Below are 125487 nucleotides of genomic sequence, written 5' to 3'. Positions count from 1 at the left end.
TCATTTTCAATTGATATAACTAAAAGTGATCTCGTGACTCTCAGCAAATGCCTGATTGCAAATAATTCTTGATAATTTTTAATTTTGAGGAGGATCTTCTGATATAACTGTTACTGGAGCTGTTAAGAGTATTTTATAGGGTGTATAACAGTGGGATAAACTTTTGACAGATTATTTCAAAATACAAATTTCAGCACAGGTAGAGCTGATGATTGTGGAACAATTTTTCTAAAAACATTTAAATCTCTCTACAGATCAGTTTTATTTAGATATGAATTTAATTTCAATGTAAATCATAAATTATTATAATTTTGCAATTGTAAAATTGTAACTGGTGTAATAGTTACATTGTAATATTTCCTCCAACATTTCCTGTAACTTGTGAAGGGCCTACAAGAAACTTCAGATGGCTTCAAGTTTTTATATAATTCGGAGTGCCTGTTTTTGCATTCTAACACTGCATCTTCAATTATAAGAAAAAGTTAAAATTTTAAGTTGTTTTCATCATTACTAATTGGTTTATCTGGAGCTACATTTAAAAACAGTGTTCTTTTCCATCAAATGCATTGATCTTTAATTTCTTTCTAAGACTGTGGAAATTTGATTTGCCGCATTGCAGAAGTTTTCAAAACCAGAGACTCAACTCAGTGAAGAATTCTAATAATTTTCTGATATGCTTTATTTCAATATCCATATGTGTGCTTATATTTTATAATAATTTACTGACAAAATGTAATGCCTGAAAACTGGCAGTTCCTGTCCCAGATCTCAAAGATTTGTACAAATGTCACAAAGATGGCATTCAGGAAACAGATGGGCAAGCTGGATCCCCACAGCAGGTCCCAGCACCAGTTTTAAATAGAAAACCTTTCTTTCTTACTGCTGTTGGCCACCACTGCTGCTTTTCCACTACTCTCTCTACAGTTGCTGCCACCAAGCTGGGTTCTGGTCTCTGCCTGCCCACCTGGGGGCCCTGAGGCTCCCTGGACTGCCTGGAGGTACGCACATGTGACAATTTCTCAGTGCTTGGCTGCTGCCTGCTCTACCCCCCAGTCCTGGCTCATCTCTACTGCTCCTGCACACCTTCCATTGTCCCACTGGACTTCACTTACAAAACACAAGTTCAAAGAAAATATTGTTAATAATTTCAAGATGATGACAACAAAGCATTAGGCCAAGTGTGGGGACATTCTGAAAGTGCAGCTCTGTACAAGTGCAGAGGTCACATCTTGAAGTCCATCCTGGTGGCAGGTCCAACCTGTGATGCAGGTAGCCCTGCTGCTTGGGGCATACCTGCAAGCAGACCCTATGGCATTCCAGATGTCAGTGGTGGGAACAGATGCCATGTCAAACACACTCCAATAGGAAAAAATCACAACACAGACCCCTGTGGTTTTGGAGCAAGGTCATGATACCTATAGCAGGAATCACGCATCTTTTGAAAAACAGCTCCTAATGTACTGAACCCTGAGAAAGATGGGACTCTCGACCATGAGGCACTAAACGATGATGCTACCTGAATTATCCATCACCAGTTGGGTCCTCTAGGATTCCCAAGTCATAAAGTTGGTCAGGATCAGCAGTAGTTCTATAGAAGATGAAATGGTACACCTGGAACCAAGCATGAAGAAGACCAGAGGGCACAAGCAAGTGCATGAAGAGATAGCCCAGACTCCCATATCACTCATCATGGTTGCCCCTTACTCCTATCTCAGCTCACACCTGGGAGGCTATAGACCAGCTGAAAGAGGAGGAGAAAGTCTGAGCTTTGTTTAAGGATAGAACAGCTTGGTATATGGGTGCAAAGTGGAAGTGGTTGATGGTTGCATTATAGCCTCACTCAGCTTGGCCTTGAATGACAGTGGTGAGAGAAAACCATCTTAATGGGCAGAGCTTTGAGTGATGCACCTGACCATCCAGTTTGTGTAGAAAGAAGTGACCTGAGATTAGAATATATATGGACTCACTGGCAGTGGTGAATGGCCTCTGCTGGCTGGTCATGACCCTGGAAGGAAAATGACTGGGAGATTGGAGATGGGGAGTTCTGGTGTGGAGGCACAGGGATAGACATGTAGGAATAGGCACAAAGTGTGAAGATCTTAGTATGATGTGTATACGTCCACCAGAAAGCATTCACATGGAAGAGGCACTAAACAATGAATTAGACCAAGCAGTTGAGGCCATCGATATTAGTCAGCCCTTGTCAGCGGCTACGTAAGACACCTCACTTACTCTCAAAGAATATCACTTGAATATGGGTGAGAGATCAGAAGTTCAGTTCACAGCTGATATGCATTGAGCAATCACAACTATTTCTACTCTTGCAAAGGAAAGGTTATATAATCTGTCACTTTGAAATATAGTATAATAATTAATTATTAAGCAGTAGTCAAATGAGATCTCCAAAGTTCTTCTAAGCACTCAAATTTTGTGACTTAAATGTCATTCAACATTAATAGCTCTTTTTTGTTGTTGTTGTTGTTGCTGTACGCAGGCCTCTCACTGCTGTGGCCTCTCCCGTTGCCGAGCACAGGCTCTGGACGCACAGGCATGTGGGATCTTCCCGGGCCAGGGCACGAACCTGTGTCCCCTGCATCGGCAGGCGGACTCTCAACCACTGTGCCACCAGGGAAGCCCCAATAGCTCTTATTTATTGACTGTCTACTATGGATTACTATGTATTTCCCAAGGTCTAAGGTTTGGTGGCTTTTTAAAGTATGAAAATCCCCTTTTTACCTCTTATCCCAACATTTGGGATTGAAAAATATGATTCTTCACGTATAGTTATTAAATTGAAAATAGAGATTGTATTGCATTCCAAGGATATAAATAAATTGTAACCAGCAATTAATTTTGAGAGTGGGCTTCTATGAGAAGCTGAAACCCAGCAATGACCTTGTGCATTTCTCCTGTGACTCGAGAATGAGTAATCCCTGAAAGATTAGAGTAAAAGGTTAACTGCTAGATTTTACAAATCAGCCATTCCAAGAATAGTCATAACTTTCATCATAGCAATTTCGTCTTTATGTGTGTTCGCACACGCTGAAAAAAATTATCAATAATGTTGAGAGTCTTAAGGTAGTTTTATTTTTTTAAATAGAATATCATTTATTAAATGGGATAGTAGGGAAAATACTCATAATAAAATGTTGAGCAAGAAAACAATATACAAAATCCATCTTATATAGGTTAAGGTAGTTTTAAATGACAGGTGACAGAAGGTTATTGGCAAGACCCTGATACAGGTTTGGAAATAATTGAAATGTTCATGGTCTGTATCTTGTACACAGATTTATATAAATTATATTCTACAGATTATAGTAAATTGTACTCAACTTAGAGATAGATGCTTCTTAGCTCCTTGGAAATATAATGCAATATTGGACCATATATCTGATACAAAGAATTAATAATTATTTAAATATTAAAACTAAAGTTCCAAACAAATTAAAATGCTGATTATTATTAGTAGCATAGTTAACCATAGTAAATTTACTTTAAGCTATTAATTAGTCATGATCAGTTTGAAATCATATTCTGTCAGGCCAATGGTTCCCTCTCATATCCAATTAGTTGGCTTCAGACCTCTAGGGAACTCATTGGGGACCATCCCATCACCGGGCAGCAGTAATGTAGGGTACAAAAATGGGCTGCTCTTTGCCAACACCTCTTCTAGGACTCTGTTTAATGGAACTCACTTTTCTTAGGAAAGTAGGTAATTGGTTGATCTTTTCTCTAGTTTTCATATTATTCATTCAGTTAATTAATTCAACAAATATTTATTGAGTACATATAATGTGCTAGCATCTGTTCTAGGTGGTGGGCATACATCAGTGAACAAAGGAGACAAAAATTCCTGCCTTCAGGAGTTTATATTTTAGTGGAAGAAGACAGAGAATAAAATAAGTCCATAGATGGCATAATATGTTGGAAGGTGGTGAGTGTTATGGAAGAAAAGAGAACAAGGAGGGGGAAGAAGGGAATACTGGGGGTTAGGGAGCTACAATTTTAAATAGGGCGGTTAGGAAGGATCCACTGAGAAGATGACATTTTATTTTATTTTTTTAAATTTATTTATTTATTGGCTGAGTTTGGTCTTTGTTGCTGCGTGCAGGCTTTCTCTAGTTGCAGCAAGGGGGGGCTACTCTTCATTGTGGTGCGTGGGCTTCTCATTGCAGTGGCTTCTCTTGTTGTAGAGCACGGGTTCAGTAGTTGTGGCGCACGGGCTTAGTTGCTCCGCGGCATGTGGGATCTTCCCAGACCAGGACTCAAACCCATGTCCCCTGCATTGGCAGGCGGATTCTTAACCACTGCGCCACCAGGGAAGTCCTGAAGATGACATTTAAACAGAGACCTCAGCTGGTGAGAGGAGTCACGTGGATATCTGGGCCAAGATCGTTCCAACAAGGGCAAAGGACTTTGAATCTGCTTTCCTTGTTAGTTTTTATTTTGCCAATTTTCTGTCCTCAGGTGATTTGGTAATGATGGGTAACAGGAGATGATTTTGGAGTTTGATTAATTTAGAAATGTTGACTGTCAATGACCTACTGTTTTCCTGGCCTCTTTCACCATTCATTTCAGCTAACTTTGAGTTTCTTTATAGGTCCTGATAGTGATACCCGAGATGTGAATTGTGCTGAAGACTAGTAGTTATCACATCTCTTACTGGAGATAGAGAGAAAGAGCTGGGAAGTCAACTAAGAAAAGAGATCCAATTTCAGCGTTTCCCTTTGTTTAAGTCCTGCTTGTTGCAAAGTCTGACATCTGAAGGAAAGACTTCAGGACTGTATTCAATGCTGGTGACAACAGAAAAAAAAAACAAACCTCAAAAAGCAAAACAACAATAAAATAACAAATAATTCCATTCCTTCTACTGCATACATTTTAAAGTTAAATGGATACAGTAGTAGTTAACACAGTTACAAAACCATAAAATACTATTTCTAGTATAATTTTAAATTCTGGATACATAAAGGAAAAGTTATAAAACTTCTGCTTCCCTTATAGTAACTTCAGTTTCTGAAAGGGTCCTATTGGTCTCACTCTACGTTTACATGTATTTTGGTGGTGATGCCAAGGGACACCAGGTTTCTACAGGCTCTATTATGAAAGTGCCTTGAAAAGTAAAAAGTGTGTTGAACAAAAAGTACCACCATTGTTCACTAGGTGCTCTGCTGTTCCTTTAAAAAATATGTCAAGTATTTAATAGCATTAGGAGATAGACAAATATATACGCATCTGTACTAAAACCAAACACTTTAAGCTTTAAAGAAAGTTTACTTTATTCTTTGTAAATTGGCAGTTATTCAGCCTCTCTGTGCTCCAGCCCCCTCATCTGAAAAGTGAGGAAAAAATAGTACTTACCTTTGTAACTATATGGTGACATATGTGAGCTAGACATATTGTGGTGATCATTTTGCAACATATACAAATATCGAATCATTATGTTGTACTCCTGAGACTAATATAATGTTATAGGTCAATTATGCCTCAATAAAAAAATAGTGCTTACTGCTTTATAGGGTTAAAGTGAGAATTAAATGAGATAATTCATGCAAAGAACTCAGAACAGTGCCTGGCACACAAAAAGTGCTCAAAAACATTGACAATTATTACTAAATTCACAAAAATATCTACAGTGGAGGGGCACCCAGTTCTTCCATTGAGGTGCAGGGTAAAGATACATCTCTTAGGAGATCAGGTAAACTTTGATTTTACTGATAGAATCAGCTGCATCAATTTATTAGTTTTGCCTTCTCATGACACGTATTAAATCCTCATTCTCTGTTAGGTCTTGCGTCAGGGCATTAGTTGATTTTAATCCAGTACTTGATCTGTCACCGAAGGAAAAAAGTTCACAGCGTTATTAAATCTCAAGTATATGCCAGGTCTTCAGAAAAGTTATTGTCAGAAACTAAACTAAGAAAGCCTTTAAAGGCGCCCAGATCAGGTGGGAAGGTGAGAAGGGCTGGGCATTGTGCCCGGAGTAGGTGAAGGAGGGAGCTCCCGGCCTCGGCCTATTGATGGGCGCTTAGAACCGGCACTATTTCGAGCCGGTGGCTGAATAGGATGCTACAGCTGCCCTCTTTTTGAGTTAATCACGTTCATAAACGTGATTAAACGTTCATAAACGACCTTCCCCCTCCGGGCTAAAAGCTTCATCCTGATTCGTTCTGGCCACATCCTGCTCCTGGACGCTCTTCAGAGATCGCTCCCGGGCGTAGGCTGGGCTCACCTGCTGCAGGTGTCCCCAGTTATCGAGCGGCGTGGCCGCCGCCCTATCCTCCCCGCCCGGGGCCGAAGGGCGGCGCCGCGCGTACAGACCCGGGGGGAGGTCGGGCGCTTGGGGTATCCGGAGGCCGCTGGCGCTGCGCCCGGCCCAGGACACCCCCGGTGGGGCCGAGGCCGCGCCTCCTCCCGGAACTGGCCGGCGCGGCGTGGCGCCGCGGGAGGAGCGGCGGGAGCCATGGAGGTCCTGCCCGCCGGCGGGGGCCGGACGGGGCTCCCGCAGCCTGAGGTGAGGCTGGAGGACGCGGGCCCCAGAGCGCCCCTGGTTGTAAACCTGCGAGGGGCGCCCCCGGCGGAGCGAGCGCGGGGCTCCAGGGACTCCTGGGAAGGCGAGGAGGACCCAGAGCCCGGCGAGCCCCGGGGCAGCTGCACGGCGTCCCTGGTGAGCGGGTTGCTCACCGAGCTGTACAGCTGCACGGAGGAGGAGGAGGCGGCCGGCGGGGGCCGCGGGCCCTGGGGCCGCCAGCGGCGCCGAGACAGCCTCGACAGCTCCACGGAGGCCTCGGGCTCCGACGTGTTCGTGGGCGGCCGCGGCGGCGCCGGCGACTCCCGTGTGCTACAGGAGCTGCAGGAGCGGCCGAGTCAGCGGCACCAGATGCAGTACCTGTGGCAGAAAGGTGAGGACCGGGGGAGGGGGTTCCCGGGAGCTTCCCGGAGCCGCGCCCCCGCTGGGACAGTCCGCGCTCTCCGGCTCACCAGCGCGCACCTGTGCTGATGGGCCGTGCGCCCAAATGTTAAGTTTGGGACGTCTCTTTTGACCTGGCACGGCTGGCCACAGTGTCACGGATTCATGACTGAGTTCTTATTGTACCCCCATCCCTTCTCGAGTTGTCGAGTGAAACATCAGTTATCGGAATGGTACCAACGGGCCTCCCCCCTCCCCCCGTCCCCCATCCTCCTTGTGTTTGTGGAGGCCCAAGGGGAGAGGCAGTCCAGGTTCTAATTTCACCAGAACAGCTGTTAAGACAGTTTTGGAGTTTCCGATTTGTCTATCTGAAGTTATCTAGAGGGCCCTGGGAGAATAGAGGCGACTCTTGGGGCTGGTTTAAAAAAAAAACAAAATCCACTTTTTAAAAATTTTATTTTACATCCATCTTCCTTGGCCACACCACTGGGAGAGTGTTTAACTAGTGAGGCAGAATAATTCAGTAATGCAGTTTCTAAGCAGAACGTGTGAAATCCATTTCGCAGAACGTCTGGTTGCAAGAAGCTCACTAGGTGGATTATTTTTCCCCCTTGGGTGGAGGGCCCTAGGGCGTTGTCATTATCACAGCATTTAACTACCAGTACCTTCAGTTGGAGAGGTCGATCCCAAAAGGGCCTTGGCTTTGGGGGGAGAGGCTAATTTGGTTTTTTTTGTTATCAGACTCTGATGCTCTGTCCTAATTGAGATTTTTTTTCCTCAGCTGTTCATAATAGATTTCCTTTCAGGCACTGACACAGTTATTACAGTTGTCTTTTTGTATAGATATATCAAGACCTCAATTTACAAAATGAAGTCAGGTGTGGAAAAACATGCTAAGCCACCATAACGTTTCTTGAGTTAATGTCCTTGTGGTAAATTACCAGGAAAGGGAGGAACAAGACTACTATGGATGGGTCTCCTGTCTCCTATTTGTAAAGTCAGTCCAGCTGGTGCGGGGATGGGGTGGGGTGGGGGTGGGGTGGAACCTAACTAGAAAAGGAATAAATTTCCCTGCTTTCTGAAATCTGTGTAAACAGCTTTCAGCTTCCTCTTTTGGCTTCCTGGTGAGGACTTTTTCCCCAGCTGATTGTTACAAATGGCTTCCACCCCCCCCCCCCACGCCCCGCCTGGGACTTTAGCTGGAGTTGTGCTGTTTAATTTTATACAATTATTTGGCTGTTCTCAGGGTGTTTATGCCAAGAGTTCTGCAGGGTAATAGTTCTTTCAGAATCAATTTTGAAGACTTATGATTTGGCTTTCTGTTTTTTACAGGGTTATTTACTTTTCATTACGGAGAGAATTTTGTGGATTAGTGATTTCCTTTTGGAAGAGGAAATTTGGCAAGCTAAAGTTTAGGGAAGACGTCACAGTACAGCTTTGGAAATACAGATTTCAAATAAGCGACCACTCTACTAATCATTCATAAGACCTGTAAGAGTCAGTTTTGCCCAAGTCTCAGTCTTTCTGCATGGTTAGCTATCTGCTGATCTCTTCTTTCCTTGTAGTCGACCCTATTAGAATGTACATGATGCCATATTATGATAGTCCTACACACGCAAACACACACATATATCCCTTTTCCTTCATCGATAAACATCATTAGAGTACTAAGAATAAGGAATCAGGTAATGGAAACAGCTGTCTACTTAAATAATTTTACAGCTTATTAGGTTATTTGATTGTTTTCAGGGTCAAAAAAATATCCCTCCTAACATAATATGTAGTTAAGACTCTATAATGTAGATAACCTGTGTATTAATTTGCTCTTCCCTCTGATACGGATTTTGTTGTAGCACCTATTTAGATATTCAGCATGTGTGGGTTGTTTATTTATGTGAGGCACCAAAATGGTTTCTCAGGAAATCTAGGCACTCTTTTCACTGTTGTCATTAAGGGCGTGAACTTTGGAGTTAGCTTGAGTTAATATCCTGCCACTGTTCCTTACTAATTGTGTGACCTTGGGCAAGCTCTTTAACCTCTCTGAGTCTCATTTTCCTCACCTACAAATAGGGATAATAATACTACTACTTCATAGTCAGGCAGAGGAAAAAAAATATTATGTCACTTATATGTGGAATCTAAAAAAATAATACAAATAAATTTATTTACAAAAGAGTAACAGACACACAGAAAACAAACTGATGGTTACCAAAGGGGAAAGGGGGTGGGGAGGGATAAATGAAGAGTATGGGATTAACAGATAGGCACTACTATATATAAAATAGATAAACAGCAAGGATTTACTCTATAGCACAGGGAACTATATTCAGTATCTTGTAATAACCTATAATGGAAAAGAATCTAAAAATATATATAACTGAACCACTTTGCTGTATACCTGAAACTAATACAATATTGTATTACAATACAATACAATATTACAATTACAATACAATATTGTAAATCAGCTATACTTCAGTAAAAGAAAATGCTACTACTTCATAGGGCTGTAGTGAGAATTATGTAAGTTAATGGGTGTGAAGTGCTCAATAAATGTTAGATATTGTTTTTATTATTATATACACTGGAATTCCTTAAAGAGGAAATTGTTCAGTTTGTCAGTTGATGATCTCATTTTTCCTCATTTATTGAACACTGTGTTAGGAGCTATGGCTGATGCTGTGGGACATAATAAAGATAAAGCAGACCTTATTTCTGTCTTCCAGATATTTATATACCAGCACATGTTGCTGTAAAAGACATTTTCAAGTTCAACTCTGAAGATTTTTCCTACATTGGACAGTACATATCATTCAGAAAATCATAGAGCTCTAGGTATCTGAAGAGTCACCGAAAATGACTCTTTTGTGGAAGGAAAGTGTAATTTGAATATAAGATGATGATATCCCTGTCCCTTTTGTTTCTGTTAATAGAGGGAAAAACTTTAAACATTCGAATTTGCTCTATTTGAAGGAATCTGGGATTGAAGGGTCTCTGGTGTCTTCTTGTTGCTCGATTCCACGTTTAATCATCCTCAGAACCCAACTGTTTTCAATTAACCTAAGTGTGTTCTTACTTCTCATTATATCTCACCACATTTGAACTCAAGGTGAGAGAAATAGCTGACTGTTTTTTTCTTCCTAACAGTAATTACTTATTCTTACTTTAGTGCTCTTTATATTAATGTTTATAAAGGCTATTCACATCTGTTTTTCAGAATAATCTTGTAGAATTTGAGACTTGGAGCACTGCCTTGCCTGAGATCACACAGATAAGTGGATTGATCCAAAGGCAATTCTTTTTAACTCAAGGTCAAATGCATTTTCCATAATGAGGTCAATCCAGTATGACGGCTGTTAAAGCAACCCTCACCCACTTCTCTGACACAGACCCCGACAGTTCACTTCCTGTGATCTCTGGAATGTTTTTCTTACTTTTGCACACTTCTTTTGTTCTCTTCTGATCCTCTCTAGTTTCTCCAAATCCCTTTCAAAATGAGTAGATCCAAACCCCACACAGGACCCCTAATGAGGGCCTAGCCTGTGCCACGCCAAGTGGAAGGCTTTGCCTGCCTGACAGGTCACAGTATGGTGACTAATGAAGTGCGACATTAGTCATACTAATATGCAGTATGACAAACGAAACTCCCCAATTGTAATGATTATTCATATAGATGTTGTGGTCACTTCTGATTCCCAAGTCTTTTTTCATTTGTAGAAAAACTGCTGTTGAGAATATTAGTTTTATAGATGCGAACTGTCTTTTACTTATCTGTTTGAAGGACATATTTTCTACCATATTTGAAAATGAAATGTTGTACTCAATGTCAAGCTATGGGAAGGCTGTATATTTAAAACAAAACCATTATCACTACATTTATCTATATTAGAAAATGTGGTAATATTACTTTGATCATTTACAAAAGTGAGTGCTTTTAAAAAACATTTGTTATCAGCTGTTAGATTTATCATTGATTTAACAGACTAAAGATTCTTTTTCTGTAAGCTTACCGTCTGAGCACTTTAATGATAGAAAAAAATACATGCCGGGCTTCCCTGGTGGCGCAGTGGTTGAGAGTCCGCCTGCCGATGCAGGGGACACGGGTTCGTTCCCCGGTCTGGTAAGATCCCACATGCCGCGGAGCGGCTGGGCCTGTGAGCCATGGCCGCTGAGCCTGCGCGTCCGGAGCCTGTGTTCCGCGAAGGGAGAGGCCACAACAGTGAGAGGCCCACGTACTGAAAAAAAAAAAAAAAAAAAAGCCAATTTTAAGGCAATGAAACAAATTTGAAACCAGAGCTGGATATCATAAGAGTCTTTGCTTACATGTTACAAGTAGCCTCAAGAATAAAATTATCTTACAGTCTTTGCATGGACAGGGCAAGAAATATTAACAGATGAGTGACTTATTTCATCAGAATCTTTCAGCTGAATGTTTACATGTAATCCTGGCTGAGAATCCAGGATTACTTGGTTTAAATGGATGTTCCAGAGATTTTTCTCATGATTGGTATCACATTGGAATTTGTATTCCTCTCAGGGTATTTATTGTTCTATTTTCCTTTTTCTTTACTGATAGACACAAATGAACTGAAGATGATCCTTCGAGAGCTAAAGTACAGGATTGGCATTCAGTCGGCGAAATTACTTCGGCAGCTGAAGCAGAAAGATAGGCTTGTGCACAAAGTACAGAGGAACTGCGATGTTGTGACGGCGTGCTTGCAGGCTGTGTCTCAGAAGAGAAGTAAGTGCTGGATTGGGGTAAGCCCTTTTGCCACGTGGGACCGGAATGTTAGTGAAGCCACGTCAGTAGTCATTATGCTTTTGAATATATGTATTGAGAAGTTTTAAATGGAAGTCTATACCTTCAGAACTAAGAACGATGAACAACTCAGACAGCTTCCTGTATTTTTCAGTTAAAATGTATATTACATGTCTGATGTTACAATGTAGTTAGTTTTATTATTATAGATTTGAGGTAGCACTTCACTTTGACAATGGTTATTTTTGCCTGATGCTACATAATGACTAAAATCTTTACTTTTAAAACAGCAGCAAAGAGACACAACCTAAAAGGCATGTCTCTACTTTCTTATGCTGTGTTGCTCTAATAAGTGAATTAAACAATTGATTTAAAAGAAGGAGACTCTTGGAACAGGATCTTACAACTTGCTCTGAAATCCGAAAAGGACAACATAGTTTAACAAATTAAACCTGTCTCGTGGGTAATCCATTCATAAGTAAGAGATGCATGGTTTATTAACTGAGTTAAAAACAAAATATTAACTTACTAATCCATGTTAGATACTGGATATAAAAGCTTGTGAATTGATTTTTTAATTCTCCATGCAAGAGTTTTATGTTTTATTCTGCTAATGTTTCCCTATTTTTGTTTTTTATTTTTTATTAACATGCAGCGTGGCAGAACAGGTATGGTAAACAGAGGCACGATAATGTGTTTTGACAGAATGCCCGTGGCAGCTTTTTAGGTGCATGTGAAAGTTGCCTTTTCTTTTTCCTTTACCCTGTCACATTTTGTATGTAAAGTGACACTTACTAGAGTTTTTTTTTTTTAATTCCAAATGAAGATGTGTCTGTTTTCATAAAACAATTTTTAGGGCTTGATTAGCTTCAGATAATAAAATTAATGACTTAAATTCCATTCTTACGTTTGTTATTAAAAGAAAATACTGTTTGCTTCCTCTCCTTTTATTATATCACTGTTATCCCCAAATTATTATTATGCTGTTTACTGAGGAAGGTTTCAACCTAATGTGTATTAAACGGAATACTTCTTATTGTTATAATGATGTAATAGTCCATACAAGAAGCAGGAATATAATTGAGTAGACTGGTTTTGAATAGGGTTTTCTGCAGAGCCAGACACTTGTCTGAAATAGGTAGAGAAGGAGGGTAGAGATATATAGATATACGTGTACATATATAGATATACGTGTATAGCATATAGTACATGTATATCTATATATGTGTATGTATACAAAAAGTTGTCGTGTGTTATAAGTATTTGATATTTTTCCATGGATTCTGGTTGATTTCACTAGCGTCCAGTAAAAATGGTATTATTTTCCCTTTTTATTTTGAAATGTTTTGATTTTTCTCTTCTCAACTGTGTTTTCATCTTCCCATTATTATTGTTTGTACCAGAAGTTAAAAGCACAAAGTGGTAAATGCATGGATTTGGATGTGTGGGAAAGTATAAGGGGGGGCGTTGGAGCCAGTGTCAGGAGACAGAGAGGAATGTCAGGCTAGCACAGGATCACAGGCTGGTAAGTACCAGAGACTGATAATCGTTTAGAGTTTCACTTTGCTTGACTGATGAAAGGACTGGCTTTTATGTCTTTTTAGAAAAATGTGTCCACACGCCCCCAATTTAATTTGTGGATTTGTGGGTGCAGCATTCCTATGTATTTTAGATTTTTGTCTCTTTAAGTCCAGAGTTTTGCATGTCAGAGAATATGGGGGTTAATGGCTCCTTTCCTTGGATTTCAGTTTTCACCTGGGTAATAAGACTCTATTAAATGGAACAGAATTTTTTGTTGAATTAAGAAATAACAGTGTATTAGAATTATCATTCTCATCATGTGATAAAGTATTATGATGTAGACATTGTTAGAAATTTGACTAAATGGTTATTTATCCATTTGAGAACTCCAGAGGTTAGATTTTAAAAAAAATTAATTAATTTTTGGCTGCATTGGGTCTTCGTTGTTGCGCGTGGGCTTTCTGTAGTTGTGGCGAGCTGGGGCTACTCTTCGATGCGGTGCACGGGCTTCTCATTTTCGTGGCTTCTCTTGTTGCAGAGCACGGGCTCTAGGCACGTGGGCTTCAGCAGTTGTGGCACATGGGCTCAGTAGTTGTGGCTCGCGGGCTCTAGCACGCAGGCTCAGTAGTTGTGGCACGGGCTTAGTTGCTCCACGGCATGTGAGACCTTCCCGGACCAGGTCTCGAACCCGTGTCCCCTGCATTGGCAGGCGGATTCTTAACCACTGCACCACCAGAGAAGCCCCAGAGGTTAGATGTTTAGTGACTAAATGCCTGATTCCAGTACTTACCCATTTGTCCTCTTTCCTCAGTCAACTAATAACAAATATGTTTAATTAGATTAGTCACTGAACTTTCAGTTTAGTAGTGACTGTCAGTGATGCATTGCAATACAGCATACGTGTTGAATTGTTTGCATTTAATGTGCAAAAGTCAGATAACCCCTGTTTTCCCCTCCATGTGGATTCAGTGCTTATGATTCTTTCTATAAGTGACTTTTTCCCTTTTATAACACGCTGTAGAATTAAACAATTTTTTTTACATATACATGAAATATTTTTATTGTTGTTAGGTTTACAAAAACAGGGTCATATTATAGAATTAAACAATTTTAATCTTTTATTAAAATGGATTATTTCCTGTTGATACCCCGAAGGGGATATATTAATTTCGAAATAAGAATCACAAGTGGATGATGATTCAGAAAGTGTGAACCAAAATGACTAGATCATTTCTATTTCTAACACAGGTGATGTAACTGCTTAGACTTTTTGATTTTCTACACCAAGCCTTACGGCAGAATCCCTTTATTTTCAAACGGGTGAGAATAAGAGCAGGATCAATATTTGCCTTATAGCACAGCAGATTTTTCCCGTAAATTTTACCGTTTATCTAAGGGTAACCATAGTATAACCACTTCAATATTAATCTTCAAATGAATAATAAGAATAGTATCAGCAGCTACTCTTCACTAAGTATGTGCTTTATGCGAAAGTGTTGGTTTTATCTCTCATAGCAATTCCCAAAGTATATTGTCTTTAGGCACATTTTATTGGGAAATTGAGATTCAGAAAGTTGAGGTAATTTGCCTAGTGGTTGAGAAGGAATTTGAAGATAGGTATCTCAAAACTTCACTCTTTAGACCGTAAACATAAGAGGGGTCTGCTTTTTCTTAGCAATTAGATTGATACTTCTCTAATACTGGATTACTGTTGGAGCAATAAGAAATTTGTAACATACGAAGGCTGTAATACAGAGTTTCAGGTTTATTAGAATATACTGCTTTAGCTCAGTTGGCACGTGAAGTAAATATCTTTTCTTGGCCATCTGGATTATGGAACAAATGTAGTGTGGTGTGCAGGAAAATCTACCCAAAGGCATTAAGATGATGGGAAGAATAAGGTGGATATTTGGCCGGGAGTTTGATTCTGATGATAAGATTTTTAAGTAGTTTGCTTATCCCGTGGTGTAACTATTTTTCCTGAAAACAGAAGGGAGGCCATCTTAATGATCAGCGTTGCCTAGTTCTACAGTTTTCTGCATTGGTGTATTAAATGTTTGTTCTGCTGGTTGAGTTTGTGAAAGGTGTTGTAGATCAAGTGATTGATCTAGATGATTCCAATCTAGTGGTGATTGGAAAACTGTGAAAAGAGAAAAGCATGAAAAAAACGTGAATGTAAATGGAAGTATTATCTTTATTTTAGTCTGGTCTCTAAGTACAGGAATTTTAGGCAGCTTATAGACTCATTTTATTAATGTGTTCACCCTGGCATCCTGATAATGTAATTAAATCTTGCTATCATAAATGCCTGGAAGAGACTGATACTTTTGTCAAACAGTGAGTGGCCTTTGTTCTTCTTTTTCTTTGGGTCTCTTCTCTACAGTAGTACCTTGTCCTCCGCGGCAGAAGAAGGAATTTGTGTGATGCTGAGTTTGGTATCACTGGCATTCAACATTTTCCACTAAGAAACAATTCTCATTGTTTTTTAAAAAATTATAAAAAGTAATGCACCTAACCAGCCATCTACTCCTAGGTATTTACCCAAGAGAATTGGAGATGTATATCCCCACAAAAATGGGTACATGAATGTTCATAGCAGTTTTTTTTTTATAACAGCCAAAAAATGGTAACAACCTGAATGTCTGTCAATGGATGAATGGATAAACAAATGTGATACATCCATATGATGGAATATTATTCAGCCATAAACAGGAATGAAGTTACTAATTCATGTTACAACATGGATGACCCTTGAAAACATGATGCTAAGCACAAAAGTCCACATACTGTATGATTCTATTTGAAATGTTCAGAATAGACAAATCCATAGAAACAGAAAGTAAATTAGTCATTGCCAGGGCTTGCGGGTAGGGAGAATAGGAAATGACTGCTAACGGCATGGGTTTCTTGCTGGGGTGATGAAAATGTTGTGCTGTCAGATAGTGGTGATGTGCACAATTCTGTGAATGTACTAAAAGTCACTAAATTGTACAGTTTAAAAGGGTGAATTTTATGGTATGTGAATAATATCTCAACAAAAAATGTTAAAATATAGTAGTAAGGAAACTTTGGAAAATACAGAAGTGTAAAAAGAAGAGGAAAAACCATTTTCTAAAGACAGTCTCTTAATGTTTTTGAATTTTTATTCAAGTGGTTTTTTAATATGAAGTTTTTCCAAAGTCGGTGTACTGTATAATATTTCTGTATCCTGCCTTTTTCATGTAACATATTATAAGCTGGTGCCATTGGCATAAATTATCATAAACATAATTTTGAATGATTAATGCACTACTTTTCAGTCTACCATTTTATTTTGTCACCACATTGTAATAGTGACGAATCTCCTTTCAGTTGTGAGTACAGAAACACAACTCAAACTGATTTAAGCAATAAAGGAAGTTGATGGGCTTACATAATTAAAAGTCCAAGGATGTGCCTTCAGGTGTAGCTAAATCAGGTAAATACAGGTGCTCAGAGAGTATCTTTAAGAATATGACTTCATCTCTTAGCTGTGCTTTCCTCTGTATTGGACAACACCAAAATGGCCAACAGCAGCTCCGAATCAGCAAACGTACCAGAAAGAACATCTTTTTCCGTAGCTCCAGAAAGTCCCATAATTTACTTTCCTTGACCTAGTTGGGTCACGTGCTTACTAAGACTCAACCCTTTTTTAAATGTATGTAAGAAGGGGTTAAGGTGATAAGTGCCATGGGGAAAAAAAAACCAACTGGAAAAGGCAGATTTGGAGTGGCCAACAATTGGTGTTTGTGTTGTCCTTTAAATTTTAACTCTTCTAGTGAGTGTTTTAGTGGCTGCGTGATTTTCATTTTCATTTTGCTGATTACTAACATGGTTCAGCACCTCTTCATGTGTTTACTGACTAATTGTCTCCTAAGAAAAGGATTGTCTCCTTTTTCTTATAGATTTGTAGGAATTCTTTATGTATTCTGAATATGAGTCTTTGTCAGATACATGTGATGCAAATACCTTCTCCCACTTTTTTGGCTTGCATTTTCACTCTCTTAAGAGTGTCATCTAGAGGGCATCTATGAACATTCCATTGGGAGTCATCCTTTCCTATCAGGCATCTCACCTGCGGCTTTGTGTGTTTGGTCAGACTTCTGGCATGTTTCGTTTCCTGTTGTTTAGTAAAGGTGCTGTTCCTGGGATGTACTAAACCAGGTGATTTTTCTTTTTTTTGATTTTTTCCTTTTGATTTAATATACTGAGAAAGAATTGGGGCTGTTAAGATCAATTTTAGGAGTGGTGTGTGTATTAAATAGTTATTCATTCTGGAACACAAGGACAGGATTGTAATAAAAGGAGATGGAACAGTTTTAAAAAAAAAAGAGTGTCATTTGATGAACAAGAATTCTTAGTTTTTATTTAGTCCAATTTACTAGTCTTTTAGCTTCTTGCAGGGCCAGCTTCACGGGCATGTGATCTGTGCAGTCACTTGGGGCCCATGCTCATCAGGGCCCTACAATTGGTTTAATGCTCTGCTGTTGCTTTTCTTAGTGATTTTTGAACAAGGGGTCCCACAGGTTAGGTAACCAGTCCTGCCTTTATAGCTGGTGCTTTCTGTTCTCCCATTATATTTTCAGGAAGCTTTATTGTTTTGTTTTCAGATCAAAAGCCACCTAAAATTGATTCATTTTGTTCACATGAAATGAGAAAGGAGTCAAATTTCATTTTTGTCCAGAAAAAAAAAATTCATTTTTGTCCATGTGGACATCTAATTGACTCAGCACGGTTTATCAGAGACCATCCTTTTACCACTGCTCTGTGGTGAGATTTTTATATAAATTTCTATATGTGTGTGGGTCTATTTGGGGTCTCTTATCCTATTTTATTGTTTTATTTGTCTATCCTTGAGCCAGTGCAACACTGTCTTAATTACTGCACTGTTTTGGTTTTTTTTTTTTTTTTTTTTTTGCGGTACGCGGGCCTCTCACTGTTGTGGCCTCTCCCGTGGCGGAGCACAGGCCCCGGACGCGCAGGCTCAGCGGCCGTGGCTCACGGGCCTAGCCGCTCCGCGGCATGTGGGATCTTCCCGGACCGGGGCACGAACCTGTGTCCCCTGCATCGGCAGGCGGACTCTCAACCACTGCGCCACCAGGGAAGCCCTAATTACTGCACTTTATAATAACTCTTACTCTCTGATAGTGTAGGTTCTTACATCTTGTTCTTCTTCAGGACTGTTTTGCTTATTATTGGCTTTTAGGGGAGAATTGACAACTTTACAATGTTGGGTCCTCCAATCCATAACTATGGTATTTAAAATTATTATTCAAATTTATTTGAATAATATTTTACAGTTTTCTATGCAGAGGTCTTACATATCTTTTACTATATTTATTCTTAGGTAATTGAGTTTTCTTGATGCTATTTTAAATTGGTATCTTTTAAGAAATTCATTTTCTATTTGTTTCTAGTACATAGAAGTATGATTGTTATCTGCATATTGGTACTATATCCAGTAATCTTACTTTTCCTTTTCTTGATTCTAATAATTTATCTGTAAAATCATTTGTTTTTTCTAAGTATATAATCTTTATCATCTGTGAATACTGTCAGTTTTATGGATTTCTTTACCATCCTTTCGTTTATTTTTCTCGTCTTATGTACTGGCTAGGACCTCCGGTTTAATCTTGAATAGAAGTAGTGAAAATAAGATGAGAATTTTTGTCTCGTGTACAACCTCAGAAGGAAAGTTTTCTTTTTATCATTTCACCATTAAGTACAATGTTTGCTGAAAGTTTTCTGTAGAAATCCTTTATCAAATTAAGAAAATTCTCTTGTTCAATTTGCTAAGATGCTGAATTTTATCACATACTTTATTGCTATATTGAGATAATATGTTGAATTTTATATTTTTGTTGAATTTTAAAACAACTTTGTATTCCTGAAAAAAATCCTACCTAGGTCATTATATATATTTATATATGTATATATATATATACACACACACACATATAATATACACATGAATATATACACATATATACACACACACAATATGTATATGTACATACATATATACATTGCTAGATTTGATTTGCTAATATTTTGTTTATGATTTTTTATGGCTATGTTCATGAGTGAGATTAGCTTATAATTTCCCTTTCTTGTAATGCTCTTGTCAAGTTTTGGGAGTCTCATAAAAGAAGTTACAGAGTACCCTCTTTTTCCATTCTTTGGAAGAGATTGTATAAGACTGGAATTATTTCTTTCATAAAAGTTTGGTAGAATTTACTGGTAAAATATTTGGGCCTGAAGTTTCCTTCATAGGAAGGTTTTAAATTATGACAACTTAAAAAATTATAGGATTATTTGTATTTTCTATTTCTTTTTATATCAGCTTTGGTAAATTACATACAATTTGCCCATTTCACGTAAACTTTCACATTTATAGGCATAAAAATTTTAAGAATATTTCTTTGGTTCCTTTAGTGTTCCACAATATTAAAACAATATCACTGATTTAAATAGAAATTCACTTACTATTTAAGATATCTATTATAGAATGCATCACCATAAAGAAGAGTATTCTAATACATGTATATATATTAAAAATAAGCAAAATCTATGTATGATATCTACCTATGAAGATTGAGTAATAAATATTACTGGCACATTAGAAGCCCTTGTGTGTTCCTCCCTGGCTGAAATCTCCTTTCTCCCCTGCGTTTGTGTTAATTATTCCCTCGCTTCTCTTTATAGTTTTTCTGCCTCTTGTACATATCCCTAAACAACATATAGTTTGGAAAAGCTGAGTAGCAAGCCCATGCCTAGTTGTGTAGGGAAAGGGTAATGTTGCTGCCTCTGTTAGAGAAAAGCTCTCAAAAGGTAAGCCAAACCGTTTCTGGGTCACAGTCTGATGTTGGGTTCCTCAGAGAATTCACAGGAGCCCCTTCTGGGGGAGTCAGAGGGCAGGTCCTGTGGCATCTGCCAGGGCTGTGTTTTGGACTAGTTGATGAATGATCAGCTAAGCTGGAGGAGTGGACTGCTGCTTATTTTTGATTTGAAGCTCGCCAACATGGCCTTGCTCTTTCTCTCAGAAGTAGGTCCAAGCAGAACACTTTTGTGGGCATGGAGGGGAGTGGAGAACAGGCACTTTATCAGCACACTGTGAGATAAACAAGCACAGATGAGAATCTGGACCAGCTCACCTGGGCATTCTCACTTCGAGTTAGGAAAAGGGTCCAGTAGCAGGAAGCATCTTGTGTTGACTGCAGTCAACACAACTGTTGCCGGTTGTGCCCTGTCTGATGCACACCCGTGATCTTGGGATCTCTTTTCACTCTCAGCCTGGAGGCTCTCTTTTTCTCCTGTGTTGGATCTGTTACTTCCTGTGTCCTGTGTTTTCTTTCTTTCTTTTTTTGAAAATATCATTGCCCATATCTCCTTGAGGAAGGGCGCCTGTGAGGTAAATTTTTGGAAATTGTGCAGGAATGAAAATATCTTTATTATATCCTTGCTTTAATTGGCATTTCTATACCTGTTTTATCGCCTTGTTTTATTGCTTTCATTGTTGGTCTAGAGAAGTCTAGAGTCTTATTCCTTATCCTTTGTACTGGACTGTTTGTTTTTCCTCTTTGAAAGCTTGTGGGATCTTTCTTTGTTCTTGGTCTTCTGGAATTCACGATCATGTTGCTTGGTGTGGGTCTATTTTCACCCACTGTGCCTGGGTCTAGACGGGCTCTTTTGATCAGGCAACTATGTCTTTCAGCTCTGAAAAATTTATGTGAATTAATTCTTTGATGCTTTTCCTCTCTCCTTTTATTTTTTCATTTTTCCTCTTTCTAGAATTCTATTGTTTGGCTGTCAGAACGTCTGGACTAGTTCTGTAATAGTCTTGTCTTATTTTCTATATCTGCTGTTTATTTTCTTGTTTTTGCTTTACTTACTCAGAGATTATCGCAACTTTATTTCCCACTCCTGTTACTGAGACCTTTTTTTTAAGTTGTTAGTTGACTATTTCATGCATATATATGGTATTCTGTTCTTATTTCATAGATGCAATCTATTTCCTTGTTGCTCTAAGGATATTAATGATAGAGACTAAAACAGACAAACAGAAAATAACAATTTGGAGGAAATAGATTATCCAGGGAGGAAAGAAACCTTCAAAATGCTGTTATACTTCAAGTCTTTCCCCGGATATCCGGTGATCCTTGACTGTCTGCTCATAAGTGTGAGAATCTAAAAGAATGAGTTGAACTCTGAGCTCGCCCAGTAGAGCTTGTGGACTTTGAGCTTTACTGGAGTGTCGTCTGGATGGGCCCTTTCTTATAGGGCCCCCAGGTCAGTGTCTCCAGGTTTTTCTTGTGGAGCTGGTCAGAGTCCTCAGGGAAGAGTCCTCTGACTTCCTGCCCGGATGGTGAAGGTCTATGGAGCTAAGAGCTGGGTCTCTGCATTCAGTATTCAGTGTGCATATGGTCACTGGATTCCCTCTGTTTTAGGTAAGGTTCCCGCCCTCAGCTGGTTGTCCAGCAACTCTCTGTTTTACCCCTTTTCAGAAATGAAACCTTCAGTCTTTGGCAGGGATGGAAGAGGAGTAATTGTCCAGCCTCATGAAGTAGGGGAGAGGATATAGGGATCCAACTGCTTCTCAACAGCTGTCTCCCAATTCTCCTTATGAAGCCTGGCCGCCTGTCTCTGAGTCTTTTGTGGAATATGTGGTGTAATAGAGGTTGGATTTCCACTTTCCCGTGCGGTTTTGCGATTTGGCTTTCTAGGATCTGCTGAGTCAATTTCTACTTGTCCATATGTTTTTTCATCTTCAAAATTCTATTGCTGTTGTCTCTGATGCTTTTTTTTTTTTTACTTCTTGGTCCTTGTGGGTTATGATAAACAAAAATCTCTTAACTGTATTTTTCAGTGTGATTTTGGTGGGGACCAAAATTCGATGGAATTTTTTTTGAATCTTCCTTCTTAACCCAGATGTATGTATTCCTTTTTCATAAGCTCATTTGTTTTGCTGGATGGAAAGTATTTTTTCAGCTTTATTGAGATATCATTGACATATAAACAAGTTAGCATTTAGATTAAGGTGGCTGTGCCTTAACTTTGGAACTTGGTTGCAGAGTTGTGACTTTTGGTATAAATTTGTTAATATTGATAATCGATTTAGGTTTGTTTTGATATATAATTAGCAGCGTGGTCTGCCCTAAAGTAAGACTATGACTAGGTGAAAGAAATTGGATTCTTATTGCTTACAACATATTTTAGCAACAGTTTCCTCTCATTTCCTTTAAACTTTTAGTGTCTTGCAGCTGAGTTTTTTTTTAATTTTGTCATAATTTACTTATTCTTATCCTCACTGCAAATTTGTGAAATATTTGAAAGTACTGTATAGCTTTTGAACCTCTAACTTCCGAGAGATTCTTTTTTTTTTTAAATACATTTATTTATTTATTTTTGGCTGCATTGGGTCTTCGTTGCTGCGCGCCGGCTTTCTCTAGTTGCAGCGAGTGGGGCTACTCTTTGTTGCAGTGCGCGGGCTTCTCATTGTGGTGGCTTCTTTTGTTGCGGAGCATGGGTTCTAGGTACACAGGCTTCAGTAGTTGTGGCACGTGGGCTCAGTAGCTGTGGCTTACGGGCTCTAGAGTGCAGGCTCAGTAGTTGTGGCACTTGGGGCTTAGTTGCTCCATGGCATGTGGGATCTTCCCAGACCAGGGCTGGAACCTGTGTCCCCTGCATTGGCAGGTGGATTCTCAACCACTGCGCCACCAGGGAAGCCCCTGAGAGATTCTTGTGGCTTTGGAAAACAACAAAACAGTAGCTGTTTCTTGTGCACATTACAGAGAGAACTGGTTTTTAGAGAAAAACATCTGAATCTCAAAGTCATGGTAATTTAGAGCTAGAAGAGAACTTAAATCTGATTTCTGTTTACTCCCAACCTTAGGGCTGGGCAAAGTGAGGTGGAAGAGTTAAGAGTGTTGCCGAATATAATCTGCAAAACAAAAAACGAAAAACTGAATCACTATGATGTACACCTAAATCTAACCCAGTATTGTAAACCAACTATACTTCAGTTAAAAACAAAACATTGCGGGAACTCACTCTACTGGTTGGTGACTCAGTCAGGGCTCCCCTGGTTGGTGGTGCCCTTGCTATCAGTTGTGACAAAAGAAAACTGTATATACAGCCAGCAGGGGGAGTTCTCTTTCTCTTTTAAGCTTTCCTAAGAACTGTGTTAAATTTACATTCTCTGTATTGTCACAGCTTGAATCCTGGTTCTGCCACTTCCTCAAGGTGCAGTCTCATGTAAGTTCTTTGACATCCCTGGGCTTCATTTTTCTCATCAGTTAAAAAAGGGACATGGGGGCTTCCCTGGTGGCGCAGTGGTTGAGAGTCCGCCTGCCGATGCAGGGGACACGGGCTCGTGCCCCGGTCCGGGAAGATCCCACCTGCTGCGGAGCGGCTGGGCCCGTGAGCCATGACCGCTGAGCCTGCGCGTCCGGAGCCTGTGCTCCGCAACGGGAGAGGCCACAGCGGTGAGAGGCCCGTGTACCACAAAAAAAAAAAAAAAAAAAAAAAGGGACATGATGATAATACCCATGGTTATGAGAACTGAGTGAAATTATATAAAATGCTTATAGAACAGTGTCTGGCCATATTACTTACTATTATTGCCATTATTTCTGCTGTGGGGAGGTTTAGAGGCTGCCTTTTCTACCAGCATTTGGATACTACTAGCATTTGAGAAGGTTGGAGTTGGGGGTCCTCACATTTAAAAAAATTGATGGGATGGGATTGTTGGAGGAGGAGATATTAGATGATCATAATTAGGGATTTTAGACTTCTTTAGCTCTTTGGGAAAGGATGGCTTACTCTTGTCCAATAACATGCAAGGAGATTGCTCCTCTTTTATGTGATTCAGTTGAAAAGATGACAAGTAAACACATTATATCTGAAAGTAGGCAACTGCCTGTGTGTACAAGGACAGTAGGGTCCAAGGTGAGAATCACCCAAATCGTCCTTGAAGCACTTCAAAAAAGAACTAGAACGAGAAGAATGACAGGAATGTGCTACGTAGCTAAGGGTAGGTGGGCTGGGGCAATATTCCAGGCAGAGATAATGGCGCAGAGGCTGCGAGGACATCAGGTACTTAGGATACTTTTAGTAATCTAGTATTTCTGGATATAAAATTAGAGCTAGAGGGAACCTCAGAATTCATCTGGTGTAACTGCCTCTTGAACATAGAACACTAGTGTCTGGGAACTGCCTTCTCAACTAGATTGAAAGCTGTTTGAGGATATGGCTATTTGACAATAACTACTTGATAAGTGAACATTTAGTACATAATACTAACCGATAATGAGAGTGCAGCCTTATCTCTACGTGAGGATGAAGTGAGTAGGGAAAATTAGATGATATCACTCTCGTTAGAAAGTTTGAAAATGTATATACCAGGCAGCAGGAAAATAGCAGAGACAGATAGTTCAGCTGTGTTGTCTTTATAGAATATGTCCTTAACAGCATTGTAAAATTGTACCTACTCAGTTCTAAATATGGATCTGACCTATCTCCCTCCCCAGACTGCAGGAGCTTTTTTTTCCTACCTGCTTCTTGGCATTTCTGTCATGATTTTACTTTCGAGGTCATTGAACAATAATGTAATATTTTTTTCTGGGGAGGGCATGAACAAGTAGATGTTTATAATGAACTCTGTATAGAAATATATTTTAATATCTTATGTTGGAAGAGAATTGTTTCTAATGAATGCTCATCGTTGCCCATGCCTAGTCTTTTAGATGGAGCTCTTTTTCGGTCTCATCCAGTATTGCCTTCTCAACACCATTTGCAAAAAGGAATGTTCCAGGACATGGTTACTAAGGCAACATCAAAGTTTGCTCTTTGGCCTGCGATGTCTTCCATAAGGTTTCTGCTGTGTATGAAAGTTGCTGTAGCTGGGTGTCTTGGTTTTTTTGTGTGTCTAGTTCCTCCAGCTAAAGGTGGAGATCACCTCCTCACATCTTACTGCCACTACCCAGGATTGCCAGCAGAGGGCAGGCTTGCTCCTTTCCCTGATCTGGGACCTGCACTGCCTTCTTCCGGCCCAGTCTGTCGCCTCTGATATCCAGCAGTTTTCTGATTTGTCAGATCACACAGTTTCTAGAATCAGTTATAATATAATTAAAAACTAGTGGAAAAGGGACACAAACGTCATTCTTGTTTTCTCCATACATCTTGATTCTTTGGGGCAGATGTCTTTTAGCCCACGTTGGTGGCCCTCTCTGAGCTTTTTCTGCCCATATTCTCCCAGGATGACGCACGAAAGGTATAAGGGACTCAACCCTCAACGCTTGTAATGTGAGGAGGTTGTGGTCTTCATGTTGTTGTGGCCTCTCCCGTTGCGGAGCACAGGCTCTGGACGCGCAGGCTCAGCGGTCATGGCTCACGGGCCCAGCCGCTCCACGGCATGTGGGATCTTCTCGGACCGGGGCACGAACCCGTGTCCCCTGTATCGGCAGGCAGACTCTCAACCACTGCGCCACCAGGGAAGCCCTGGAGGAGGATTCTTAATAGGTCGTTAAGGAGGTTTCTCAAGTTTGATTCCCACATCGAGGTCCACAATGTTGCAGCGTTCCTACAAAAAGACACAGATTTACATGGAGCTAAAGTCTGTACACATCCATATTAATAGATTTTTTTGTTGTTATTCATGGAAAGATGTGATAATAATAATTCTCCTTTTTAGAGGAGGAACTAAATTTGCAAACAGTATTGGGCTGTGAGTTCGAGAGTCCTGGATTCTGTTTTTGATGTTTCTGGATTTTCTGCAAATCATCTTGCTAGCCTTTGTTCACCAGTTTGTAAAAACAGTATTCTTCTTGGGAACTTACTGGTGACTTTTCTTCAGGGTGTCTCATTGAAGAAAATACATTTTCTCTTTCAAGTTTTAGCCATTGTATTTGAGAGTGGGGAGGATTCACCCCACATCAGAAAAACATGACAAGTTTCCCAGGGAAATGACCATCTCTCTCTGCCCTCCCAGCCTGACCATTAAAAAAAAATTTAGTTGCAATCAATTCATCCCTTTATATGAGTGAAAGTGAAAGTTGAAAAATGAGTAGAAGGCGTCCTCATTACAGTTGTTGCTAATAATTAACCCACCTGTGGGAAGACCCGTGGCATGTGAAATTTGCTCCACTTGTGTCGACCAGTCGCCTTCAGCATCCAGTGGTATCCGTGTCCTTGCCACGGATGGCTGGGACCAGCCTCTCTCAAACTTTCCCATTAAGTTAATGCTCTTTGCACTTGAATTTCAGTCTGTGTTTTACTTGAAACCACATCCAGAGGGGTGTCAGTGCTGTGACTATAGTTAGGGAATGTGAGCCTCAGAATGAGTAAATGACCTGAGTTTTCCCAGTAAATCAACCTAATTCTCCTCTCAATTCATAGAATCATGAAACTTGAGCTCCTTGGGGATCATCTAGTCCAACACACTCCTTTTACAGATGAGGAAATTGGAGGCTCAGAAGCGCTAATAAGATGGTTGTAACTACCTCACATCCATTAGGATGGCTGCTATTAAAAAAAAAAAAACCCAGAAAATAAGTGTTGGCAAGAATGTGTGAAAAATTGAAACCTGTGTACACTTTTGGAGGGAAAGTAAAATGGTGCTGCTGCTATGGAAAATGGTATGACTGTTCCCCCCCAAATTAAAAATAGAATTACCATGAGATCCACCATTCTTCTGGGTGTACAGTCGTCTCTAGGTGTCTGCAGCATATGGGTCCAGGACCGGCTGTGGACACCAAAATCCACGGATGCTCAAGTTTCTCTGTATCTACAGCTCCACATCTGTGGAATCAATCAACTGCAGATCGTGTAGAACTGTAGTATTCATTGAAAAAATCTGTGTATAAGTGGACCAGCACAGTTCAAACCCATGTTGTTCAAGGGTCAACTGTATACCGCAAAGAATTGAAAATAGGGCCTGGAAAAGGTATCTGTACATCCACGTTTATACCAACATTATTCGCGATAGCCAAAAGGTGGAAGCACCCCAAGTGTCTATTGATGGATGAATGGATAAACAAAATGTGGTTTACACATATGGTGGAATCTTTTTTAAAAATTTTATTTATTTTTGGCTGGAGTGTAGTTGCTTTACACTGCTGTGTCAGTTTCTCCTGTACAGCAAAGTGAATCAGCCATACGTATACATATATCCCCTCTTTTTTTGGATTTCCTTCCCATTTAGGTCACCATAGAGCACCGAGTAGAGTTCCCTCTGCTGTACGGTAGGTTCTCATTAGTTATCTGTTTTATACATAGTAGTGTATATATGTCACCCAATCTCCCAATTCATCCATACGTTTGAGAGTGGTATCCATACATTTGTTTTCTACGTCTGTGTCTCTATTTCTGCTTTGCAAATAAGTACATCTATACCATTTTTCTAGATTCCACATATATGCGTTAATATACATTTTTTTCTCTTTCTGACTTACTTCACTCTGTATGACAGTCTCTAGGTCCATCCATGTCTCTGCAGATCATACAATTTCATTCCTTTTTATGGCTGAGTAATATTCCTTTGTATATATGTACCACATCTTCTTTATCCATTCCATTCCATGTTGACGGACATTTAGGTTGCTTCCATGTCCTGGCTATTGAAAATAGTGCTGCAGTGAACATTGGTGCGCATGTATCTTTTTGAATTATGCTTTTCTCAGGCATTCTCCTTATGCCCAGGAGTGGGATTGCTGGGTCATATGGTAGTTCTAGTTTTAGATTTTTAAGGAAGCTCCATATTGTTCTCCATAATGGCTGTATCAATTTACATTCCCACCAATAGTGTAAGAGGGTTCCCATTTCTCCACACCCTCTCCAGCATCTATTGTTTGTAGATTTTTTGATGATGGCCATTCTGAGTGGTGTGAGGTGATACCTCACTGTAGCTTTCTTTTTTTGATTGTTCACATTTATTTTATTTGGCCTCACCCATTTCTCAACATTTAGGACTAGTGTTTTGTTTTTTTTCAATTAATTTTTTTTAGAGTATGGTTGCCTCATTGTAGTTTTGATTTGCATTTCTCTAATAATTAGTGATGTTGAGCAGCTTTTCATATGCTTCTTGGCCATCTGTATGTCTTCTTTGGAGAAGTGTCTATTTAGGTCTTTTGCCCATTTTTGGATTGGGTTGTTTGTTCCTTTGATATTGAGCTGCATGAGCTGCTTGTATATTTTGGACATTAATCCCTCGTCAGTTGCTTCATTTGCAAATATTTTCTCCCATTCTCAGGGTTGTCTTTTCGTCTTGTTTATGGGTTCCTTTGCTGTGCAAAAGCTTTTAAGTTTCATTAGGTCCCATGTGTTTATTTTTGTTTTTATTTTCATTACTCTAGGAGGTGGATCAAAAAAGACCTTGCTGCAATTTATGTCAAAGGGTGTTCTGCCTATGTTTTCCTCTAAGAGTTTGATAGTGTCTGGTCTTACATTTAGGTCTTTAATCCATGTTGGGTTTATTTTTGTGTGTGGTGTTAGGGAGTGTTCTAATTTCATTCTTTTATATGTAGCTGTCCAGTTTTGCCAGCACCACTTATTGAAGAGACTGTCTTTTCTCCATTGTATATTCTTGACATAGGGTAGAATCTTATTCCTCCTCGAAAAGGAAGGAAATTCTGACATGCTACAACGTGGATGAACCTTGAGGGCAGTATGCTAAGTGAAATAATCCAGTCACAAAAAGACAGATAGGTACCCCTTATATGAGGCACCTAGAATCGTGAAATTCATAGAGACGGAAAGTAGAATGGTGGTTGCCAGGGGCTTGGAGGAGGGAGGATGGGGAATTGTATAATGGATGACAGAGTTTCAGTTTGGGAAGATGAAGGTTCTGGAGACTGGTTGCACGACAGTTCAACGCTACTGGACTACACGCTAAAAATGGTTAAGATGGTAAATTTTATGATACGTGTATTTTACCCCCCGCCCCCCCCCCGCCCCTCACCAGAAGAGCTTATGTCCACATGGATAGTTGGCGTTTCATTTACTCTCAACTGTTCTGTGCTTGTCCTAAAATGCCATTAATGATATTCTTTCCACAAAATTAATCATGGATCGGACGCTAAAGCATCCTTCCCCCAACCGGTTTGTCACTGCCCAGAAAAATAATTTTCACTGTTGATGTGTGGATGCTGTTTGACTCTCCATCCTCCTCTCTTCAGCTCACACCTTCCCACTCTGTGCTCCAGGCAGGATGCATTACAGGTGGTACTTAAAGTTCACCGCATTCTCTCTCGCCACATGCTCTTTGCTTTGGTACTCTTTTCTCTGCTATATGGTAACTTCTACTTTTAGGATTCAGCTGAGGCATCATTCCTTCTGGAAAGTACTTTTGACCCCAGAGTCTGAATTTGGTGCTTCCTCTGGTCAGGCTTGTCCTGGCCACGTGGAATTGTCCTGCTCTGTTTCCCGGTCTGCATCTCACGCCGGACTGTGTATTACTTACTCGATGTTCCCAGTGTCTAGCACACCGCTTGCACAGGGTAGGGGCTCAAAAACCTTTGCCAGAAGATGAACTGTGTCTTGGAAGATACTGCTGTAAGAGAGACATATTCAGAACTGCCCAACACCAGTCGCTGATCTGCAACTCTCCGGCTTTTTTTAGAAGTTCATTTTGAATCATTGTGGTAAAATACATGCAACATAAACTTTGCCATCTTAACCATGTTTAAGAGCTTAGTTCATTGGTATTAAGTAGAGTCATATTGCTGTGCAACCGTCACCACCATCCATCTCCAGAAGTCTTCATCTTGCAAAACGGAAACTCTGCACCCCTTAAACAATGACTCCCTATTCCTCTCTCCCCTCAGTCCCTGGCAACCACCATTGGGTATGTGTCCTTTTGTGACGTGCTTATTTCATTCAGCATAATGTCCTCAAGGTTCATCTATGTAGTAGTAGCATGTGTCAGAATTGCCTTCATTTTTAAGGCTGAATAACATGCCACCATATGTATGTACCACATTTATGCATTCATCCATTGATGGACACTTGGGTTGCTTCCACCCTTTGGCTATTGTGAATGATGCTGCTGTGAACATGGGGTAGCTCTGACTTCTTAAGCATGACAGGTCTGTCTTTGTGCCGTCCATACAGCACCACATAAAAAACACACCTTTTAGACCCTGAATTCTTACATCCTCCATCCTGAACCATTTTTCTCCATCCATCTGCTTTCTGTCCTCTTCCAGTCTCCCCAGCGTTGACCTTGTGACTTATTTTCTTCACTTAGAACTGCGTCTGTGGTTTCAGTCTGGGTTCATACACAACCCCTTGTCTGTGGTTTCGGATCAGTCATGTTACAGGTCCAGTCAGAAGACTTGCTTCTCTACCTCGTGGAGTTTGGGATCTCTTGACAGAATGTCTCCCCCTCCTCCTACCCCTCTACTTTCTCCACCCCACCAGGCTTTTCTCTTCCGCTTTGCCACCTATTCCCATTGGAGAAGGGAGGCTCCACTGGCAGCAGCCCTCCCATGCTCTGTTCGGCGTGAAGCCCCCCTTCCTTACCCTTGGCCCCTACTGCTCCCCCTTCCCCCATTTCCCATGATTGCAAGGCCTTGGAGAAATGAAAAGTGACCTCTTGAACTAAAGACAATTGCAAAATATAGCCACCACTCCCAACAGCCCTTGTTAGTAGATTGGGTGGGAGAGTGGCTAGTTTCACATCTGTCCTGACTGGGGCCATCCTGCTTCTCCTCTGTCATGTGCTGTCTGTCCCTGCAGCACTGTCTTTTTTAAAAAAAAAATTTTGTTGGAGTATAGTTGATTTGCAATGTTGTGTTAGTTTCAGGTGTACAGCTAAGTGAATTAGTTATACATATAGCCACTCTTTTTTAGATTATTTCCCCATAAGGGCCATTACACAGTGTTGCGTAGAGTTCCTTGTGCTATACAGCAGGTTCTTATTAGTTATCTATTTTATATATAGTAATGTGGATGGACCTAGAGATTGTCATACTGAGTGAAGTAAGTGAGACACAGAAAGACAAATATCATATGATACCACTTATATGTGGAATCTAAAAAAGGGTACAAATGAACTTATTTACAAAACAGAAGTAGAGTCACGGATGTAAAAAACAAACTTACGGTTACCAGGGGATAAGGGAGGAGGGATAAATTGGGGGATTGGGACTGACATATAAGCACTGTCTTTTCACTCTAAACCTGAACACTTAGGTTGCTTCCATTGGAGTGTGTGTATTTTTTGCGAATTAGTGTTTTTGTTTTATTCAGATATATACCCAGGAGTGGAATTGCTGAGTCATATGGTAGTTCTATTTTTAGTTTTTTGAGAATCCTCCACAGTGGCTGCACCAGCTTACATTACCACCGACAGTGTACGAGGGTTCCCTTTTCTCCAGATCCTTGCCAACATTTGTTATTTGTGTTCTTTTTGATGATAGCCATTCTGACCAGTTGTACACCAAATTTTGTAAAGCAACTGTTGGACATACAGCAAGGAAGCATCTGAAGCATTGAGTCACTGCATCAAATCTTTAACATCAGTGAGTGGTTAATGAGAATTTTCTGCTGTCTGTGATATTGTGCAAGAGTTTTCAAACACTTTTAAAAAAATTAAAAAAAATTTTTTTATTTTTGCAGTACGTGGGCCTCTCACTGTTGTGGCCTCTCCTGTTGCGGAGCACGGGCTCCAGACGCGCAGGCTCAGCGGCATGGCTCACGGGCCCAGCCGCTCCGCGTCATGTGGGATCTTCCCGGACCGGGGCACGAACCTGCGTCCCTTGCATTGGCAGGCGGACTCTCAACCACTGCGCCACCAGGGAAGCCCTCAAACACATTTTTAAAAGTCTGGGCAACTTAGTTTGAATCATCTTGAATGTTATCCTAACTCTGAGATACAGTGATTGTGACAGCTGGCCCCTGCACAAGAGGGAACACAACAATGGCACAAAAATTATTTGAGACTGATTATACCCCAAGTCCTCATCATTTAAAATTTTCTCTCTATGGAGAGGGTCTTTGGTTTGTTGCTTTCTCAAATAATGAACCAGCTTCCTGTCTCCTGAAAATTATTTTCAGAGACAAATCATATCTGCAGTCTCTTGGGGGAACTTCAAGGTGGCCCAGATTTTTCCTGGATGAGTTATAGGGTGGGTTGATGCAGAAAGAATTGCCCCATGAGGTCTCCACCAAGCCCCATCTCGCTGTGGGTTCTAATGAACTCCTGCATGCCCTGCCACGTATCCTATAGGACACAGCTGGTCTTCTGTAATCCTCACCTAAGAGCTTCACTCATTTGCTCTGGCATCATGGAATCTTTCTGTTTACCTGGCAGTGCTGGGCTGACCCTGTTGATGCTGCTTCTCTATCATCTCTACCAGTATCTTGTTTGTTTTAGTAGGTAAATAATAAGAGGGGAGTTTGAGGAAATTATGGATGTTTCATTCACTTGGTAACATCAATGAGACTGTGAACAAGTCTCCTTCCAGAACTTCCAAAGTGTTTTTGATCCTGCTCAGATCAAAAATACCTGGCTATATTTTATTGGTTTGGTGTGGCTTTGCAGTGAGATAGACCTGGGTTCAAATCCCAACTCCACCACTTATTAGTTATATGGCCTTGGGAAACTTATTTAACCTCTTTGTTTTTTCCTTCTTTTTTTCCTTCCTTCCTTCAGGAATAAAAAGAAAAATCAGAAAAGTACAAGGAAAAATACAATAAATTCCCATACTCCCACCACTCAGAATTAACTATTTATATTTGAATATATCTTCTTGCCCTCCCCCACCCCCATGCTTAGGAAAAAATTACCCTGATAAAATAGGTGTACACTCTCCTTTTACTCCCCATTTCTTGGGGAATAATGTTTACCTTGTTGGGTTAAAATGAGGTAAGATACTTAAACACCTAGCCCAGTGCCTGATCCACAGCAGACAGCTGGTACAGGTAGTTGTTACTTATTTTTCTCCTCCCATGCTTACTTTTCTCCTGGTGCATCTCCATTAGAAAATTTAGTACTGGAACATTGACAAACTTAGAAAAATTATTTTTTTGACAAACTCTTTCTCCTTCTAGGGTGTATTTGTAACCCCCCCCAACCCCAACTCGAGGAATTGATGTTGATGCATGTAGAAATGGATAGAATACACCATACAACTTATTTATATGGCAAATAATAAAAATACATTGAGGGCTTCCCTGGTGGCGCAGTGGTGGAGAGTCCGTCTGCCGATGCAGGGGACACGGGTTCGTGCCCCGGTCCGGGAAGATCCCACATGCCGCGGAGCAGCTGGGCCCGTGAGCCATGGCCACTGAGCCTGCGCGTCCGGAGCCTGTGCTCCGCAACGGGAGAGGCCACAACAGTGAGAGGTCCGCGTACCGCAAAAAAAAAAAAAAAAAAAAAAAAATACATTGAAAGACCAGAACTTTCTGATGAATGATGGACTACATTTGGGAAACCCTTTAAAACAAAATGATTGAACCAAATTTTAGAAAACTGCATGCATTATTTAAAAAAGCTGTAATATTGGAGGAATAGAAAGATTGAGAAGAAAATTGCTTACTTCAACTCTGCTGTGAAAGATTGATTTCTTGCCTGTAGTGATCTCGCAAAGCAAGAGGCTGTTGGGTAACTGATGCTGGGGCTTTATTAGTTTATGAAGAGCAGGGAAGGATTAGCTTGTCTGCATGGAAGTGAATTCTCCCCAAGTAACATGTTTGAAAAAAAATCAAGATGATGAGAAATGTGAACAGTTTGTCAATTTAAATGGATGTTCCCTTTTATGGGCTTCCCAGACTGGTTTCGCACTAAAATCTCTGCCCAAATGGAAGGTAACATAATTAAAGTGCAAAGATGCTTGAGTGACCAGGTGGCATCATTTATAATCTGCAACAATGTTGATGTATAAGCTTAAAATATTTTTCCTTTAAAAAAATATTCTGAGTGCCTTTAATACTATATATTAATGGCACAGTAAATCATTTACTATAAGAACTTACTGTAAGACAGACAGCATAAGTGCTTTCTCTGTATCGTTCGATCCTTAGAATAACCCTTAAGAAGTAGATAGTTTTCCCATTTTATGGATGAGGAAACTGAGATAATTAACTTACCCAAGTTTAGATAGTTACTGAGTGGTGGAACCAGGTTTCAAATCCAGGTAGCTGGTTCTAGAGTCTGATTTTAGCTGCTATACTATGCTGACTGCCATTATATCTAGAATTTCAGGAGCGTCTTTCACCCGATGAGTAGAGCAACTGTGATATTTGAGCATCTTATATTTTGGAAACTTGTCAGGGAGACTAAGAATAGTGATTGTGGATTTTTTGGGGGTACATTGCATAAATGTCAGTCAAAATATCTTTTCATAAACACATCTGCTTATTTCTCTTGTAGTTGAATAAAAAGCCCTTTTTTAATGAGTGGGAAGGTCTAGCTCTCTTCTTGATGTGATGAGTTTATGATGTTATTGTTCATGTTCATGTACTGAGTGTCGAAAGTGTATGAGCCCCATGCTGGCTGCAGGCAGGGAAGGGGAGAGATCCAACAAAGAAGAAGTCTTAGTCCTGGTGCTCAAAGCAGTTTATGATCTATTGAGAAGCCTATAAACAATTCAAGGGCATGGATGAATCAGACGTGGGGGTGGGACAAGTGTGGCATCTGAAATACAGGTTTTAATGTGGGTACCATTTAAAAATGTCCAGTCAGCAAGATCCCAACCTGATACTCTTTGTGCCATAGATGCAATTAAAAAATTTTACTGGGCTTCCCTGGTGGCGCAGTGGTTGAGAGTCCGCCTGCTGATGCAGGGGACATGGGTTCGTGCCCCGGTCCGGGAAGATCCCACGTGCCGCGGAGCGGCTGGGCCCGTGAGCCATGGCCGCTGAGCCTGCGCGTCCGGAGCCTGTGCTCTGCGACGGGAGAGGCCACAGCAGTGAGAGGCCTGCGTACCGCAAGAAAAAAAAAAAAAAATTTTACTGAGTCCCTACTGTATTTCAGGCCCTGTGAAAGAAAATTATTCTGTATTTTCCTAAAATACACTGTGGTACTTAGTTTTCAAGTATTAGGAAGGTTTAAAGTTTAGAGAAACCAGGGTTAACTTTATTTAGCCATAATCTATTCCCTTAGGAATAGATTATGCCTTAGGAGCTGGTGTATCTGATTGATGCTGGTGTTAGGCCAGAGTGACATACTGCCAAGTGACAGTCTGTGGTAAGGTGGTACTAAAGATGGTGGTAATTCAAGGGGCCAGTGCTGCTATTTTAAGTACATGAATATATAATAGGCCATACTCGTATTGTTTCTCGAAGAGAAGGAGGACATCGGAAGTATGTTTATTAAAAGCATCTGCTTTGTTAGGAGTTTTTCTCTAGTACCAAAACTTTAAGTTGACTTGCAGAAGCTAGAACACATATATGACCATTTTTAAGACTACACTGGTGAATTCCTGTATCTATGGAGGTAAAGGTAAAAGTGGATGTAAGTCACCCGATATGCTACCCTTTGAAATGCTGAGGCCTGTATTGGCTGACATACCATAAAATTTCTCTTACCTCCAAGTATCTGTCACCCGTATAATTCAGGAGACATGCATTTTCCTTTTAATGTAGTTCCCAAGATGATTTGCAGTTCCTTTCTAACATGTGTCCTGGACTCTCAGACAATGAGAATAATAATATAATGTAAGATTTTTAGTAAATACATAAAAATTCAGTTTGTTCAGAATTCTTTTTTTTTTTGCGATATGCGGGCCTATCACTGTTGTGGCCTCTCCCGTTGCGGAGCACAGGCTCCGGACGCGCAGGCTCAGCGGCCATGGCTCACGGGCCCAGCTGCTCTGCGGCATGTGGGATCTTCCCGGACCGGGGCACAAACCCGCGTCCCCTGCATCGGCAGGCGGACTCTCAACCACTGCGCCACCAGGGAAGCCCCAGAATTCTCTTTTTAAGTAAAGAAAGTATAATGGTACATTTAAAAAAATATCCTTAATAAGGATTGAAGCCAACTGGATCTCTTCTGCTTAAACTTCAGTTTACCTGAAACTATAACAATCCAAACTGTATTCTCCCAGCATTATAGTTGGTCAGGATTTGTATTGGATTGAGGAAATCTTACAGAGTAAGAGACCTGAATATCAGTTCAGTTGCTTTCGGAGAATCATAGTGTTGGAAGCTGTTTTACTGATACTGATGCTTGAACCTCACCTCGTTTTAAATGCCCTTTCACAGCACTCCTGACTGCTGGGCTTGCAGTCTTTGCCTGAGAACTCCAAAGAAAGGACATTTATGATCTCCTGAGGCCCTTTTACGACAGTTATAGTGTCCTTAAATTTTGATGTCTGCCTCTCTATAACCCCATTTAGCAGTTCTGGTTTTGCACTTTGGAGTGAACATGAAGCTAGCCTCAGTTTTCCTCCCATTGAGTGAGGGCACCAGGGTAAGAAGGCAAAAGAGGAGCATCTGGTGAGGACCTGGGACCTCAGAGGACCCAGGACCTGGGTGTTCTGGCCAGGCAGACTTTCCCTGTGGGTCAGGTCCTGATCCTGTGCTGGGTGGCAGACTTATGGATAGACCGTGAACAGGGCCATTTTAACCTTTATCTTGTACGATTATCAACAAACACTAAGGAGGACACCCCAGTGCACATGTATTGAGTGCCGGCTTTGTACCACTACTGTGTTAGAATCTTGACTTTCATTATGCCACCTAATTCTCACAAGTACTCAGGTAAGTATTGTTAATTCTCAAGATGAGGAAACTGAAGCGCAGAAATTTTAAGTAACTTGCCCAAGGGCATAGAGCTAGTAAGTATGGACGCTGGCATTCTAATCTTGGTCTCCCCACCACGTGGGCAGGCCCTTTCTGATACACCACGTTGCCTCCTGAGGCCTTATCAGGTGCAGCTTTTACGAGCTCCCTCATCAGTTCACATGTTCTACACTCTTCTCTTCTGAATAAATACATCTGGGAGATCTAAGGCTCCCAGGCCAGCCAAGCCAACATTCATGTTAATTCAAATCTCTCTCCTCTTCCTGATACCTCTCTGGTCTTACCATCAAAGTTAAGCATATTATTTTCAAAGGTATCAGCTTTTTTTCTCACTAGGAATATATGTTCCTAAGCCAAACTGATCTGCATCAATAGGTATGAGAAACCTCTCCTTTCATATCCCTCACCTGGGTCAAAAAGGATCTCAGAATGGCTTAATATAAAGGTTGGGAAATCTTAGCTAAATAGTCATTGGTGACCAGGTTGAACAATGATTTCATCTTCTAAAGTGATGGGTCTCACAAAGTGAGAGAGAGGCATGGACATATATACACTACCAAACGTAAGGTAGATAGCTAGTGGGAAGCAGCTGCATAGCACAGGGAGATCAGCCCGATGCTTTGTGACCACCTGGAGGGGTGGGATAGGGAGGGTGGGAGGGAGGGAGACGCAAGAGGGAAGAGATATGGGAACATATGTATATGTATAACTGATTCACTTTGTTATAAAGCAGAAACTAACACACCATTGTAAAGCAATTATACTCCAATAAAGATGTAAAAAAAAAATAAACAAAAAATAAAATAAAATAAAGTGATGGGTCTCAGTCTTCCAGACTGAGATCCACTCCTGATGTGCAAATAAAGGGCTGAATATCATAATTATGAGAAGAACACAGATGAGCTTGGTCTTTGGCCTGCTTTCAGCTGAAATTTAATAGTTCAATAAAATGAAGCCCTGGGAAAACATTGGAATGTATGATACCTAGGAGGAGGTAGAGATAATGGTATCCCTCCAAGTACTTGCATAGTATTTAATTAATTAATTTTAATTGAATTATCGTTGATGTACAACGTTTATAAGTTACAGATGTACAATATAGTGGTTCACAATTTTTAAAGGTTATACTCCATTTATAATTATTGTGTTTGCTATAATCACACTCCCTGACTTTGGACTATACTATAAAGTTACAGTAAACAAAACAGTATGGTGCTGGGAAAACTGGACAGCTACATGTAAAACAATGAAATTAGAACATTCTCTAACATCATGTACAAAAATAAATAAAGCCTAAATGTAAGACTGGATACCATAAATCTCCTAGGGGAAAACTTAGGTAGAACACTCTTTGACAAAAATCGTAGCAATATTTTTTTGCATAGTATTTTATTTTTATTTTTTTAAACGTTTTTATTGGAGTATAATTGCTTTACGATGATGTGTTAGTTTCTGCTTTATAACAAAGTGAATCAGTTATACATATACATATATCCCCATATCTCTTCTGTCTTGCATCTCCCTCCCTCCCACCCTCCTTATCCCACCCTTCTAGCTGGTCACAAAGCACCGAGCTGATCTCCCTGTGCTATGCGACTGCTTCCCACTAGCTATCTATTTCACATTTGGTAGTGTATATATGTCCATATATACACTACTACTCTCTCACTTTGTCCTAGTTTACCCTTCCCCCTCCCTGTGTCCTCAAGTCCATTCTCTAGTAGGTCTGCGTCTTTATTCCCGTCTTGCCCCTAGGTTCTTCATGACCATTTTTTTTTCTTTTTTAGATTCCATATATATGTGTTAGCATATGGTATTTGTTTTTCTCTTTCTGACTTACTTCGCTCTGTATGACAGACTCTAGGTCTATCCACCTCACTACAAATAACTCAATTTTGTTCTTTTTATGGCTGAGTAATATTCCATTGTATATATGTGCCACATCTTCTTTATCCTTTCACCGTTGATGGACACTTAGGTTGCTTCCATGTCCTGGCTATTGTAAATAGAGCTGCAATGAACATTGTTGTACATGACTCTTATTTTTTTTTTTTTTTTTGTGGTATGCGGGCCTCTCACTGTTGTATTCGCTCCCCTTGAGGAGCACAGGCTCCGGATGTGCAGGCTCAGCGGCCATGGCTCACGGGCCCAGCTGCTCCACGGCATGTGGCATCCTCCTGGACCAGGGCACAAACCCGTGTCCCCTGCATCAGCAGGCAGACTCTCAACCACTGCGCCACCAGGGAAGTCCCATGACTCTTTTTGAATTATGGTTTTCTCAGGGTATATGCCCGGTAGTGGGATTGCTGTGTCATATGGTAGTTCTATTTTTAGTCTTTTAAGGACCCTCCATACTGTTCTCCATAGTGACTGTATCAATTTACATTCCCACCAACAGTGTATGAGGGTTCCCTTTTCTCCACACCCTCTCCAGCATTATTGTTTGTACATTTTTTGTTGATGGCCATTCTGACTGGTGTGAGATGATGTCGCATTGTAGTTTTGATTTTGCATAGTATTTTAAATGAACCTTTCACACTGTCCTATCACTACCCACTTTGTCTGTCCCTCAGTAAACTGTAAGCTTCTTGAGGGTAGAGAACATACTGAATTCATAATTTTATTCTCCACAGGCCATAGCACAATGCCTTTCCCACAGCAGTTGAGGAATAAATGTTTATTTCACTAATGAATGAATGAATAAAAGAAGTAGGAAGATGTCTTGTATGGGCAACATAAACCTACCTCAAGTGGTGCTGAATCAGTTTCAGCTATTCTGAAGCAAGAAAATACTTCCTAGAAAATAGAAAATCTTGGGTTAGCTATGCATCTGAAGTTACATGGACCTGGATGCAGGGTTTTACGTGTATTTCCGCTATGGCACTGTGAAATTCCTAGCTTCACTCCAGCTAGGAATTAAATCTTTATATTAGATAAGTTTTGAATTTGAAACTTTCTGGCCTGTAAATAAAACCGGTTATTCTTAAAATACTTCGTCCAAAATATTTGAGTGTGCTTGGGGGGAATGGTTAAGAGTGGTTTTGGTTTTGAAAATATCTGATTAAAATGAATGGTCCTGAGAAAGCATAAGCAGGGACTCTTGGGAGGTAGAAGACGGTGCTGAGTGTGATTCGGTGTTGGGATGTCAAAGCTTCTCTGTTCCACGCTGGACAGAATCCTTTCTCTGTGATAAGCAAAATACAAAAGCTACACCTGATTGTCTTCAAGGATGCCTGTATTTAAGTAGAGAAATAGGTTTTTATGACTAAGAAGAGAAACCATACAAAAAGAAAACAAAATGTCCCATGTACGTCATGTGATGTGTCAGATAATTGTAAGGTTTTCCCTTTCCCCTTGGTTTCTTCCTGCTGTCCCGCTTCTGTCTCTTTCATGAGGTAAAGTGGTTATGATGCTCGTCTCCATGAGCTCGTAGTTTTGTGGGCTCCGTCCTGGATAATGAGTTGAAGGAGCTGCTTATTAAGGCCCTGCTCTTAAGTAGTTCTGAGGAGAGTGTTAGCTTCTTATGTGACTGATCACAGTTTACCATCCATTTAGGAGATATTACTTTTCCTATTTAGGAGTTGCTCACAGACCTTCAGAAATGGTGGGGAGAGCAGAGAGGAGAAGAGTGACTTTTATGCCACTAGACCACCACCCTTTTCATTAGCACAAGTGTCAAGACGTACCATCTCCTGCCCGATGGGAGACAGTGCTGGGCCTGATGTTCGGTACAATCTCTTCTGATCCTTTGAGACTTGTGGGTTGGAGAACAGCTGCCAGGGGCCTCTGAAAGCCGTGAGGATGAGTTCCAGGCTCACCTCCTCAGAGCAGACCAGCTCCCTGTGTTTTCTCTCTCTTTGCTGTAGAGAGAGCTTTTTCCGGAGCTTTTTCTCTCGGTAACTGTCACCATTGGCTCTGTTCAGTCCCTGAAGATAAACACATAGGCCCTTTGTATTTTAAGATTTTACTGTTAGGGCTTCCCTGGTGGTGCAGTGGTTGAGAGTCCGCCTGCCGATGCGGGGTACATGGGTTCGTGCCCCAGTCCGGGAAGATCCCACATGCCGTGGAGCGGCTGGGCCCGTGAGCCATGGCCGTTGAGCCTGCGCGTCCGGAGCCTGTGTTCCGCAACGGGAGAGGCCACAACACTAAGAGGCCCGTGTACCGCAAAAAAAAAAAAGAGAAAAAAAAAAACACAACGATTTTACTGTTAAACGAAAGTAACATCATTAGGAAACCACAGGAATCCCAGACCTGATTCCCTTCTGGAAGCCCCGTGGGACATAGCTTTTATTTATGCTGGACTTGCTTTTTCTTCTGGCTTGTCCCCTTTCTCCATTAAAGGAATAGTTTGCTCTCAAGGAAGCCTCACTGCCAGCACATAAGCCTGAAGATGCAGGGGTAGCTGAATGACCCCTACTTCCTTGTTTTGGCCTGGGAGCTTAGATCTCTAGGGATGTCCCATGGGTATTGGACTCTCTGAGACATTCAGAGTATTTCCTCAAAGCACTCATTTTCTTTAGCAAGCCAGTAACAGATTCTCATCCGATGTGAAGTTTTCCTTTTCCCAAACTCAGCTTAAATCATAACTGCTCTGGACCATGCCAAGGTACGATTTGGCCAAATGTGAATTCATTGATATTATTTGATTAGTAAAAATCACTCAGTGAAGAGTGATGGTAAGTTGGCTTTGGCTGGAAATCTCACCAGCTGAGATCCTCAAGCAGAGCTCATGCTGGCATTGTTTCCTCTGCAGGTTGACTTCAGATGACTTCTTTTGCGTTTGGAAAACAATATTCCAGACACGAATAAGAAACTATGAGTCATACAGTAAATATAATGCTAGGCTTGTGCCATGGCTGTTTTTAGAGCATTGTATTTTAGTGCTTAATTATCTGTTTGCTACGAAAGTTGGCAGTCTTGGCTTTCCTCTCCAATGTAAACAAAATAATATTATTTAATTCTTTCATTATGTATTGCTTTAATAGTAGAAACTTAAATTTTTTTGTGTGAGTTTCAACTTCTATGTAGTTTAGCATGGGAAGTTTTCAAGAAAGCATTTTTTTTTTAAGTCAGTTTTTCCTTGTAATAAATCTGAGTGAAAGAGAATTTTTATCTTGAAAGTAAACAAGCCCCTGTCACTAATAGTAAGAAAAATGCTGTAACTGAAGAATTTCAGAGACAGGCCTTTTTGTCAGCCGTGACACATCTGGGTGGGTTGGCAATCTAGGGTCTACGCTTCAGCTTTGGCGGCCCAGAAATTTGATTTCTTCAGCTCACTGAGAGTTGAGCAAATTCAGGGATATTGACCGCTGTTAACTGGTCAGCGTGTCCTCTCCTCAGCGGCAAAGTCTCTATGGGAAGCCAAATGACAATCAAAAGTTTGCTTGGTGAGCAGGGAGTCCGAGCCAAAGGGTGTGGGATGGTCTGAGTGGTGGATGTCAGCCAGGGCTGTACGTCCTCCTTTCTACCCCAGAGGCAGTGTTGTAAAGCAGAGCCCATTGCTCCTCCTCTTGGCCGGCGAGGCTGTCTTTCCTGCTGGCCCACTGCTAAAACTGAGCATGAACAGCCTTTTTGTTAAAAGAGAACATGAACCCTCTATAGTTTGAGAAGGTGAGAGCTCTGGAAGACGATACTGTGCATGCACTTACCACCTTGGTCTGGATTTTCCCTCTCCTTCCAGTTTTCTTCCTTTAACTATGGGTGTTCATCACCATCTTCACCCAGGGGTCTGTGTTGCCCTCTAAAAAACTGTCCAAAGCCAAACAACAGATATCTTTCAATTATCGTTCTCAGGCCAGAGCAGTCAAGGGACATCTTAATAAAATTAAGAGAAAGCTGAAGGAGAACAAACATGTACTGAAACTATAAGCATCGGGCTGAATAAGTGTAGATTTCTGTACCTGAGATTGGTGTGAAATGTTGGGAAATCTAAGCTAAACAGGTCATCACAACCAGGCTCAATAATGATTTTATCTTCTAAAGTGATGAGGCAGGCTACTGCCTGTTTCAAGGCATCTTTATCTCAGTCAGGTGGGCATAACTGAATAGCTTCTATATCCCTATCAGCTGGCTTTACTTTTGCAGATGACCAATGTCATTTTAACAGATTTTTATATGTGAAATGTATATTTCATGCTTAGTGTTATATCATTTCTGACATTGTCCTCAAATTCTGAGGGCAATTCACAAAGTCCAGAATGTGCTGATTACAAAATAAGTGTGCCAGAGTTGTGTGAAGGACTTCTTTTTTAGTTCTTTCAGAATATCATAAGAAATGCATTTTTTAAAAAGTTAATACTTTCAATCAATAGCAGCCATTGTTTTTTTAAAAGTTATTTATTTATATGTAAGTATAGTTGATTTACAATGTTGCATTAGTTTCTGGTGTACAACAAAGTAATTCAGTTATAAATATATATATATATAAAATATTCTTTTTCATATTTTCTATTATGGTTTATTACAGGATATTGATTATAGTTCCCTGTGCTATACAGTAGGACCTTATTGTTTATCTGTTTTATATATAATAGTTTGTATCTGCTAATCCCAAACTCCTAATTTATCCCTCCCCTACCTCCTTTTCCCTTTGGTAACCATAAGTTTGTTTTCTATGTCTGTGAGTCTGTTTCATAAATAAGTTCATAAGTTCATTTGTGTCATGTTTTAGATTCCACATATAAATGATATCATGATATTTGTCTTTCTCTTTCTGACTTATTTCACTTAGCATGATAGTTTGTAGGTCCATCCATGTTGCTGCAAATGGCAAAAATTTCATTCTTTTTTATGGATGAATAGTATTCCATTGTATATATGTCACATCTTCTTTATCCATTCATCTGTCGATTAGCAGTCATTGTTTTTGATGCTCAAAGTGTTCCATCTTTGGCCAATAGTATCCTATTTGTGTGGCTCTCATGTCTTTTTTTTTGGTACGCGGGCCTCTCACTGTTATGGCCTCTCCCGTTGCGGAGCACAGGCTCTGGACGCGCAGGCTCAGCGGCCATGGCTCACGGGCCCAGCTGCTCTGCGGCATGTGGGATCCTCCTGGACCGGGGCACGAACCCGTGTCCCCTGCATCGGCAGGCGGACTCTCAACCACTGAGCCACCAGGGAAGCCCCTCTCATGTCTTTTTGACATGACCCCATTAGTCTTGGAGCACATCCTTCCTTCCTGAATTCATCAATATATTTCAGGCTCATCTTGTACTTTTTCTGGCCCAGAACTGGAATCAGTTGCACCTCAAAGGAGCCCTGGTTCCTTTTAGTGCGGAACGGTTTTTAGAGACCACATCCTGAGTGATGGGGGTGTTCACTGCTGCTGGGTTGTCTTTAGTTCTAAACCTATTCAGTAGCTTTATATGTATTTTTGAAAAGAAAAAAAGATGAGTTCATACAATTATTTCCATTTAAAATATACTATTGCAGGATTAAAAAAAACTTAATTTCTTTGGTTGCACACCTGTATTTTCTGTTACACTGAAAACATCTTGGTTTCTTTTGACCTTAACATATTTATTTATTTTTTCATTAAGAAAACATGTAGACTTTAATATTCGAGTAAGAAATTCACAGAAAATATCATATAACTGCTTAGTTAACATAACAAAAAAAGTTCAACTGCACTACTAATAAAAAATGCCAATAAAAACAACAAAAATGACAGTTCTCTTTATCAAAGCAGCAAGTGTTTAAATGATAATACTGAGAGCTGTTGAAGATGGAGGATGAAAATGTGTCAATCAGAGACTAAACTGGTATAATCCTTTAAGATTTAATTTAGCAATATATGTCATATAGATGATTATGCCTTTAGATCCAATAACCCCACTGTGGAAATTCATTTTAGGTGTTCAAAAATCTAGTAAAGCTTAGTCAACAAAGATATCCATCACATTACTTAGTGAAACATTTAAAATCACCCCAAATTAGCAGACTGATTATGATGTTAACATAATTATTTATTTAGGTTATCCTATAGTGTACATAAGAATTAAGAAATAACACCAATATTATTAATAACAGTAATGCTACTGAATGACATTTAAGATTTCTTTGCAGCTCTTTTTGCCCTTGGAGTCTATACCACCATTGATACACAGGCATAACACTACACTCTAAAACAACTTACTCATCTTTTCTGTGTTCTTATGCCATCAACAGGATTTCTAGTTAGGTTCATTTGTTTCCATTCATTTTCAAATTTTAGGGTTTTCTTTTTGCTTGATTTATTAATATTATTAATATAAGATGTTATTCCAGAGTCAAAACTACATAAGGCACATCTAGAGAAATCTGTTTTCTATTCCTTTCTCTTCTACACTGTTCCCTTCCACATAAATACTTTTTAGTTGTTTTTAATCCATCTGGTGTTCCTTCTCTAAATATTAGCATATACAAATATCTTTGTATTTCCCTCCATATGCTTTCCTTTCTTATGACTTATTCATCTTTATGATATCCACTGGTGAATGTCATAATGTCGTAGTTTAAGAATGATTTAGAAAAAAAGTAATTATCACTAACCATTCTGCCGGCTGAAGTCTCTGGCTGGAGAGACGGGGGAAGCACTTAAAAAAAAAAACTCTGCTTTTAATGGAACACTTTTATCTTGAAGTCTACTCTTCCAAAAGAAACAACCATTATAATAATAATAATTATATTATAGATTTAATGTACAAAGTATATATTAATAGTAATATATAATAATAATTTTAACGTGCTTCCTATGCCTCTCTAAGATGCCAAGAAAAAGAGTTTAACACAATTTGGGATGAAGCTGGTGCTTCACCTTCCACCAACGTTCCCGCCGCGCTGCTAGATTCTTCCTGCGGTCTGTTGACCGACTCTTGCAAGACTGCTCCGATGAGGTGGGCACTTGCATCTCGCTGGCGTTCTGCACCTGAGACTCGCTCCCTTGGGTGCTCCCTCCTGCACCTCCCAGATCTTGGGAGAGGCACGGAAATCTGTCACTGCTTCTGGTCCCCGGGCGCAGTTGCTCAGCCCCCCGCTCCTGGGCTCCGGGTCTCTGCGGCTGCCCAGTGCAGGTGCCGCGAGCTGGCGGGGCGCTCGGGAGCTAAGGCAGCCCCGCCTGCGCACGGTGATGCCGGGATTGGGGGCGGGAGCGTTGCCTCCGTCTCCGCGCGCTCGCTCGCTCCCGCCCTCCTCCCCGCCCCAAGTCCTCTCCTGCCTCAGCCTTGCAGGCTCCGCACTGCAGATCCCTGCCGGCCGCCCCGCGCTTGGCGGCTCTCGCGGTGCTCCGCAGGGTCCCTTGACCCCCGAGCACTTTTGCTGCTTTCGAGAGACCCTTGACTAACCGGTCTTGCCGAGCCCCACGCGTGCGAAGCCGCTGTGCCGGCGGGACAGCGAGGACCCAGGCGGACGGCGGCCGCACGGGAGCCCAGGGCGCTCTCGGATGCGGCAGGACAAGCTGACCGGCTCCCTTAGGCGCGGAGGGAGATGCCTGAAACGGCAGGGCGGCGGCGGCGGCAGCGGCGGCGGCAGCGGTGGCGGCGGCGTGGGCACCATCCTGAGCAATGTGCTCAAGAAACGCAGCTGCATTTCCCGGACCGCGCCCCGGCTGCTCTGCACCCTGGAGCCGGGTGAGGACCCGGGGAGGCAGATGGGGCACTGGAAAGTAGCGTGGCGCCCCCGGAGCTGGTGCCTCTGCCTCAGCCGAACTCCGCGTAGGCCAGCGAACAGCCGCCGGCCGCCCGGTGCTGGGTACCGCGGCTGGGCACAGGCGGGGCTGGGTCGGCCTGGGAGGGAAGAGCGCGGACCGAGGCCTGGGCGGGGGCAGCGGCCTCCCACGGCGCGGAGGACCGGCTGCTCCCGCCGGCTGCCCGTGCGCCCCCATCCCACCGCCTGTGTGCGGTCCAGCCCTGCTTGTGCCGGGAGCTGCTGGCGAGCGATGCGCTCGGTTTTCTCCGAGTGGTGGGAAAGTGTTGGCGGCTACCCGGGCTATCAGAGGCCGAGCAACCAGTTGTGTTTCGGACCCACAAGAAGCCACACCTTGAAAGAGGTGTGTGAGGCAGGAGAAAGGCACAGGTCTGATGCTTGTTGTCAGAGGAGGAGGCAGTGACCGCGAAGGAAAAAATCGGGTGCATTTTCTTGAGGGTCCCTGCTTCGTGAGTGCCGGGATCGTCTCACCTGGAGCCTCTAATTTGTGTGTCCGGGTGGAGAGCGGGCAGGAAACACTCCTGCAAAGTAGAGATTCTTTCTATAGGTAAAGACTGAGAGTTCTCCTGGCTGTGCTAGGCTAGGCCCTTTCTGCTGTCAGCCTGTGTTTACACATCCCTGCTTCTCCAGGCTGCATAACTCCGCGCTTGCTCCACCACCCGGCATCCCTCCGCAGGGTTTTATGAGGCCGGCCCTGGCGCGCGGGCCCCTGGACATAAGGCTTTCCGGCTAGGGGTGGCCGCAGAGGGAGCCGGCTGTACTCGTACCCGTGCGTAGCGCACACTTGTCCCTGGAGTGGCACCAGCTGGCTTCCAGGTGGGTTTGTCCTCCCCCAACCCCACCCCATCCCGCCTCCCAGCGCCTTTGGGGACCTGCTGTCCTGAGGCTGCAGGGGAGAATCTGTCGAGGCACCGAGCCTCAAAGGGTGGAACACGTCGCTGCCTTTCCGAACCTCGTGGTTTCTTTGTTTTTCTCCCCAAGGAAGTGTCTAGTTGCAGAGACTGTAGTAGTTATTCACCGTCTTCCTTTAGCCTTAAAAAAAGAAACCTCCCTCCCACGTTAAAAGTGTTTTGTATTTCTGAATCCGGAACAGCCAGTGATTACCAGATGAAACATAAACCTTCTCCCCTCCCTTATTCAATTAGAAGAAAATAGGTGGAAATGACCTGATTTCAGCTTTTGCCTGCAGGCAGCGAATGATCAATTCCAGTTAAATCCTGTGACTCATTTTTGATAGTGAGAAAATAGTTGTGATTTTGACTAACCCTAGCCGGGTTTCAGCTCGGCAAGGCGATCGGCATCGTGCCCAGCAGGTACTTCTGAAAAAAGTCAAGGGAGCATATTCGATCGTACATGCAAGGAATCCGAGGCTTTTAGGTCGGTTGAAATAGGAGCGTGGGACCGAATTTCCTGGTCTTTGTTATAATAAAGCAAACGTCATGACTATACGCTCCTCCATTCAGCACCCTGTGTATGGACAGCAACCTCACAAAGAGGTCCGTTTTATCGTGTCTTAAATCATGCGCGCCAGCTGGAGGCACTCTTGTGGTCTTTGTATCATTGTGCTGCACTGAGGCAGGACTTAATTTAAACCATCTCAGAGAATTGGGAATCCGTCGGGGTACTTAATATACCTTCGAAGAAGGAAATCTTATCTATCTAGGCAGAGTATGGTTTTGGCCCTGAAGCTTTGAAGAGAATGATCAGGGCATTGGTTGGATGCCTGGGATTCTCTATCACACACAGCTTGACTTTAGAAATCTAGGACCCAACTCATGTATACACAGTATTCTTCTAGGACTCCAAGAAGGACATCTTCATACTGTCACGGGCCTGGGCAAATCAGACACATCTCTTTTCAGCTTCTTGACTCCATATATGTTTTTTAAAAGACACCCGCATAGCACAGGGAGATCAGCTCGGTGCTTTGTGACCACCTAGAGGGGTGGGATAAGGAGGGTGGGAGGGGAGGGAGACACAAGAGGGAAGAGATATGAGGATATATGTATATGTATAGCTGATTCACTTTGTTATAAAGCAGAAACTAAGACACCATTGTAAAGCAATTATACTCCAATAAAGATGTTAAAAAAATTGTCATGGAATTTCACCTCAATAATAAAAAAGCCCAATATGAATATAGCGTATAATCTTTATATATTCTCCTATTTGGGATTTGAGTCAAAGAAGTTTAAAGTTGTAGATAACTTGGAATTAGAGTTCAGTTATATTTTTAGCTTGGAGCCTATAATTAAATGTGTAAACTTATCTTTAATGAATAAGTCTATCATGACAGAATTTAAAAATACATGAAAATTGCTAAATAGTCTTGTTAAAATGGATTATTCCACAAGTGGGAAGGCAGTGACATTATTTTTATAACTTTTGATATTTCACTGAAGTTTCCTTAATAGACTTAGTCCATGCAAGTGTCCTAGAAAACAAATTCTGTAAGTAGAGAATTCTCTTCCTAAGTTTCATAAATATTAATTATACTGTGCTAAGTGATTTACAGTTAATTATTGCAACAACTAACTGAGATAGACGTTATCCTCATTTTAAGGATAAAGAATTGAGACTGAGACAGGTTAAATAATTTGTTTGACTCTAGGAACCAAAGGTGAATTAAAGTGTGCATGACTCCAAGCCTGTGGTGTTATTTTTTTGTTTTTGCACTACTCCAGACAGCGGTGAAACCACCATTCTATGTGATAAGCTTCATTCTATTACCACAGGACATTTTTCTATCTTAATAATCAGTATTCTTTTTCTTTTAACAAAATTGACTACAATTTAGTAAAAATAAATGTTTTAAAAATTTTATGATGACTCAGTAGAATCAGGTTAATTTTTACTTTTATTTTTGATGTAACGTATTTTTCCCCCAAATAACAGTTATTTATGTATTTTTCTTTTAGGAGTTGACACAAAGTTGAAGTTCACTCTTGAGCCATCTTTAGGTCAAAATGGTTTTCAGCAGGTAATTTTATTTTTGGTTTTGAAAATACCTTTATTTTGGGGTACCTACAGGGTACACTGAGGTATATTCTCAAAGTGGGAAAATTAACATGTGCTTGGATATGCCTAAGAAGATGAGTCAGTTTTAAAAATTATAGATAAAATAACTTGTGAAGCTATAAGTGACTTGGATTTATACTTGCAGTGAAAATTTTTGCACTTTTTTTTTAATGGTTCAAGTGTGAAAAAATTTAAAAACCAAATGCCGTTATTCCGAATCCGTAACACATGTTTTGATTTCAGAGTTCCCAGCCTTTGTGTGTGTACTGCAGTTGGATCACGGGTGTGTTAAGCGTACCTAAGTGGGGGACCTTGGGTCAGTCATAGCCCTTAGACCAGTCATGTCTGGCTGAAGGAAGCTCTGAATGTTTACCCCAGTGTTCTGTATACATTTTCTCATGCTCTACGAACGTCAAGATGGGGAAAAGTTGACAAGTGCTTAACCAGGTCAGTATTATCACTTTGACAGCTTTTCTTCTTTGTTTCTAGTGGTATGATGCGCTCAAAGCGGTTGCCAGACTATCGACCGGAATACCAAAGGAATGGAGGAGAAAGGTGAGGCGGATTTGTATGGCTAAAGTACAAAAGGACCATCACTTTGTCCCTCTTGAAAGTGTCTGGAATGTCAGAAAGGATATTCTAGATTTAGTCATTTGAAATCTGTCTCTCTTCATTATTCATTAATTCAGTAAGTATTTAATGATTATCTATGCTATGCCAGGTACTGTTCTGCCGGGTAATGGGGATACAGCAGTGGAAAAAAAAAAACAGCAGACCAAAATTTTTGTCCTCATGGAGTTTACAATGCATATAATATAAAGTAGGTCAGATGATGCTAAGTGCCATGCATAAAAATAAAGCAGAGAAAGGAATCAGGAGAGAGGGGAGTGGAGGTAAGGAGGTAGCATTTTAAATGGTAAGGTGACATTTGAATAGGGCCCTTAAAGAGGTGAGCCATTGACCACGTAGCTACCTGGTGGGAGAGTACTCCAAACAGGAAACACCCTCAGGTGAGAGCATCACTGAGGAGTATGCAAGCAAAAGCAAGAGGCCAGGGTGGCTGAAGCACAGTGAATAAAAGGGAAAGCAATGGGGGGGAGGGTCATAGAGGTAATGTGATGACCTTAGGGGAATGGCAGCTCATATAGGACCTTACAGGTCATAGTAGGACTTTTGCCCAATGTGAGATGAGAAGCATTGGGAAGTTTTGAGGAGGAGAATAACATGATATGACTTATATTTTAAATGGATCACTCTGGCTACTAACTTGAGAATATGAAGGACAAGGGCAGCAGCGGAGAGACCAGTAGGAGACTTGAGATAATTCAGGCAAGAGATGGATCAGGGTTGTGGTAGTGTAGATGGAGAGAAGGTCAGATTCTAGATATATTTTGAAGGCTGGGTTGACTTGAATTCCTACTGGATTGAATAAAAAGTGTAAGAGGGATGTCAATGACTTCAAGATTGATCTGAGCTACTGGAAGGGTAGAGTTACTGTTTTCCCAGAGAGGGGACAAGCAGGTGTGTGTGTTTGTGTGTATGTCTGTATAGTTGGGGTGGCGGTGGATTAGACAGTTGGTTTTGGTTATGTTAAGGTTGAGATGCCTATTAGATGTCTAAGTTGAAGATGTCAAGTGAGCATTTTGACATATGATCCTGATGCTTAAGAGAGAAGTATGGCTGGAGATATTAATCAGTGTTATTCCTGCTAAATTATGTTCAAATACCAAAACTTGGATTGCCATCTTATTAATTCATAAACGCAGTCTTTGTTTCCTTTTTTAAAAAATTTTATTGAAGTATAGTTGATTTTCAATGTTGTGTTAATTACTGCTATACAGCAAAGTGATTCAGTTATACATATACATATATATACATTCTTTTTTATATTCTTTTCCATTACGCTTTATCACAGAATATTGAATATAGTTCCCTGTGCTATACAGTAGGACCTTGTTGTTTATCCATTCTATATGTAATAGCTTGCATCTACTAATCCCAAACTCCTAATCTGTCCTTCCTCCACCCCCTTCCTTTTTGGCAACAACAATTCCCATTCCTTTTTTTAAATTTAATTTTTATTATATATTGGGGTATAGTTAATTTACAATGCTGTGTTAGCTTCAGGTGTACAGCAAAGTGATTCAGTTATACATATACATATAGCCATTCCATTTCAGATTCTCTTCCCATATAGGTCACCACAGAATATTGAGTAGAGTTCCTTGTGCTACACAGTAGGTCCTTATTGATTATCTATTTTACACATAGTAGTGTGTATATGTTAATCCCAAACTCCTAATTTATCCCCCCACCCCACATTTCCCCTTTGGTAACCGTAAGTTTGTTTTCGAAGTCTGTGAGTCTCTTTCTGTTTTGTAAATAAATTCATTTGTATTATAAACCAGGTCTTAATACCCCTAGAATCTGAACATTTTGGTTCCTCAAAATGTACATTAGAAATAGCATTATGAAACAGCTTTTCCAGATAAGGTAATGAAAGGAGTAAAAATATCCAGTGATTCCTTTAAAAAAGTTATTCATTATAGGAACCCATCTGTCAGTTTTTTGTGTGTGTGAGAGAGGGATGATTTAAAGGCAGAAGCCACTTTATGGTAAAAACAGGCCCATACTCCACGGATGACCAGGGAGCTCTTGCCCAAGCATAGAGCGCCATCCAGAGCCAGGTATAACAAGCTCATCAGCTAATTTAGCTATTCCAATGAACTGAAATAAAATTTGAAATGTTTTCGTTTTCTTAACAATATCCCTAATGGCTGGATCATTGCTTGGTACATAGTAGGAACTCAACAATATTAATTGAAAGAATAAACGAAAGCCCCTAATTGGTACAGTTTAGTACAGCAAACTTTTCAGTGAGGTTCTTAGAGATTTCTACATGTAGGCTATATCTGTTCTAGTAACAGCTCTCATTTTCTTATTGGACGCAATCATTATCTCCTGATAAAGAAAGATGAAATTATGTATTTTACTTTAGCATTCTTTTTTATTAATATTTTAGGTTTGGTTGACCTTGGCAGATCATTATTTGCACAGTATAGCCATTGATTGGGACAAAACCATGCGCTTCACTTTCAATGAAAGGAGTAATCCTGATGATGACTCGATGGGAATTCAGATAGTCAAGGTAATGCCCCTAAGTTTGGCTTATTGTCCTAATTTAGAAGAAAGATTCTAAGAGCCATATGTTTCCTGGACAGAGGATCAAGCCTTATGGATTGAATGTCCGTGTATTTCCTGCTTCCTAATTTCATTAGTTAACAGCCTTTTTTTTTTTTTTTTTGGCGGTACGCGGGCCTCTCACTGTTGTGGCCCCTCCCGTCGCGGAGCACAGGCTCCGGACCCGCAGGCCCAGCGGCCACGGCCCGAGGGCCCAGCCGCTACGCGGCCCGCGGGATCCTCCCGGACCAGGGCACAAACCCATGTTCCCTGCATCGGCAGGTGGACTCCCAACCACTGCGCCACCAGGGAAGCCCAGTTAACAGCTTTTTAATGGGGAACTTGATGATGCCTTGTCCTCATAAATTTGTATGTTACTAGTAAGAAGAAAATGTTTCCATTCGTATTCAACTTATTTATTTTGCTCACATGATAGGAAATTGAAATTCCTTTTTTCTTTAGCATGGGTCAGTGCTTTTAACTGGATTTTAATGTAAAAGTCACTGAGAAATTTAAAGTTAAATCTATTTCATATTAGAATAATTGGGTACTTATTAGGATTTTGATAATTTCTTAACTGTCATTTTATGAAGATAGTTAGATTGACTGATGGGTTTACTTTAAACCAGATGGTCAAATGCTCAAGCCAGCTGTGGTTCACCTACCTGGATTATTACAGTTGATTAGAGCCTGGCACCGAAAGCCAAGGATGCTGATTTGATTTAATTCTATTATTCTTCTCTTACGTAAGCCTCTAGCACATGCTTTTTATTTTATATGAGTACATTACGTGTGATGCTAAACTGAGGTTTTAAAAGGAAAGTTGTTTCATCTAAATTTCGGTCACCAGAAGTTGGCTAATGTTTTGGCAGATTTGAAGATATGTTTTTCAGGAGGAGGTCCTAACTAAAATGAGCTATTTTCTCATCTAACTTGGTCTGTTTCAAGCATACAATATAAAAAAGGAACTTTTATATTGTATGCTTGAAAAGCCTTTGGATGGTCCACACTTGAGCTGTTTATTTGGAATTTAGGTGTATGTTTCCCAGAGATGAAGTATTCCATATTTGAAATACTTTCTTTCTATTTAAGTTGTGAATTAAGGCAATGCACATTTTATAACTATCATGTTATTAAGAGAAGTTTTTTTCTCATTGAAATGAATGATATGTCAGTAAAATGACTTCAGCTCCTGAAAATCATAGTCTCTGTTGGATAATTAAATTATAGATATTGCCCTCATTAAATATTAAAGCACAGTAAATGTTTCTGCCTCTTTTATACAAATTTATAAAACAACTTGGAGAGAATGGTTTTTCTGTCTCTTTACAGTACCGGTTACATTTTTTTATTCTTTTCATTTGGCTCCTTAATACTATTTGGAGTTTTGATAGCTAAATATTATATCATTTTTTATAGAAAGAAATAATGTTAACATCTATCATACATGTGTTAAAATGACTTGTTTTATTTGAGATGTATGATTAAAATAAACTGTCAATTTATTTGGAATTATAATGCAATATTAATTCTGAGTCCCTTTCTGTGTTAACTCTGGAAATACTTTTGGTAGAAAGTTTGCCTGACTGAAATTCCTCTTGAAAATGCCTCAGCGTATTAGAAAACTAAAAAAAAAAAAAAAAAAAAAAAAAAGTTTTGGTTCATGTGTTTAAGTTGCATATACATTTTTGAAAACTAAAATCCATGTTGATACTCTGACTCTACTGAATGCTGAGGCAGAGAAAAAACTAAAGTTTTTTTTTTTAGAGAGCTTAAGGAGGTATTTTAAAAAATGTTGTTTCCTGTCATTTTAGGATCTTCACCGCACAGGCTGCAGTTCTTACTGTGGCCAGGAGGCTGAGCAGGACAGGGTTGTGTTGAAGCGGGTTCTGCTGGCCTACGCCCGATGGAACAAGAATGTCGGGTATTGCCAAGGCTTTAACATCCTGGCTGCACTAATTCTGGAAGTGGTGGAAGGCAACGAAGGCGATGCTCTGAAAGTGAGTATCAGGCTCTGAAGAAGGCAACTAAAATTCTTCAGAGAGTGAAATACTGGAGCTATAACTTCTCTTCCCTGTGCTCCACCTCCTTCCAGGGTTTGACTACATCTTTCTTATTATCCATGACACCATTTCTCCCAGGTTAAAGCCTAGTCACATGACAGACTTATGTAGCTGCCAAATATGAGGAGAATGATTATGTTTTTAGTCTCACTTATGAGACATCATATTTTTTTTAATTTAATTTTATTCTTTTAACATCTTTATTGGAGTATAATTGCTTTACAATGGTGTGTTAGTTTCTGCTGTATAACAAAGTGAATCAGTTATACATATACATATATCCCCATATCTCCTCCCTCTTGCATCTCCCTCCCACCCTGCCTAGGTCCCACCCCTCTAGGTTGTCACAAAGCACCGAGCTGATCTCCCTGTGCTATGCAACTGCTTCCCACTAGCTATCTGTTTTACACTTGGTAGTGTATATATGTCCATGCCACTCTCTCACTTCATCCCAGCTTACCCTTTCCCCTCCCCGTGTCCTCAAGTCCATTCTCTACGTCTGCGTCTTTATTCCTTTCCTGCCCCTAGGTTCTTCAGAACCATTTTATTTTAATTCCATGTATATGTGTTAGCATACGGTATTTGTTTTTCTCTTTCTGACTGACTTCACTCTGTATGACAGACTCTAGGTCCATCCACCTCACTACAACTAACTCAATTTCATTTCTTTTTAGAGACGTCATATTTAAAGCAAGCTAAATACTAACTGTATTGATTTTCCAGAGATGCCTAACAAATTAGTTGCTTCAAACAGCCAGCGTGTATTACCTCACAGTTTCTTTGAGTCAGGAATCTGGGTGCAGCTTAGCTGGCTCAGAGTCACATCATTGTGGCATTCAGACTCTCGGCTGGGGCTTTAGTCTCATCCAAAGGCTCGATTGAGTAGGGAGAGCACACACTTTCAAGTTCATTCATGTGGTTGTTGGTAGGATTTCATTCATCACAGATTGTTGGACTGAGAGCCTCAGTTTTTCTGCTGGCTGTTGTTCTTTGCTATGTGGACCTCTCCATTGTACAACGTGGTGGCCGGCGTCCCTCAGAATGAACGAGAGGGTAAAAGAGAACTGCAAGTCAGAAGAGATTACATTACAGATCTGTAGCCTAATATCAGAAGCGACATTCCATCCTTTTTGCGATTTTTTTTTAACATCTTTATTGGAGTATAATTGCTTTACAATGGTGTGTTAGTTTCTTCTTTATAAGAAAGTGAATTGGCTATACATATATCCCCATATCTCCTCCCTCTTGCGTCTCCCTCCCACCCTCCCTAGGTCCCACCCCTCTAGGTTGTCACAAAGCACCGAGCTGATCTCCCTGTGCTATGTGGCTGCTTCCCACTAGCTATCTGTTTTACATTTGGTAGTGTATATATGTCCATGCCACTCTCTCACTTTGTCCCAGCTCACCCTTTCCCCTCCCCGTGTCCTCAAGTCCATTCTCTACGTCTGCGTCTTTATTCCTTTCCTGCCCCTAGGTTCTTCAGAACCACTTTATTTTAATTCCATGTACATACGTTAGCATACGGTATTTGTTTTTCTCTTTCTGACTTACTTCACTCTGTATGACAGACTCTAGGTCCATCCACCTCACTACAAATAACTCAATTTCATTTCTTTTTGTGGCTGAGTAATATTCCATTGTATATATGTGCCACATCTTCTTTATCCATTCATCTGTCGATGGACACTTAGTTTGCTTCCAAGTCCTGGCTATTGTAAATAGAGCTGCAATGAACATTGTGGTACATGACTCTTTTTGAATTATGGTTTTCTCAGGGTATATGCCCAGTAACGGGATTGCTGGGTCATATGGTAGTTCTGTTTTTAGTTTTTTAAGGAACCTTCATACTGTTCTCCATAGTGGCTGTATCAATTTACATTCCCACCAACAGTGCAAGAGGGTTCCCTTTTCTCCACACCCTCTCCAGCATTTATTGTTCGTAGATTTTTTGATGATGGCCATTCTGACCGGTGTGAGATGATATCGCATTGTAGTTTTGGTTTGCATTTCTTTAATGATTAATGATGTTGAGCATTCTTTCATGTGTTTGTTGGCAGTTGTATATCTTCTTTGGAGAAATGTCTATTTAGATCTTCTGCCCTTTTTGGATTGGGTTGTTTGTTTTTTTGATATTGAGCTGCATGAGCTGCTTGCAAATTTTGGAGATTAATCCTCTTGTCAGTTGCTTCATTTGCAAATATTTTCTCCCATTCTGAGGGTTGTCTTTTTGTCTTGTTTATGGTTTCATTTCTTGTGTAAAAGCTTTTAAGTCTCATTAGGTCCCATTTGTTTATTTTTGTTTTTATTTCCATTTCTCTAGGAGGTGGGTCAAAAAGGATCTTGCTGTGATTTATGTCATAGAGTGTTCTGCCTATGTTTTCCTCTGAGAGTTTGATAGTGTCTGGCCTTACATTTAGGATTTTAATTCATTTTGAGTTTATTTTTGTGTATGGTGTTAGGGAGTGTTCTAATTTCATTCTTTTACATGTAGCTGTCCAGTTTTCCCAGCACCACTTATTGAAGAGGCTGTCTTTTCTCCATTGTATATTCTTTCCTCCTTTATCAAAGATAAGGTGACCATATGTGCATGGGTTTATCTCTGGGCTTTCTGTCCTGTTCCATTGATCTGTATTTCTGTTTTTGTGCCGGTACCATACTGTCTTGATTACTGTAGCTTTGTAGTATAGTCTGAAGTCCGGTAGCCTGATTCCTCCAGCTCCGTTTTTCTTTCTCAAGTTTGCTTTGGCTATTCAGGGTCTTTTGTGTTTGCATACAAATTGTGCAATTTTTTCTTCTAGTTCTGTGAAAAATGCCAGTGGTAGTTTGATAGGGATTGCATTGAATCTGTAGATTGCTTTGGGTAGTATAGTCATTTTCACAATGCTGATTCTTCCAATCCAGGAACACGGTATATCTCTCCATCTATTTGTTTCATCTTTAATTCTTTCATCAGTGTCTTATAATTTTCTGCATACAGGTCTTTTGTATTCTTCGGTAGGTTTATGCCTAGGTATTTTATTCTTTTTGTTGCAATGGTAAATGGGAGTGTTTTCTTAATTTCACTTTCAGAATTTTCATCATTAGTGTATAGGAATGCAGGAGATTTCTGTGCATTAATTTTGTATCCTGCTACTTTACCAAATTAATTGATTAGCTCTAGTAGTTATCTGGTAGCATCTTTAGGATTCTCTATGTATAGTATCATGTCATCTGCAAACAGTGACAGCTTTCTTCTTCTTTTCCGATTTGGATTCCTTTTATTTCTTTTTCTTCTCTGATTGCTGTGGTAAAACTTCCAAAACTATGTTGAATAATAGTGGTGAGAGTGGGCAACCTTGCCTTATTCCTGAACTTAGTGGAAATGGTTTCAGTTTTTCACCATTGAGGACATGTTGGCTGTGGGTTTGTCATATATGGCCTTTATTATGTTGAGGTTAGTTCTCCCTATGCCTACTTTCTGGAGAACTTTTATCATAAATGGGTGTTCAATTTTGTCAAAAGCTTTCTCTGCATCTATTGAGATGATCATATGGTTTTTCTCCTTCAGTTTGTTAATATGGTGTATCACATTGATTGATTTGCGTATATTGAAGAATTCTTGCATTCCTGGGATAAACCCCACTTGATCATGGTGTATGATCCTTTTAATGTGCTGTTGGATTCTGTTTGCTAGTATTTTGTTGAGGATTTTTGCATCTGTGTTCATCAGTGATATTGGCCTGTAGTTTTCTTTCTTTGTGACATCCTTGTCTGGTTTTGGTATCAAGGTGATGGTGGCCTCATAGAAGGAGTTTGGGAGTGTTCCTCCCTCTGCTATATTTTGGAAGAGTTTGAGAAGGATAGGTGTTAGCTCTTCTCTAAATGTTGGATAGAATTCGCCTGTGAAGCCATCTGGTCCTGGGCTTTTGTTTGTTGGAAAATTTTTAATCACAGTTTCAATTTCAGTGCTTGTGATTGGTCTGTTTATATTTTCTGTTTCTTCCTGATTCAGTCTTGGAAGGTTGTGCTTTTCTAAGAATTTGTCCATTTCTTCCAGGTTGTCCATTTTATTGGCATATAGTTGCTTGTAGTAATATCTCATGATCCTTTGTGTTTCTGCAGTGTCATTTGTTACCTCCCCTTTTTCATTTCTAATTCTATTGATTTGAGTCTTCTCCCTCTTTTCCTTTTTTTTTCCTTTTTTTGCCATATGTGGGCCTCTCACTGCTGTGGCCTCTCCTGTTGCGGAGCACAGGCCCCGGACGGACAGGCTCAGCGGCCATGGCTCACCGGCCCAGCTGCTCTGCGGCATGTGGGATCCTCCCGGACCGGGGCATGAACCCACTTTCCCTGCATCGGCAGGCGGACTCTCAACCACTGCGCCACCAGGGAAGCCCTCCCTTTTTTTCTTGATGAATCTGGCTAATGGTTTATCAATTTTGTTTATCTTCTCAAAGAACCAGCCTTTAGTTTTATTGATCTTTGCTATCATTTCCTTCATTTCTTTTTCATTTATTTCTCATCTGATCTTTATGATTTCTTTCCTTCTGCTAACTTTGGGGTTTTTTGTTCTTCTTTCTCTAATTGCTTTAGGTGTGAGGTTAGGTTGTTTATTTGAGATGTTTCTTGTTTCTTAAGGTAGGATTGTTTTGCTATAAACTTCCCTCTTAGAACTGCTTTTGCTGCATCCCATAGGTTTTGGGTCGTCGTGTTGTCATTGTCATTTGTTTCTAGGTGTTTTTTGATTTCCTCTTTGATTTCTTCATTGATCTCTTGGTTATTAAGTAGTGTATTGTTTAGCCTCCATGTGTTTGTAGTTTTTACAGATCTTTTCCTGTAATTGATATCTAGTCTCATAGCATTGTGGTCAGAAAAGATGCCTGATACGATTTCGATTTTCTTGAATTTACCAAGGCTTGATTTGTGACCCAGGATATGATCTATCCTGGAGAATGTTCCATGAGCACTTGAGAAGAAAGTGTATTCTGTTGTGTTTGGATGGAATGTCGTCTAAATATCAATTAACTCCATCTTGTTTAATGTATCATTTAAAGCTTGTGTTTCCTTATTTATTTTCATTTTGGATGATCTGTCCATTGGTGAAAGTAGGGTGTTAAAGTTCCCTACTATGATTGTGTTACTGTCGATTTCCCCTTTTATGGCTGTTAGTGTATGTTTTATTTATTAGAAGCCTGTCAGTAGTCCAGCTTGTATTCAAGGGGAAGGGCATATACAAGGGTGTGACTGCCAGGAGGTGTAGACCCTGAGAGGTCACGCTGTAAACTGCCTTATTTGTTATGCTTAATTCTGGTTGGATCTTGTTAATAGGTTGCTTTCACATCTGGGGCAAGGTATGAATGAAGTAGGCTGAGAGTGAATGTCTGTTATGGAAGGTGTTTGCGTGGAGAAAGGTTATGGAAGTGAGTTATGTTTCTTATCTTTTAATCTTTGATGTCTAGGGCCTTTTTTTTTTTTTCTTGTGGTTTGCGGGCCTCTCACTGTTGTGGCCTCTCCCCTTGCGGAGCACAGGCTCTGGACGCGCAGGCTCGGCGGCCACGTCTCACGGGCCTAGCCTCTCCGCGGCATGTGGGATCTTTCCGGAATGGGGCACGAACCTGTGTCCCCTGCATCGGCAGGCGGACTCTCAACCACTGTGCCACCAGGGAAGCCCTAGGGCCTTTTTTAGTAAAAAAAATTCTGGAAACACTTTGAGATGGGTCGCTAGCAAGTTAAGCTTATAGGTCTGAATGTGACTCAGTGAGTCACCACAAATAGTCTTTATGAGAAATGAAGCGTTTCAGATGTAGAGGATGGCCACTGCCTTATTTGCTTGGTGTAGTATGGGCTTGCTTATTCATATTTGAATCCTGAAGCTGTTTTTGATTGCAATGTTGTGTGGTGGATGGGATGAATACTTAGTCTTTGTATTCAAGATCCCCCGCCTCCTCCCAATTCTGTGTTTGATTGCAGCAAATAACTTAGTGATATTCTTAATCACTCACTTAATGTCATATGGAAAAATAAACACATTTTCCTCCTGGTTTTATACACATCGTGGTGTAATTAACTATAAATCCAGCATGACATCATCTAAATCTGTATTCACCCTCTTGATTTTTCCATTCATGTATTTAAGGAAACAGCTTTGAAGGTACTCGTTCATCAAATAGGCAGGGGTGAAGGGGAGGAGGCAGTGACAAATCAAATACGTGAGTTTAAAACATTTTTTATTAAGCAATTTTGTTTATTCAGTCTATCAGCTTTAGTCGTTTTTTTTTTTTTTCTGGTGTAATTTGCATGACTATGAAATGAGAGCTGTCCAGTTGAAATGTTGAAATAAACAAGTTTGGGAAAGGGGATATAAATGCCAATCAAATCACAAAATCTCAGTGATATTTGAGAAACTAAAAATTCACATAAAAAGATGGATTATTCAAAGCTGAGAAACTGAATATTTATATTTCTGCCTCTAAGAAAATGAACTCTGTGGAATGAAATGACATCATCATCATTTAGGAATCTTGTGGTTAGACATTTAATATGCAGAGGAAGGTTGGGTTTATGAAGGCACTTCTGATGCTAAGGAAAATATTGGGTGTCATTGTTTTTCCAGCAGCTCTTTTCGCCTCTGCAAGTTGTAGTTATTAGGGAAATGAATAGTTTATCAGAGTAGGTAAACCATTTTCCCTGCTTTTTTTGTGTTTACTGTTTTTTCTTAGTAACTGTTTTGTTTTTAACTATTTGTTAAAAATTTGAAGCTTCCCCATTATTTTTTGAATACTTCATTTTTAAGAGTAGTTTAGATTCATAGCAAAATTGAGAGGAAAGTACAGAGATTTTCCATATACCCCTTGGCGCCCCCCGCCCCCCCCAATGACAGCCTCCTCCATTATCAGTATCACTCACTAGAGGGGTACATTTGTTAAAATCGATGAACCTACATTGACACTTCAATAATCAAAGTCCACAGCTTACATTAGGGTTCACCCTTTGTGTTGTACATTCTACGGGTTTGGACAAATGTATAATGACACGTAGTCATCATTAGAATGTCATAAGGGTATTTTCACTGCCATAAAAATGCTCTGTTTTCTTCACTCCCTGCCCCCCTTCCACTAATCTTTTTACTACTTCCATAGTTTTGCCTTTTCCAGAATATCATATCGTTGGAATCATACAGTATGTTGCCTCTTCAGATTGGCTTCTTTCATTTAGCAATATACATTTATGGTCTCTCCATGTCTCTTCATGGCTTGATAGCTGGATTCTTTTTAGTAATGAATAATATTCCATTGTCTGGACCTACTGGAGGACATCTTGGTTGCTTCCAAGTTTTGGCAATTATGAATAAAGCTGCTATAAAAATCCACATGTAAGTTTTTGTGTGGACATAAATTTTCAACTCCTTTGGGTAAACACCAAGGAGTGCAATTGCTGGATTGTATGGTAGGAGTATGTTTAGTTTTATAAAAAAAAAAAACTCATCAAACTGTCTTCCAAAGTGACTATACCAGTTTGCCTTCCTACTAGCAAAGTCTGAGAGTTCTTGTTGCTCCACATCCTTGTCAACATTTGTTGTTGTCAGCATTCCAGATTTTGGCCATTGTAATAAGTGTGTAGTGGTACCTCACTGTTGTTTTAATTTGAATTTCTCTGATGACTGTGATGTGGAACATCTTTTCATAGCTTATTTACCACCTGTATATCTTCTTTGGGTGTCTGTTAAGGTCTTTGGTCCATTTTTTAATCAGGTTGTTTGTTTTCTTATTGTTGAGTTTGAAGAATTGTTGTACATTTTGGGTGACAGTCCTTTTTTCAGATCTGTCTTTTCAGATGTTTTCTCCCAGTCTGTGGCTTTTCTTCTAATGCTCTTGGCAGTGTCTTTCACAGAGCAGAAGGTTTAAATTTTAATGAAGTCTAGCCTACCAAGTATTTCTCTCATGGACTGTGCCTTTGGTATTGTATCTAAAAAGTCATTTAAAAGTCATACTCAAGGTCATCTAGGCTCTGTTATCTCCTAGGAGTATTATGGTATTGTGTTTTAGATCATAGGTCTATGATCCCTTTTGAGTTACTTTTTGTGGAGAGTGTAGGGTTGTACCAGCACCATTTGTTGAAGAGACTGTCAGTTCTATTGCCATTATGTATCCTATTTTTTTTAAAGATCTAATGTTTGGTCTTTGGAATACAGTAGTACGTGAAGTAACATAGCTGACATAGTACATAGCTGGCTCTTCTGTCTTATGTCAGATTTTTTTTTTTTTTTTCTGTACGTGGGCCTCTCACTGTTGTGGCCTCTCCCGTTGCAGAGCACAGGCTCCAGACACACAGGCTCAGCGGCCATGGCTCACGGGCCCAGCCGCTCCGCGGCATGTGGCATCTTCCCAGACCGGGGCACGAACCCGTGTCCCCTGCATCGGCAGGCGGACTCTCAACGACTGCGCCACCAGGGAAGCCCTTATGTCAGATTTTGAGATGCGTTTGGACAGAGAATTTCATTGTGTCACAAGAATTACTGTGACAATCGGAATTCTTTTTCTTGTTTTCATGTAATTTTGAGGGATTGTGATGCCTCATAAAAACTTATAAATTCATTTAAAAATCTTTCTTGGTATTATATAGCTTATTCTAGATGAAAAGTGCAGTAATAGACTGTTACCTTTAAATTTTGCCTTCAGATCCCATAAATCTTCTCCTTACCTGTAGAGCGCGAGGTCCCTGACAGTGCTCTCTGCTCTGCTGACAATTTGCTCTCCCCTCTGCTGGCCTGTGTGAGGGCTTCCTCCCTCCACAAAGGCTGAACGTACTGCTTTTACTGCTAAGCTCCTATTTTCAGGGTGGTGTTGCATTTACCTGGTAAATTCTGACCCTGTGTCAGAAGGCTAAGGCGGTTCCCTGGGCCTGTTCACTCCTATAGTAAAGGCCGTGGGGGGCCTTCTTGAGAGTATGTCCCCAGTCTTACTGACTTAGTCAAAACTATGACCCTAGGGCTTCCCTGGTGGCACAGTGGTTAAGAATCCGCCTGCCAATGCAGGGGACACGGGTTTGAGCCCTGGTCTGGGAGGATCCCACATGCCACAGAGCAACTAAGCCGTGCGCCACAACTACTGAGCCCGTGTACCACAACTACTGAAGCCCGTGCACCTAGAGCCCGTGTTCCTCAACAAGAGAAGCCACTGCAATGAGAAGCCTGCGAATCGCAATGAACAGTAGCCCTTGCTCGCTGCAACTAGAGAAAGCCCATGTGCAGCAACGAAGACCCAACACAGCCAAAAATAAATAAATAAATTTATAAGAAACAAAACAAAACAACTATGACCGTAAAAGTAGAAGTTACAAGCCAAGGATGAGGGGGAAATGGGCCCTTGGCAGGTCTGGGAGATAATTTTTTTTTTTTGAAAATAGTGTTTTGTGATATGCTGAAAATCAAAATATGAGACAGCTACCTCTTTGCCAACGTATAGAACCCACTATGATTTTGTTCTTTTATTTTTTAAATTAATTTATTTATTTTTGGCTGCATTGGGTCTTCATTGCTGCGCGCGGGCTTTCTCTGGTTGCGGCGAGCGGGGGCTACTCCTTGTTGTGGTGTGCAGGCTTCTCATTGCGGTGGCTTCTCTTGTGGCGGAGCACGGGCTCTAGGTGGCGGGCTTCAGCAGTTGTGGCATGCGGGCTCAGTAGTTGTGGCTCAAGAGCTCTAGAGCACAGGCTCAGTAGTTGTGGCACATGGGCTTAGTTGCTCCGTGTCATATGGGATCTTCCCAGACCAGGGCTTGAACCCGTGTCCCCTGCATTGGCAGGTGGATTCTTAACCACTGCACCACCAGGGAAGTCCTATGATTTTGCTCTTAATTTTGCTTTTTCTGTGCTCTAGGGAAAGAGCAGGTCTTCTAAGGAGGAGGGCGTAAACAGAGCATGCAAGCTGACATATAGAACTCACGTGTGTTTTGCTGGGTCGTTCTGGTGGTCCTTGACATCTTAGAAAAGATAGAAAAATCAGATAGAAAAGTCAGAATGAAAATAGTAATTTGAAGAGCATGAGCCAATCTCATGAAAGAAATCCCAATTTAAAAGTACCATTTGCTCAAACAAAACCTTGTTGCACTCCCCCAGGAGAGGAAGTGGACAAAAAGCCGACATCAGTTGTCCAAATAACCCAGGTTGATGGTCAGTGAATCTTGAGACCGGCTGCAGTTGGGATGTTCCATGACAGGCCAGCTCTTGGTTTTCAGGTTAAGGTTGTAAAACCGTGCTGATATCAGGGAGCCGACATTGAGATTCCTGCCGGCTGCTGAGAAAGCACGTGCTCCGTGGCTTCTCAGAAGGAGGCTGAGGGGTGTGTTTATCATCACAGCTACTTATAGGATGAACTCAGGTCTAGCGGCCCAGCTAGAAGTTTTAGACATTGGCAGATGTGGGGTCTGAGGTACTTAGACAGTTATGCCGCCCGCTCCTTACCCAGGGGGAGAGGAGCCTTGAAAATCCAGAACATTTAGTTCTGACATATGTAAAGGATAGTGTGCTTTGGCTAACTGCATTTTATCTATTTGAATATGTTCTATTTAAGATATGTGAATATACTGGTTTTTATGAAGCAATCTTCTTTTTTTAATAGATTTATTTTGTTTATTTGTTTTTTTGGGGGCTGCATTGGGTCTTCATTGCTGCATGCAGGCTTTCTCTAGTTGCAGCTAGCAGAGGCTACTCTTCGTTGTGGTGCACGGGCTTCTCATTGCGATGGCTTCTCTTGTTGCGGAGCATAGGCTCTAGGCGCACAGGCTTCAGTAGTTGTGGCACGTGGGCTTCAGTAGTTGTGGCGCACAGGCTCTAGAGCGCAGGCTCAGTTTTTGTAGTGCGCGGGCTTTGTTGCCCCACGGCCTATATGAAGTGATCTTATTCTTTATCTTTTTCTTCAGATTATGATTTACCTTATCGACAAGGTACTTCCTGAAAGCTATTTTGTCAACAATCTCCGGGCACTGTCTGTGGATATGGCCGTCTTCCGAGACCTCTTGAGACTGAAGCTCCCGGAATTATCTCAGCACCTGGATACTCTTCAGAAAACTGCGAACAAGGAAAGTGGAGGTAGTGATGATTCAATGCTATTTTACCTTTGAAAATACTTTACTTCTCTGGTTCCACTGTACATAAGAGCCTAAACCTTGAATGGAAATATGTGTTTTCAGATATTTCTATTGGTGAGAGTTTAGTGCAATGAAATAGATTTCTAGAGAACAAAAACAAAACTAAAAACAAAACCAAGAACAAAAAACAGAGGGGCAAATGTTGAACCTCTAACTGGTTATGGTTAGGAACTCAGACAAGAACCTAATACTTCACCAGTGCCAGATCACCAAGTATATATTGTACTGTAGGTAAAGAAGGGTATCCGTGTCTTGCCATCTAGTTAAACTGCTTTAAGTTGGCACCAAAACTACAGGAGTTTTTTAAAACTGAGCTACAGGTACAACTTAGCACAGACTGTGGTTTTGCCTCAACCATTGATGTTATGGAGAGTGGAATATGTATTTTCATAGAGTTGTAGGAGATAAAAGCAGTCCTTTGGACTGAGTTCCTTTGATTCATTCATGCGAAGGGTATTTAGATTTACTTGAGATGAATGGGCCTGGTCTTGCTGGAGAAGGGCTCTTCTGGACCTCTGTTTAGAACCTGAGCCCTGCAGGAATGGACTGGGCTGAGTGGGGCGGTGATGGAGACAGCTCTGCAAGCAGCTCTGCGTCTCCTCCATCTAGCCGGCTTTGTCCAGCTTCCCAAGTACCTGAGCTCGTAGCTGTCATTATACCCACTGCTTGCACTTCCCCGGCTGTGCTCAGGATACCAGAAATAGAATAGTCAGAAGTTTGCTATGTTTCCTTTAAATGGTTGCCAGTTCCTGATCCATGCATCTAAATCTGGGAAAATACGAAAGGATTTTGAGGACCCTATCTATGATTAAGATACACTGGAAATTTTAGTGACACCTGAGCGTCTGTAAGCATTTTCTTCTAACTCATTTGAGCAATCTTACTTAATTTGGCTGTGCAGTATACTTGTGAACCGATGGGGATTTCATAAAGCTTCCAGAGAGACCAAACTTTTCTGTCCCGGAGTCAGACACACTTTTACTGGGCTCCATGTTTCCCCTAAATGCCCTGTACTTGCTTAAGTGGTGACCTCAGATTCTAGTCTCTGAACAAAGATATTCCTTTGTTCATAGGTAAGAAGCAAGAAAATGAGTGCAGGAGAACAGATCTTGTTTTGCTTGTACTTGGGTAACTGCACCTTCTGACTGTAATTTGGAGGGAGGATTAGTCCAAATATCTAAATTTTTATATTTCATTAAAATACACGCTTATGTGATCACAGGAAATGGGAGGGGACTCTTTTTTTAGTGAATCCAGAAACTTCAAAGTGAGCTGGATCCCAGGTCTTTAAAACTGGGTATAGTTTAGTTAAAAATATTGTAAAATTTCACTTTGCTTGATCTCCGAGTATTTTGGGATTTTCCAGCTTTATTTCTGTTACTGATTTCTGGTTTAATTCCATTGTGGTCTGAGAACTATGTATAAATTAAGAAGTAGACAGGTAACTGCTAATGAGCAATTTTATTTTTATCGGCAGCATTTGAATAAAGGTAGGCTTTAGGAGGTTTTGAAAATCAACTTTTACCTTTGAGAGGTTAAAATCCTTTTTATCCTGTTTTCGGTAAGGAAAACATCCTCCTTAATTTTCAGCACCCCACAATAGGTAGAGCCAAATTAAATTTTAGGTTAAGATTTCTGAAATATCACAAAGAATCTGTGAAGTTCAAATTATTGAGATTTTAATTAAACACACCAATGTTCTTCAAAAAAAAAAAAAGGAAGGACAAAAGGAGGAAGGAAGCAGAATTTAGAGATATAAAGAAATCAGTCAGGAAATAACATATTTGGGTGGACATGGGAGACTGAAAGAGGGTATTTTTATATCTTACAAGTTGTCGATTCTGGAGAGATGTAGAGTGTTTGTTTTATTTCAGGTGGATATGAGCCCCCACTTACGAATGTCTTCACGATGCAGTGGTTTCTGACTCTCTTCGCTACGTGCCTCCCTAACCATACGGTTTTAAAGATTTGGGATTCAGTCTTCTTTGAAGGTTCGGAAATCATCCTAAGGGTGTCGCTGGCTATCTGGGCAAAACTGGGAGAGTAAGTGATTTCCCACTGCTGTTCTTTTCTGTGGTGTTGAGGGCCTTACACCATTTTTGTGCTCTAACAAGTAAAGGATTGCTATTTAGGTTTGAGGAGGAGAGAAAGTTGTGAACTCGGTGCAATTGCTTCTGCCTTCTGAACTCTCAGCTGGCTCTTCTGTGAATGTTGGGGGCAGAGAAAATCCATTTTACTGAAGGAGGCAAGCTGTTTCCAGCCTGTAGGTCTCCTCCTCCTCAGTGCTGGTGTCCTGCCTGGTCCGAGCTGTCAGCATCTTTCCTGACACTGGTTGGGGAGAGGGAAAGGAATGTAGGTGGAAGAGAAACAGGCAGATCTGGAGAGGACTGGGTGGGTTTGTTGGTTAAGACTGCAATTTGGCTTATGTTTGAATCTTTATAATTTATTTTGTGAGCTGTGATAAAATCAAATGAGATAATATGTGTAAGGGTATCTAGCATGGTGCTTGGTACCTAGTCAACAGTAAAACTTATTTCATTTCATCAAGAGTTAATTCTAGGGGCTTCCCTGGTGGTGCAGTAGTTGAGAGTCCGCCTGCCGATGCAGGGGACACGGGTTTGTGCCCCGGTCTGGGAGGATCCCACGTGCCGCGGAGCGGCTGGGCCCGTGAGCCATGGCCACTGGACCTGCGCGTCCGGAGCCTGTGCTCCGCGGCGGGAGAGGCCATGGCAGTGGGAGGCCCGCGTACTGTAAAAAAAAAAAAAAAAAAGTTAATTCTATGTTGCAATTATGTTGCTATCTATTGCTATCTATGCTATCTATGTTGCTATCTATTACTACTAAACAGCTTTTACTTACATCCTTGTCTAGTAGCAGAGCTGAAAAAACTAGGGTATTTTCACCTATCTCTAATATATTATGACTTACATTAAAATTCTGCCTTTGGGGTACTGGAAGAGACATCAGGATGACGTCGTTGCAGTTTAACTGAAGATGCAGAGGATTTTTTAAAAAAAAATTATATTGGAGTATAATTGCTTCACAATGCTGTGTTAGTTTCTGTTGTGCAACAAAGTGAATCAGCCATATGCATACATATATCCCCATATCCCCTCCCTCTTGAACCTCCCTCCCACCCTCTTTGTGGTCATAAAGCACTGAGCTGATCTCCCTGTGCTGTGCTGCTGCTTCCCACTAGCTGTCTGTTTTACATTTGGTAGTGTATATATGTCAATGCTACTCTCACTTTGCCCCAGCTTCCCCCTCCCCCCACCATGTCCTCAAGTCCATTCTCTATGTCTACGTCTTCATTCCTGCCCTGCCACTAGGTTCATCAGTACCATTTTTTTTTTTAAGTTTCCATATATATGCGTTAGCATACGGTATTTGTTTTTCTCTTTCTGACTTCACTCTGTATGACAGACTCTAGGTCCATCTACCTCACTACAAATAACTCAATTTCATTTCTTTTTATGGCTGAGTAATATTCCACTGTATATATGTGCCACTTGGAGATGCAGAGAAGTTTTTAATGTTTCTTTCCTAGAGCTGTAAATGACTTGATTGGGTACCCATAGACGACACGGATCAAAAACTTTTTCAGTAGCCTTTTTATCTATGACCAGTTGTTTCCTTGGAGACTTGCAGTAATTTTTACTTTTTGTAAGAAAGATCCACTGACTCTCAATTCAGGGATTAAAAAAAAGTCATTGTTGTGTGGAAGTATTTTTAAATATCATATAGCTATCTCCTTTGCCTTTGTTTTATTGTACATAGCTTTTCAGCTAGGCAAATAAATTCATCTGTGCGGGGTTTGTTGTGCTATTTACTTATCTGATTACTTTCTTCCGATGTCTACCTCTTTCTGCAGTCACATATTTCCAACCCACTCTACACCTCGTAAACTCTTTGAGCTTTGATAATTTCTCTATCAAACACTGTCACACTCTAACTGGTGTGATAGTTACTGAGTAATTAACTTATGGGGTTAAAATGCTAAAGCACTTTACTGTATGCTGAGTCAGTTGCGGTCCCCTTTTTGTTAGTGCTTAATTATGGGGCAGGAGGAAAAGAGGTGGTTCTCATTTTATTCCCATCTATCCATTATCTGTAGGATCAGAATTTATTCATGTGGTCATCCCAGGGATGGCACACTGTTGAAATAATAGTAGCTACACTTAAAATCCAATATTCATGGAGTGCTTGCAAAGGACAGGCATGGTTCTAAGCACTCTAGATGTAAAATTAACTCATTTAGTCCTCACCATCATCCTATGAGGTAGGTACTGTTATCATCCCCATTTTATAGATGTGGGCACTGAGGCACAGAGAAGTTAAGTAAATTGCCCCAAATCACCGAGTTAGTAAGTAGAAAGGCCTGATTTTGAACCTAGGTACCTTGGCTCTATAATCTGTGCTTTTAATAATGTGAATCTATTGCTTATAAATAGCTCCTGTTTATGAAGTTCAGGGATCTATGAATCAGACTCGTAGAATTTTAAATGTTTCATAGTCTTTGCTTATTATAATTATACACGTTTTGAGCGTGCAGCTTGTTAAACGAAAGGCAAGGCAACCAACATGTATACAACATCAAGTACCTGCCGTGCCGTCATTGTGTTAGGAAGTTTACACACATCATCTCATTCGATTCTCCCCACAACCCTGTGAAGTAGGTAGGATTATTCTCCCTGTCTTTTCAAGTGAGAAAACTACCCCAGGAAGGCTAATTAACTAGCTCATTGTCCCACAGCTAACGAGTAGTGGAGCTGGGACTTAATCCTGGATCTTTCTGACTGTAATCAGTCAGACTCCAGGGCCTGTAATCTTGTCCACAAACTTTCCATTGGAAAAATCGTAAACAGTATGCAGGTGATCTCCAGCTTATGTGTTCCTGAGTAACATATGTGCCTTGTGTATGGTTATCCATGGGACCCTTCCCATCACCCTGCTTCTGCAACGTGAAATTTCCTCCTTTGCTCATACCAGCGGTACTTTTGGAACGTGTAAGCTGTAGACCATCTACTTAGCCCCACTGGCATCTCTTTCACATGTCCTTTCTTTTCTGATCTGACTGCCTTGATTCCCTCCCTCGTTGCCTCATGCCTGGCACTGTCCTCCCTGGCCTCCCCATCGTACCCCGAAATCGCCATGCCACCTCCCGGGCAACCTTGCCAAGGGCATGTCTGTTCCCACACTCCATATTAAAGGCCTTTCAGTGACTCTTGTCCCGAGGGGGCTCAGCAGGCAAGGGAGGCCATTGCGATCTGCTCTCTGCACCTCTCTGCCCTCAGCTCTCCCTGTCGCCCCCAGCTGTGCAGCCGCTCCCATGCTGGTGGTGGGGACCTACATGCATTTCCCCCGGTAGTGCCTTCTGTCTCCTGTATCCACATCTTTGGGATGCTTTTTCCACCTTGTCAACCTGCAGAATATTTTTCAAAACTCATCTTAGGCATTACTTCTCTTCCTCGCTCTTCCTGCCACTCACGGGATAAACTTAACCACTTTATTTATGCCCACGTGCTCGGTATTTTTCATTAACACATCAGCCGTTTATTTCATTTATTTATTTACATGATTGTGGCAGTGGGATTTGAACAGCACTCCAGAGCATGGAATTTTCCCATCATCATATTGGTTTTGGATGGCTCTATGGAAATCCCCTAACCTTAGTGTATGCCAAAGAGCATGTCTTATGATTGGTGGGCAAATAGAGTTATCTTGCTATACAAAGAATGTCATAATAGATAAAACAAATACACAGGTCTCTTTGCTTTGGGTTATTCCTTCCCCCTCTAGAAGAAGGATTAAAGTCTCACCTGTCTCACAGGATGGGAGGTGACATATTCTTTATTTACATGTCGAACCAAACACAAGAAACAGGGTGTAATTTCCAACTAGCAGCAGTGTCCTGAGAAGGGCTGAAAAGACTACCTGTGAAAATATCCTGTGGACTGATGAAATATGCAGATAAAGTTTTTGTATATTTCATCTTTCACTTCTACTGTGGTTTGATTTCAGTCTGTCAATGCCACTGCAGTTTGCAGATCCAGAGAAACAGATTCCCTCTAGGGAATAATTGTACTTGGGCACCCAATTTCCTGGTTATAATTGCTGATCCGTGATGGGTATTCTGATGTGTAGAATGTGTCACATGGAAACAATAAAGATGCCACAGATGGGGCTGTGAGTCAGCGGAGCAGCATAGCAAAGGTGGGAACTCATCCTAGAATAAGTACCTTTACATTGTCCTTCGAATTTTTAAAATCTTTTCTCTGCCTAAAACAGGCTGTCCTGTGAGTGTATCATAGGATTTTGACTTTTGTTGGTTGCTAACTTGGTCAATTTGATGGCAAGAGAAAACATGTCTCGTTGCGCCTGCAGCATGTACCTGATAGCGTGGGTATCCTAAACAGTTCCTTTTTCTGTCCTTTATCTAGGCAGATAGAATGTTGTGAAACAGCAGATGAATTCTATAGCACCATGGGGCGCCTTACCCAGGAGATGCTGGAGAATGATCTCCTGGAAAGCCATGAACTCATGCAGGTGAGTGGGCAGTGCCACCCCCCTTGGCTCGGGGGACCCTGGTACCGTGGGAGCAAGCAGTGCGAGAGCAGCGATCCTGGGAAATGTATTTTCCCAGTCCTCAGATGTAGTTTTTCAAATGACCAAGAGTCTATATATAATTTGTTAAGCATCTAACTGTGTCACAAGAGGAAGGAAGAAATGGATATTCGTTACGGCTTTCGTTCCAACTGTGTTGCTTAAAAATCATAACGTGCAATACAAAAACAAACCAAAAAACCACCAGAACACCTCCTCCCTCACCCCCCAAATCACCAGGTATTTGTTCTGAATCTGATTCTTAGCTGCAAAGGGAGACATGTGGGGAGAAATAATTATTTCTGAGAAGGGATTATTGAGGATAAAAAGGAGATTATTCTAATCAGCATTTTGGTTTATTTGTTTTGCCCACATTTGCAACTCATGTTATTACATATGAATCATAAATTTCAAAATGGAAGACTTGAAGGGTTTGGTCATTTTTCTGGCATGTTGCTGTATCTCAAGATTACATTCTCCAAATCATTAAAATTGGCAGTGAGTATAGAAGAGATAACGGATTTGTCAACACGCTCTCTTCCATTCGGCTCTATAACATGAGTTTTCTGCAGTCTCCTCCCGCTTTTTTTTTTTTTTTTTTGCGGTACGCGGGCCTCTCACTGTTGTGGCCTCTCACGTTGCGGAGCACAGGCTCCAGACGCGCAGGCTCAGCGGCCATGGCTCACTGGCCTAGCCGCTCCACGGCATGTGGGATCTTCCTGGACCGGGGCACGAACCCGTGTCCCCTGCATCGGCAGGCGGACTCTCAACTACTGCGCCACCAGGGAAGCCCTCCTCCCGCTTTTGACCACTGCTTCTCTTGCTAGTTCTTCCTTCATCCTGCCCACTGACCAACAGTTGGTCTTGTCCAAGGTTGTCCTTGAGCCTTAGTTCCTTCTTTCTCTGTGGTTTCTCTCTCCTTTTTTTTTTTTTTTTTGGTGTCAACTTTCATGTTGGGTTCCATGCCTGAGGTCATTTCTGGGTGGTGGAGCCCAGTCAACAGGTTAGAAAACAGAGACTCAGGCCCTGATTTAGGACTTGTCAAGTGAAGAGGTTCCAGTTCCTTTGCTTGTATCCTGGTACCTCCAGCTCTTTCTCAGAATCCCTCACTTTTAGCAGACAGCTGCCCGATTCACTGAGAATACTGACCACCTGGTATAACTTCCCTGAACATTCATATTTTGTATTTCATGTTTTCTTTGCATTGTCATCTGGTCTTTCTTCCTTCCTGTCTGTCTCAGAGGTGGAACGCTCTATCTGCCCCTGACCTCTGTGTTCTGATTTCAACTCCTCTTACACGTCCTGGGCTGCTGCTTCATTGCTCATTCTCTCTCTTAGAGGGAAGGGCCTTTTATTGAACATTGTTGTGGATGTGAGGTCCAAGCTTGGCATTTTCCACGTGTGAGATCCTTTACATCCTACAGAATTGCCTGGTTCACATGCCCCAGGCGGGACTGTGAGATCTCATCCCTTCTCCCTCACTCATGAGACTACAGTGACTACTCACTGCCTACAACACAAAGCATGGCTTTCTCAGCTTATCCTCCAGTGCTCTCGACTGTCCGGCATTAACCCATCTTTTCAGCCATAGTTCCTATTCCTCCCTTTTGTACCCTTGACCTCGTCTAGTCAAGTCACACTGTCTTCCCTGTTCCCAGAAAGGCCTCCTCTACACCTTTGCTCTCTCTGTTCAGTCTTTCTCTTCTCCCTTCACGTGTTTCAGGCCTGCTTCCTTGTGAAATGTCCAGTTCAGACGCCATCTTCTTTGTGAAACGTTCTGATAGTCTCGGCTAAAAGCGTCTCCTTTGCCTCACCACATTTTCCTTGTACCTCTTCTGTGAGCCTTCATTATATTCTACCTTGAGTTGAGGTTGTATCTTATTTCCTCTGTAAGTTCCTTAAGGACAGGGACTGTGCTTTGCTATTAACACATAGCACTTTGCCTTTTACTGGTGCTGCACAATAAATGTATTAATTCATTAAGCAAATATCTATGGAGAGTCTGCAACTAGTTTTCTGCCTTCTCTTTCTCAGTAAATGTTTGCTGAATTAAACCACACTCAGAGATGATGGCCCTCCTTCTAGGGTCCGCCTGCTCTAATACAATCCTCACTTTGCTGCCAGAGCATTTGTCCACACTTACTGCTTTGGTCATTTTATTGTTCTTCATAAAACCTTTTGTGCTTCCTTGTTATCAACTGCAGTAAATAAAATGTTTCAGCCTAGTTTTCTAGGCCCTGTATTAACTTCTCCAAATATTAAAAGAACATCTCTCTCTGTCAGAAGCCTTTCTTGAGGGAATTAATATCTGGTTTTACCTTTTTTTTTTTTTTTTTTGTGGTACGCGGGCCTCTCACTGTTGTGGCCTCTCCCGTTGCGGAGCACAGGCTCCGGACGCGCAGGCTCAGCGGCCATGTGGGATCTTCGCGGACTGGGGCATGAACCTGCGTCCCCTGCATCGGCAGGCGGACTCTCAACCACTGCGCCACCAGGGAAGCCCTGGTTTTACCTTTAAAGATGGATAGGAGTAGGTCGGGGGTGTGTGTGTGTGTGTGTGTGTGTGTGTGTGTGTGTGTGTGTGTGTGTGTGTGTGTGTGTGTGTGTGTGTGTGTGTGTGTGTGTGTGTGTGTGTGTGTGTGTGTGTGTGTGTGTGTGTGTGTGTGTGTGTGTGTGTGTGTGTGTGTGTGTGTGTCTGTGTGTGTGTGTGGTGCAGAGCAGACAGGCAGTCCATGGCTGAGGGAACAGCATGAGACAAGGCATTGTCAATGAAAACCTTTATGGTGTGGGAAGGAAGCTACAGGGGTTTGGTATACAGGGATGGCTCGTGGGAGACCACAACCCATGGTTAGGAGTGTGGACTTGATCCTGGAGGTCAGTGGTTGTGAGGTTGTGCTTGCTGGAGTTCTTGGGCCTCTGTGGAACCTTTGGAAAGAGAAGAAGAGCTGTGGGCCTGAGAGGTTTTAGGGAGAAGAGGGAAATGGTCTCAGTTGTGTCTGATGTTGATTACAGGGGCAACTCTGTGAAGGGTGGACTTGAAGGGGTCACCATGGGGAGGCAGTGAAGGGTCGAAGCAAGAATGGAACAGAGGCAGTACTTAGAAGGTGAAGTTGACAGGACTTGGCCGTGGGAAGTGGACATGGGGTGAGGGAGAAAGACAGAACCAAGGACAGCCCCCAGGTTTCTGGCTTAGGAAGAAGAGGAAAAGTTCACGGGGGAGGAAGGTGGATTTGTCTTCACACTGGTTGCATTGGAGGTATTCTGTGGTGGCCCCATTTCTTACCTATCCAGAGGCGCTCCCCACTACTTCACAGCTAGCACCTATTGCACTGGCCATAGCTCTGTCCCCACCCAGTCCTCTGTGGGCCTTGCTCATCCCCATGACAGGGCTTGTGGTTCCCTCTGACACCCTATCTGGGCAGATCCTTTCTGTCTACCGGATCCTACTCAGTCTGTTCTCCCCTCCCCTCAGGCTCTGTCATCTCAGCCCTCATTGATGATACCTCTTCCCTACTCCTTCAGTACTTAAGATTGTCAGCAATTGACTTAATGTTCATTACAAATTATTTTATATTGTTTGGTATTTTTTCAAATATGTTAATCTTATCTAGCAACTTCCTTAATGACAAGGGCCTTGTATTACCCTGTATTCCCATAACATCTCATGTAGTGCTAAGAACCACCTGGTTGCTCAGTGCATACACAGAATTATAGACCATTAGAACTCGAGGCAGTGGTTTTCAAACGTGACTGTGTGTAAGCGGCATGTCAGGAGTGTATTAAAAGGCAGATATTTGGCCCGTGGGTGGCTCTGATGCAAGTGGCTTTGAGCTAACACTTAGACAAACACTGGTTTGAAAGAAGCTTAACAGTCCACTAACCTAATTCTGTCATTTTACAGAGAAGAAACTAAGACGTGGAGAGTGAGCATCTTGCCATATTCTTAGGTTGTCTAGTGGCAGACCCAGAACTGGGGCCCAAGCTTGACACCTGGCCAAGTGCTTCTCCTCACCACCCAACACAGGGCTTCCACCTTATTGAAAACATGACTTTCTAAAAGCTGAAATCCCTTTTAGAAGAATGAGGAACGTTTTATCTCACCTAAAGTTTAAACATTGCCAGAAGGAATGATAGATATGTTGAGGTACTCCATCTTTGTCCTTCAGGAATTTCCAGTCATAAGTATTAAGAGATGGGCTTCCCTGGTGGCGCAGTGGTTGAGAGTCCGCCTGCCGATGCAGGAGACACGGGTTCGTGTCCCGGTACGGGAGGATCCCACATGCTGCAGAGCCGCTGAGCCTGCGCGTCCAGAGCCTGTGCTGCGCAACGGGAGAGGCCACAATAGTGAGAGGCCCACGTACCGCAAAAAAAAAAAAAAAAAAAAAAAGAGAGAAAAGCGCACCCCTTCTTTACTCTGCTTTAAGAGAATCCTGGAAGGAAAAATGTAGGCTGTGGCTTGATTGATTAGAATTCCATTTTAGCAGCATTTCTCCTGCCGAGGGAAACATCTGGTGAAGATGAATTGAGCCTAATTTTGTACAATTTATGTTTTCATGTTTCTTTTAAAGCATGTCAATAATGAAAAAGAGAAATACAGCTCCTTTTCAGCAGTGCCTAAATATAAATGTCTATTTAAATGTGTGTTGGTAGTTTGGGCAGTAAATAGACTTGGTTTTCCTTGACATCGTAGAGTATTAAGGAGAGAAATGCTGAATGTCATTTCAAGCACTCTCTTTTCTGTACTCTTAAAAAAAATTAATTCAATGGCTGTGATCCAATTATGGTAGACTTTTAAGTCTGTCAGCAAACCTGAAATGACTCCAGATGAAAAATTTGGACTGCATACAGATCTTTATTTTCGAGCTGAAGAGATGAAAACGTTCTCCCTGTTTGGTCTTCCGTATTTTTTTCTGTTCTAGGGGCCATACGCAAAATAATCTACTGGGTTTTTTCCCCCTGCAAATTGCATCACTCTTATTTTACTAGTAATGGCCATTTAAAAAAAAAACAATGTTAGAAAAAGATATTGGGAGAATGCTGATAAAATAGTGTATATGGATTTCAGTAAGACTTTTGACAAAGTCTCTCATGAATTCTTTAAGAGTAATATAGAGAAAAGTTAGTTAGATGCTGTTTACTAGATGCGTTTTAGGTGCTTAGGAAAACCTAGCCCAAAATGGTTGTCAATAATTTACTGTTAGCTGCGGGGAGCTTTCATGTGCCATGAGGCAGGACCTGCCCTTGGACGGTTCCCTTTTTTGTATCAGTGATGAAGTAGAAATTACGTGGATGTGAATGCTTGTCCAGTAAAAGGTTACTGTTTGATTAATTAGTGCTGTCAAAATGAAACCGTCTGCCTTGCAGAATTGTGTGTGCCCGTAACTGCAAGTGTTTAAGCAGTGCCTTTATGATCATCTGTTGGAGATGCGTTAGAGGGAACTCCTGCTTGGGACGGAGGTTGAACTAAATTATGTTTAAATTTCTTTCTAACCCTGAGACCCTATTCAGGTACTATACTTTGGCTCTAAGATGATGAGTAAAATTCCTTTCTTGAAATCTGTTATAAATCTCTGATTTACACAGTTGGAAGTCTACAGTTTCTCAGGTATCCTGAGGACTGTGGTGGTGTGTGTGGTGTTCCTTCATGGGATAAACATGCCTGCCGACATGTGAGACCTTTAAATGAGTGAGTGAGTATATGCAGAGTACTCTTAGCACATGTGTTTCAGGAACACCGATGTATGCTTTGAAGGGCTAACTAAAAGTGAATTATAGCGAAAGGAAGACCAGGAATAGAGAATGCAGCTCAATGGAGCCAGTGTTCCTTTTGGTCCAGTGTCTTTAGCTGAGTCGCCCTTGAAGGAAGCTTGGTAAGACCCCAGACTGTTTACCCTGGAGCAGGATGGGACAGAGTAGGGGCAAGATGTACTTCCCTTTCTTTCTTTTTTTTCTTTTAATATTTATTGGAGTATAGTTTATTTACAATGTTGTGTTAGTTTCAGGTGTACAGCAAAGTGAATCTGTTATACATATACATATATCCACTCTTTTTTAGATTCTTTTCCCATATAGGCCATTACAGAGTATTGAGTAGAGCTATACAGTAGGTCCTTATTAGCCCTTTCTTTTCTTATACACTTCCTTCATGAGGCTGGACAAAGGAGTTTTCTGATAACTTTTAATAAAACTGGCAAAAATAAAACAAGTGAATCTTCAGCTAGACATCCCACTAATTGTCTCCAATGAGGCATCTTACTTTGTAGAGAATTTTGAAATTCCTAGCATTAATAATTTCATCTTTTAAACTTGAATCCAGATGGTGTGGGTTTCTCTTTTATTGAGATATGATTGGCATATAACATTACACTAGTTTCAGATATACAACATAATGATTCGATATTTGTATATATTGTGAAATGATCACAGTAAGTCCCGTCAACACCGATTACCACACACAGTTACAAATTTTTTTTCTTGTGATGAGAACTTTTAAGATCTACTCTCTTAGCAACTTTCAAATACGCAATATAGTATCATTAACTATAGTCACCGTGCTATTCATTGCATGGTATGTGTTTCTTGAAATCTGAACCAGGTTTCTAAATTGTTAAGGAAGAAAAGTCTCATGAGTGAGGGACAGGCTGACTCTTGGCCCAGCAGTGGGACCAACGTTTGATGTGTCAGAGACTGATGCTGCTGTACTGAGGCCCAAGCAGAGGTGCCGTGCTCTGCACTTAAAGTTGGGGTGCTGAGGTTTTCACATCTCTCCATTCCCCTCAAAAGGGTATGTGGAGTTAAGACAGGTCACAGGATCAAGGAGGGAAGAATTCCATATTGGCAGTAAAGCAGGTTCTCGGGCGATGAGCTGCTGGTACACTTTGTGGGATCAAAAAATGTGAGAGTGTACTCTGACCATGTTATTAATGAAATTATATGAAGTATTTCAGGCATACAGAATGCATTAAAATAATAAAACTTACAGACCTACGACCCAACTTAAATAAAACATTAACAGCACAGGTGAACTCCGTCATACCCTTCTCTCTGATCCCGCCACCCCCTCTCCTCTCAGAGGTAACCAGCATCCTGAGTTTCATGCCTTCATTTTTTCAGATGAGAGAAAGGAGGCCTAGAGAGGTTGGGAACCAGCTTAGTCTCACACTCCAGACTAGTGGGAACCACTGGGCGCCTTCTGCTTCTTCCCAGTGGGGAACAGTTCACTGTTAGTAAATTTGTACTGCTTCTCAGCCTTTTGGGTACACAGATCCTCCTGGACTTCCGATGGGGTTACATCCAGATAAGCCCTTCATACATTGAAAATGCATTTAATACACCTAACCTACCAAACATCCCAGCTCAGCCTGGGCCTTAAACATGCCCAGAACACTTACATTAGCCTAGAGTTGGGCAGAATCATCTGACACGAAGCCTATTTTATGATGAAGAGTTGAATAACTCACGTAATTTATTGCATACTGAACTGCAAGTGAAAAACAGAACGGTTGTCTGGGTCCAGAATGGTTGTAAATGTATTGGTTGTTTCCCCTCGTGATCCCGTGGCTGATGGGGAGCTGCCTTGCCCAGCATCACGGGAGAGGACCTATGGCGTATCGTAAACCCAGGAAAAGTTCCAAATTCTAAATTCAAAATTCAAAGAAGGGTTTCTACTGAATGTGTATCACTTTTGCACCTTCGTAAACTGGAAAAATCATTTAAGTTGAACCATTGTAAGTCAGGGACTGTCTGTAATCAAGTATGTGTGAGATAATACGACTTGGAGATGACTTTTGTGGTCCCAATAAACTGTGTAACTTTGCCTAATAAGCAATGGAGAATCAAAGGGAAGGAATTTTAGTCAACACTTCCTTGTTTGGAATCTTGGGATGTTACACTAAGGTGTAAGCGGATACCACAGAAGTTTGGGGACAGTCAGATGTGCAGACTGTTTAGAATCGAAATTGTGGTGGACTGTCCCGGTGGTGGCTCTGAGCTGTGGGGTGAGGCTGCAGTGCTAGGAAGCCCCTTTCAGAGCCCTCCTTTTCCTACCTGTGCAGATATTAGACATCTCCTAAGCCTTCAGGAAAACAGTACTGTTGAAATGAAAAATACCACTTCAAAATATTGTCCTAGAAAAGTGTTATCAGGACATTTGAATGGCTTCCTGGAAGAAATGAAAGTTAATGTGATTAATATACATTTTCTGGTGAATGAGAACCCGAAAGATTGAAGAAATATGTTTGGAGCAGTTAAATTTTCATAAAATTAAGAGAACAAACAAGATGATTTTCCTCCTGCTGGTAGAATGATACATAATCTTAAAATCCTGGAGGAAGCACAGGTGCTTTTCCCAATTTTATTTATAGATTTTTAACAGCCTGTGCTTTACACCCTGTCACTTTTTTTTCTTTAAAAATAACAGTTAAGGGGCTTCCCTGGTGGCGCAGTGGTTAAGAGTCCGCCTGCCGATGCAGGGGACATGCGTTCGTGCCCCGGTCCGGGAAGATCCCACATGCTGCAGAGCGGCTGGGCCCGTGAGCCATGGCCGCTGAGCCTGCGCAGCCGGAGCCTGTGCTCCGCAACGGGAGAGGCCACAACAGTGAGAGGCCCGCGTACTGAAAAAAAAAAAAAAAAAAAAATAACAGTTAACAATTTTCACCTAGAACTGATTCACAGACATTTGAAAAGGTGGTATCTTTGGAGAAAGCTTGCAGGTGATCGCAAGATTGTCCCCCGGACATAATTGTCTCTGGAAGGCTGACATTTGATGCCTATAACAATCATCAAGCAAAGCTTTGAGAAACGAGTGGTACCTATGAAGAAGATTGATGGGTTCACGGCGAAAGAAGTAATAGGGAGCTGGGAATTTCTGAATTAGCCCATCTATCAAATGAGCAAGAGAACGTCAGACTGTCCCCATTTGCCCACCCATGTTCACCAGTTGGCGTGCCCAGTCCCAGCTGGGTTGATCTGGGGACTAACTGTTGTTTTATCGGTATTCTTTTGTCTTTCTCTAAAACGATACTGAAGTATATTCTCTCCACCTGCTGTGTAAGGAGCAGTATCTACCTCTTCACACCCAAATCATAGAACTTTAATGTCTTTGCAGGATTGATAAGAGCTGTTTAAGGCCACCATTTCAGACTTGGCATTTTTGTTCTTGTTTTCCAGACTGTATATTCTATGGCTCCATTCCCTTTTCCACAGTTGACAGAGCTGAGGGAAAAATACACCTACAACATTACACCATTCCCAGCCACAATTAAGCCCACCTCAGTTTCTGGGTAAGGTCCTTTTTTTTTTTCTTCTTGTTTTCATGATGGAAGACTTAATACCTTAATTTGTTATTAATATTTGTTAAACCCCAGAAATACATTTGAAGTAGTTTGGTGCTTAAAATCTGAATATCTCTTTCCCAAAGGTTTTGATTTAAATTCCAGAGGGAGATTTTTGAAAGTGTACTTTCCAAAGAAGGTTGGAACATAAACTGAAGGGATATTTAGCAACCCCACAACTTATTTAAAAATATCAAATATTAAAAATCTCAGTAATTAAAAAAGGGTAGAATCAAAGAAGTGTAGACAGATGAGCTAGTTTAAAATACTGTGGAGACCAGAAATTAACAAATATGTATACACACACACACACACACACACACACACACACACACAGGAATTTAATATATGAAAATGTAAATCAACACTGAAAAGATATACTATTTAGTAAATGGTGCTGGGCCAATGAGACTCAGTCTGGAAAGGAATAAAGTTAGAGTCATACTTTACACCATACATCAGGATAAACTCCATAGAGATGAGACAGTTAAATGGAAAAAACTGAAATAATAAGCAGAAGAAAATGTGGAAGGATGTCTTTAGTTCTTTGGAATTGGGAAGGCCTTAATAACTGATTCAAAAAAAACAATAAGGGATAAAAAATTAAGTACTTTAAAAATAATTTTCTGCATGACTAAAACCAAAACAGAGCAAAGGAAAACCTCCATAAGCAGACACAAAAATATTTGTGAAAAAATATTTGTAACTGATTCCTCTCATATATAAAGTTCTTAGAAGTCAATAAGAAAATGACCACCATCTGAAAAATGATGAAAGTATGGGAATAGGCAGTTTACATAAAAGGCAGCTTCACTTGGACTAAGAGAAATGCAGCTTAAAGCAAGATTGAGATTCTGTTTTTTTCACCTATCAGGTTGACAAAAATTCAAAAGGTTGATGTGCTCTCTGTTGATAAGGCTATAGGGAAACGGGGACTCTTACACTTTGCTCACGAGAGGTTAATTACCATGGGATTTGGGGCAGGCAATTTGACCGTATTTTCCCACATTACTATTGCATATATCCTTTGACCCAGCAATTCTACCTTTCTGAATTATCCAACAAATATATTTGTACACATGCAAAACACAGTAGGTATAAGGTTATTTATTGCAGTGTTGTTTATAATAGTTTAATATTGGAAACCACTTGAGTGTGCATCATTTAGCAGCGTGGTTCCATAACATGGGCTACATACATACAATACAGTGCACACATACAAACAATAATGTATACATACGGTACAGTGCAGACATACGAACAATAATGTATACATACAGTACAGTGCAGACATTAAGAAAAGGATGAGGAGGAAGCTCTCTGTGAATATGGAGAGATTTTTTTTTTAGGTGAATAAAAGCAAGGTGCAGAAGAGTGTACTTATATATAGCATGCTAATACTTATGAAAAAGAGGTGAAAAATGAGACTGTATAGTCATATTTGCTTATTTAACTGATAAGGAAGCTGAAGAGCACATCAGAAACTAGTAACAGTGGTCACCTGTGGGGATTAAATGGGGCAAGAACAGGGTAGAAGTTGGACAGGGATGGGAGATGGACTTTATATATATATGTATAAATTATAAAAATATAATATATAATTATATAAATATGTTATAGAAATTATAATCATGTATATACCTTATATATATGTCATTTAAGTCATGTGGCTATATTACTTATTTAAAAATAATACCACTTTTTGGAAGAATATTCCTTTTTCTTTTATGTTTTCCAAGACGACGTGGTAAGGTCAGAGACAGCGATGAAGAGAATGACCCAGATGAGGAAGATGCTATTGCTAATGCAGTGGGGTGTCTCGGACCTTTTAGTGGGCTCCTGGCACCTGAACTGCAGAAGTACCAAAAGCAAGTTAAAGGTAAAGAGGTGGCATCTATTAGATACTCACAATGTGTTGCTTCACTATAGCAAGGGTAGTATTCTTGCGTCCTATAAATGCCTGTTGTTTCCCGAACTGATTACCACTATTAAAGGTCTTTATTAAAAGTAACTTCTCTGTTACTTTATCATTTAGGATCTCTCTGTTATGTGTTACATGCATAATACATATTTCTTTTTCTTTATGATTCGTTTTGCCTCCCACTCGTCTGATTTAAGTTTGTGTGCTCAGTTCCTTAGCACCGAGCCTGGCATATAATAGATGCTTACTACATTCTGTTTGAGTTAAATCGAATCCATTATAGACTGGCTTCTTTTCCACTATAGAAGTACTCCCTAAAGCCAAAATATTATGGTACCTCTACTTGAATTTCAGTGACCAGAAACTCATTATCTCATAAGGCATTCTGCTAATTCCTCTGCTTAGCCCAGCGTTTCTAGTTTTGAAGAGAGAAACTCCACTTACTAGTTCTATTAATAGTTCTTCTCTTCAGAACAAAATAGAACAAGTCTGCTCCCTCTTCTGCTGGATGTCTCCTTTGAATCTTGAGGACAGTCATCACGTCCCCCAAAAGTTTCTTCATGGTCCAAATTCAGAATTTCTCAAAGATATGTCTTCCAGAACTTTTAAAGTTCTATAAATTCACCTCTAAATGTCCTGCAGTTTGATAGTATCCCCCTTAAAAAGTGGTGCTCTGAATTGAATGTCATGCTATGTTTGTTTTTTTCTTGCAGAAAATAGATTGGACGTTATTCATGTAATGAACTCTTTTGAAGCAGTTCGCGGTTCCCCCACTGTGATCTTTCTTATCTTTGGTGGCAGCTCTTCCTTTATGACATTTATTCTAGTTTGAAGACCATTCTCCGTGCTGAAAGAGGACAGAAACAAAAGATGTCAGGCACCTCTGCATTCTCTTTGCCATCTGCTAGCTTTATACTGCCTTCTCAAAGTCATGGGGCTATTTTCTTGTTTTTGTTCCTCTTGCTTAGAAGGCTTCCTTTTTGTTTGTCTGTTTGTTTTGTTGTTGTTTTGGTCGTGGTAGTTTTGAGTATGTTCTGCAAGCCTTAGCTTGTTTTGAGTTTTAACCTGCTTAATGTTCGGTTCATGTCATTTTGTGTGTGTGTTCTTGGTATGCACTCCCCTGTCATCTTTTTAAATGACTTAAAAAAATCTGAACTCAACAAGAGTTCTGTTGGTTTTGTAATGGTTTCTATCTCCTCTTTAGTTGCCTGAATTTTAGCTTTTGGTTTCTAGCTACGGGATCAATTAGTATTTTAACTCTAATGTTTTTGAATCTGCTTTCTGTCATCTGGGTCTACGTTCCATTTTTATCCCCCCTGTTATTCTTTCTGTGCAATTATAGGCTCTGGGATGACATGGTCATTTTCTCCTAAATTTCATCCTTAGTCTTTCTTGTTGGTTTTACTTTAGTTAGATTAGAGGTCCTCTTTTAATTTTCTTCTCCTTAGAGAAGTATTTTCAATAAAAAAGAAAGTTTACCAGATGTTCGGTCTTTATCTGAATAACACTTTCAGCAGATGTTAGGATACTTGAAATCCCCTACTAATCTTTTTTCTTAAGCTTGTCCCCAGGCAAGTTTTACATATCGTGTTAGAAAAGCCTAATTTTATCCCCGGTTTACCTGTGTGGCATGTGAGTGTATTTTCACACAGTACTTATTTCTGTTTCTTGGAGGTAATCTCAAATTTATTTGAGGGATAAATCTACTAGTTGTTGGTGTTAACAGGAGCAGAAACCACGTCAGACATAACACACATAGTAGAGAGTCAGGAAGTGCTTGTTAAATGAATAAAAACATTTCGTTTCTAGTGATACCATGATCTAAGTTCTTGATAATCTTATAGAATGTCTTGCTGTTTTTAACTTAAGAAAAACTCACTTTTAATGACTGACTAAACCCTACAGTGTAAAATTTACAAATTTATAGTTGTGAGTCCTCGTGCAGTTAGTTATGTGGAACCTTGTAAATCCTCATGTGGTTATATGGAAATCTGTACCCTGACTTTAGAAAACTAGAGTGATATTTTTCTAAGGGAATTTTAGAAAATGACAGTGATTTTTTATCTGGAAACAGCGGACCTTATGTCCATATAATGAACAAAGGGGTCATAAAATCAAACAATGAACCCACACAGCTCGTTTCAGACTCACAGTTAGCCTAATAAGAAAATGCAGAAATGTTTTCAGGACCAAATAAAAACAAGTACTAGACAAATTCTAGTGTACATGTTTTTTATGGTTCAGAATTTCCTGGAGGTTAAGATACTACCCCAGGTTATATAGTGTAAGCAATTCCCAGTTAGTCCCGTTCTCCTCCTGTGATAGTGTCTCCTTGTCTCTATTCCTTGGAATATAGAGCCAAATGGGGACCAGAATCTGAGATCCAATAACATTGCGGAGCTGAGTCCAGGAGCGATCAACTCCTGCCGAAGTGAATACCATGCAGCTTTTAACAGTATGATGATGGAACGCATGACCACAGATATCAACGCGCTGAAGCAGCAATATTCTCGGATTAAAAAGAAGCAGCAGCAGCAGGTTCATCAGGTGTATATCAGGGCAGGTAATGTACTTCTTTGTTTGAGTCAATTTCAGCTCCATGTCAACTTGTGAAAGGAAGACCAAGTATTCCCAGGATGTCCTGGGAATTACTGCTCACTCTGGCTCGGCATCCACCAACACAGCTGGCAGGAGACAATAACATCTTTATCTTCTCACTTTTTATTTTATCTTATCAGGCTCTAAATAAGAGAAAGGTCCCAAGGACCAGGCAATTGATGGTATTCAATACTTCTTTACTCTGTATGCTTGTGGAGAAGGCTTTACAAATGATTAGAATGTTGCAAAGCCATGCAGTCCTTGGATTTGAGACATTTGGGAGCTATTGCCTCTTAAATTTCAGGCATTTGGAAGTAGAATTTAGTCATCTGTATACTGGTAAATAATATTGCTACCAGTCATTTAGGTAGTAATACAACAGATGTTGTGATCAGAGGAAAAGGAAAAAGCCATTACTGTGCCTGCTGACTGTGGGTTAGCGGTGTCTTGGGAGTCTGCTGAGAAGAACACAATTGTACTGCAGTTGGAAATGCTCTTTTCCAAGGATTGTCAAGCTTCCTTTTTCCTTTAAATTCCCCAAATCCCAATGAACAGTCTGATTTATTGTTTAATATATGCTGATTTGGGAATTGGTTTGTCTTATTTTAAGCGAAATCCTAATGAAAATGATGCCGATCCAGGATTAACCAAGATGTAAATTTGACATGTTTTTAAGAGGCTTGTGAGCATGTGACTGATCTTGCAAAAAAACTGAATTTACCTTTCCCTTGTTGGGGAGGAGTAGGCAACTTCTTAAAGATGCTTACTTTATCCTGAATCATTAAAAAAGCAATCACAAAAGGAACTAACAACTCTAACACTTTAATTTTCAAAACATTGGCATATACATATCCTCATTTGTCCTCAAATCTATGAGAAAGGCAAGGACAGATATTCTTCTGTCCTTTTAAAAAATGAGGAAATGGTAATTCGGGAAGGCTGAGCAACTGTCTAGGATTATATAACTATAGTGAGTGGTCAGGCCAGGGCTAGAACCCCCATGTTCTGATTCTTTATGTAGTTCTTTTCCAACCACTTTCAGAAGCTTTAGGTGGAATGGTGAACAATTGCCACTGGGTACTAAATCAGCCCAGTGTCTGTACTCTAGTCAGGGGTCAGCAAACTATGGTCTGTAGGTCAAATTCTGCTCACTGCCTGTTTTTATAAATAAAGTTTTGTTGAAACACAGGCATGCCCATTTGTCTACATATTGTCTATGGCTGCTTTTGCACTACAGTGGCTAAAATATTTATAGTCTGGTCCTTTACAAGAAAAGTTTGCTGACCCCTACTCTAGATCCGGGTTTATGTGGTTATTTTTAGGGAGAGATTGCTGCTCAAGGGCAAAGTTTGAGAGCATTGTTTCTCAAACTTTAGTGTGAATACGCATCACTTGGGGATGTGTCAAAATGAGGAATCTGCTTCAGTAGCTGTGGGTGGGACTGAGATGATGCATTTCCAATAAGCCTCCAGGCGATGCCACTGCTGCTGGGTGGGGATTGCACTTTGAGTAGCGGGGGTTTTAGAGGAGATGGTGTAGGATAGGATCAGCAGCACAGGCGGAGAGATTGAACTTGTGCTAGAGGCAAAAGTCCTCAGCTTCTGAGATTTAAAGGAAGGTGGTAAGGATGGTGGTTGAGGTACCAGCTTCCTAGGTTAGGGAGGACGGGAAGTTAAGGCGTTTCAGTCCTGATAGCTTCTGTTTGTATGGAGAAATTGGAGGAAAAGTTGTTTGCTTGGGAGTAAGTTGAAGGTTGGGTGGGAGCTTAAAGAAAGTAATGAAGATTTGGATCGGCCGTCGCAAGCAATGGGAGAGGGAAAGAAAGTTTGTTCAGCGGCATTGCGGACCTAACAGAAATAGGAAGTTATGAATTTAAGGGATATCAATCCACATGGCTGTGTGATTTCCCCCCACCCGCATCCCCACCCCCAGCAGCTATTAGCAGCTCCTGTTTTGGAAAGGAGATGTGAATTGTGGATCTAGAGTGGAGTTTTGCCAGGCCTGTGTGATAAAGCCATAGGGATGCCTGGATGTGTGGTTATTGGTGAGGTGTGGTCCAAGGGATCCACCGTGCATCTAGCAGGGTAGGGGTGTAATTGAGCCGAGGAGACGGTGAGAGGTTATGAGAAGACTGAGGGATCAAGGAACGGAAATCTTTATGGTTTAGTACCAAGTATAGTTACATCGAGAGTCTGAGAGCTGGAAGAGTCAAAGAGAGGAATATGAGAGTTAAATATTTTTCACAAGAGGCAGATCCGAGTGATGAGGTTTAGGATGGAACTGGGCAGGTGGAGGATGGGTCAGTCACCGAGGCAGTAAAGTAACCGGGGTAGGTAAGAGGACATAGAGTGAAGAGGAAACAGGTGTCAAAATTTCAGTGAAGATTGGACTGTGACCAGAGGTAGGTAGATAGGAGCAGTCGAGAAGCACAGACGGGAGTTCAGCCACGTGACCTAGATATCAGGAGGAAGGCTGTTCACACAAAGGCGGCGGGGTCTGCTCTTGATACTTCTGCCTGCAGCTGTCGTCCCTGGGGCCATGAATGTTGAAGCTTCATTGGAAATAGGGGCTAGGTCAGCCACAGGATGAGGACGGTAATACTGTTAACAGTGCCTTGCAGGAGAACACAGCTTTTGGTGCTTTCCTGTTTTCAATTTGCTTTCAAAGTCAATTGAGGACACAGGAGTGGAAGTAGAGCCAGGCACTGGATAGCTGTGATGTCACTGCATTTTTACCACCTTCTTATCACTTCTCTCATTCTGCTGTCTCTCAATAATATGCAGTGTGTTGTTTTTCTACCTCTCAGAAGCTGACAGCTGGTAATCTATATGGTCATAGTGTTTGACCTATTATTTAAAAAAAAAATCCTCAAAGATTTCCTAGATACAAGACCTCCGAGGTTGCTTCTCAGACACAAGGCTCTCTGTAAAAAACATTAGGGGGGCTGGGCTCTAATTAGTAACAACGGGTCAGAGTCTGTTCCTTTCTGTATCCTCAGCCGCTTGTCTCCTCCTCTTTGAAGAGGAGGGAATCCGTACCCCAGGCTCTAGGATCGAATTCAGTTTCTGCTGCCTTCAGTTACATGACTCTGCCAAGACCTGGGAAATATGTGGGCAGGGTCCGGGCACAACCTGTGTGTGACTCCTGTTCTGTGCTGGATGTCTTTCTCTGTGGTACCTTTCACACGACCTTTCAACATTTCTTTCAGACAAAGGGCCAGTGACCAGCATTCTCCCATCTCAGGTAAACAACTCTCCAGTTATAAACCACCTTCTTTTAGGAAAGAAGATGAAAATGTCAAACAGAGCTGCGAAGAATGCCGTCATCCACATCCCTGGTCACACAGGAGGCAAAGTATCTCCCGTCCCCTATGAAGACCTCAGGACCAAGCTCAATTCTCCATGGCGAACTCACATCCGGGTCCACAAAAAGAACACGGCGAGGACCAAGAGTCAGCTGGGCTGTGGGGACACCGTCGGGCTGATAGACGAGCAGAACGAGGGCTGCAAGACTCACAGTCTGGGGGCAGTGCAGGCATTTTCCTCCGATTGTGCGGGGGCAGCTCAAAGGGAAGGTGGCAGCTCTGATGGCGGCACTGGGAGGACCATCGAAGGGCAGTCTCCAGAGCCACTGTTTGGGGATGCTGATGCCGACGTGTCTGTGGTCCAGGTGAAGTTAGAAGCCTTGGAACTGAACGCAAGGGATGCTGCTGCTGAAACTGATCCCAAGGTGCACCTGCCCTGCCAGCAGCACCTCCCGGAGCCGCCAGACACACCTGGAGGAAACAAGGCCCCTGGCAAGTCTCCCCAAGGCAGCCACCCGAAAACTCCCATCTTTAGCCCCTTTCCCAGCGTCAAGCCACTGCGGAAGTCAGCCACTGCCAGGAATTTGGGATTATATGGTCCTACAGAAAGAACCCCAACCGTGCACTTTCCTTACATGAGCAGGAGCTTCAGCAAGTCCAGCGGTGGAAACAGTAGTACTAAGAAACGGTGACATCTTTCAGCAACTGTGTATCCACATTCACCTCTTCACGGTGGCAGAAGAGTTCCAGCTGGATGGCTCCAAGAGAGCTTCAGTTGTCCATTGAAAACGAAGAGATAGGTTCAGAGATGAGCAACGGTTCATAAAAATGGGAACTGGAAATTTTATAATGGGTGCTAGAATAGGGATGTCTTCAGATGATCGATACAGTGGGTTCTTGTGGCAAAATAAATATTGTGGTTTTAAAGTGTGAAGTTTTCCTAACTTTTCATTGTGAGCTGTTTAGAAAAGACTTTGTATCTAGGCTGTTAACCCCTCTTCCTTCCTCCTGTTCTGAGGGCCTTCAGGGTGCCTGTGACAACCCCCCCCACCCAACCTTCCAGTTCTCTGGGTGTTATTAATACTCAAGCATGCACACACTAGCTTGCTAGAACAGAAACTGTAAAAAGAAAGTAAGTTCCTTAGTTGCAAAGAACTTCCCAATTTCCCTCTTCGTGCCCCCCTGGGGAGAATGTTTGTACGTGTGAGTTTTCCTTCAATAGTTTCTTTCAGCCGGTCTCAAAACTGGGTTTTATTCTTGTGCTAAAATGCAGGAGAAAAATCTAGATAGCCTTTCTTTCACTTTCTATTTCTACCCACAAAAGGAAGAAAACCTTTATCTGTTGAAATGTAGCTTGATCATCAGCTGGAAGATCTTATGAAGAGGACACAAATGGGTTATGCCTTAAGCAATTGCTCTCAACAGCTGCTGACTCCACTGAGCTTTCCTCGAGCTTCGTGTTCGCTTCTTAAGCAGAGTTTTGGTCCTCGTTGGTGGGATGATCCATGGGCTCTATACAGATCTTGTCTGGCCTCCACCATGCAGCTCATTTACCTATCAGTTCTCCACTGCAGATGCGAGGAGCCTCTGCTCAAAAGCCGGAACATGGCACCTGCAACTCTGTTACTTGAATTTTGTGCTTTTTTTAATGGGTGGGAGTACTTTGTTGAGTACTTTCTTACTTGAACACTGCCTTTCCCTGGAGAAGGCCCCAGTGCTTTCTAGCTCTGTCTCGCCCATTCCTCCCCAGAGACAGCACCTGTTATCTCCACCATGCAGATGGGAACTCTGAGCCACACAGAGGTGAAGTAGTACTTCAGATACTCAAGGTAAATACTCCTGATACTCAGTGTGACTCAGCCACATTGCCTCCAGTGCAGTAGGTGGGTTTTATGCTCCATGTACCCAGGTGCATTGGCTACATAGGTTCTAGAAACCAAGACTGGGAAGCTATTCACTGCACTCCCTCCTGACTCAAAGGACCTTTCTCCAGATGGTACAGAGTCCTGAGATGGCATTTCATAAAACCAGCTTTGACCTTCTTATCCGAAAACGTAGTTCATTTAAAAAATGCTTCATGCAGCTGTCATTTTGGCTGGACAAAAGGCTCACTCCTCAATCCCCTTCTCCCACCAACGTTAGAAGATAGACTTGGCATTTTTATCCTCGTTCCCTGGAAGACCTCGGCTAGGCTTGCCGGCATTTTGATGAGGCAGTCAGTATTCATTGGAGCTAATTGGATTGCTAATTCTGAAACCAAAGCTATAGTTTTAGAAAGAGTTTTTACTATGAGAGGCACTAATTTTTATAATAAAACAGAGAATGCGGCTGTGTGGGCTTTTTTGCACAGAAAACACAAGAATGATATATACAATGAGAAAAGTTATCCCTTTTGTGGTATTTTTACCCTCCAAAGAACTGAAGATGGAAAATATGACTAATAAGTTATTGCAGTTTGGGTCTTGCAGGAGAATTCTGTGCCATCTGAAGTTAACATGCAGCTTCTTAAAAAGCAGCCGCTCCCACAGCCTGTGTCTTGGGAAGGGTGTAGGTGGAGAGTTGGGATTACTTCGCATACCACCCCCAGGACGAGACCCACTGCATTTTCCAAAGTTAGGGCAGTGATACGATTTTCTTCCATCTGCTGAACTTTACATTCCACCTTGTATTCTTTCCTCCTCCCCCTTCCCAAGTGAGTCAGAATAGTCATTTCCCCTTGAGGGATGTCTGACTTGAATAGAGAATTTTTCTTTTCTCTCTTGAGTCAGCTCCCAGCTCCCGGAGGGTCTGGGTCTGGGGAGGCGGGTGAGGCGGTGGAGGGCACTTACTGCAGTTCTTAGGCGTGTACCATCGCTGTCTGCCACCTGTCTTAGGGTTAGTAGCACATGCTGTATCTGTTTCCTGGGGTTGGTCTTCCTGAGAAAAGAATGGATGTGACGGCACACGGCTTGGGATAAGTATCTGTTGAATGAATGAATAAACTACTGAAAGGAAAATAGTCCTTTGAGGTAAAAATGACCTCATCAGGATTTCCAAACCTGACAGATTCCTGTCAAAGCACTCTGTCCTGTTAAAGTGCATGCGTTGTACCATGTAATCACCATGTGTATCGGTCAACTTGTGAGCTTTGCCTACTTTAGAAAATAAAGGATCTGCAGTAGCCTGTAGCACACAGCATGTACGAAGAGACCAGTATGGACTTTTATCTTCTTTGTATTGGACACTGTATGCCAGCACCAGTACTTACCAAGTAGCGGTTTCTTCATTTTTAGATATGTCTGTACCCCGTCAGCACTTAGGCCGGAGCCGACTCCTCATGTCTCTGCACCTCGGTTCTCTTACAAAAGCCTCCAGATACTTTAAACCTAGTTTGTAATGTCAGCCTATGGGGCTGTAACTGTTTGGAATATTGTATTCCCTTTTTCAGTCTCTCTTGTTCTGAAGAACTGTACTGATTACAAACATATATGCATAAAGATTCTCATTATTGTAGCTATTGTGACGTTGTTTATCTGAGCGCCTGCATAGAACGCTGTTGTGACCTTCCCCACCCCCTTCTCTTACCCTGTCAACTTTACCCCACCTTGGTCACGTGAACCAAGAGAACAGCCCAATAAACTCCATCTCCGCCAGTCTAATCACTGGGTTGCTGGGTGGCCTATGACCTGCCAAGAACTTGGCAAAATGGCGAGTTCCCAAATATGAGTAAAAGAGTTTATTCAGGAATGTGTGTGTGTGTGTGTGGAAGTATGTGTGTGTATAAAAATAACCTGTGGATCTGTCATTTTTCTTTGTTTTAATAAAATAGAACAATAAGAATGCCATTTAGCTTCCTGGTCTTATGGATTCTAGATAACGGAGAGCCGTGGTCAAGTGTACAGCCTGCCATCTCCCCTCATAAAATCTCCCTTTACTCTTTCTGAGCCACTTTATTTTTTTTTAACATCTTTATTGGAGTATAATTGCTTTACAATGGTGTGTTAGTTTCTGCCGTATAACAAAGTGGATCAGCTATACATATACATATGTTCCCATATCTCTTCCCTCTTGCGTCTCCCTGCCTCCCACCCTCCCTATCCCACCCCTCTAGGTGGTCACAGAGCACCGAGCTGATCTCCCTGTGCTATGCGGCTGCTTCCCACTAGCTATCTGTTTTACATTTGGTAGTGTATATATGTCCATGCCACTCTCTCACTTCGTCCCAGCATACCCTTCCCCCTCCCCGTATCCTCAGGTCCATTCTCTACGTCTGCGTCTTTGTTCCTGTCCTGCCCCTAGGTTCTTCAGACCATTTTTTTTTTTTTTTTAGATTCCATATATATGTGTCAGCATACGGTATTTGTTTTTCTCTTTCTGACTTGCTTCTCTCTGTATGACAGTCTCTAGGTCCATCCACCTCACTACAAATAACTCAATTTTGTTTCTCTTTATGGCTGAGTAATATTCCATTGTATCCATGTGCCACATCTTCTTTATCCATTCATCTGTCGATGGACACTTAGGTTGCTTCCATGTCCTGCCTATTGTAAATAGAGCTGCTGAGCCACTTCTTTTTGCTACCTACAGCTGTCATTTGAGGCAGCATTTTAAATATATTAGTTTCCTAATTAGAAAAATGACGTGTTAAGAAAATCTGGAAAACAGAAAGAGCACGAGGAATCATTGGTATTCTGGTATGGGTCTCTCCACTATGTTTTTTTATGTGTGTTCGTGTATATACACACCACTATCTACAAAAAGATATACTGAGAAAACTAAGCTTTCTTTCCATTAAATGCTCTTTTACAGTATCATTTTCAGTAACTGTTATTTCATCATGTGTTTTTGCCAGAATTCACATAACCAGTGTCTCGTCCACGAGGTGTTTTTTTTTTTTTAAATTGAAGTGTAGTTGATTTTCAATATTATGTTAGTTTCAGGTATATAGTAAAGTAATTTGGTTATACATATATGTATGTATAATTTTTTGGCTTCTTTTCCATTATAGATTATTAAGAGATATTGAATATAGTTCCCTGTGCTGTACAGTAAATCCTTGTTGTTTATCTGTTTTATATATGGTAGTGTGTATCTCAAACAGGTATTTTTTGATTGTAGATAGTACTGGAGAGAACATCCTAATACTTATAACTTTGTACACAACCCTAAGAATTTTTTTAGGGTATGTTCCTCCAGGTGGAGTTGCAGGGTCAGAAAGTATGTGCATTTTTAAAACTTTATATTATGTATTGCCAAGTTGCCATCCTTGAAGATTGAACTTACTATATATACAAGCAGAATGCCTGTTTCTCTACACCTCCGGATGAGGCAGTAGTTTCTTTCTTTTTTTCCCTAGGACCTCCATCATTGATAGACGCAGTGATAATGGGCATTCATATCTCATTCCTGACTTTTAAGAAAACAATTAAGTAAGATGTTTCCTGAGATTCCTGGTAGGTATCTTTTTATCAGGTTAAGGAAAGTACCTTTTATTCTTTGCTCACTAAGAGATTTTTAAAAAATCAACAAATATTTAACTTTATCAGATGATCCCTAATTGCATCCTTTGAGAGGGAAGTGGTGCTTGAGATTTGGTATCTTTGAACTTGAGAAAATAGCCATTACCGGGTTTCATCGAAGCATATTAAGATATTTTAGAGTTGCAAGTGATAGCAGTGAAAGTTTTATATGCAAATTTTCATTGCACTGTTAAATTTACTAGAGGAAATTTGGAAACAGTAGAAACAATGTAAACATCTGAGAATAGGGGTAATGGTTACATTAATTATGGAAGTGCAATGGCCCATAAGTGTTGGGGCCATTGAAATGGCAGTTATCTCTTATCCACATGAGGCAGTTCAGATGAAAGTTTCAGTGAAGTCTGGAGTCATAGAATCACTAGGATACAGCTACGGATGGGAAGCCCTTACTGGATGATGGCTAAAGCAGAACTGTGCCGTGTAGCTCTTCCACAAAGGCAGCCTGGGCTCAATTAAATAGGGACCAAATGGGGACCCATAGACTCTGGGGGTTGGATCAGCTCCCATGAATTTCCTTGCTGCCTGTGTCCTGAATCTGAGTCTGCTTCTTTCCTGGTGCTCAGCTCTGATCAAACCCACTGACCTTTTTCAAAGTCACTCTCTATCCCATTCTCCTCATTCCTTCCAGCACAGGCAAGCCTTATCTGACTGCTATACCCTGCATCCCAGGGGCCTCGAGAGTCTTCTGTTTAAGGTTAAAAAACCAGAAAGTTGACTGTTTCTTAATATTTGCATTCCTTCTATATATTCCTGTAGCACTTCTAGTTTTTCTTTAGGTGATGTTGATCCTCGGGGAGGAGGTGGATCAAGTTCCCTAAGGGGTCAACAGCTTTCTGGGTGGGACTTAGCTGATATTTCAACCCAGGTGTCTCCCAACCCCTGGAGAGTTTAGAAATCTGTATTAAAACAAAATAAAGCAACAACAAAACAAAAAAACCTCCCCTAGAAATTTCGATACTGAACTAGATTTGACAACCACTGGTCAGCCTATTTTAAATGTCCTTCAACTAGTCTCTCCCATCCTACCCCACCTCTCTGTTGCCATGGCTACACATTGCTGCCAGAGTGATTCTTCTAAAATGAAAAACTGATCAGACCATTCCTCTGGACAAAATCCTTCAATCGGTTCCCATCTTCTGGAGTATAAAGGCTAAAACTCTTGTCTTAGTTTGATCTGGCCCGTAGTTTGATCTATCATCATCAGCAGAATAACATCAACCATTTGTTGAGATCCTATCTGCTAGGCACTATGCTAGCTCCTTTATATATGTTATCTCGCTGGCATATTCCTCCCAAGAACCCCACAAAGCATATTATTCCTGTATTAGAGATGATAAAAGTGGGATGACTTGTTATGTCCTTGACCACGTTTACCTCATGGCAAATAGCAGGGTCCTTATCCCTCTGACACGAGAGCTTAAGCTCTTTGCCCTGCACTGTCTGCACTGTGAGAACTTTGCATACAGCAACCTGAAATTCCCTGAAAGCTCCTTGCTCTCCCAACACCCTCGTAACTGTGTATTCATTAACCTCTGCCTAGAACACCCTCCTTGCTGCAGTCTGCCTGGGAAACACCCACCCATCCTTTTAGTCATATCACACACATCAATGGGGTCAGATCCAATCCCTGCCACTTTCCAATAGTATGATGTTGTGTAAGTTTCTTAACATCTGGGACCTTCTATCTCCACATCTGTACAAGGAGGATAATAATTTCAACCTCATAAGGTTTGTTGTGGGCTTCTGCTATTTTTGCTGCCTAGAATTAACTACCTTCCTTGGGCAACAGTGCCCTGGAGAGCTTTGTTCTCTAACTCTCTCCATGTAGTCTGGTGAAGTTGATGCCCCAGGAGCACAGGGACCAAGCCATTCAGCACTCTCCCTCTTCCCTGCTGTGGTGTCTGACTCATGGTCAAGCACATGGGCAAAGAAACTCAATTCCTGGGCTCTTGTTCTGAACTCTTGGGGAAGCTGATTTGCTCGTTTTTTAGTGGATTTGAACCTAAAGGAAAAAGCCCAGGAGTTGCTGCCGGCAACCATCTTGTAACATCTCCCCATGAGAGGAGAGTTTCTTGGAGAAGTGAGTCAACACTGAACAAGCAGAGCTCAGAAACAGAAACCAGGCCCTTTTCATATCAGATGACCCCTGGATCAGGCCATACCTGAAGTTAAATTAATCTCTCTACACCATTTATTACATCAGCCAACATTCCAGTTTTGGGTTTTACCCTGTTTGGTTGGGTTTTCTATCATTCATATTAAAAACCTGTCAATTGGAACAGGCATTTTATGAAGATGACAGGTTAAAAAGGCAAAATAGTGGTACAGTCAGTAAAAATTAGCTAATATTTTTAGTTTAGTGAGTCAAACCTCTCTTGAGCTCTGTTATTTTTGGGGGCTCTGTCCTCCCCATTCATAATAATAGATAGTGTAAGCTGGTGATAGAGTCAGGGAGAGTGGTTCTTGTTTTACAAAGAGGGTTCTTTCCTCCAGCCTTTGGATCTTCTTTGGCCTTGTATCTCCTTGTGGCAGAAGGACAAGTGATTCTGAGTATGAAACGATTTTCCACCAATCTTACCTATTGTTCCAGCCCCATCTGCATTCACAGCTGAGTCCCGTGAAGAGCAGAGAAACTATATGCAAAACATGGAAGGGTTGTTTTAACTGAATTCCATAAAATTTGGGGGTCCAACAGCATATTTGTGGAATTGCTCTCACCGGCTATAATGGAAACTGAGGGCATTTCCCTTCCCTCCCTCAGGTGCTGATGCAGCTCTCTGACAGAGAAGGCTCTGGAGCAGCTCGGGTGGCATCTGATGGGAAGCAGCAGGGCTGGGTTGGGGAGTGGGCCTCTTGGGGAGCTGAGGCGTCCAGCAGAGTTGTAGGAGCACCTGCTGGGGAGCACACCTGTTTGGGGAAACAAGAGAAGCACCTCTTGAGGATTTCAAGAAAACCTTGCCCTGTGTTAAGAGGATAGGAAGACGTTATAGGCCCTACCTCAAAAGATGTATGTGAGAACAGTGGTTTGAGTTGTTGCTGTTACAGGGACCCTACCTGGATGAAAAATTTGCTGAGGTCTGTGAAAAGTCAGGTTACATGTAACTGTCACCTGATATACTCCACATATGTATATGCAACCAAACTAGCAGATGGTGAAAAGCTTAAAGTTTTTTTTTTTTTTGCACGTGGAACTATGGACCAGAGTTTCTAGTGCATTTTTTATGTGGGAAACAAATCACAGAATCATCGAATTATTTGACAGAAGTGTTTGTATTGGAATAATGGAATTACTAAATGTCAGATCTAGAGATCATGGAGCTCAGTGGTTTTCAATATCTTTAAGCAACAGGACATTTACAAAATTATTTAAACTTTCACTTTGCACATATTTGCACATGGTGAACATTCAAAATGTACAAAAAAGCACATGGTAAAAACTAGGTCTCCCTCCATGCCTTGTCTCTTAGCCAACCAATTTCTCTACCCACTGGAAACCACCGCTACTATTTTCTTGCATACCCTTCCAGGAAGATTTTATGCATGTTCAAGCACTGTCACACGCACATATTTATAAGTAGCAGCATAATAACCTTCTGAACCTTTTTTTAAAAAATAAATTTATTTATTTATGGCTGTGTTGGGTCTTCCTTGCTGTGCGCAGGCTTTCTCTAGTTGCAGTGAGTAGGGGCTACTCTTCCTTGTGGTGCACGTGCTTCTCATTGTGGTGGCTTCTCTTGTTGCGGAGCACCAGTGCTAGGTGCGCGGGCTTCAGTAGTTGTGGCGTGCAGGCTCAGTATTTGTGGCTCGTGGGCTCTAGAGCGCAGGCTTAGTAGTCTTGGTGCATGGGCTTAGTTGCTCCATGGCATGTGGGATCTTCCTGGACCAGGGATCGAACCCATGTCCCCTGCATTGGCAGGTGGGTTCTTAACCACTGTACCACCAGGGAAGTCTTGAACCTTTCTTTTTTTTGTTTTTTTTTTTTTGCGGTACGCGGGCCTCTCACTATGGCGGCCTCTCCCCTTGTGGAGCACAGGCTCCGGACGCGCGGACATGGCTCGCGGGCCCAGCCGCTCCGCGGCATGTGGGATCTTCCCGGACCGGGGCACGAACCCGTGTCTCCTGCATCGGCAGGCGGACTCTCAAACACAGCGCCACCAGGGAAGCCCTGTTCTTTCTTTCTTTCTTTCTTTCTTTTTGGTCCTTATTGATACCAGTTCTTTATACACTAAGAAAAATGTCCTCGTCTGTAATATGAGTTCTGATATTTTTCTCATTGCTGATTATCTTTAAATTTGTTTATGCTACTTTGTTTTATATTTTTTAACAACTTTATTGGAGTATAATTGCTTTATAATCGTGTGTTAGTTTCTGCTTTATAACAAACTGAATCAGCTATACATATACATATATCCCCATATCTCCTCACTCTTGCGTCTCCCTCCCACCCTGCCTATCCCACCCCTCTAGGTGGTCACAAAGCACTGAGCTGATCTCCCAGTGCTATGCGGCTGCTTCCCACTGGCTATTTATTTTACGTTTGGTAGTGTATGTATGTCCAAGCCACTCTCTCACTTTGTTCCAGCTTACCCTTCCCCCTCCCCGCGTCCTCAAGTCCATTCTCTACGTCTGCGTCTTTATTTCTGTCCTGCCCCTAGGTTCTTCAGAACCATATTTTTTTGGATTCCATATATATATGTTAGCATATGGTGTTTGTTTTTCTCTTTCTGGCTTACTTCACTCTATATGTCAGAGTCTAGGTCCATCCACCTCACTACAAATAACTCAATTTCGTTTCTTTTTATGGCTGAGTAATATTCCATTGTATATATGTGCCACATCTTCTTTATCCATTCGTCTGTCAGTGGACACTTAGGTTGCTTCCATGTCCTGGCTGTTTTAAATAGAGCTGCAGTGAACATTGTGGTACATGATTCTTTTTGAATTATGGTTTTCTCAGGGTATATGCCTAGTAGTGGGATTGCTGGGTCGTATGGTAGCTCTATTTCTAGTTTTTTAAGGGACCTCCATACTGTTCTCCATAGTGGCTGTGTCAATTTACATTCCCACCAACAGTGCCAGAGGGTCCCCTTCTCTCCACACCCTCTCCAGCATTTATTGTTTGTAGATTTTTTGTTGATGGCCATTCTGGCTCGTGTGCAGTGATACCTCATTGTAGTTTTGATTTGCATTTCTCTAATGATTAGTGATGTTGAGCATCATTTCATGTGTTTGTTGGCAACCTGTATATCTTCTTTGAAGAAATGTCTATTTAGGTCTTCTGCCCTTTTTTGGATTGGGTTGTTTGTTTTTTTGATATTGAGCTGCATGAGCTGCTTGTAAATTTTGGAGATTAATCCTTTGTCAGTTGCTTCATTTGCAAATGTATTCTCCCATTCTGAGGGTTGTCTTTTGATCTTGTTTATGGTTTCGTTTGCTGTGCAAAAGCTTTTAAGTTTCATTAGGTCCCATTTGTTTATTTTTGTTTTTATTTCCATTACTCTAGGAGGTGGGTCAGAAAGGATCTTGCTGTGGTTTATGTCATAGAGTGTTCTGCCTATGTTTTCCTCTAAGAGTTTGATAGTGTCTGGCCTTACATTTAGGTCTTTAATCCATTTTTTGTGTATGGTGTTAGGGAGTGTTCTAATTTCATTCTTTTACATGTAGCTGTCCAGTTTTCCCAGCACCACTTATTGAAGAGGCTGTCTTTTCTCCATTGTATATTCTTGCCTCCTTTATCAAAAAGAAGGTGACCATATGTGCGTGGGTTTATCTCTGGGCTTTCTATCCTGTTCCATTGATCTATATTTCTGTTTCTGTGCCAGTACCATACTGTCTTGATTACTGTAGCTTTGTAGTGTAGTCTGAAGTCCAGGAGCCTGATTCCTCCAGCTCCATTTTTCTTTCTCAGGATTGCTTTGGCTATTAAGGGTCTTTTGTGTCTCCATACAAATTGTGAAATTTTTTGTTCTAGTTCTGTGAAAAATGCCAGTGGTAGTCTGATAGGGATTGCATTGAATCTGTAGATTGCTTTGGGTAGTAGAGTCATTTTCACAATGTTGATTCTTCCAATCCAAGAACATGGTATATCTCTCCATCTGTTTGTATCATCTTTAATTTCTTTCATCAGTGTCTTATAGTTTTCTGCATACAGGTCTTTTGTCTCCTTAGGTAGCTTTATTCCTGGTATTTTATTCTTTTTGTTGCAATGGTAAATGGGAGTGTTTCCTTAATTTCTCTTTCAGATTTTTCATCATTAGTGTATAGGAATGCCAGAGATTTCTGTGCATTAATTTTGTATCCTGCTACTTTACCAAATTCTTTGATTAGCTCTAGTAGTTTTCTGGTAGTGTCTTTAGGATTCTCTATGTATGGTATCATGTCATCTGCAAACAGTGACAGCTTTACTTCTTTTCTGATTTGATTTCTTTTATTTCTTTTTCTTCTCTGATTGCTGTGGCTAAAACTTCCAAAGCAATGTTGAATAATAGTGGTGAGAGTGGACAACCTTGTCTTATTCCTGATCCTAGAAGAAATGGTTGCAGTTTTTCACCCTTGAGAACCATGTTGGCTGTGGGTTTGTCATATATGGCCTTTATTATGTTGAGGTAAGTTCTCCCTATGCCTACTTTCTGGAGGGTTTTTATCATAAATTGGTGCTGAATTTTGTCAAAAGCTTTTTCTGCATGTATTGTGATGATCGTACGGTTTTTCTCCTTCAATTTGTTAATATGGTTTATCACACTGATTGATTTGCGTATATTGAAGAATCCTTGCAATCCTGGGATAAAGCCCACTTGATCATGGTTTATGATCCTTGTAATGTGCTCTTGGATTCTGTTTGCTAGTATTTTGTGGAGGATTTTTGCATCTATGTTCATCAGTGATATTGGTCTGTAGTTTTCTTTTTTTGTGACATCTTTGGTTTTGGTATCAGGGTGATGGTGGCCTTGTAGAATGAGTTTGGGAGTGTTTCTCCCCCTGCTACATTTTGGAAGAGTTTGTGAAGGATAGGTTTTAGCTCTTCTCTAAATGTTTGATAGAATGAGTCTGTGAAGCCATGTGGTCTTGGATTTTTGTTTGTTGGAAGATTTTTAATCACATTCTCAATTTCAGTGCTTGTGATTGTTCTGTTTATATTTTCTATTTCTTCCTGGTTCAGTCTCAGAAGGTTGTGCTTTTCTAAGAATTTGTCCATTTCTTCCAGATTTTCCATTTTCTTGGCATATAGTTGCTTCTAGTAATCTCTCATGATCCTTTGTATTTCTGCAGTGTCAGTTGCTACTTCTCCTTTTTTGTTTCTGATTCTAATGATTATGCTAATTTGTTGACACCTATATATATTTTAAAACATTTTTTATCTTTTCAAATTCATCAGACTTTTATTTTATAGCATCTGGGTTTTGTGTGATATTTAGAAAGTACTTCCTCACATCTTTGTAATTATTTGAAAATTCTCTAATGTTTTTCTTCTACTTTTATAGGTTCCATTTTCATGCTTAAATATTTTTTGAAAAATTGAAATGTAGTTTATTTACAACGTTGTGTTAGTTTCGGGTATACAGCAAAGTGATTCAGTTATACATATGTATGTATGTATATATAATATACATATTCTTTTCCATTATGTTTTATTACAGGATATTAAATATAGTTCCCTGTGCTGTATAGTACAAGGCTATACAGGACCTTGTTGTTTGTTTTATATATAGTAGTTTGTATCTGCTAATCCCAGACTCCTAATTTATCCCTCCCCAACCCCTTTCCCCTTTGGTAACTGTAAGTTTGTTTTCTGTGTCTGTGAGTCTATTTCTGTTTTGTATATAAGTTCATTTGTATCACTTTTTAGATTCCACATGTAAGTGATATCATGTAATATTTGTCTTTGTCTGGCTTACTTCACTTAGTATGATAATCTCTAGGTCCATCCATGTTGCTGCAAATGGCATTATTTCATTCCTTTTTTATGGCTGAGTAATATTCCATTGTATATATGTACCACATCTCCTTTATCCATTCATCTCCTGATGGACATTGTGGTTGCTTCCATTTAGGTTGCTTGGCTATTGTAATTAGTGGTGCAGTGAACATTGGGGTGCATGTATCTTTTCCAGTTAGAGTTTTGTCTGGATATATGCCCAGGAGTAGGTTTCCTGGGTCATATGGTAGTTGTATTTTCAGTTTTTTAAGGGACCTCCATACTGTTCTCCACAGTGGCTGCACTAATTTATATTCCCACAGACAGGGTAGGAGGGTTCCCTTTTCTCCACACCCTCTCCATGCATGCTTAAATCTTTGATCCAACTGGTATTTTCTTTTGTGTAAGGTATGCATTATTTTCCCTCTTAACATTTTTTTTTTGATGACAAAATTCAAGTTTATTATAAAAGTCTTCCTGTGTGGCTACATCTAGTGCATATTGAGTGTATTACAGTATGAGGCCACCTTAACAAAGTATCACAGACTGGGTGGCTTATCTACTAGAACTTAATCTTCTCCCAGTCCTGCAGGCTGGGAGTCCAAGATCAGAGTGTGGACTGGTTTGGTTCTTTCTGAGGCACTCGCCCTAGAGGTGAGAAAGGATTAGCACCAGGTAGCTGTGTACAAACTTCTTCCCAGTGAACCAGCTGTAAGATTCTTCAGTTGTTTGACGTTAAATTCGTGTTTTAATGAATTCAACCAGGTGCTTTCTTCTTGAAGTCACATAACCATTGCTGGACAATGGACTCATTGAGGAGGAAGAAAAGCCTTCATGATCCTACACTATATGGGCAAATCTCGGACATTGTCACAATCAGATCTCCAGAAATAATCACCTTAACCATCAGGCACAGGGGTATATGAAGTATAGAAGGCTGTCATGTTGAGGTCACAAATATAAATACATCAGTGCTTCTTAATCCATCTGTGCTAGAAGACCAGTTTTGTTTGCCTTTATTTTCACTTCGTTTTTGATATTGGTGAACTGATTTTTCACATTTTTTTCTAAATGGTTACCCAGTGGTCCGAAAACCATTTATTAAATAATTCATCTTCCCTTTACTGATTTGAAATGCCATTTTTATCCCATACTAAGTTCCTGTATGTTTTACGGTATATTTCTGGACTTTCAGATCCACAACAGAACCTTGTATTCAAAGCAAATCTCCTGAGCAATAACAGAGCTACTGTGGTTGGGGGTTGAGGGGTGGAGAGGCCAAAGCCTTCCTGACTCGCTTCCCCTCTTCTTGCCTGAGGTCACCCCCAAGCTGCTCTGTGGAGGCTTTGGGGTTCTGGAGAGCAGAGTTTGAAAACCACTGATCTGGCCTAGTCTTTTTCATGGACGACAACGGTACCATTGTACCATTACCAGAACACCGTTGTATGTCCCTTCCCTCCCCATGTGCATGGAGTGTACCATTGGCAGAGGAGCTGGAGAGAGTCACAGGAAGCTGGTCAGAGAGCTCATGTTGTGGACCACTCCATTGTCACAGGTGATCATGTCAGCGTTTGGGGGAGAAATGTCCCAGGTAGAAGGAACAGCAAAGGCAAAGTTACTGGGATACATGTGTGTAGATAGAGACATAGCTATAGGTATAAAAATAGGAATAGGCACAAGATAGATAATATAGGAGACAGAGATGGTGATAGATCTAGAGATTAGAATATGCTTCACCTAAGAGTAGGAAAATTTTCACTTAGTGTCCTATTTATATTAATACAAATGTGTTCCTGTGTTAAAAATCTCACAGCCAACAATTGAAACATCATATTGTTTTTATTTTCATAGCACTCCTGAACTGAGTGGAAACACTGCAAGTGTTTTCAATAAATGAGCATCTCCTTCAGAAATCCCTCTCCACTTGAGCCGCTTTGCTTTGGGTTTTGCTGCCAGCAGCTCAAGGTGTTGACAGATAAGGTAACTTTTCAAGTTTCTTCAACTAGTGGGGCTGGGGTGGGGGAAGATAACCTGTGTTTTAGAGCCTTGAAGAGGGTGAAATGTAAGCTCTACCCCCAGAGTCAGTCCCAGCCTGGTTCTGCCCTCCTTTTGAAAACTCTCTGTGAGATTATCTCTGGAAGGAAGCCTCTCAGAGAGGAACCATCCCCACTGGGTGCAGAGAATAAACCATTGCTTGAGTTTGCCTCATATGGGATTTTGGGTATCACAGAGGGACATAGTAACTATGATGTCACCTCGTAGTTACACTGAAGTAACTTGAAAGGTCAAGAAAGGAAAGAATAAATAAAACACTTTGAAAAGGTCTCACTCAGCATCAAAATTTGTGTAAAGGCTTGCCACAAACAACAATTTGACCTGTAATGATGTAAAAATAACAAATTAATGATTAGGTCACACCCAACCACTGGATTTCCAGATTTTAAAAGAGATATTTTCTAGAAAGGAATTATACCAAGTGAATATCTTACTTTCCTTGAAATCACTCTCTTCCAAAAAAAAAAAAACTAACACAAACAAGAAACAAATAACAAAAAACAACTGCATACCTTGACCCAGAGAAATGGATGGATTCCTGTAATAATATTATTAGTCAGAGCCCAGCTTCATCTGTGCAGTAGAGAAGTGGGGATCTGGCCTTCTGCATGGCCTGGGTCTGAGCTTCTGAACCAGATGGTATGAGTTAGGCTTGGGATGAAAGGCCTTCCTGCCTCCTTTCAGCAGGGCAAGGTCATGTCTGCACCAGCAATTGTGTTTTCATGTCCAGGTCCATTGGCCTTGTAGTCTACAAAAATCCTCCCAGATTCTGACTTGTGACCAGTGATTCTGCCATACTGATCTTTTTTTTAAAAATGAATTTAATTAATTAATTTATTTTTGGCTGCATTGGGCCTTCATTGCTGTGCGCAGGCTTTCTCTAGTTGTGGCGAGCGGGGGCTACTCTTTGGTGTGGTATGTGGGCTTCTCATTGTGGTGGCTTCTCCTGTTGTGGAACACAGACTCTAGGCGCACGGGCTTCAGTAGTTGTGGCCCGCAGGCTCAGTAGTTGTGGCTCGTGGGCTCTAGAGTGCAGGCTCAGTAGTTGTGGCACACGGGCTTAGTAGCTCCATGGCATGTGGGATCTTCCCGGACCAGGGCTCGGACCCGTGTCCCCTGCATTGGCAGGTGGATTCTTAACCACTGTGCCACCAGGGAAGCCCCTGCCGTACTGATCTTGACAGCAGAAAATCTGGACTGGTGCTATGGGCTACAACTGCAAACCTCAAAGGGTGGTCTGGGGACCCTGTGGGTCCCTGAGGTCCTTTCATGGGGTCCCTGAGGTCAAAACTATGTTTATAACAACACTGAGATGTTATTTGTTTGTTTCACTCTCATTTTCTCATGGGTGTACAAGGAGTTTTTCAGAGGCTACATGATGTGTGATATTAGAACAGATTGAATGCAGAAGCAGATATGGGAAACCAGCTATCTTAATAACCAGACGTGAAAGAAATTTGCAAAAGTGTAAAGCAATGCCACTCTCTTACCAAATATTTTTGTTTTGGAAAATGAAGGTATTCTGTGTAAAATGTTATTTATGTTAATGGATTTATTGTCATTTAAAAAAGAATTCAAAGATTTCAAAATAACTTATAATACAGTAAATACCAAAAAGTATATATAAACTTTAAGCTCTTTAGGGTTCTTATAATTTTTAAGAATTTAAAATTTTTAAGAAGTTAAAGAGGTCCTAAGACCAAAAAGTTTGAGAACTGTTGGTCCACGGGATAGTGAAAGGAGATAAACACAAGATAACAATAATTATTTATTGAGCGCTTCCTGTTTGACAGGTTCTGTGTTAAGGGCCTAACGTGGATTACCTCATTCAACTCTCATAACCGCCCGAGGAGCGGGTACTAGTGTTCCTTCTTAGGTTACAGATGAGGAAGGAACCTGGGCTTAGAAAGGATGAGGAACTTCCTCATGGTCATAGAGTTCGAAAGTGGCAGAGAGTTGAATTGAAGCCAGAAGTGTGGTTCCAGCTCTCACACCCTAAACTAACAAGTGATAGTGCTTCTAGAAGCCTGTGCGTTCATCTGCCCTCTTGCACCCCTCCCCCCAGTTAAAAATTGGATATGATGAAAGAGGCAGAACTAGGAGGCAACTGGAGAAGGGTACTATGGACACTGACAAGATCTCCCCACCTCTGAGTTAGGGTCGACTGGAACAGGGGCTGGCCTCCCATGGTGTGCGGGATGCCACATGGGCAACTAGCTCCCCAAATACTGAAATCCACCCTGGTGTCTCTCCCTTCTTAAGTTAGTTTTGGAGCTGAAGGGTCATGATTATAAAAAAAAAGTAATGAGAGACAACCATAAGAGAAAAAACGCCACAAAAATCAGTGGAGGGAATCTCATTTCCCAAGTGTCTTAAGATTCTCAACTATTTAAATAAACAAAAAATGGATATTATAGATGATGTATGATGTTTGATTTATGCAACATAGAATAGCAATGACTTAGTGGATCTACCTTCAGGAAAGAAACCTTGGCTATACATCAATGGCTAAATGAAGGTATAGTTAGCTATGTTAAGTGTTTAGGAAGCTCTTCATGCATCGTTTTAATGATTCTCTGTTTTACTGACTTTCTATTTTCCAACTAACTTCCCATCAGGTCTGGTTGGGTAAGAGGTACAAAGGGAGGGGGAGAAAGATTGGGTTTTTATTGTTTTTTTCTTGCTTCAGCTGAGCATGGGTGTGACTAATTTATGGAACCACTAGGTGCCACTGTTGCCTCATGCAATATCGCCAGATGCTTGAGTTCTAGCGATATGCTGGGAATTTTACTCTAAAGCGTTCAGGGTGTTTGTGGGAGGGAGGGACCAGGATGGCTCCTCCTGCTGCGCACCTGCCCCCCCGCCCCGACCCCATACTCCTGTCTTATTAATTTTTTAAAGTATGTACAATTGGCTATTGGATAAGGAGAGCTCAGGTACAAAGTTCCCAGCCAAAGATCATTATTTCTTGCAGAATGACTTCAAAATCAGCTTCAAGTAGAGTGTGAAGCACGGCAAGGGAAAGCAAGTGGTATGGCCGTTTTAGGCATAGGGCAGTACCCAGTGTCCAGTGCTGGTGACTCTGTCACAACAAGATGCCCCACAGGGCGGCCGTCCTTGACTGTGCGAAGGGTAAAGTTGCAGCCTGGAGCCCAACAGCATCCCTCTTTGAAGAAGAGGACGAAGAGTGGAGACTCACAGTGGGGAGCGGAGCGAACTAGCCATGGCAATACCCTCTGTAGGCCCTGGCCTCTGTTCCAGAGACCCCAGAGCTGAAAGAGCTCTTAGAAGTCATTCATTTCAATCTCCCACTTAGTACAAGTGGTTCTTGGGTAGCACCCCTGGTAGATGAGCTGGAATACCTGCTGAGATACTCTCCATACTAAGATTCTTACTTCGTTGGGTGTCTTGTTTCATTGTGGGGCAGCTCTGTTAGAAAGTGCATTGTGTTAAGCTAAATAAAGCCCACCTCCTTTCGACTTCCCTTAATCATTTCTCATGTGATTTCCAGACTCTACAATATCAGGGTAATACCGTACTTACCTGTTGAGCAGCTTTAGGTCCAAGGTCCTGTGCTAAGCCATCTAGGGCATCCTCTGGAGAATACTGGGGTTGCCAATGTCCTTCTTACCATGTCTTTCCTGGAATGAAACAGAACATTCCAGGTGAGGTCTAATTCATGTCAAGTATAGGGACAATTACTTCACTTGATCTGAAAGCTTCCATCTAATAAGATTGTATTAACTTACTATGTATTATAACAATGCTGGATCATTTGAATTTGAGTTGGATTTCACTCCCCAGGGCTCTTTTCCCAGGATGTGTGTCAGGGCAGTTTTTTCCATCCTGGACTTTTTTTCATAGACATTTTCACTAAAACCCAGGTTTTTATTCATCCAGTCATTCAATTAGTGGGTACTGGGGACCTCGCAGTTGTGCATGTCACTTATCTAGGAGATGTGACAACTATTCTACCTTTTCTTTCATCTAGCGTAGCTGACCCTCCCAGGACTGTGCCATTCTCAGATTCAGAACGTAGGTCTGCTCTGACCTCATCCTAACTGCTAAAACGTGACTGTTGGTGCTTGTTTACTCTACAGGAACTTTAGAAGGGCCTGAATTATTTTTATGACGTCTGATTCGTCAGGGAATATGAATGAAACCTAGCTTGGGTTTGGGATTTATCCTTGTGTTGTAAAAACGGTGCTTTAAAAAATTTCGAATGGTTACTTAATTTCACATTTTAAGACCTTGAAGGCCCTTTTTAGTATATCCGCAAGAGCTTCTGATTTCAAAGGGTGATCAGAAGCTAAGAACAGGCAGTCTCCACTTTATGGGGGAGTAAATGTTTCCAAGAAGCCATCTAGAAATGACATCAGGCATCTCTTTTCTTGCAAAGACATTGACCTGAGTTCCAATTCTCGTTTCATTTGTGCCTTGCTATCGTAAGGTACTAATGCCACACTTGGCCAGATCAGTACTCACCTCTATTGCTGGAAGAAATAACCAAGTCAAAGTGGTTCCAACACTCACTAAGTGTTGGGCTACACCTTTGAAATTAACTGACTACTTAATATATTATCTGAACAAATACTACATTGATTATTAAATGTTAGCCATTTTGTGTTTAGAGGGTTTTGTTAGGATGAAGTTTAGAGTTAGGAACAGCTCTTTCTCCCAGTTTTGGTCCTTAGCTACTCATTTTGATAAATGACACGATTAATAATTAGGTAATGTTGCAATTATTACATTTCAGATGTTACTCATACATGTTGATTCGGTATTTCTACATAAATATGCCCTATTCACGTAACACCTAAGCTTTCAGTTTATTTAATTAGACTGTGATACTGTCATAAATAGGAAAACAGATGGAAGTTAAATGGAGACAAGACTTTGAACCATAAGAACTGTATGTAATAACTTATTGAGCAATTAAGCATAGTGATGAAAGAAATATTTACATTGCCCACTGCGTTTTGTTATGCAAGTAGACTATAATTTCCTAGAGAAGTCCCTGAGATGAGTTTAGATTTGGAAAGAAACCTTTGACTGACAGATTCTAGTTCATTGATAGACTGTTTTCACTTAGCTCGCAGGACACGATGCTCTCTTGGCTTCCCTCCTGCCTCACTTATTGCTGTTTTCCGTCTCCTTTCCTGGATCCTCCCCTTCTTTCCACTCATTTAATAGTGGGGTGCCCCAGGGCTCAGTCCTTGTTTCTCTTTATCTATATCTACTCCCTTGGTGACCTGCTCCAGGCTCATGTCTTTAAATGCCATCCATGTACTAACAGTTCCCAAATTTATACCTCCAGTCAAGAATCCCTCCGAATTCCAGATTTATAGATCCAACTGCTACACAACATCTTTGTCTAAGAACATCCAAACGTGAACTCCTGGTTGTCCCTTCCAAACCTGCTCCCCTCAGCTTTCTCATCTCAGATGGTGATAACTGAAAGTAGCAGTTTATAAGATCAGCGAGGTAACAAGCAGCCAGATCTCGTAAGAACTTGTAAGGACTTTGAGTTTCCTCTGAGTAAGGTGAGAGGACAGTGGAGGGTTCTAAGCAAGGAATGAAATGATCAGACCTAATATTTTAAAAGACTCATTCTGGCTGCTTTGCTGAGAACAGACAGTAGGGGTGCAAGGATGTGACCAGGGAGACCAGTTAGGAGGCCTTTGCAATGACCCAGGTGTGAGATCATGGTGACCTGGATCGGGGGGGGGAGTAGTGGAGGTGATGAGAAGTGGTTGGGTGCTGGATGTATTTTGAAGGTGGAGTTAATAGGATTTCTTGGCAGCATGCAGAGTGTGGAAAAAAGAGAGAAGTCAAGGATGGATCCAAGATGTTTAGTCTGAACAAGGGGGAGGATGGAATTACCTTCAACTGAGATGGGAAGACTGTGTATTGAGTTTGGGATATGCATTAGACATGGAAGTGAAATATTTGAACGCAAAAATGAATAGTCTGGAGCTCAGGAGGGAGGTCTGGACTGGGTATAAAAATTTGAGAATCAGGGCTTCCCTGGTAGCGCAGTGGTTGAGAGTCCGCCTGCCAATGCAGGGGACATGGGTTCGTGCCCCGGTCCGGGAGGATCCCATATGCTGTGGAGTGGCTGGGCCCATGAGCCATGGCCGCTGAGCTTGTGCGTCCGGAGCCTGTGCTCTGCAACGGGAGAGGTCACAACAGTGAGAGGCCCGCGTACCGCAAAAAAAAAAAAAAAAAAAAAAAAAAATTTGAGAATCATTGGCACACAGGTAGCATTTAAAGCCTAAAGACTGGAAGAGATCACTAAAGTCTAAAATATTTAAAAGAGGGACTTCCCTGGTGGCGCAGTGGTTAAGAATCTGCCTGCCAATGCTGGGGACACGGGTCCGAGCCCTGGTCTTGGAAGATCCCATGTGCCACGGAGCAGCTAAGCTCGTGTGCCACAATTACCGAGCCTGTACTCTAGAGCCCGCGAGCCACAACTACTGAGCCCACGTGCAACAACTACTGAAGCCCGCGTGCCTAGAGCCCGTGCTCTGCAGCAAGAAAAGCCACCGCAGTGAGAAGCCTGCGCACCGCAGTGAAAAGTAGCCCCCGCTCACCGCAACTAGAGAAAGCCCGTGCACAGCAACGGAGACCCAATGCAGCCAAAAAATAAATAAATAAAAAATAAATAAATAGAAAAAAATCACTTAAAAAAATAAAGTAAAATATTTAAAGGAGAATTTCCTATAGACCTAGGTTCTCAACCAGAGGTGATTCCCCACTCCACCCAGGGAATATTTGGCAATGTTTGGAAACATTTTTCATTGTCACAATTGGGGGGAAGGGTTGCTACTGGAATCTAGTGGATAGAGGCCAGAGACGCTGCTGTATATCCTACAGTGCATAGGATGGCCCCCTACCACTAAGAGTTATCTGGCTTCAAGCGTCAGTAGTGTCAAGTTGAGAAAGCATTGTGTAAATGGAAAAGAGAAGACCGAGGACCAAGCCTGGGACATCCCACAACTTAAAAGGTGAGGTGGGGGGCTTTTCTGGTGGCACAGTGGTTGAGAGTCCACCTGCCAATGCAGGGGACACGGGTTCGTGCCTCGGTCCGGGAAGATCCCACATGCCGCGGAGCGGCTGGGCCCGTGAGCCATGGCCGCTGAGCCTGCTCATCCGGAGCCTGTGTTCCGCAATGGGAGAGGCCACAACAATGAGAGGCCCGTGTACCGCAAAAAAAAAAAAAAAAAAAAGGTGAGGTGGAAGAGGGAGACAGCACAGGAGACTGAGAAGGGACAGTCAGGCAACTAGGACAAAACTAGAGGTGAAGGACATTTATCAAGAAGGAGGAGGAGGTCAAATGCATCCGATAATTCAAAGATGAGAACCGAAAATCAATCATTGTGTTTAGCAATATGCATATCTTTGGTGATCTTGACAAAAATTTCAGTGCCTGTGGTGGGTGGGTTTGAGATAGAATGGAAGGAAAGGTTTTGGAGACAATCAGTACTGAGAAGGGTTTGAGGAGTTTTGCTGCAAAGGGAGCAAAGAAATGGGGCAGTTGGGGCTTCCCTGGTGGCGCAGTGGTTGGGAGTCCGCCTGCCGATGCAGGGGACACGGGTTCGTGTCTCGGTCCGGGAGGATCCCACATGCCGCGGAGCGGCTAGGCCCGTGAGCCATGGCCGCTGAGCCTGCGTGTCCGGAGCCTGTGCTCCGCAACGGGAGAGGCCACAGCAGTGAGAGGCCCGAGTATCAAAAAAAAAAAGAAATGGTGCAGTGGCTGACCAGAGGATGTATCAGAGAATTGGGCATGAGTTTTGAGAGCTAACTATAAAACCATAAGCAGGAAATGAGGCAGGAGCCCCAGAACAAAGGCCAAGGCAGATTCAAGTTGAACTGATTCAGGACACAAGTCAAGAATGAGGCAAAAGTCTAGGGATTAATTATTTTGAGGTGTTGGCTTCATGGGTCAGAGGCAGACCTGCTGACTTGGGCTAAGCCATACTAGTCAGTTCTGTGCTTGCTGTCCTTTCAAATAAAGGACTGGAGTTGGCTACATGAATTTTTCACAATTACTCCACCCAAAATTCCCTGTTATCTCTGACTTCTTGGGGTGGACTTATTTTCTATTGCTTTGAATGTGGAGGTAAATTTCAGGGCAGTGGATGTCTAGACTATTGTGGCAGCCCTTTATCCACCTCCAGCTTTCTCCCCTTTGCTCCCTTCTCTACTTCCAGTGTGATCTTTCTAAATGCTAATCCAACTGTATCAGACCCCTGTCTAAAAACTGTTTATAGCTTCTCACCATAGTCAGGATAAAAATTTAGGCTCCCTTGTGTGGCATACAGTGTTATCCTGGATTTAGTTCCTACCTGTTTTCCAGCCTCACATCCTGCTCTTCTCTGCCCTGTAATGTGTACTGGAGTTCTTACTGTCTGCTTCTCCACACACCATGCAGTTTCACACCTCCATACCTGTGCTCACGCTGTATGTCTTTCTGAAACATCCTATCTATTTTTCTGCGCTTTGGCCAACCTTTGTTCATTGTTCAAGATTCATTTCCTTTAGGAAGCTGTATTAATTCGAATTATGTTTGGTCGCAAGCAACTAAAAATAAGAGTGGCTTTCCTACTGCTCTGGAGTGGGAAGATGAGGAAGACAAGGCTATAGAGGTCCGTGGAGAGGAATATCAGATGCTCCCACAACTATTTCAAGATAGTAATCTTGAAATAACTATCGCCTAACTGGGACTGGCAAATCCCTACCTGGACTTTCTTAGATTCTGAGTCTGAGGTATTGTTGCCCTCTGTTATCTGCCTTCAGCTCTAGGGGATCAAATAGTCATACATTTTTGTTTCATTTTGCCTTAAGATTCGTCCTGAGCCTTGTTTTAGATGAATTCATTAGTTCATTAATTCATCAATGACTGTTTGATTCACATGCTAGTTCACTGTAACTTCCTATCCAAAAAGCCTGTTTCTTTTGGCTTAATCATCAGGGTTGTGGAGGTATAGAATAGCAGACCAGTTATCCCTCTGTAATCGCTTATGTTCTTGAGATGAATTACCTATAGCTTTAATTCTTCTCTGCTCATTCATATGATTATTTGTTAAAAAGTAATTATTGAGCGCTTGTCATTTGTCAGGCACAGTGCTTGGTGCTCAGGGTGCAGAATGAAAGAAGGAGCTGTAGTCTAGTGAGGGTAGGCAAGAGAAGCAACAGACTGGAGTGTGGTAAGTGCTTGGATCAAGGTTTACCCAAAGTGTTATGAGAGTCCAGGAGAGGGGCATGTGATCACGACTAGGGTGTCAGGGAATGACCTCTGGAGAAAGTGATGCTTGAACTGAGTGATGAGAGACTGAGTCATGAGGAGTTAGCAGGAAGCTAAAGTGGAGGTAAACCAGGGGTGGCCTGATGGGACTAGAATGCCCCATAATTTCCATCAACCCTAATTCACACCACCCAAGGGAATATACAATCAAATTAAAACCATTGTGCTTGGTGGGCAGACACTATTTTATTACAACACCCCTAATCTGCATCACCCTACCCCAAGTTATCCAAAATTAATATAGAATACAAGTTCCCCAATTTTAACTAGATTTCTACCTGAATCCCCTCCTATAGAGACTTCTGGAGGTGTCGCTGCCCTATATCCCTCACCCAACCCACCCCTCTACTTCATCCCCATCCCTTATACCTACAAACCAGGTATAACCAAATCCTTATGCTCATCCAAAGAGAAGGAAGAAGAAAGAGTGGAGTGGAAGGACAAGGCAAGGCTTAGGGGAGGAATGGGGCTTTGGGATAAGTAAATACCAGGAATAGGGTGGGGATGACTACTTCAGATGTTATGTGGTATTACATGGCATGTCTCCTGTGCCTTCTACTTCGGAAGAACTCTTTCTGTGTCTGGTGGTGGTGTAGAGGTGAAAGCGGAGAGGGTCTTATTCACTAGTGAGGGAGTTATGGAAATAGTTCCTGTGAAACATGATTGGTGGAGGGGGTCTTGCTAAAGGCTATGGTGAAGAAGGGGCAGATTTGAGAAGTATTATATTATTTTTTACTGAATTCTTCTGATTGTAGAAGAAATACACACTCATTATACAAAATTTGGAAAGTATAGGAAATTATAATAAAGGAAAATAATTACCAGAAATTTCAATATCCAGTGATAAGACCTGTTCATATTATAGAATATTTTCCAGTTTATTTTCTGTGCATATGCAGGTGAATTATATGTGTTAGCTGCCTATTCTATATAATCAGGATCAACTTTATGTACATTTTTCCCTGGTACTTCTTTTTTTTTATTATTGTGGTGAAATACACATCACATAAAATTGACCATTTTAATCATTTTTCAGCGTACAGTTCTGTGATATTAAGAACATTCACATTGTTGTCCTTTCCTGGCACTTTTGAGTTCCTTCTACCTGCAGACATTGGTCTTCCTTTAATTCAAGAAAATGCCCTTCTGGCCTTTCTAGATCATTTCTTTGGTTCCAAATGTTGTATGTGTAAGTGTGTGTGTGTATGTGTGTGTATGTGAATCTACATGTGGAGGAGAGTGCAACAATATGGATTCTAGTGGTTTCTCCATTTTTGTCCTTTTGGGCTGCTTCAGAATGTAGGTGTTTACTTTGATGAGGGTGAAGACCTTTATTTGGGAGGCAGGTCAGCAAAATGTTCTGCAGGTAAACCATGGACTTAGAATGCAAAAGGCTTTTGGTAGCCTGTGCAAAGAACCAGAGCCCTGCAAGGTGTGAGCCAGTGCCCACAAAAAGAATATCCTTGCTTTCTCGGGTCACCTGCAGGGAGAGAAATACTGCCTCTCAACAGGGAATCATCCTTCTGTTTCATGATGCTTGCATCTTGGCATCTGGAATTTAATCAACTCTTCTCTGTCTTAGAGCCAAGAATCTGGAAAGTGGGTGAGAACTTCAGATGTGATTCGGTCTTTTACAATGGCACTGAAGAAAACTTATCAACACTTGGTTCACAGCTTAATGGCACGATGATGAAAACTGGACATGTGTGAGGGTGCGGTGAGGAAGAGGCTGGGATGGGGTTGCAGGAGACTGTGGCGATGCCTAGCTCAGTGCTGGGCACATGTTCTTGCCAACTCTAAGCTGGGTGTTTCCTTAGTGAGAGTCTGATTGAACCTGATTTTAAAGCAACTGTTTGCTTTGTTCTTCTAATTCTTTGTTTTTTTTTTTTTGGTTGTGTCGCATGACATGTGGGATCTTAGTTTCCTGACCGGGAATTGAACCTGCACCCACTGCAGTGTAAGCGAGGAGTCTTCACCACTAGACTGCCGGGGAAGTCCCTAATTTTGTTATTTTTAATAGATTTCTGGGAAAATCAACCAAATGCTAGTCATATACATTGACTAATCGCTTTATAGATAATAAAAACACAAGCATTAAATACTTGTGTGCTCCAGAGATAACCAATTAATTGTAACAATATTTAGGCTAAAGGGATAGTTTGAGACCAACAGAATGTTGGGAAGAAAGGATTTCTTTTTTACTTTTTCCATAGAACTTTTTTTAAAATTTGAAGTATAGCTGATTTACAGTGTTGTGTTAGTTTCAGGTGTACAACACAGTGATTCAGTATATATATATATATATACACACACACACACACACACATATATATACATATATATATATATATCTGAAAAAGAATCTTTTTCAGATTCTCCTCCCTTTGTAATATGGGTTATTACAAAATACTGAGTATAGTTCCCTGTGCTCTACAGTAGGTCCTTGTTAGTTATCTATTTTATATATAGTAGTGTGTATATGTTAGGAAGTATTTTTTTAAGTTAAAAAGTAGATTTGATACTCAGGAGACAGCATGTTATGAAGAGAGGGCTAAAGCCTGAGATTTGGAACATTTGAAATTATAAATGTAGGTTGAACTAGATACCTTGAAAGAGGTCTTCTTTCTCTAGGATTCTTGAAAGCCTCCTTTTCTTTTTCTTGTTTGGGTCAATGGCATCACCACCTGTCTAGTTCCCTAACTAGAAATCATGGAGCCCTCCCTGAGTTGTTTCCCGTCCTCACCTCCCGGCAATCGAAGCAGGTTTAGAGGAAAGAGCCAGGTTTGGACCCCAGACAGGCTCGGGGAGACCCAGCTTTTCTGCAGACATGGAGAGCTCTGTGACCTTGGTCACATCACATATGTCTCAAGTCTGTTTCCTCTTCTGTTAAAAGCACTTGCCATTGTGGGTAGAGAAAATGTATGTAAAGCGTGGAGCTCAGCAGCGGGCTCAGAATCGAGCCTCCATACATGTTAGCAATTATTATCGAATAAGGGCTAAAGCTTAAGAACAGCTACACACGAGCTCTTCCTAGATGCTAGGAACCATGTTACATGCCTGTCACATATATTTACTAATTTAATTTTTGTAACAATCTTTTAAGATGGATACTATTATTTCCCACATATTTTTTGCAGATGAGGAAACTAAGGTAGAGAGAGGTCAAGTAACTTGCCCAAGATCACATAGCCAGTAAGTGGTAGAACCAGGGTTTGAACCTTGAACAGTCAGGCTTCAACATCTATGCTCAGCTACCAAGTTCTTTCGATTCTGTCTCTGAAAAATGTCTTTTGTTTTGGTCCATCCCTCTCCCTTCAATGCTCTAACTTGGATTATTGTCGTAGCTTTCAGACTGGCCTGTTTCCAGCCTTATTACTCCAATCAATTCTCCTTGCTGCCCCAGAGCTGTCTTTCTAAAATACACATCTGTCCACATTTGACCCCAACTTAAAAATTGACAGCTTCGGGGCTTCGCTGGTGGTGCAGTGGTTGAGAGTCCGCCTGCCGATGCAGGGGACATGGGTTCGTGCCCCGGTCCGGGAAGATCGCACATGCCGCGGAGCGGCTGGGCCCGTGAGCCATGGCCACTGAGCCTGCGCGTCCGGAGCCTGTGCTCTGCAACGGGAGAGGCCACAACAGTGAGAGGCCCGCGTGCCGCAAAAAAAAAAAAAAAAAAAAAAAAAAAAAAGACAGATTTCTATCCGCTTACAGGATTAAGCGGATAATGCTGTGTGTGCATTCAAGGCCCTGCCCACGTTTCCAGCCTTATTTTCTTCCAGACCCTTTGCTGCCCTCTGTGTGCTTTTGGGTGCTTGACTGATTCTGTTGCCTGGACTTGGAATTCTCCTCTCTATTTTGTCTGATCATCCTTTAAGGTTTGATTGAAATATCCTCCTCTCTAAAGCCTCTCCCATCCTCCCAGGCCCCACTGTGATCCCTTCCTCAGTGTGGCCAGTCTTCCGCGTGCCCTCCTGGCACTGCATGCAACTGCACATTTACCTGCGGCAGGGAAAGCCACCTGATTTATCTTTGTACCCTAGCATGTAGTAGAAGCTCAGTAAACCCTGATTAGGTTATAATTGAAATTTCAAAAGGTAAAAGAAAAAGCTTTACTGTTTTTGCTCATTTTACAAGTAACCAGACTCATTGGGATGGAATCATACACCCTCAGCCCACCACTTAGAGATAGCCACTCTGAATACTTTAGAATATTTTTCTCCAGACCTTTTGCTATGTTTACAGGAACATAGAGGTAGAAATTTTTCTAAATAAAATTGGGATCACACTGTGATTCTTTCTTTGTAAGAGGATCTTTTGGTTCAGTGTGCCGGAGGCACCTTTCTGTGTGAATAAATGTGGAGCTGGACCATCATTTGTTTAACCAATCACTGTACATTGGAATTTTAGGCTTTTTCCAGTTTTTCCCACTACTATAAATAATACTGGGCTAAATATCCTTGTATCTGCATCTTTGTGCCTTTTTTCAGTTATAGTTACCTAATCACTGTTTTTAAAAAAATTTAGGTATTTCTAATATTTTCCTACTACTATAAATAATATATACTATAAATAATACTTGGATAAACCTCCTTGTACATACACCTTTGTCCTCTTTTCAATTATTTTCTTAGGATAACTTATTATAAGGAACCTCATTGCTTAGCATTTGGTCGAAGGGCGTGTACTTTGTAAAGATTTTGGACGCACATTGCGGAATTACCCTACAGTAAGGTTATGTCAATTCACACAAACATTATCATTACCCTTTTACCTCTCTTTTGCTCACACTGGGGTTTATGAAAGTTTAAAAACTTTAGGTATATTTTGTGGACTGGTGTCCAGCCTTAACCACAAATAGCACAATTTCCCTAGGAAAGTGTATAGCCTCTCCTGTAAGGAAGTCTTGTGACATGCACTCCCATGACAAACATTATCATGTTGTTCTAGGGGATATTTATTATGCATTTGTGAGGTAAACAGGTCAGTGGTATTCAGAACTGTACCCAAGACCCTTTGAAAGGATTCAGGACAGGAGATTAATTTGTGAGGTCCTTCCAAAGATGGCTTTTAGTCTGGCAAATTATATTTAGACAACCGGCATGAGAAATATGTAGACAGATGGAGAGAGTTCAGAGAAAAGCAATAAAAATGATGAAGCAAATGCGGGGGGGGGCTGATTTATGAGGAGAACTTAAAGACACCAAAAACACAGAGCTGGGACCCAGAAACGACTTCAGGGAACATGATAACAGACAGAAAATACTTGAAAGGTATAACCCACCGAAGTGAAGACTTATTTAGCTTGATACCCAAAGCATAAGCAATGGCAGTGAGGTGAAATGAAAGAGAAGACTTGGACCCGCTAATTTACTCAGGAGTGTCTCGAGAGAGAGGTTAGAAGTTCCCTGACTGGAAACATTTAGCACCAGACAGCACTTAGCCCCCCCACAAGGAGAGGGTTCTAGACCGGAAAGCAGGAAAGTAGACTTGCAGGTTAGATCATGCCAATCTTTGGAGCCCTTCCATGTTGTTACCTCATGATGACCGTAAATATACTACCTGGGGCCCCAAAGGTAGAGTAATACGGCTCATCTCTTTTTCATTTCCTGCCTTTGATGCCTCTTGAAGTGCGCAGGTTTAATCATGTCTGAACATATGCTGCTTCCATCAAGTCTGTCCACAGGGAGCCTTAGTGACAGAGGTGGGGAGCTGAAGCTATTGTTCAGGCAGACAATGGCGGTAGCCCTCGTGTCCTTCCCTGCCTGTTTGAAATCCTGAAGGAGGACAAGGGAAAGAGCCCAACAGTCAGACATGGAGCCCACCCTCCCCAAACCAGAAAGGATGTCTCTCACCAGTTAGGCCTCATCATTTTTGTCCTAAAACTTACCCTCATAACAGAAATGTAGGGGCTTTGTCTCTTCAAGATTCTCACAGGCTAGCTGGTCCCAGGGGAGGAGGAGAAAGCGTGTGAGGACCTATTTGGGGGATATGGTCCTGATTTTGGTCTCCTAGCTCTGCCGTCAATAATAGAAAGTTAATTTGCTTGGATTTACTCCAGCCAGTACTCAATTATTCATAAAATGGGGACCAGAACTATAAGGAGCATTGAAAAACACAATAACACACACACACAGAGCCCATTGTTTAAAGCATTTTGCCCCCCGTGGCAAACCAACAAGTGTTTCGTAAGCACTTTTCATGTGCTCGATGCTGGCAGGGCTCTGTGAGTAAAGCTGAAGCTGCTTTTTGTAGAATCAGCGCCGGGACAGCTAGAAGTGGCAAAGGAAAGTGAGGAGGACAAAGGCAGACTGTGCTGCCACCTCTCATGAGAGAGAGAGAGGGAGAGGGAGAGGGAGCAAGCCAATCTCCGAGGTGTTCATGTTAGGAGCTCCGGCTTTGACCCTAGACAAGTGCCTCGCTGCTTACTAATTGTGACCTGGGTCAAATGATTTAACCTCGCTCAGTCTCCATTTTTTCATCAGGAAAAGCAGAGCTAAGAGCAGCACCCAGCTCATAGGATTTGGGAGGAGGGTTAAGTAAATAAAACATACAATGTGCTTAACCAGCCTTGTACAAAGACAGCACTCAATAAATGTCAGCCAAAACATCCCTGCTCTCCTCCTGCATGCATGTGCGCGCACACACACACACACACACACACACACACGGATGCAGACGCACAGACACACAGACACCACACACAGACACACAGACACACAGACACCACACACAGACACACACACACAGATGCACACACACAGACACACAGACACACACAGAGACACACAGATGCACACGCACACACACACAGATACACACAGACACACACAGAGACACACAGAGACACACAGAGACACACAGAAACACACAGACACACACACAGACACACAAAGACACACAGGTGCACACGCACAGACACACACACAGACACCACACACAGACACACACACACAGACACACACAGACACACACACAGAGACACAGACACACACACAGAGACACACAGAGACACACAGATGCACACGCACAGACACACACACACACACCACACACAGACACACAGAGACACACAGACACACAGAGACACACAGATGCACATGCACAGACACCACACACAGACACCACACACAGACACACAGACACACAGACAGACACACACACAGAGACACACACACACAGACACACACACACACACACACACACACGACATCTCCTGTCACAGAGTCCACAGGGGCCTCTCTGGGCCCACCTGTGAGAAAGGGAAAGTGAGCTTCACCTCTGAAGGTATTTCTGAAGCTGCAGCCATGAATTCCCAGGAGATGCAGTGAGAAGTTATAAAGTTTTATTTTTTTATTTCAATGCTTTAATATTAAATATATTTAATGTTTCCATATTTTAAAAAGTGGAATTTTGGATCATATCTGTGATCACCTCATATCCAAGCACTGCCATTTAATTTTAGTGCCCACATTTGCTTCTAGGTTCGTGACTAGTGACGACAGAAAGTGACAGCTTTAAACTTTCTCTTAAACTGGGGTATGAGTTCATCACTCTTTCTGTATGTTTCTCAAGTTTGAGAAAAGCTTAGCTATACTAAATAAACACCATGGCAGGTAAGGATGGGGAAGATGGGCGGGCCTATGTGGGAAAGTCCCAGGAGTACCTGAAAGAAGGAGAAAGTTCTGGAAAGAGGAGGCAGCATCTGGTAGAGGTTAATTATGAGCTATGAGCTAGGCAGATTTGATTCAGAGGCCAGCTCAGTCACCTGGGCTGTGACTTTAGAGCCTAGAGGCCATCACAAATGTATGAGAGTTAGAGAAACATTTATGTGAAATCCCTTGAGACACGGACTCATCTCAAGCACCAACATCTCTTCAGCCACATCCACAGCACAACATACAACCTATGCGCACAGGAGTGGATTTACACTGTCCTGTGCAGACTCTGGCCAATGCACTCACTGGGGCAGCGGAAGTGTTCTTCAGGTTACGTGGCTGTGAAGACATCACCTGATTCTGCCACCACGAAGCAAAGAGATTGTGCAGAGGACAACTTCTGTATAATGAACACAGAATCAACAGGGGCCAGTTACTCACCAGAGAATGGCAGTGGCAGAAGAGGTTTTTCAGGGAAGGAGACAGGACAGTGCCCCATCTGAGACTGTCATAGGGAGGGGTGAAAGCAATTGTATAAAATATCTAATACTGGGACTTGGAGCTCAAGCAGGAATTATAGTGTTCCTGCTGTGACTGGCCACCCTGATGTCGTATAATGTGAATCTTTATTCCAGGAGGTCAGGCACCTCTCCTCACACGCCTGGGGCAGGAAACCCACAGATGCACTTGCCTCAGCCTCTGGACCTGCTGTCCCACGGGTCTGAACAGCTCCTCCTCTGCTCCTGGAGAGCACACAGAGCACAGACTCCTGGTTGACTAATGCATGGCCAGGAGGGCAGCAGCAGGTTTTGGAGGGAGACCAATGGACCAATCTTGCGGAGACTCAGCAGTCACATCAGAAAAATAGGGATAATTTTGAGGATGTAAGAAAATCACGGGGAGGGGGAAGGGTAAGCTGTGACAAAGTGAGAGAGTGGCATGGACATATATACACTACCAAATGTCAAATAGATAGCTAGTGGGAAGCAGCCGCATAGCACAGGGAGATCAGCTCAGTGCTTTGTGACCACCTAGAGCGGTGGGATAGGGAGGGTGGGAGGGAGACGCAAGACGGAGGAGATATGGGGATATACGTATATGTATAGCTGATTCACTTTGTTATAAAGCAGAAACTAACACACCATTGTAAAGCAATTATACTCCAATAAAGATGTTAAAAAAAAAAAAAGAAAATCACATAGTCCAGCCCCTTGCACCCAGCAAATTGTAGCTATCACCATTATTTAAATTCAGCAGTGGATAGAACAGGATGGGGAAGCCTGGCTTCCAGCCCAGAGAATATAGAAGAAAGCTTCAGTTGCTCAACCATTGAGGCTTTTTTTTTTTTTTTTTTTTTTTTTTTTACCTCAATGGGTTGCCCTGAGGATATCTACTGAATAGCTCATTGTCTCACTGGCCATATGTGTGCAACTGAGGATTTTGCTTGGAGTGCATGAAAGTGTCTGGGAGAAAGGGCAACACTCAGTTTCCTGGGACTGGCCGTGCCATCTTCTCTCCAGCTTGGTTTTGGGGTTTTGGACATGACCTTATCTGGCTCACCAAAGGATCCCTTTTCATTTTCCATCTGTAGATGATTAAGGTGACCTCAAACTCTAAACAGTAGATTTTAAATATGTGTATAGGGACCAATATCTGTGCGTGACGAGTGTAGCTCATCACCTTGGGAAGAGCATGGACATTCCGATTCTAGCTCATCCTGACTATGTGACTCACAGAGGCTTGGCCCCTTCACCGGTTGGGGCCTTAATTGCTTCATCTGCAAGTCCCTTAGGAGACTGGATTAAATGCTGTCTAAGGATGGACCCTTCAGTGTTTTCAGCTGATCTATGAATACCTTACTGGAGTGCCTGAATGGTTGCTGATTTTCTTAAAGGTCTTGGAGCTGACCACCGTATTCGTAGAAAGGTGAGTTCAGGAGAATCTGTTCCATGAACCCTCACTGATAGAGAAAAAGTATTTAATTTGAGGATCTTCTCAGCCTTTAAATTCACCTTTTCCTTCTACTGTCTACTTTTTTTTTTTGTTTTACTTGGTTTTGGTTTACTAGGATTTTTTTTTTATATCTTTATTGGAGTATAATTACTTTGCAATGGTGTGTTAGTTTCTGCTTCATAACAAAGTGAATCAGTTATACATATACATATGTTCCCATATCTCTTCCCTCTTGCGTCTCCCTCCCTCCCACCTTCCCTGTCCCACCCCTCCAGGCGGTCACAAAGCACCAAGCTGATCTCCCTGTGCTATGCGGCTGCTTCCCACTAGCTATCTACCTTACGTTTGGTAGTGTATATATGTCCATGCCTCTCTCTCGCTTTGTCACAGCTTACCCTTCCCGCTCCCCATATGCTCAAGTCCATTCTCTAGTAGGTCTGTGTCTTTATTCCTGTCTTACCCCTAGGTTCTTCATGACATTGTTTTTTTCTTATACTCCATATATATGTGTTAGCATACGGTATTTGTCTTTCTCTTTCTGACTTACTTCACTCTGTATGACAGACTCTAGGTCTATCCACCGCATTACAAATAGCTCAATTTCGTTTCTTTTTATGGCTGAGTAATATTCCATTGTATATATGTGCCACATCTTCTTTATCCATTCATCTGATGATGGACACTTAGGTTGTTTCCATTTCTGGGCTATTGTAAATAGAGCTTCAATGAGCATTTTGGTACATGACTCTTTTTGAATTATGTTTTTCTCAGGGTATATGCCCAGTAGTGGGATTGCTGGGTCATATGGTAGTTCTATTTGTAGTTTTTTAAGGAATCTCCATACTGTTCTCCATAGTGGCTGTACCAGTTCCCATTCCCACCAGCAGTGCAAGAGGGTTCCCTTTTCTCCACACCCTCTCCAGCATTTACTGTTTCTACATTTTTTGATGATGGCCATTCTGACTGGTGTGAGGTGATATCTCATTGTAGTTTTGATTTGCATTTCTCTAATGATTAATGATGTTGAGCATTCTTTCATGTGTTTGTTGGCAATCTGTATATCTTCTTTGGAGAAATGTCTATTTAGGTCTTCTGCCCATTTTTGGATTGGGTTGTTTGTTTTTTTGTTATTGAGCTGCATGAGCTGCTTGTAAATTTTGGAGATTAATCCTTTGTCAGTTGCTTCATTTGCGAATATTTTCTCCCATTCTGAGGGTTGTCTTTTGGTCTTGTTTATGGTTTTGTTTGCTGCGCAAAAGCTTTGAAGTTTCATTAGGTCCCATTTGTTTATTTTTGTTTTTATTTCCATT

The 125487-nt window shown here is 41.5% G+C and overlaps 1 protein-coding gene across 3 annotated transcripts; it reads left to right on the top strand.

Moving 5' to 3' along the window:
* Nucleotides 1-6466: 6466 nt before the first annotated feature.
* On the top strand, nucleotides 6467-93597 carry TBC1D30 (TBC1 domain family member 30). Of its 3 annotated transcripts, XM_030866390.2 has the most exons (13): nucleotides 6467-6905; nucleotides 11490-11654; nucleotides 49553-49614; nucleotides 50142-50207; nucleotides 52675-52800; nucleotides 54647-54832; nucleotides 65791-65959; nucleotides 67893-68061; nucleotides 72459-72564; nucleotides 81787-81899; nucleotides 83690-83829; nucleotides 86228-86434; nucleotides 89678-93597. In XM_030866390.2, the coding sequence occupies exons 1-13, from the start codon at nucleotides 6467-6469 to the stop codon at nucleotides 90463-90465; spliced, it is 2736 nt and encodes a 911-aa protein (XP_030722250.1). In that variant the 3' UTR covers nucleotides 90466-93597. The 3 variants fall into 3 exon arrangements, with proteins under 3 accessions (XP_030722250.1, XP_060162161.1, XP_030722248.1); XM_060306178.2 differs by lacking the exons at nucleotides 6467-6905; nucleotides 11490-11654 and adding an exon at nucleotides 46084-46558 and having other exon boundaries at nucleotides 89750-93597; XM_030866388.3 differs by lacking the exons at nucleotides 6467-6905; nucleotides 11490-11654 and adding an exon at nucleotides 46087-46558.
* The last annotated feature ends 31890 nt before the right edge of the window (nucleotides 93598-125487 follow it).

This window comes from Globicephala melas, chromosome 10 (genome assembly GCF_963455315.2).
Source record: "Globicephala melas chromosome 10, mGloMel1.2, whole genome shotgun sequence".
In the NCBI taxonomy this organism is placed as follows: domain Eukaryota; kingdom Metazoa; phylum Chordata; class Mammalia; order Artiodactyla; family Delphinidae; genus Globicephala; species Globicephala melas.
The sequence above is the reverse complement of the archived record's forward strand: the minus strand, read 5'-3'. Positions and strand labels throughout refer to the sequence as shown.

Excerpts from the sequence above, each read along its gene's own strand:
- TBC1D30 (XM_030866390.2), top strand. The coding sequence starts at position 6,467 with ATGGAGGTCCTGCCCGCCGGCGGGGGCCGGACGGGGCTCCCGCAGCCT. Across the intron at positions 50,208-52,674 it reads CAAAGGAATGGAGGAGAAAG|GTTTGGTTGACCTTGGCAGA; the intron begins GTGAGGCGGATT and ends TTAATATTTTAG. Across the intron at positions 83,830-86,227 it reads GTACCAAAAGCAAGTTAAAG|AGCCAAATGGGGACCAGAAT; the intron begins GTAAAGAGGTGG and ends CTTGGAATATAG.